The sequence below is a fragment of the Podarcis muralis genome, chromosome 1 (genome assembly GCF_964188315.1).
Source record: "Podarcis muralis chromosome 1, rPodMur119.hap1.1, whole genome shotgun sequence".
In the NCBI taxonomy this organism is placed as follows: domain Eukaryota; kingdom Metazoa; phylum Chordata; class Lepidosauria; order Squamata; family Lacertidae; genus Podarcis; species Podarcis muralis.
Genome location: NC_135655.1, coordinates 62,492,816 through 62,636,994, shown reverse-complemented (window position 1 = coordinate 62,636,994; position 144,179 = coordinate 62,492,816). Strand labels below are relative to the sequence as shown.

The window sequence follows — 144,179 nt, the reverse complement described above, 5'->3', positions numbered from 1 at the left end:
CTCTCCAGGAGATGGCCTCCTGCGTCATCATTGTTTCTCTGAAAGGGGCCATGAGCCAGATATTTAGTTGATAATGCATCTATTACGCCGGCCACACCCCTCCACACCCCATGACTGGGGAAGGTTCCATTAGTCATGGTTCATCCCTGGCCTTCCGCCTCACCATTGGCTCCAAGCTAAGAGGTGTGTAGATGTATATTTCATCTGCTAACCAACCACAGAATGCACTCCTGCTCATTTCCCTGCTGCACTGCATAGGGAAGGATTTCTGTCCTATTCCAGGGATGGAAGCATCTCTATGGTGATGACACAGAATGCCATTCAGCCCAAGATGCAGGAAATTTGCTCCTCCAACAAGAACAACAATAATAATTCAGGAAGTGCTTCCTTCTCATTACCTCTTAAAATGAGACATTGCTTAATTTTGCTTTATGAATGGTCATAAGACATTTTAAGAGGTGGAGCAAAGCACTTTGCTCTGTTTGGTGCCATGCAGGACACCCATGTTAACCTCACTGTGATCCTTTGGGGGGGGGGAATAGTGAAGAGCACTACAAAACAAATTAATAAATAATCCCACTTCCAGCTGATGGCAGAACAGCTGCTTCTGAGCAACCTTAAAAGGCTGCAGTGCAGATGTAGCCTACAATAACCTGCTACCATAGTATTAAGCCAGGGTAGGGATCCTTTGGCCCTCTAGATTTTGCTGAACTACAACTCCCATCATCCTCGGCCATGCTTGTTAGGGCTGATGGGAGTTGTAGTTCAGCAACATCCAGAGGGCTAAAGAATCCCCACACTTGAATTAAGTCCTCCCTGTTTAGGGAGCAGGGTGGAGACCTTTAGAGCAGGGTGGGGTGCCGCTTCCAGCCCCAAATCTACATTTCCTGAAGGACAACCTTTCAGGGGCCACATGCTAGCAGTGTGCAAGGGCCAGAGGCAAAAGTGAGTGTGGCTAGAGTCAAAAGCGGGCAGGGGAAGGGGCAAAGGAGCAGACCCGTGGGCATGGCTCTTACTTTTGTACAGTAGGTGACATTCCCGTGTCACAAAAGAGGGTCCCCATGGGTGATCATAATGTGTTGGCAAGCACATGTGGGTGGAGACGCTCCCTTTGATAACCTGGTCCCAAGCCATCCAAGGCTTTAAAGGCTACCACCATTACTATGAATTGGGTCAAGGCACAGGGCACTGCTTTCAGCAGTGGAATACCTGAGATATTTTGTGTCAGTGAAGCCATCCTTCCCTGCTATTTTTATGAGGAAGAGACTTTGTTCAACTGCTTCTAAGAGCTCTTCTCTTCTAAAAAGACATTTGGGGCTAAAATATAACCATCCAAACTGAAACCAGATATGTGTGTGTAGTACACGCACACAGTTTGTATTTGCAGCGTAAACACTTCACAGAGTCCTTGTTCCATTGTGAGCGCATTTGTTTGTTTACTTTCCCCCTCTCCTTTCATTTCTGTTTCCTGTACTACCTTGATGCCAATGTTAACCATCTCTCCTTTCTTTCGAATAAAATACTGAAGTTATCAAATGCAAGTTGGCTGTTCAAACATTTGCTCTCAGCTTATGTTTTTACAAACATAATGCACTGTGCCCTGCTACCCTTCTTTATTTTCTGAAGAACTCGTTTTTTCCAAGTTTGTTTAAATAGGTGGTTGAATATTTGTACTTTTCAGCTAATCTGCAGACAGAGTAATAGGCACATTAGTGCACTGAAAAACCTTCTAACTGTGGCAGTGGTTTGCAGGATCCTTTTCCATTTAGCATTATGTTCAAACAGAAGTGTCATCCGACCTGCCAACAGATCTGATGTATATTTGCTCAGAAATACGGAGGTCCATGAGATTTTCTTCTCATTAAGTGCACACCGAATGGCAGCCTTTGAACTGCCAACAGCACATAAGATCCAAGTGCAACTGGAAATAAGAGCCCTGTCTTTACTTGGAGCAGAGATTACTCTATAGCAGCCCCAATTTTATGGAATTCTCCCCTGAAGAGAGTTACTAGCTTTCTGAAACAAGCAAAACATTTTCTTTCTTTTTTTGCTTTGGATTATCTTTAACAATTAACTCCTTTTTGGCCTTTATATGGGCTTTTCGTTGCCATTCTTTTTCTTACTTTTTCTTATCAGTATTATTTTAAAGGTTTTTGTTTTGTTTTGTTTTGTTTTGTTTTGTTTATGAACTGCTTTTGAAATTACAGACATACCTTGGAAGTCAAACAGAATCCGTTCTGGAAGTCCATTAAACTTCTAAAACATTCAACTTCCAAGGCACGGCTTCCGATTGGCTGCAGGAGCGTCCTGCAGCCAATTGGAAGTTTCGGAAGCTGCGCTGGACGTTCGGCTTCCAAAAATCATTTCAAAACTGGAACAATTACTCCCAGTTTTCATTCATTCAGGAGCCAAAACGTTCAAGTTTACAGGCGTTTGACTTCCGAGGTTCCACTGTAATATGGTACATTAGGCTAAATGGAGCACCACTCTGTAATCTCATTCTGCCTCCCCTCCCCGTCAGCCCAGACTTGCCGGTCTTCTCACTTGCAACCAGTCCAGGGGTGTCACTACCTGCTCCTGCTCCTTCATCTCAGAATAATTAGCAGGGAGGAGGGTGGGTGCCAAACTCTGCCTGCTGTTGGCTGCCCTGCTTTCTGCCCCACCAATCTTAACCTCTACCTTACCATTCATGCCCCACCTCTGTGTCTCTGCCTCCATTCAGCTTTTCAGATCCAATGCAAATAACACACCTGCTCTCAGCAGCCAGAAAGATCGTAGCCAGACACTGGAGAGATCTGTCAGGAGTAAACATGGACCAATGGTATCAAGCAGTATGGGAAACAGCCTTACTAGAAAAACCAACCAATAAACTGAAACTGGCACAGGGACAAACAGAAGAAGACGCCTTCACCCCAGTTTGGTTCCCCTTTACACATACACAGCCCAACAACAAGAATCCCCCAACAGCATATGAATCAATCTGGCTAACCTGATTCAAAAATACACACTCATATCCCACTCACACACAAAAACAATTCTCACGACAGCCAACCAAAGACAACCAACCACACCTCAAGCCACCCCAACCTCTCTCACCTCCAGGGAGACACAACAAGTGAATAGTAAGAGAACCCATACAAGTGACGCTGACACAACCCCACACCACTAAGCAGAAGAATAGAAGCATAACCACCCCACCCCACTTGCCCTTTCCCCTCCTTCTCTCTCCCCTTTTCTCTTTTTTCTCTTCTTCTTAATTGTTTAAAATAATTCATGAACCAAGAACTTATACATTGACCACTAATAATCATTTCCCCACATTTTTATGCTATTTTTGTGATAATCAAATGACATGAGAAAACTTGGTATACTTATTTGTATAACATTATTCTTGTTTATGAGAGACGCGGGTGCCGCTGTGGTCTAAACCACAGAGCCTAGGACTTGCTGATCAGAAGGTCGGCGGTTCAAATCCCCACGACGGGGTGAGCTCCCGTTGCTTGGTCCCTGCTCCTGCCAACCTAGCAGTTCGAAAGCATGAAGTGCAAGTAGATAAATAGGTACCGCTCCGGTGGGAAGGTAAATGGCGTTTCCGTGCGCTGCTCTGGTTCACCAGAAGCGGCTTAGTCATGCTGGCCACATGACCTGGAAGCTGTACGCCGGCTCCCTCGGGCAATAAAGCGAGATGAGCGCCACAACCACAGAGTCGTCTGTGACTGGATCTAATGGTCAGGGGTCCCTTTACCTTATTCTTATTTATGAAACTCAATAAAAACAAAACAAAAATGGGGTGGGGGTGGGGAATGCAAATGCACACCTGGCTGCGTTGTTTGAAACACACCTACTCACAGTCGTGGTCTGCTAGACGTGCCTCACCCTCTCCATTGCCAGTCAGCTGCCAGGCACTTCTTAGAGCCCTTCTATGTAGGCCCATCCTTTGCTTCCCAGGTCTGCTTGCACAGCCTCTGCGTCTGTCATCTCCCACTCTCCTGCAGCCAACTTCTCTGCCTCTTCCCTTCAGTCTTAATGAGTGCACAGTGGGCCTCGGGCATCCTGGCCAGAATACATTGGAAGCACTGCTACCTTTTGCATATGTCCGTCTCCACTCTCCCCCCCCCCCCCCCGTTGCTTCTACCTATTTTTGAAATTTGCTGTGTGCTCTCCTTGCTGATCTCCACAGTTGCTGCTGCTGCAAGTGTGGCCTCTGTCCCGGGCTGTTTGCTGGTGATTTGAACTCCTGACTTTCAGCGCAAAAAAGAGAGTTGTCTTTATATAGCTATAAAGCCTCCGGTTGTAAAGCTCTGTTGTTGTAACAGGCTGCCCTTAACTTTGCATTTGGAACACACAAGGAAGGCCCTGTAGCCTTATGGGGCTTACGTAAGCACCAGATGTTCCAATTTTTATGGCTTTCAAACTGTAACTTGAACATTTATGCTGCAATCCTGTAGACACAGTTACACTCATGAAGGTTCCAGATTTAAGTAGGACCTTATGTGCAAGGTTTACTGCTGTCACCATCAGAGAAAATGCATGCTTGAAATCAAGATTTTGTTTGCGTCATCTTTTCGCATCTTACCTCCCCTCTCAGTTTCACTGACTACCTGTGAGAAAAAGACATGTGCTTGCATGTCTTCTCCTCTATACTTACACACACAGCACAGCAGGTACATGAACTATATACGGTGGGGAAGCATTTTACCTTTTAACAAACAAATCACAGAGCACAGTCTCTGACCTAGAAGAGGGCCTGTCCAGGTTATGGTTGCTTGTTGATGAAGGAAAGGCATTCTGTATATGCCCATGGGCCCCCTCTTACATTATATTTTCAGGGACCATCAATTGGATTTATACTAAACTTGTTGCACTTAGTCCCCAATGAAACCAATGTGAAAGGTTAGCCAAGTCCTATTGATTTCAGTGGGAACTGCCACTGTCTTACTCTGAATGCAACCCAGTGAAGCTGGATGTCATTTTTAAAACATCTGATTCCTTTATTCTCTCCAATTTTCCTTGGATCATTAGATATGCCTTTCCTCACAAGGGCTTCCCTTGGCATTATGTATTTGTGAGCAACTCCTTATGGAAATGCCTTACATAATCTGTAAACCAAACTCACACAGGATTTCCCAGGCAGAGAGACGTTACCTTAAGTGGCACTGCTTTTATACCCATTTCCCAGTTTCTCTAGGAGCAACAATTTCATTTATAGGATGCCTTTAAACTAGTCATAAACAGCTCAACTTGTTTAGCTTCTTTTTTAACCCCCCCCCCCAAAAAAACCACATGGTCTTTGAAACAGATCAAAAGAGCGGCTCCACTTTCTGCTTCGTGTGTGTGTGTGTGTGTGTGTGTGTGTGTGTGTCCCAGCAGGCTTGTGCGCACACACACACACCAATGGGAAGAGCAAAATACAAAGCACTTAGCCTCGTGAATGCTTCTGTGCTCCGTTTGACAGAAGACACAATCGGGAGGCCAGTTTCTGTTCCCATTTGCCACAGTGAAATCAACAGAGCTCTGGCAGCAGACCCTGGTCTTCGCATGTTTCTGAGCATGAGAGGAGGGATCTGTATGTGGAACAAAAGGGAAAAGGAGAGAGAGAGAGAGAGAGAGAGAGAGAGAGAGAGAGAGAGACAGACAGACAGACAGACAGACAGAGACGGAGAAAGAGAGAGGTGGCTTTGTGATTTACTGGTGGGAGAAGAGCCGCAGCGCTGTGTCGCCCATGATTTGTGATGTTCTAAAAACGGTGAGATCTTCTGATGCCCGAAATGCTACTGCCCCCACACCCTCTGGTGCTGCTGTGACTCTGCGCTGTCTGGGGGAGGGACAGTCTCCAGTGGGAGGGGGCAGCCATGTGTCAAGTGGAGGCAAATGCATCTCAATCCATGTCCAAAGAAAATACTGTTGAGGGTGGCAGGGAAGCTGTTAAGCCTTCACCCAGCATGGATATTGGCCTAGGCCTTTGAGTTGAGCAGCAGCTGCCTGTTCTAGCAAGTCCTTGAAGAATCCTCTTGACAGTCTCTAGTAGGGTTCAGGTGGTGTTCTGCATTGCCTTCACCCCCCCTGTCAACTTTGAGTCATTTAAGGAGACAACAGAGGCAAAACACAGTTACCAAAAATTACTACTTTTGCAGTGCTTTCCATGGCAGGTTTCTCTCTTGGTGGAGAACCCTAGTGTAAGTTTCTTTGCAGGGAATTGTGGGAAATGTAGCACAGCCTGGAGTGTGGTTCTACCTCCTCCTTATTTATTTATTTATTTATTCATACATACATACATACCCCACCCATCTGGCAGGGTTTCTCCAGCCACTCTGGGCGGCTCTCATCATCATCATCATCAAGCATCAAAAACTTCCCTAAACAGGGCTGCCTTCAGATGTATACAAATTTAATAAATAATAAAATAATAATATTTCCCACCATTCCTCCAAGGAGCTCAAGGTGTCATGCATGGGTCTCTCCATTCCTATTTTATCCTCACAAGAACCCTGTGAGGTAGGTTAGGCTGAGAGGCAGAGACTCCAGGTTGAGGCTACTGAGGGAGCTTCATGGATCAGGATGCAAATTTGGTCTCCTAAGAGCTAGTCCGGCACTCTAACCACTTCACCACACTGGTTCTCCATAGTAGTTTCTGAAACCAATGGGAAATTAAAGTTCTTTCCCCGTGGCTGGATTGCACTTGCTGTTTTCTTAGTGACTGGAGCCAGAACTGCCAAGGAGAGGTTCGCTCCTTTAACAGGATGCTTCTACAGCAATCCCTGCCAACTTTCCTCCTTCCTTCAGCACCCGAGAGCAAGAACTTGTATGGCCCCGGTCGCTAGATACCTGGGAGGCAAAGAAAGTGGCTGCCCAGAACAAAACATATTTCTCTTAGGTCATGTGCTTTAATTCCACTTTGAATTGCCACTTGAATGTGATGAGCATATCTGTGTGTGTTTTTAATTTACACAGTACCTGTAAAATAATCACCATGAAAAACTGCACTGCACCAGCTATCTCACTAGGAGCATTGAGGTGGCTTTCTTGGGTGGTGCCTACCTGAAGCTTTAATAGCCCAGCAATTGCTGATAGATGGAGGAAGGGCTTCCAGGAAAGAGCAGCAGCTTGGGGGAAGAGAGGAAAGGGGGCAAATATGGCAGGATGGTGACAAACCAGATGCACGCACATATAGTGGGTGAAGAGTCAGGATGACATCAGCACTTGGCTTCTGTAAGGTTTGCTATGGTATTGGGAGATACATATTTCACTTTACGTTTCAAAATTCTGCCCAGGCTAGTCTTGTACTTGACAATTCTGTGTGGAACATTTAATGCCCACAGTGTTACCAATGTTTGCAACAGATGACGCACTGAGAGGCAACAACGCCTGGTTATTCAGTCAGTCTGCAGTGTACGTAATACATTGCCAACATTCCAGTCAAATGAGTCTTTGGGGAAGATGATGGCGTTGGTCCGACATCTTCCCTTTCAGAATGGTGCTTCTTGTCATGATCAAATGAGATACAGATACCTTGCAGTCCCTCTAGACAGTTCTTATGCACAGTCTAATTATAGCTTTATCTTATCCAAACTAGGTGTGGTTATTGCATGAGTATAATTGTGGTGAATCAGATGTTAAGGTGGACATCATTACTAGAGGGTGGTTCCATTCCCTCTGGGCAAGAAGGCGGTTGTATAATTGATTGGCATGAGTACAGAGTGCATGTCAGATGGTAGCTTTATTAAGGCGTACACAATATTTATTCTGCCTATTTACTGTCTGTATCTTCTCCCAACAGAGTGTTTGGCCACCCAGATGCTCCGACTGGTTCCGTGGAATCTTTTCTTGTCTCAGCACAGCTTTGAATGGCCTACTCTACAAACGATAGGCAACTATGTTGATACTTTCAGTTTTATTTTGTAGCCAGTTTGGGCTACAAGAAATCGAGACCTACCAAAGCCAGGCCAGATGGCTTTCTCCTCAGTTTTGGCATTGTGGGATCATAAGCAGCTTTGCCACCACCTTGCACAAAACTCCCTATTAATATAGCATGACGTTTTGCAAACCAGTGCAGACAATTGCCAGTGGAATCTAAGTGTGCAGAAGCAGGTATACAAACCCCAAAGAAAACTGAACTTCCAGGAAAACCTACACGAGTTACATACAACACAAAACATGGGCATTTTATTAAAAGGTAAACAATGTGCATTGGCATTCTCGAAGGGAGAGTAATGAGATCAGCCAGAGGTGTGTTTCTTTACTCCTACGTGCAGTATGACTGAAGAGTTTGTTTTGCTGGTTTGTTTTTATTATTGTCTAAGAGAGGATAAGCTGTAATAGCATTTTAGAAGGGGGAACCCTCTTAATTTAAAAGGGCAAGTGAGAAACCAGCCTTCCTTCCTTCCTTCTGCGCTACAGAATGTATCAAGGGAGAGTCTCCTATGAAAAGGTCAGGTGCCAAGGATCTCCATTATTCAGCAATGGTACAAGCAAGTGCAGGAGAATGTTTCATTAAAAATGTAACTCAGTTTTGTGATCACAGATGATGTCAGAGTTAAGCTCAAGCAAGATTATTACAGAAAACCATTCCAACTTGGAATCCCTCGTTCATTGTGGAATTAGTTTTGGATGTTCCTATGTCTTCCGCTGGGATGAGCCAAATGAGAATCTCTGAGCCCCCAAACAAGCACAGTACAGACAGGTCCCAAGATGAAGCTTTTGTTCGCTGGAGAATAATACACTAAATCGCCACCAAATTATTTGTATGCCTATGAATTATTTGTTCATTTTCGCTGTCGACATAATTACTGATACGAGTATAAAAGGGTGCATCCAGATTAATTACTTGCTATTACTTCATTACATTAAGCCCAATCTTTCCCAAGGGGTGGGGGGGGAGGAAGAGGAGACCCTAGTCAGTCACTGACTCAATATCAGCTGCTTCTTTGCTAAGCCCTGAATGTATTCCATAGTAAGTTGTTTGTCTTAGTGAGTCAGCATAGTAGGCTCCTTTTTAATTTCTCTCTCTCACAACAGAGCCAAGAAAATCTCCCACCTCCCCATGCCGTATGCTACTGAGATTGCTGTTAGTTGCCATCGCCTTAAAGATAACAGATTTAAATTTATGCTGGGAGCCTTATACGGCCAACAACACTTATAATTCAGGCTGAACGTCAGAGAAAAATCAAGAGAAAAATGCCAATAATAGATTCCTTGTGTTTGTACAATTTGAAGTGACTATCTGTACCATCCGTGGGTAACGGAGTGATATGCCAGACAGCCAAGTGTTTAATTTAATCAGTCATCAGGCTAAATCTTGACGCTCTTACGCAGGTGAGTAGCCACACTTGCAGGAAATGTCAGGGGTTTCTTCCTGTCCATACTGTTACGCCAGCCTATATAGCACAACAACTGTATCTGCCTTGAATGTCTACAACTAGTTGCAGATGGCATGGTGTGGAGAAGCTGCTTACCTGGACGCCCAGTAAGCAGCAGTGACTCACCTTCTGGGAGGTTAGGTAAGCATTGCTGCCCGACCACACCATCTGTCAACAATGTGTTGCAGCCATCAGAATGGGTGCGCACAGCAACTGGGATCCAGATTAAGTGAGTTGTGTTTAGGTCTCATTGAAATCAATGGGGGGGATGAGTCATGATGCAAAGTAAGGAAATGAGCATCGTGGCAAGTTAGTCGACATGTTCCGTTTTGATTACTTTTTTAATAAGGGTGAGCTGTGCGTGGAATGGAAGGCTTAAATTCCAGACACAGGAAGAGCCAGGAGTAGCAGGCATTCTGAAGTGGAGTCTCTGAAGTGGAGTCATTCATTACTGATCTGGTATGCCTATTGCACCCTAATTTAACCCCTTGCCTCCTGCGCCTCTCCTTGGATTGCTTGCTAAATTGGTATGGTCACAGCTTGGGAAACGGGGAGCGGGAATTCAATTGAGCTCACTTTTAAAAGTGACTTCATCAGATTCAGTTTCCGAAAAGGGTGAGAACTGAAACACAACTTTTGAAATCTGCACTTACCCACAATTTGCGATGCAGTTCTTCAACCAGCCAGTGTTTGCAAAAAATGCATATATTAGGGGAAAGGGTGTGTGAAAATGGAATATACTCATGAAAAAAACAGAAATGCATCATATTAGGAGGAATTGCTTGCAAAAATGTGTACATTAGTCAAAACTGCATTCAAAAATGTGTTCGTAAGAAGAAGAAGAAATCACAATAAAATGCTGAAGAATTGTCATGGGGGTTATTATTTTTTTAATGAACTAATTGCTGCAGAAATGTGGGCGAATGGGAAATGGAGAAACAGAGAGAACCAAAAATGGCAGCTCTTTCCATCACTACTTGCAGGTCAGATTCTATTAATTTTCACCTTCCTTTTGTTAGATCAGGATGGGGCAGGATCTTCAGCCTGGCTGTCACCTCTTAACCTAGTTATACAGATGTGCTGAACTTGATGAAACTGGGAAATAGGATTTTTAGTCTTCGCTTTCATTTTAATCATACATCCTGTCCCTGCCATAAGGACACCTCCTCTTCTTCTTCTTCTTCTTCTTCTTCTTCTTCTTCTTCTTCTTCTTCTTCCTCTTCCTCTTCCTCTTCCTCTTCCTCTTCCTCTTCTTCTTCCTCTTCTTCTTCTTCTTCTTCTTCGCCTTAGCAACTAGGGAAATTTTGAATCCCAAAGAGAACTCATTTCCCTGCACAGGAATCCTCCTGTGAGCATCCCCTCTCCTTCTCCCTCTCCTCCTTCTCTTCCATGTTTGCATGCGTCTTGATAGCTTGAATGATTCGTGCCGGCTCTTTTATAAATAGCTTATTGTCTCTGTGTTGCTTATGAAAGTCTCTGCTGGCTAATTCTGTTTAACATCTTTTAAATGAATATGCTGATTCCCTTTTGGGGACAGTCAGAATTACTGGAGATATATTGGGTTGTTGTTTTTTAACAGTGTTTACCCCTGAGGTGTCAAATTCCAGAGGGTGCCCAGGTTCAAGGTCAAATGATCCTAAAAGTTGGTGCCAGGGTTGCATTGAGATCTGCAGGCAGGTGTGCACACTGCACACCTCATCATACAGTGCTGGGTGAAGTACCAGCCCCATGTCTACCAGCCCCATGCCATTAAAATCCATGGCTACACTTGCACTCACCGCCATGGAGCTGAACTGCACTCATTGATTCCATAGCTTAGTTCCAAACACTATGCCAGGTTTATTGAGGTGAAACTTAATGCCATTAAGTTAAAACACAAGCCAGACACTCTTGGGTATCGCTGCCTCATGGGTATATTTCGTGAGCTAACTTCAGTGCTTTTTTTCTTTAAAAAAATGTTTAGGGGGACTCTCATTTTCCTACTCATATTGAAATACTGCCCCTCAATGAGGCCAAACTTAGACTCACAAAATGTTTAGGGGTATGCGTAACCCTGCGTCCCCCCAGAAAAAAAGCACTGGCTAACTTCATAACAGGTCACTTCGCCTCCTCACTGTTCCTTCAATTCCCTTGAGCTCAAACCCCCCACCCCCAAAAAATTGTTCCTTCAATTCCCTTGAGCTCAAAAAATCAAATTAACACAAGGGCTTTTGAATGAAGAATCGGTATGCCAGTAGATTATTATTTTTTCCTTACTGAACAGTACTAGTTTATTGCTACACAGCTTTTTGAACTTTTGGAAATTCAAAGAAAGGTTTCTGCAGCCTTGGGAGGCATCTTGTTCACAAAGGGAAATACTGGGTGCATGCATGGACCATGTGCACGTGCCGCTTTAGATTTGGCCAATGCCGGCAAACTGTAGTCATGTTTTGAGTGCCCTGACCCTGATAAAGAAGTATAAACAGTCCCAGAGGCTCTGTCTACACTGGGATAAGAGACTTCACTGTTCTGTGAATGAGACTAAGAATCTTTAACGCAAAAGCGGCCTGCTTTGCACATCGCATTAAGCCAAACCATGGCTTAGCACAAATATACGAGTGTGTAGGTTCCGAGAGAGAAAACTGTGGCTGCTTTGCTCCTCTCCCTGGTCATTCTGCAGTTGTGCTGTGCTAGACCATGGTTTTTCTTAGCATGCTGTTTGAAACCAAGTTCATGGTTTCACTCTCTGAAGGCTAACCACGAACTGTCACCAGGGTTTATCCTACATGGCTTACAGCTCATGGTTTGTCCAGGAGTGTTAAACCATAAATCCAGGTTCAGATGATTGTGTTGTGAGCTGCCCTCATATCTACATATGAAGGGCAGCATACAAATGTAATTAAATAAATAAATAAGATGATGTGCTAAGACAGACCATGGCTTAGCTCAGTGCAGTGCAGCAGCAGAATGACCGACTAACCCAAACCATAGCTTAGTCCAGGACGGTGCAGCTGCAGAATGACTAGGGGGGAGCAAAGCGGCTGAGATCTCCTCTCTAGGAGCCCCAACACTTGCATGTTTGCACTAAGCCATGGTTTGGTTTAGTGCGATGTGTGAACCAGGCCAACAACACTCTCACTCACAGTAAACACCCACCCTTTCTTTAAAAATGAAAGGGGCAACTCCTCCCACTATATCTCTATCATCTATCTATCTATCTATCATCTATCTATCTATCTATCAATCATCTATCTATCTATCATCTATGTATATGTATATGTATATATGTATATAATAGTCGAATAAGGATTCAATGTTGGAATGGAATGTTGAGAATCATTTTGAGAAGAATTATAAAGCTGCTACAGTGGTACCTTGGTACTCAGAACAGCTTGGCTCCTGAACAAATCGGCTTCCAAATGCCGCAAACCTGGACGTGGGTGTTCCGGTTTGCGAACGTTTTTCAGAAGCCAAACGTCTGATGCGGCTTCCATGGCTTCTGCTTGAGTGCAGGAAGCTCCTGCAGCCAATCAGAAGCCAAGCCTTGGTTTTCAAACAGTTTCGGGAGTCAAACAGACTCCTAGAATGGATTAAGTGGTACACTGTGTATGGAAAGGAGGAAGGTATGGCTAGTTAACTGGAATCCTAGGAGATGAGATATACTGCAACATTCTGTTGCAGGTGCCATTCGCTCACTGACATGTTTCATGGTCATCCAGAGTCAGCACTCAATACCCAGTCCTGGCAATTATCAGTGCCCTGCAAACTGAAATGGAATAAACTCAAATGCATTTAGGAATTAGGCATCATTATTACCTTGACACAAATACAGATCAACAATAATCCACTATTCACTATACAATCCCCAAGCCCTTCTCCGTCCAACCTGCCTAATGGGAGAATGAGTGTTGCAGTATATTTCAGTTCAATTTTAATTGAGCATGTTGAAGCCAGAGTGTACACAGATGTTCTTGTAAATACTGCTACAAGTACACACAGCAAGTCAGGCATTGGCTGGCACTTCAACTCCACAATTTTTGCACAAACAAACCGATTGTGACTTATGCTCATCATTTCTACTCCAATACCAGCCAAGTGGGTGGGTGGCAGTGTTCTACTGACTGACTGATGGCAGGCTTTCAGCTGCTGGAATTTTAAAAACCTTTTTTCTATGCTGGCAAAGTAGCTAGAGAGCTATTGCAAATGACGTTCAATCCATCACCAGATCTCCCAAATCACCCTGATACCTCCTGGAACTATTTCTGCCTCAACTTAATTTTAGACATCTCAGAACCTTATCACCACCAACCTCTTTGATCGTATTTATTGCTCTTTGATTTTTATTACTCTAGTAATAGATCTGAACAGAAGCACCTACGATGGGTGCCAAGATCCACAAGCATAGATTGCAATCCAAGAGTATCTTAGAGGTTTGACCATCTTGCGATTGCTCAAATGAATGGTTTGGGATTTAAAGCAATCCAGTGCTGGGGTGCCAGACTAAAAACATATTCAAACTAACATTTGCTCAGAATATAGACACACTGAAATTAACTGGCCTTAGTTAGTCAGGGTCATTAATTTCAATGGGTCTACTCTGAGTAAAAATTACTTGTCTATCACCCATAAATACATTTAAAGGGGGGGGGGAGTCAAAACGTGACATCTGAATAAATCTTAGGCATTCTTTTTAAAAGTGTTGTATATCCTCCCAGGAGTGCCTGGCGTGCTCTGGTCCACGGGGTCACGAAGAGTTGGACACAACTAAACGACTAAACAAAATCCTCCCAGGAATCATAATGCAACAGAACTTCTATAGTTTAACTTCGTACATTTCACTTTGTGTCATATTGTGCCTGGATATATCACTAGGATCTATGCACAATCTCATGAACAAGTGGGCATGGAAGTTTGGAGGAAGAATCGGAAAACCAGAGGGAACCTGGGAAAGGGCATGACTGGTTGGAAGTCTGAGCAGGAGCACGCCATGCTGTGGCCCCGTCCTACTTGCACAATCATAGCAGCCTCTGAACCATGATCATTTCTCTGAGCCTATCCTTCTTTTCTCCAGTCCTAAAGTGGTTTCTTCTCCCTGATTTAGACATTTCGCCTCTTTCTTGTTTTAATGTGAACAATGCTTTTAGCGATATCATCAGTTGTTTCCAAGTCTCTATTTTGTTGCTCCTTCTGTCCTGCGAAGCTAACCTTCTTGTTATCAGTATTCTCTAGAGGATAACCTAATATTATCTGGTACCTCTTCCTACCTCTGCGATGGCTATTAGCAGCTTCCTTTCAGGCTTCAGTCTGATACACACTTAGCTCATAGACTGGATAACGGGGTCAGTTTGCACTTTTCCTAAGCTGCTGCTGGAGGAATTATTGATTCCAGAAATATACAAGGTTTTGCACTCTTATAGGAATTTCTGAGACCCTTGATTTGGGGGGGGGGGGGCTGGCCTCGCTTTCCATAATTTCTCCGCACACATCTGCTACTGATAATATTAAAGGCCTGGTTTAAATTGTTCCCATGGGGGGGGGGGCTTGGCTTGGAATTGCCTCAGCTAAAATTCTGAATAGCTTTATAAAGGGGGACTTGGCAGGGAAAGGCAAGTTCCTAACTTTGAAATCTTCTCTGTCCCTAGCCAATAGCGGCAGTCGGAAGCGTCTACCTGGAAATTGCCCTGGGGCTGTGAACTGGTATGTTCTCTCTCAGAGGGGAAGTGCTGTTGGGTCCTTAAATACAGTCATACCAGTTATCAGGAAGTGAAAATGAGACATTTCAAGAAACTCTCTGAACAGCTGTCGCTCTGCTTCTCAAAATAAAAAACCGAAATTGATGACATAGATGTAAAAGGACATTGTCACAAGGCCTTATGTCTTCTGCGTCAAAAGCAAATGTCTTGGCTTCGTGTAGCAGCAGCAGGAGACCATTATCCTGTATCAACATTCAGTTCCATTCATGTGATGTCTAAATTAACGATGCTGCGAGGATGGTTGGGGAGACCAAAATGGGCATAAGCCCATGAGTCAAATATGCACTTCAAAAGCATTTCCTATAAATTACAGAGGAACAATAGAACCAGTGATGGGGTTGTCTGCTTAAATTTGTAAATATTCTTTATACTGTAAGTATCATTATCAGTGGCGTAGCGTGGGGGTGCAGGGGGGGCCGGCCACACCGGGCGCAACATCTGGGGGGGCGCACTCGCACTCGCAGCTCTCTGCCCCTACCTGGCTCACTCACTCTCTCTCACTGCAGTGCTGGCTGTGCGAATCCGATCCGAGGCGCCGGGTCGCCGCCCACTGTGGAGGGGGGGTGTGCCAGGCGTGCGGATTAGGGGGCACAAATTAGGGGGCACAGCCAGGTGCTGACAACCCACACTACGCCACTGATCATTATTCTATTGCATTCTAGAGAACATTGCATAACATCCTTAGAACCTTGTAAAGAAGGCCAGTTTTTGTTTTTTGTTTTTACTATCTACATATTGCAGATGGGATCATTTGCAGAGAATAAACTAGCTTCCCTAATGAAGAAGAAGAGAAGAAGAGTTTGGATTTGATATCCCGCCTTTCATTCCCTTTAAGGAGTCTCAAAGCGGCTAACATTCTCCTTTCCCTTCCTCCCCCACAACAAACACTCTGTGAGGTGAGTGGGGCTGAGAGACTTCAGAGAAGTATGACTGGCCCAAGGTCACCCAGCAGCTGCATGTGGAGGAGCGGAGACACGAACCCCGTTCACCAGATTATGAGACTACCGCTCTTAACGACTACACCTTACTGGCTCTCAATGAAGCAGTCATGAAGCAGCCTAGAGAGAGGTGAAGGCTACCTAATGAGATTATGGTTTAGATGATATATGAACCACAAATACAGCTGGGACTTCTAAAAAGCCTTCTATATCAGGGTGGCTAACCTCCAGATGGTGTTAGCATGGTCAATGGTCAGAGGTAATAGTAATTGTAATCTAACAACATCTGGAGGGTGTCCCATTAACTAGTCCTGTTCTAGGCGAATCCCATGAAGGCATTATTGCAGCAGCTCCATCATGAATGGTGCTCTGATGGCTTCCAGGTCTGAAGCGGCAACAAATTTTCACAGTCTTCTCACCTGGACCTGGTATAAGCTGATGTGAGAATGGAAGCCATTGTGGCACATGAGCTAATATATTCTGGTTGAGAAATGGATGACGTGAGTTCAAATCCTTCATCAGTCATCAAGCTCTCTGGGTACCTTTAGGAGAGTCAGCCTCTTCTTTTGTATGGATGTTGTTGGAAGAAAATGTAAGTAGACTTTTATTTTACATACTGTACCCTTAAGCCAAGTGGTCTCTAGGGAGTTTACAATGAGTATGGGAATTATAGAAGGCTGCTTTGCATTGAATCAGACCATTGCTCCCTCTAGCTCAGCACTGTCTGCGCTGACTGGCAGTGACTTTCTGGGCTGCCAGCCCTCCATAGAAATGCCAGGGATTGAACCTGGAACCTTCCTGCATGCAAAGCAGGTGCTCTACCACTGAGCCACTGCCCAATACAATATCAATATGAAATCACGGTTACCATGTTAAAAGACCTGCAGGAAGATGACAGGTTGCATTTTTAAAACCCAGAACTTCAAAAAAGAAAAAGAAAAAAGAATATCTTGCATCCTGATCGCAGCCCCTTCAACAGGGGAAAGGAATAAAGAAGCAATCCCAGCCTCAGCCTGAGGAAGCACAGCCACTGTTGTGCATTTGGATCTGCAATACTTGTTGACAGAAGGAAGCAGCTCTGAAACACTCTGCTAGGCCTCAGCTTGGACCTTCAAATTCCGGGTATCACAAGCAGTAGCCAATCTGGATGAGCAGAGATTGAATCTTTACTTTGAATCCTTTCTGGTTTTCTTTCCTTTCTTTTTTTTAACACCATGAAGATTTAATGGCAAGGTATGAAGGCACATTTTGAAGCAATAAATGCCTTTCCCAACTGCCAGCCTTTCATTCTTCCCTAGCCTAGGCATGAGTCACTGAACTGCAGCTGCTGTTATTAATACATTGCCCTGCCGCAGCACCTCCAAATGAAGATCTGGGAGCTCTTGAAAGTCCACAGAAGAAATCTAGTGAGGCAGGTACCATTGTTCCCACATCACAAAGGGGGCCCTGGGTATTATTTGCTGAGTAGCACACAGAGAACAAAAATGGCTCCTAGGTTTGAAAAATAAGAACTGCCTTACTGAGTTAGTCCAACAGCAGCCTGCCTTCTTAAGCTAGGTAGTGGCAGCTGATCTCAAGCCTCAAGAACATAAGAAGAGCCTGCTAGATTTGCACTCTTTTGTCATGATCACAACTGGTAAACGGCCACCATGACTCCTACCGTGCATAGCCTTATCCTACATGCATTTGACTAATCCAAGCCTCCTCTGTTCATGGCATTTCAAACAAGAGTCTTCCTGAATTCCAAGCAGAAGATACTACGAATTAGTGGGATATAATTTATTCTTGCAGAAAGAATACCATATAGCTACAGTTTTTCGCAAAGGGTTCCGGCTTGTGAGCTTATGTCACATTAGCTTGGTGCAACTTCACTGGAAGACATTTTAATTAACCTGATGGTTTAATCCAGGGCCTGCAAAGCCACTCCTGATTCAGATGCTACAGAGAAATCTCCTAATGACCACTCCCAATGGCTTCATAGAGCTGTGATGCACCCCGTAGCTAAATTGTCCTGGAGCTGAGAAACACTAATCCAATGCTATCTTCTAGAATTATCCCTGGAGATAATGCTGGAACTGCTGCAGATCAGTGTCTCCAGTGTAAGTGTTCTAGTCCAGGAAGGCACCATGACTGATGGTATCAAAAGCTGATGAGAGAAGCAGCAGGGTCATACTCCCTCTGTCCCAATAAAGGTCTTCTATTGGTGCGACCAAAGCTGATTTGGTTGTGAACCCAGATTAGAATGGGTCTGGAGAAATAATTCCTCCAAGAATGACTGCACTACACTGCCACAACCCTCTCAGGTATTTGTCAAATACCCATAAGTCCACAAAGGTTCCACCCACCCCCAGGAGTGGCCTCACCAACAACTCCTTCAAGGTGGCAGATACCATCTCCTCTTGCAAACCCACATCCACCACACCCTGTCCTCCCAGTTAGCTGTACTCAGCCATGAAGGGCAAAAGTCAAGCGAATGAATGGTTGAGCACATACTTGCTTGTATATTGTGTACAACATCAGGCTGAAAAACTAAAACTATGGGCTTTATCCCAACTCTTCCTTATATATTTTCCTTCAATCAGCCAGCTTGGCCTTTAAAATCCCTCTTGCCCCCAACCAATAAATAGGAGGGAAGACAGGAGGAACTGCAGATGTAAGCTGTCCAGGGCCGAAAGATGTCAACCACTGAGCTCAGGCCTTCGTCTTACTCTAAAAATTAAAGAAGCCAATTCCTTAGGGTGGTATTGAACTCAGTTTTACTCAGAGTAGGCACACTGAAATTAATTAATCTATTTTAGTCATGTTCATTCAATGGCACAGTTCTGAGTAAAACTGAGTTGCATACCACCCTTAATTCTTTTAGTTTAAATTGTTGCTTACCAAAGTTGTCTGTTTCATAAGGCTGGCTTCCTGTTGATCCTTTGGCCACTATTCAAGCAATATCATTTATTAACGAAAGATGTAGATTTGAAGAGTCTAGGCCAGAGCACTTGGGGACAACTAGCTAACTAACTCTGCTCTCCAAAATGCCAAGTCATCCTCCTCATATGCCAGTCCTGCTCAATGAAAGCTGACGGCTCTCTGTACAGTGATTCACCAGTACTCATAATTATTCATTAAACTATCCCCGAGAATCTTTGTTTTCCAATAGTAGAAAACCAAGGAATTAGAACTAAAATATCTTTGAGAAGTATGCTTTCGTATGATCAGAATGTAATACTAACCAAGCCAGTTATTCGTGCAATTTGATGTCATCAGCTAAGAAATCTGTATTTTTCCAAAGTACCCTCTTTAATTCATCAATATCTTCCCTAAATCTGTATTTTTGTGTGTATCTTCATTCATCATTCATTTGAACTTCCACTTACAGACTCAAAATCCAATTTCCTCCCTGAGCCAAAACAAGATTACCTGCATAGGAGTTAAAACACAGAATGATTAGCTGTTTGGGAAAGAGATAGGTGTGGCAGGAAGGGGGTTAGAAATACCCCACAGAACTTCAGGGGATCAAAGACATTCACATCATTTTTTGCTTCCTTTGTCTGCAGAAGTTATCAACAGAACAAAAACATACACAGCCAGAAAATAAATCTGCGCTCTATTTCTTTCTCCTTCTCCATAACCCTTGATTTACGTAGTTATATAAACAACATAGTTCCACATCCCAAGCATCTTCACACATCAAGTATAGCTATCCATATGTGATATGAAAAAAATGATTTAAAAAGCATCTATTTGCAATGACTGAAAATGCTAGTATGAATAAATAACATTGCAATATAGCAAATGATTTATTTAGAATAAATAATCTGGATCTAGTTATTCTGATTTAATTGCTTCATGAACTAGATTGATTTGAGCAACACACAAATATTCAGCTTGGATCTGTCAATATACACTCCAGTCTGTTGTACAGACATTCTCTCCTTTGCTTTTATGCCTCGTCTGATTAAACAGCTTTGACCGGTATTCAGTTTAGATAACATAATGATTGAAGTTTCCAACAATGCTTATTAAGATTTTAACAGGAATCCATTTTAACACCCATTTTGAAATATAGTTGGCATTTGTATTTATCTATTTATTTATCTGGAGATTTGTTTAGACCATTTAGCTTTTTTTTAGGGCAAGTTATACATATATAATATGCAATTAAAAAACCAAAACAAAAGAACACAGTATAAAATTACTGAACACATAACAAAAACATAAAAAACAAACTACAGTGGCATAAGTACAAAGACACAGAGCAGGATTCATCGAGCAAGTGTCACTGGCAGAAGCTTGGGCAAGGATTTCTACTAGCAGAACAGGGCTCCCCCCCCCCTCCAAATGGCTCTGGTGGTTGAGGAAAACCATGGTGGGGAGGAGAGTAGGGGAATCGTTCCATCTGCCAAGCTGGAAAGTTTGCACTGGTAGAATAATTGCCACAGCACTATGCTGAATTCACCCCCAAAGCATTTTAAAAATCCAACCTTACTTTTGCCTAGGCAAAAAGATATGCTTTCTGGAGGTGCCTAAAATAGATTAACTGATGGTGCCTCCTGAATCACAAAGGGAAGATATTCCAGACTATGGAGGGACCATGGGAAATGCACCCCAGAATGCCATTGCCCTACAAGCATCTCTAAGGCATGATGCTACTACTAAGGGTGTTTCACCTGATGAATTAAGTCTTAAGTGGTCAAACAGGTTTGCATACAAGGAGATGGTTCTTCAGGTAACTTGATCCTCAAATTGTTCAGGGCTTATTATTGTTGTTGTTGTTTAGTCGTTTAGTCGTGTCCGACTCTTCGTGACCCCATGGACCAGAGCACGCCAGGCACTCCTGTCTTCCACTGCCTCCCACAGTTTGCTCAAACTCATGCTGGTAGCTTTGACAACACTGTCCAACCATCTCATCCTCTGTCGTCCCCTTCTCCTTGTGCCCTCAATCTTTCCCAACATCAGGGTCTTTTCCAGGGAGTGGCTTCTGCTTCTGCTTCTGCTTCTTCTTCTTCTTCTTCTTCTTATTCAATTAAATTTGTATACAGCCCTTCCTCTGTAGATTTCAGGGCAGTTCACAGTATAAAAAAACCACAAGAGAAAAACACAAAATACATAATAAGAGCAAGAGCAAAACAAAGGCTTTGAACATGATCCAATCAGCAGCTTCCCTCAGGACAGGTAATATGTGCCCATGCAGGTACTTTTTTCAACAATGCAACTGCAGCGTTCTACACCAGCTGCAGCTTCCAGATCAATCTCAGTGGCACAAAGTGTGTTACACTTGTCCAATTATGGCATTTAGCTAAAACTTGAAAACCCATCCCTTTAACAGAATCATTTGAGAAATAGCGCAGCCATTCTTTCATAATGTTGTCTAAAATGAGGTAGTGCATGGTGCTTATTTTGACAGGAACTGAAAAGCTCTGAGACTTGCAGACTAAAAAAAGAAGACTGTGGGGGAAGGGGAAGATACACAAAAGTGGAGAAAGAACTTAGAGGTCAACGGTTCAGAAGAAGAGGCACATTTTCAGTCGTCAAGGTGCACGGGGAGAGGCATGGATATCTGAAGGTGGTGAGGGTCAGAGAAAAGGGGTAGCCAGAGAGAAAAGCCGGAAGCAGGGAACAATCGCTCCATTTTGAGTCAGTTACAGTTAAGCTAACGAGAAGTGTGGCATAAAGACAATAACAGATCTTAGGAAGTAAAGGCAAAGACTGATTAGATGGAAAGTAGAGTCTAGTAGACTGTCGTGAAAGTGGCGAGCTTAAAAACCTGAAGAAGAAGAAATGGATGAAAAGTGGGTGGGAACTGAAGTAGATCTGAGTATTTCGTTATTGCCTTTCTCAATTATCTGTGCATTCCTGAAAATTCAGATCTGTTCCTGAGTCACTCTATACTTCTTCAGCTTTGGCCTGAATTCAAGGCTTGAACCGCTCTAGTTAAATTAAGCTCTGTATTCCCCACTCACTGTGATGGAGACTGGGCCAAAGTGAGTGAATTTACAGTCAAAGAAACCCATCCAAGTGTGGATTAAGCGTGACAAATCGCAAACAAATAGGTTCAGGGGATGGGGGAAATTAAAAGGGATTCCTCTGTAATCTCTTATGAGGGGAAGCAGGGGTTTGACTCTGGCTCTTTCTTGCCTTTACTGATGTGGTTGAGGGGGTGAGTATTATTGCTTGCACATTTTTTAAAAAAACTTTTCCAGCTTCACATCAGTCTTTTCTTTCTGGTGTTCTTTTGTGTCCTCCAGTAGGCGTTGTTCTGGTTTTGTGTTTTTGTTTTTGTTAAAGCAGAGCAATGCATGAGTACTTGGAGACTTAAATGTAGCTTTTAACTTTTAATAAAGATGTTCCATTGTTGTGCTTGAACAGAGGAGCAGTTCAGAGCTCATCAGTGCTCCACAGGCAACATTTTGGACAACCTCACTTCTTACAAAGTCTAGAGAATTGTGGAGAGAGAGGAAAGCATAGAGCTGCAGAAACTAAAAAGTCACACAAGGCTTTGCAGAAGCCCTGATCTGACCTGGGAGGGGATTGGTGACATCGCACATTGACTTGGGATGGAGGGGGAAGACCTCCAAATCACCCAAATTCACCTCATTATTTGTGCCTCTCCAACACACACACACACACACACACACACACACACACACAGCCAATGGACATTTTTATGCCCTTCATAATAAGGTGGGTACTACGCAGAAACCAACATAGTTACAAAGGAAAGCACTGAAATGATTTCTAAAGAAATGGATCTCCACAATGAACGCACAGAGGTGGGATGGAGTCAAGATGGAAACTCAGCATGGAAAGGGATGAAAGGAAGAGCAGCTTAGCTGTCTTGAGTAGAGCTGCGATGTGTGTTTTTTGAGATAAAAACTTTTCATCCTAACTAAAGAAGATATCCATTCTTTTTTGAGCAGCTGCTGAAAAATAGCTGACAATGGAGGGGTGGGGCTCTCCAAGTTGCCCCCCTCTAGCTTGGATCAACTCCAGTCTCTGTATTCTTGCAAAGAAAGAAAGAAAGAAAGAAAGAAAGAAAGAAAGAAAGAAAGAAAGAAAGAAAGAAAGAAAGAAGGGGTTGTGCTTCAGAGAGTGACGACTGTGTTTCTAGCTTCCATTCTCTATACCAAATGTTATATGTCAGTGCAGAGTGGGGTGTGTGGAGTCTCATTTCAAAGTGAAATCAGAATTCTTGCCAAAAAAAAAATATATGGAGAGGTTTTTTCAAAGAAAAAATGAGTCTATAGAGTTTCGTTGTTTTAACATTTCTATTATTCAATTTTTTTGTGACAAATTCATAAAACCATTATTTTGTCCCCCTGCAAATTATTGTGTTCTGTGTTTTTATATTATGTCACATTTATATCTCTGCAACCATTTTTAATGCCCTAGCAGATCACCTAAATGCTATCTTTTTCACAATATTGATATGAATGTTAAAACATTCTTGGTCTGCATAATATAATGTTAATGCAGCCCATACACTTTAGCCCCTTGTGGTCACAAAATTCCTACAAATCAATGGGGAAGGGAGCATGCTATCTGCTGCCGACATAGAACATACGCCTCTTCCTCCCCTGCGTTACGCAAATATTCTGCCCTGCACAAGGTAAGGTGGGATTTTTCTTACCATTGACGCTCTCCGATGGCAGATTTCACAATGCTTGCTCTAGCCTGTTTTAAGGTGTAAGAATCTAGCATCCTTTATACAGCTGATGAGTCAATGTTATGATGATTTCAGACATTATATAACATCATAGATCTTGTTGGATTGCTGTAGCCTCACTGTGTGACATGTTTAACAGTTATTTTGTTGTTTTGAAAGTTATTCCTTCCCTTTGATTCATAAAACTGTTCATTAAACTTAACAATAGATGTCAGTTTCTCTCTCGTACCATGGAAGGTTAGTTCTCATATTGTGTTATTCACATGGTAGCTGCAGTTAATCGGGATTTGTGGAACTGGTGCCGGCTGTGTGAATGTACATAAATCCCTGGAACATGCTCATCGTTAACACCACAAACAAGGAAAACCAAGAGGTAGAATCTCTAATCCCATCTCTTATGTCCTCTGGTGGGAAGAATGGGGTCAATATTGCGGGATGAACACGCAAAGTAAGACCCAGCTCTTACGAACCCGAAATTAATCCATGTCAATGCATAATGATGGGATGGAGATCCCAATGTTGTTGGATTTCAACAACCCTCAACCCAAGCCAGCATGGGCAATGGTCAGTGATGTTGGAAGGTGTGGTCCAGCAACATCAGGATGCCCACAGGTTTTCCATTCTTCTAGGTAAATCTGGTGGTCATTCTTTCAGTATCACCCAGCAGAAAGACAATGCATGACTTCTGAGAGCTGGCCTTTCTTCTTGGAAAAGGAACTACCAAATGGACTCACCAGGAAGTACTTCTTCATTCAAAAATAGTGCAATTTCACCTTCACTTGTACAGTACAGACTATTCTGCTTTCTGGTTCTATCACCTCTGGAGTGACTGGCCCTCTGATTTACACATTTTTGACAGTGATTACCGACCAAGGAAGAAACAACCTCTGCATGCCAGGTACAGAGCTTCTGTGTGTCTGTAGCAGCTCCTTATTCAGTGGGCACAGCGCAAAAACATCTGCCATTTTGGTGTTGTTTAGTCGTTTAGTCGTGTCCGACTCTTCGTGACCCCATGGACCAGAGCACGCCAGGCACTCCTGTCTTCAAGGGGAAAGGTTAAAAAAAATTAATTCAATATACATGCACAAGACTGGGACAATTTTTTAAAAAATTAATGATTATTTACCTGTTCCAAATTGGAGGCAGCATTTGTGTCAGTCCCCTGTTGCAGGTGTACCAAAAGAGGCTTATCTTAATAAATAGCATCTTCCATTTCCACACCCTGAAACAAGCCCTCAAATACAAATACTTCTGTAAGGCTGCAGTCCTACACAAAACGTCCTGTATTAGCTCCTTGTAGTAATAAAAGTTATCTCAAGGCAAAAAGTGTTCCTGTCCTCCTTTATGTTGGAGGCGTGCTTTATTGATTCAGAACAATAATTATTAGAAGGGTTTTATGTGAGGAGGGGGAGTTTGCTGGTGCAGAAGGGGGGGAACAGAAGCAAATGATTTGGCCAAAACTTGGCCACCTGCCTATTGGAGTAGATCACTGGCTTTTACTGTGCTTCACTAATTTGCACCGAGGATGAATCTGGCCAAGCCACTATAAAAATGAAATTAATGTTGCACCAGATATGCTGTTAATTAATTGTTTCCATCTTTGATGTTATTGTGTCCTGCCATATTGAATTATGCTCCTGCAGTTTTTGCAATTGCAATACATTTTACAGGTCTTTGCAAAAATACATGAATAATAAAAGAAAGTTTCCAAAGTTTCGAGCATCTTTATAGACTACTGATTCATTGCACATCGCTAGAAATGTGCAATCATTGCTGGTTTTGGGCTTCTTCCTTGAAACTTTGCTCCTGTGTTAGTCACTTTTGATTCTTTATCTAGATTTTCCCACACAATTGAGCTGATTCGGATTACCCTGGATGAGACAGGTATCAATAAACTGGGCCAAATGCTCACCACTTTTCTGAATTTGGTGTTGCAGTTCTCCTATCAAATAATGTGTACAACAATTGAGGGGAAGTGTGCATTACAGTGCTTATATTAGGAATAATAACAGGCCCAAATGCATTATGTTTGGGGAAATTGCTTGCAAAAAAAGGTGTATATTACACATAAATGAATACAAAACTGTGTATTAAGAGAAATTCACACTAAAATGTTGATGGATTTTCACAATGACTTTTCTTAAAAGCAAACTGAAGCAGAAATGTGGAGAAACATAGTAGCCAACAGTGCTAGTTTGAGTGCACAGTTTTGCTCTTCCTCTATTGTCCTCCTTTCAGCAGGTTAGTCTATAGGCCCTGGGTGTCAAGTAGCCCAGTTTGCCCTAACACAGGTTTCCCTTTCCCCTGTTGTGAGTCCCAGAAATATAACAGGCTGGTGGGTGGCTTCTCTGACAATTTGTTTGTCTGTTTTGTGGCTGCCACAGCAGGTCACAGAAGGTTTGGAGAAAGGTGAGAGTAAAAGAAATGTGAGAATGTCTGACACAGGCTCTTCGCTGAAACCAGATACTTAAAGGTGACAATCAAATAAATTGAATAGCAGGGTAAATATAAACCTAGTTACATTTCAGTGCCCCATGACATATAGAGTGTGGGAGAGTCCTATGAAAAATTGGTAGGTTTCAATGCCTGCCTTCCATCCCCTTCTCAGCGTTTCTCTGACATAAACGATTCTGTGTTTTAGTTACCTGCAAGAGCTGTCAAAAAATCTGTAATTTCAGGGAATCGATTGGGATCAATAGTGGTTAGAGTGTTGGACTAGGATCTGGGAGACCAGAATTCAAATCCCCCCTCAGCCATGAAGCTTACTGGGTGGGCCAATCCCTGCCTCTCAGCCTAACCTCCTTCACAGGTTTGTTAAACAAGGAGCAGGAGAATCATGAAGCCTTCCTTGGACAAAAAGGAAGGATATAGATGGCAGAACCAAGGACAGCCATATCTGCCTTGACCCTTCCTTCCTCAACATACCTTAATGCTACAGCAGAAGTAGCCAATGTGGTGCCCTCCAGATGTTGCTGAACTAAAAACTCCCTTCATCTCTAGCTGCCATGTCCAATATGGATATCAGTGTTTTAAATCATCTTCATACTTTCAATTACTGTGGTCTCCTGCTGATCAGATGGATCACATAATGGGACTGCCTGCAGGCAAAGTAGCAAGGAGGCAACTCATCAGGTAGTGATGGGGAGATCTTTTTGGAAGAAAAAGAATATAAATTCCTAGAACAGGCTGGCAAAGACAGAGCAAGGCCTCTAGGAGCCATAGCTATTGAAAGCTGGTGAAAAAGTGGCTGGAGGGTGTGGACTGGCCTGCTCAATCCAATCAGCATCCTTCAGAGAATTGGAGTCAGGATGCTGTAATTTTTTAAAAAAAATCCTATTGAAACCAAGGGGTTTTCTGGAATATACCCTTTTGTTTTGCCAAGCACCAGAAACCACTTCTCCACTCCAAGCGCACATCATATAATACAGCAATAAAAGGATTAGGTTCAGAGCTGGTGGACTCCATGCAAACTTCGGGTTCAGGTTTGTCGAATTCACAGTCTTTTTGTTTCTTCAATAGACCTCCAATATACACAACTAAGAGTCAGATGCAAAAGACATGTAGTTAGAATGAAAGAGCTCAGTGCCTCTGAACACATTCTGATATTCGGTAAGTATGCATATTTCAGTTTCAGAGCTCCACAGCTCTTTGACACAAAAGTCCACTTCTGGCTAGCAGCCTCCTTCAGTGGGTGTCCAGATGAGTGGAAGGCATCCCATTCTGGATGGGTTTATACTCGCCTTGGAGGAGCAGGTGTGTAACTTCAGGCCACTCTTTGGATGCAACAGCCTCTTGAGAGGCGCAGGTGGCCTTAGTAGCATGGAGTGCTTTCTACCAGCTTCAGTTGATAGCCAGCTGCGACCCTATCTGGGTCTTTGGTCTTTGGTTGTCAATGCTCTAGCAACTTCTGGATTATTATGGCACCGAAATGCATTGTATGTGGGACTGTATTTGTAAATGTTTCAGAAATCAAAGTTAGGGCAAAACACAGCTACTAGGTGATTAACAGCATGGACATAAAACACCGGTTCTGGCCTAGCTGCACTGGCTTCCAATTTGTTTCCACACCCAACTCCAAGTCGTGTGTGTGTGTGTGTGTGTGTATGTTTAACCTTTAAAGCTTTATATGACTCAAGACCTCTACACCTAAAGGACCACCTTTCCCCAAATGAACTTGCCCAGACCCTGAAATCATTCTGTGGGACCCTTCTCTGCACAGAGGTCTGGAGGGTGGCAACAGGAAAGTGCCTTCTTCTGTGATAACCACCCACTCTTGGAATGCCCTCTCCACAGAGGCCCACCTGGTGCCAACCTTGTCACTCTTTCAACACCAGGGAAATACATATTTGTTTACCCAGGAAACTGGGCAGCACTAAGTGATAAAGTGTTCTGCTGCTGAAACAAACAAACAAACAAACAAACAAACAAACAAACAAATTTGTGGTTGTTTTGTTTTCATTCATGCTTATGCAATTTTATTGTTGCATTTCTTATCTTGTTTTTAAATCATGTTGGGATTTTGTAGTGAGAAGTGATGTATAAATTTAACAGACTTAGCTAATTTAGATGAGGGGAAAGGTGTTTCATTGCTGCTCTTCCAAGACAATTGGGAGTCAGAAACGCTTGCTGGATTGCTGCATTATCATCCAGAGAGCTACCAGTAGATTTTCCTGCTATATAAGAGAAAGGTTTTGGGAGGGTGTTCTGAAACTTCCACCCTGCTGTCCTCATTCCAGGGCAACTGGAGCCCTCCACAGCATCATTCTTCTTAGGTTCCGGGAATATATAGCAGGTTTTCCTCCAGCTCCCCATTTCTTATTTCTGAAAGCCCTAAAAAAGAAAAAGCTCTGTGTAAAACATTGAGAGACATGCTCCACAACATGTCTGTGATGAATCCATTTTTATTAGGCTTTAAATTAAATTAGTTTATTGCTGATTTGATGTGACCATGAGTAATAATTTGCAAAGGATAAATTTTTAATAACTGTGAGTGATTATTGTGAATTATCTTTTACTCATACAGGATGCCTAACAGTTCGGAAGAAGAATTTTGAGCAAAAAGTCAGTAAAGGAGGGAGAGAGAGAGACAATACATCTTTAATAGCCTCTCCTACTAGCGTTCCTTCATTGAATCTTGCAGCTGTGGTAGCTGCTTTCAGTTATTAAAAAGAAGGGCCATTGTGGTAGTCCAGGTAAGGTTAGGAGAGTCCCTGGTGAGAAATCCTCAAGAGCTGCTGCCAGCCAGTGTAGTCAATACTGAGATATATGGACAAATGGCTCTGTAGTGAGAGCCAGTGTGGTGTAGTGGTTAAGAGCGGTGGACTCGTAATCTGGTGAACCGGGTTCGCTTCCCCGCTCCTCCACATGCAGCTGCTGGGTGACCTTGAGCCAGTCACACTTCTCTGAAGTCTCTCAGCCCCACTCACCTCACAGAGTATTTGTTGTGGGGGAGGAAGGGAAAGGAGATTGTTAGCCACTTTGAGACTCCTGAAGGGGAGTGATAAAGTGGGATATCAAATCCAAACTCCTTCTCCTCCTCCTCCTCTTCTTCTGTATAAAAAAGCTTCCTATGTTCCCATAAAAAAAGGATAATATTGCTTAAAAGATACCTATAGCTACATACAGTGCTTTTTTCTGGGGGGGATGCAGAGTTATGCATACCCCTAAACATTTTGTGATTTTTTTTTAAAAAAATAGTTTCTTCTCTAGGCACGGTGAATCGTCAGTTCTGTTGCTACCCCCGAAGGTGGCCTCATTTCCTGTCATGGTGTTTCCTGAGTCTCAAAAGGAAGCGAGCATTTAATGTATGAAGTAGGAGTTGGAATCTAGCATGGTGATTGGTCAGTTTTGTTGTTACCACCTCCAGTGGTGGACTTATTTCTTTTCCTATGTTTCCTGAGTCTCAGATGGAAGTGAGCGTTTAATGTGTGAAGCAGTGCAGAATGTTGATGTGTGATGTTGGTGCATATAACCTCATGCCAATGTGGAAGTTACTCTGAGCTATCAGCTGTGTAATATGAGGTAATGCATGTTCTTTGTCCTTTTATCCATTTACTGTATTTATTTTTTCCGATTTGAACTATAAAATGGTGATTTCCTTGAGTCAAAATGAGAGTACCCCTAAACATTTTTTAAAGGAAAAAAGCACTGGCTACATATAACTTGTTTGCCTTTGATCATACTCATTGATGTGAAACAATGCAAGATTGTTATATAAATTAGAAGGTGCTTAAGAACTTTTTTTGCTTTTTATTTTTTATTTGTCTTGGGAACAAAGATTCAGCCTCTGTGGCAAGAAAGTTGAGACACCGCCACTTGGTGTTAAAATTATTTGCTCTATCCGATGAGATAATAACTTCTAGTTGTATATGAAGACATGAGGAAGAATGAAAATGAATGAAAATACTGACAGTTGAGTTTGGTGGATAAAAATATTGATGGTAGCTTTGGCACAGTACTATGGATCAAATCATTAAAATCTCCATATCCAATTCTGAAAGGTTATTAAAAATCTATCAGTTTGGAATGAATAGAATGGAGATCTGGCCACTATTTGCCTTGTTAAGTAGACAGGGCTTGAATTCATATACTAGCTAATTCTTAGATTATCCTTTCCACAAAAATAAAAACTTGCATAACTCATATTTATTTACACAGGGGTCCCCAACCTTTCCAGGCCAATGGGCATACCAGAGAACCCTGATGTCCCTGAGGAGAGGGGGAACCAGGGAAGACAAAGGGATCTCTGATTTGCAGAATCTGAGATTTGCTGATCCAAAATTTGGATTATTTCAGCCCAGAGTTTCTACTCTCTAATTAATGGGAAGCAGGAGATAGAAGTGAGTTCTAAAAATCCACTCTTTGATTTAAAATGATTTTTAATTGTCTGATGACACTTCTGAATTTTATTCCGAATGGTACATCATTTTTTTATTGAAAGAGACTCATTTGTATATGTGAAACTGAGTCATAGGCTGAAGAATAAAGCAATGTTTGAGGCAGGGAAACATACGGTGGAAATGGTTAGGGGAAAACAGCCATACTTCTCTGCCATTCTAGCATTTAACCTTGGAAAAACAAAAGGCCCGTTTTATAATACACCCCCCCTTTTAAATTCTGTAGTGAAGGAATCACTGATTCACTGATTGCCTCTCAATGGTGGATTTGGCTAATATGTACTTTTCTGACCTAATATTTACAGTCTATCTGGGAACACAAAGAGAGGGATGCTAGAAGAGCATGTGGGCTGAAAACAGAACAAAAACCATCTTCAATGAATGATGGAAATGGAAGGTAAAGAGTTGATGCTGACGTTGGTGCCAATTGACTTATATTTAGCAGTGGATCTTTCATGCAAACACAATCACGTCTTAAATACACCTGAAGTGAAATCCTCAGTATCAACACCTCCGAACATTCACAGTGTTTGAAAGCTGAGCCTAAAACATTAAATTTTAGTGCTTGATGCTGCTTTCCTGGCCATGTCTACTCAGATGTAAGTCCCATTGAATTCCATGGGGCTTACTCCCACATAAATGGAGTTAGAATTGCAGAACTGTTTGCCCAATTGAATTTTATAGGGGTGAAAAGAATGAGCTTGTGCATAGCCAGTATGGGAATTGCTGCTGTATTTGAGGACCCATCCTTGTGGAATCAGAGATACAGGCATTGCGTATGTGGGGGGTTTTTGCTCCTTACTCATTTTCTCCTGCTGAAAAATCCATGCAAATTTCTCCAAAAGTAACTCCTGCTGTGTTCAATATGACTTACTCCCTAGTAAGCGTGTTTAGAGCTGCAACCCTGATCTCAAATCTTTCTTAAGAAAAAAAAAATCAAGCTTGGATAGCTTACCCAAGCAGAACATAAATATCAGACATCATCTCACAGCTGGCGCCTTTCTGCCACACAAATTAAGCAGACCAGAAACTTCCTGAAGTACTCTCCTCTCTGTGGCCCCAGGCTTTCAACGACCTTGTCAATGGACATAAAAAGAGCCTATTGGCTGATTGACGGGTCAACATCATATGATCAGACTGGCTGTGCCTTGCCGGTGTACCTACTGTCTCGTTCTTCTTCTCGTTCTCTTATTTTAGAGTATATCTGCACTATAATTTAGCAGGTATTCCTCTCCACTACAAATTCAAGGAACCACAGAGGAGCCAAGCATTCACAAAGATCTCCTCAGGCTTCAGTCACTTGAAGTCTCCCAAGCCAGAACCTCTCCCCAAGGAAGCATCTCCTTCGCCATCTAGAGTCTTGTAATCTTCCGTCCCAATTCATCAGAGTCACCAACCAATCAAAATTAACAGGATGGCAATGGTGTGTGCAGGCTCCGACAAGGAGACGGTGCCTTTAAGTCTCTCCATTACTCAGGGTGAGGGCAGAGCCTGCAATGTGCAAGAGGCCTGACAGAACATAGAAGAGGGTTCAGTCTGGCTTTGGAACTTTGTCGTAGTAAATTATATACAGAATGTTTATTGCAAGGGAGCTGTCCTGGGTGCTGCAGAGCTTGCTCTTTCCTGCTCTGTGGCTGTCCTTTGGCCCCTGCTTTAGTGTCAGACACTGCTTGAACTGGGGAGTGGTCTCTTGCTGCTGGGGACCTTTGATCCCTTGCTGAGAGAGCTCAGTTTTACAGCACAGGGGCACACACAGTGGATTTCAGCCCGCCAGGACTGAGGAAAACTGGTCCTCAGCTGGTTATCAGCTGCAGCAAAGACTAGCAGAAATGTATCATTTGCAGTGGTCCTGGTCTGCAGTTTGGATCAAACAGGCTGATGTGTAGGCACCCCGTAGTGTAATGCAATTGCATGGGAACAAATGCACCTAGTGACCTCAGAGAGTGGAGCAGTGGACGGAACATAGGTGCTTAAGCCTTTCCACTGTTCTTTGCTTTCTCTTTGCAACCACTGCCCCAGGCCTCCCCTCTCTATCCTCCCCACCCATCAGGCTGGGGGTAGGAGGTGACAGGTAAACAAAGATGAAGCATACTCTTCTCCCACCTGTGCAATCCTTCTGACACCACATTTGCTGTGTTCTAGATGCTTTTTGTATATTCGCTCCAGTAGTTGCCACCCCACAATAATCACACACAAACACACACACACACACACACACCATATTTTTCCATGTATAAGATGCCCCCATGTATAAGACGGCCCCACTTTTGAGGACCCCAAATTTAGAAAATGGGCGTATGCACTATCCATGTATAAGATGCCCCCAGATTTTTTACCTTATTTTAAAATTTATAAAACCTAGTCTTATACACAAAAAAGTACGACAATTTAGAAAATATACTGACGTTAAAAAAGCAGCTGAAAGTTTGTTGTGAAGGTTGCTGAGAAGGAAGTTGAAATCACAGAAACACCCCAAAGCCCTGTTATTTTAAAATTCAGAGGAGTCTTTTCAGCAATTTAGAGATTCTGTGAAGCCACTACTTAGGAGCATGCTTTAAAAGATTCCAGCACGCATACAATTTGTGCCCCTCTCAACTATCGCTATAGTGATGAATGGCTCAAATTATAGGGATGCAAGTATAATAGGTAGATTAATCAACTAAAGCTGTAGCTGATTAATTGATGCGGGCCATTGTTAACCGGTGATGCTGAGACTTAAAGGCACATTAATTGGTTTATGTTTTGAACGCTATTTTTGTTCCGGCCTGTAATTGTAATAGGAAGCATATAATAAAGCGTTAACAGTGATTCTTTGTAATAAGAAGTCATAGTGTTTGTGAACTGAGTTGTAAAGCACAACACACTTTCTTCAATAGCTTAAAAAAAAAAGTCTATGCTGTGGTTTTGGTAGTATGCAAATTCGTTTAGATTCCATGGATTAATTGGCCAAAAGGCAGATAATTAATCAACAAATACATATCCTGAATCATGTAAGGAGCTTTGCGTGTGTGAATTTCATCCATCAGGGTCATTTTTCAATGCACTCATCAAAGCAAGTGACCAGAGGAGAAATGACCACTGGGAGGAGCACGGAGAGATGAAACACCATGGTGCATCTGTAGCAGTGAAACCAAACACCTTCATCTGCCCCAGCTGCAACAAAACATGTCTCTCCCATATTGGTCTCTACAGCCACAGCAGGCACTGTAATTCTCTAATGGTTTGACTTCACCCCCAAAGGTGCACTCTTCCACTGTCTCCCAAGACAGACAGACACCAGCCAACCTCTCCCCCCCCCCACACACAATGCATAGTCTCACTCTTAGAGATACATTCCACTTTCATCATATGTACTGATTCTGACATCTCAATTATTTACTTATGTCTCCAAAACACATGCAGGGAAATGGCATAAGTAATGCTGGAACCAATACTTTTGTCTTTCCAGAGCCTAATAAGAGCCTCACTCTGCCTAATCAGATGGGGCACTGCTGTGAGTACGTACTTCAGGCACCAAAGCTCCACTTAGTTCATACTAGAAACTGGTCTTTTAGTGTTGCAGCTTCAGCTCTCTGGAAGCAATTATCAGTTGAAATTAGACAGACACTCAGCCTCGTTAAGTTTAGGATGAGACTGAAGACATTTTGTTTTAGAAGATTTGTTTTAGAAGGTTTAAGACCTAGTAATTTATGAAATTTTAGTTGTACATCTGTAGGAATGGTTTTATTATTTTCAGAGTGTGTAGAAAAGGTTTTAATTTGTATTATTTGTATTTTATATTTTTTATCCTGCTGCAAACTGCCTTAATGGCCTCAGACCATGAAGCAGTTTATCAATTTGTAAAACAAATATATTTATTATTTATCTCATAAAAAGATAAACCTAAGAAAAATTATCCACAGTAATTAAAGACTTTCACAAAGATAAAATAACAATGGACAAAAAAAACAGATTAAAACACACATCAACATTCTAAACATCTGAGTAGGCTTGTCTTAAATAAATAAATAAGGCCAGCAATCACTTCAAGCATATTTCTGACGTTAAATATAGAGAGAACATCATTTGACCTCACGTACATATAGTATCCAAAACTGAATATTTATATTTAAAGTGCTTAATATCAACATTTAATGGGCATTATTTGATAAAGGCACACACAACACGAAGGGGCCGTTTTCATTCTCAAATGAGTTTCCTCATAGGATATATATTAATATTTAGTCTGAAAGACTGAAAAGAAACTACCAGAACATGGACATAATTTGTTGCTCATCGAAAGGCTTTCACACCCTGGTTGCAGAAAGCTAGATGTGTTTGTTTTAATACCAAAGAGGAGGCTGTGCGGTTGTTCAAAGACTCCAGTAGTCAAGTTGCAAATAGTAACAGATTACTGCAGTCATGTTTCCGTTTTCCTCAGGTTCTGATTTCCCTTCCTATCTCTGGTTTTGCCCTAGTAAGAGATACCTGAAGGCTCATTTTGCTGGGGTCACCTGGGAGAATGTACCTGGACCAGTAGTTTCCATTACAGTTCGCTCATCTCCTCCTCTCTTTGACAACTGAATGTAATGCTGTGTTCAAACGCTCATATGGCACAGAAGTCCTTGGCAAGTTTGGGGCATTTATCTCAGACACAAATTAAATCCAGTTTAAAATAGAAACAACCAGTGCTCCCCCCCCCCAAAAAAAATAGGTGCCAGTACTTACCATGAAGTTGTGAAAGTAAGTGCCACACTTTTTAACAACAACAACAACAACAAAGAGAGAGGTGCTACATACCCCTGAAGGAAGGAAGGAAGGAAGGAAGGAAGGAAGGAAGGAAGGAAGGAAGGAAGGAAGGAAGGAAGGACTGGTAACAACACCAACAGCACTGCCTGAATATTCATACTCTCTGTTTGTGGGTGGGGAAGAGATTCAGAGATCAAAGGCAGCTCTCAAGTGTTTCCCAGCCCCACTCCTGAAGATACAGTCCACTATCATGGATCACACACACATTGTTATGTGCCTCAGAAAATTTCTCCCAACTCAGATATCATCATCATCATCATTATTATTAATATACTGCACTTCATCACAAGATCTCAAGGTGGTTCACAGGATAAACATACAAGGTAAGAAGCGCATGTAAATAGCTAAAACAAAAACAACAATACAATAACTCATATTGCTGGCTTCATACTATTCCAAGCCTAAATAATCAAAATTGTAGCAATAGCAGTAGATCTTCTTGCTGCAGATGTTTAGTCCCAAATCCCTTTCCTTAACCAGGTATCTATAATTGTGTGACATGAAAAGGCAACTCTCCCAAACACATGTAAAAGATTCTAGAATATTGACCTGCCTTAGAAAACAAAAAACTACAATGCAAATTTAAAAGAACAATTTAAAACACCCCCCCAATAAACAACACCCATCCCCATTAAAACCATAATTTTAGCCCACACCTTTATTCTGCTCCCAAAGGGATGACTGCCAGAAATTGATGCATGCCTAGCTGGGGCAGCAGGTGTTTCCAATGCTGCCTGCCTGCCCAGGGTCTTGGTCCCTTCCCTACTTGCACAGCTGCAGGCAGATCCTGGTCTGAAGATCCAGTCGAGGTCACAGGTCCAGCAGGTGGAAGGAGAGGGTGGTCTTCCAGGCAGCAGCTGCAGGCAGGTATTAGCAAAAGAATACTCGGCCCACGGTTTTAACTGTAAAAGTTAAGAACACAAACAGCTCTGCAGCTCGGCCGGAGTTGGGTGCAGTTTGTGGTGGACTCCCAGGGCACCAGCACAAGTAGGTCCCCTTGAGATTGGGACCAGAGGAAGAAGGTAGGCATATGCTAATTTATATGTATAGGTGCACATTTAGAAATAATTACTATGCTTAAAAAAACACATCACACCACAATACAATACATGTACCAGAGTGAGGAAGACTGTGACCAGGTGACCTGTAAGTGTCTGCTCAATCTGCTGTCCAGATGCTAACTGATAGTGGACAAATTCACAGCCTTGCTCTCCCTTCTAATGGTTCCATATCTTCAAACTGGATCTGGACCAGTCAAGTGTTCAAACAGAGGATGCTTTCAAAAAGGTGGCTGTCCTCTGTATTAGACAACTGTAAACACTGGTCCTTTTCCATTAGCACTCATTTCTCAGCCACATACCAGTACCATCATTTGATCTCATCATGTGAATCCAGTTGTTTGCTGTGAAATGGCTCTGATGCCCCAACTTTCCCTACCTGCAGTGCCTATATCCCATTCAATGGACTGGAAAGCTTTCTGTGCACATGCCTTTGAAGCGGCTTTTGCATTGGTTCGAGGTTCAAGGCCAGGAGAAATGGTTAGTGCACAAATCTGTCTTAATGGTTGCTGTGCAATTCAGAATGCCCAGATGTGATCAGCACAGGTCAGTAAGTTAATGGATCCTATGTGCTACCTATTCACATACAGGGCATGATCAAAGCTATGCATACTCAAGGCTTTCCAGAGTTTGTTCTGTAAATGGTAACACTCTGTATGTACATGTAGAATCCCTATCATGCACTGGAAACCCCATAAGCACTAGGGATTCTGCATGTGCACTGGTACCCCTGCATCCCAAACATTATGCAACCAGGGTTGGGAACAGAACATAAAGCGGAGTTGTCATGCAGAAGCTCATTCCTTATGCTGCCAATTTTGCAAATGAAATCTGTTTGAGTAGCTGGTTCTTTCCATCAGTCTGGTTGCTGTTATTTGAAACGTGTCTGTAGCGAGGGGGGAACAGCCTTGGGTTCTCCTATCATATGACAGAAGAACAGCCATTTTAATATGAACAGTTAGAGGCAGCCGGCATAGGTGCCAAAAAAGGCTGGCAGAAACAGCTTACGGCATCCCATGATGTTTAGGTGCCCGAGGCAGAAATGCCAAATGATACCATCCCACAGCAGTAAAATTATAATCATGAATAATGGACCATTTGTTCTTCTTTGATGGTACCTCAAGATCTATCAGCTGAAACAGGCCACATCACCGTGACTAACATTCGGGCTGGTTCTGCACGGATGTCTAGGCTACAATAGAGGCCCCCCAGCTTGGCTTGACACATGCTCTGTCTAAAGCATATTTTACAGAATGCCCAGGCCTTCACAGAAGCAACATTAAAGGAACATGATGGGAGTCTTCATCAGGGAGCTGACGAATGGCAAAGTCTCTGGTGGTACAAAAGCAGCTGCCTAGACTGTCCAATACAAATCACTCTCCCTTCTACTGCTGGCCTAGCGTGGGGGAAATATGGACAGTGGTTCTTCTCCTAGACTAGAGCACAAGGACCCTGGGCCAGCAGAACAGTTCCATCCTGCCCTGTCACAACTAGAGCAGCCCTTAGGCTATTTTAGCCTGAGGTATGGATTGGTTTGGCCTGCATCCAAACTGAGAACTGAGAGAAGCAAAGAGATGGCTTAAAATGATCTTTATACATTGGGCTCTTGTTACCTCCATGCCATCTACTTCTCTAGTTCAGAATACTGCTATCATGAAATCATGATATCCTTAGCTGTGACACCATATACATATATATATAACTTGCACCTGATTGGTAGACCTCTATAGACCTGTAAGATCACTGAGATCATATTTTTCCTTGTGGCACTGCACCCTACATAATGTATTTTCTACCATTGCCCTGTGGAATGCCCTTCTTTCTGTCATACACAAAGCACCCTCTGTTAAGTACTTTCAGACATACCTTTCCCCCAAGTTCCCCCTGACCTCTAAGATTTGACATTGTTCTTATTATATTGTTTTATTGTGGGGGTATTGCATACTGCTTTTAAAAAGTAATTAGATAGATATAGATGATAGATAGATGATAGATAGATAGATAGATAGATAGATAGATAGATAGATAGATAGACAGATAATTTGTTTGTACGTGAAATTCTGCACCTCAGTTCTGACACTGAACTCCTTGTCCTGCCAGGCCCAAGTCAATTGGACACTAGCATCTTGTCTTGCTTAAGTTACAGAAACTCCCATTGTTCTGAATGGGGATTCACTGGGAGTTTCATCTGAACAAGAAGTACAAAAGCAAGCACTGCACTAAAACCCATCATTTATAAATTCTGTCTAGCGGCAGTGCGGGCAAATTGTGTCTTTGAGGGATAACAAGCGATATGAGAGAGCCCACCTTTGCTTCCCACTATCATTTAAATGTGATTCCGTGTTCCCTGTGTGCCCCAAGGTGTCAATGTAACAAGTGCAGTGCCTGAGGCGTACTTAAAACAGAGCATTTCCTGATATCTTAAGAAGCAGCCTGAAAAAAGAGGAATGGGGGGGGGGTTAGAGAGAATCATTGTGATTCTGTGCAGTGCACTAGGCAGTGGTGGGAGGGGTGTTTATTATCTGAATGGCATTGTGACTCAGTGGTTTTCATCTGCATGCCAGAGGATAGAAGGAATATACATAATTAGGAATGGCTTTTAGGCTCAGAAAGCTGATCCAGAAAAGGAAATGGCATCAGCTACCAAATAAAAAACAAACAAACAACAACAACAACAACCCATCAACACCCAGCTCAGATTGCAAACTATTTCTGTGGTAGACAGGGGGAAAGATGAACAACTTGGGGCAGGGAGATTACAGCAAAAAGAAAAGGTTGGTAGCAGAGAGAGCCCAAGTAGCAAATTCATCAAGTCAAAGTATTTACTGGTTAAGCCCAAAATCTGCAAGGCAGAGTAGTAGGTTCACTGCATCCAGAATCCCAGTTTACTGGGACATAGATACCAAATTTTCATGGAAACAAGGGAGGTTAAACCAATCCATTCCCCTATCATATCTGTAACCCCTTCAAAGTTGCTGTAGTTGAAACAGAGGAGTCACAGATTCACGTAAAGGTAAAGGTAAAGGTACCCCTGCCCGTAGGAGCCAGTCTTGACAGACTCTGGGGTTGTGCGCCCATCTCACTCAAGAGGCCAGGGGCCAGCGCTGTCCGCAGACACTTCCGGGTCACGTGGCCAGCGTGACAAGCTGCATCTGGCGAGCCAGCGCAGCACACGGAAACGCCGTTTACCTTCCCGCTATAAAGCGGTACCTATTTATCTACTTGCACTTAAGGGTGCTTTCGAACTGCTAGGTTGGCAGGTGCTGGGACCGAACAACAGGAGTGCACCCCGCCGCGGGGATTCGAACCGCCAACCAGGCGATCGGCAAGTCCTAGGCGCTGAGGTTTTACCCACAGTGCCACCCATGTCCCTAGGTAAAGGTAAAGGTACCCCTGCCCGTACAGAGGAGTCACAGATTCACGTAAAACCCTGCAAAACGTATATCTGACAACAGCGTGAAAAGTTTCGAGAGTTATAAAGTGACATAGGACAAAGGATTGAATCAATAGCCTCAGGTGCAGGTCCTGGACATTAGGCTCTATGCCGCAAGAGAGTCTACTGATTTATTACTTTGGGTCCTGACTGTCAGAGAACAGCAGCGTCCATATCTGTTCTTCAATTTGGCAGAATTTAGAAGTTTCAACTTTCAATTACAATTTGTGAGGCTCCATAGACTGTGGCTTAAATTTAGTCTAACATTCATACTTATAAATAAGTGAAACTGTTAAGACATTTGCAACTTGCATTTCTACCAGCGAAACAAAAGACATATTTAAGTATTTTTTTCATATTGCTTGTGTGAGAGAGAACATGCACACTTCTCTCTTATCTCCATTCATATAGGGCTGTGAGGACTTCAACGTCTACACAGTGTCCTGTGTTATTTATTCATTTAGTCCATAGGAGTCAACTCCCAGGGGCCATGGGGGCTTCGGCCCCCACAATATTTGAGGGGTGTTGGGCCCCCACAAATTGACAGGCATTCCCATTCAAATGGAGTGTGTGCACTGTGTCACGTGATTGATTATGGGGGGGGGGCTTACCAGGGCCCCCATAATATTTCATTCAAGTTGGTACCCCTGATTTAGTCCATTTATCAACTACTTACTATCCACAGATCTCAAAGTGATTTACAACAAGGGAAATCAAGATATGCAATCAAGGCACATAGACATGCAATAAGCACAATTTTAGATGATTTATATTTAGAGAAACCCAAGTACAGAAATGCACAATACCCATGCAGTGTTAGAAGACTGTTCGGGCCCAATGATTTCAACAGAATAAGCACACTGACCCAAAACATTTGTATCATCCTATCAGGCTGGGGTTACATCTTTTCAGTGCAGAGATCATGTTATAATTTGTAATGTTGTGCTGACATGGCACAGTAAAAGGTAAAGGGACCCCTGATCATTAGGTCCAGTCGTGACTGACTCTGGGGTTGCGGCACTCATCTCGCATTATTGGCTGAGGTAGCCGGCATACATGTCATGTGGCCATGTGACTAAGCCGCTTCTGGCAAACCAGAGCAGCACACGGAAACAGTGGTGTAGCGTGGGTTGTCAGCACCCGGGGCAAGGCAAGTAATTTGCCTTGATTTGCCCCTAACCCGTAGATTTGCGCCCCCTAACCCGTGGATTTGCGCCCCCTAACCTGTGGATTTGCCCTAACCCCAGATGTTGCGCCCGGTGCGGCCGGCCCCCCCTGCACCCCCCACGCTACGCCACTGCACGGAAACACTGTTTACCTTCCTGCCGGTGCAGTACCTATTTATCTACTTGCACTTTGACGTGCTTTCGAACTGCTAGGTGGGCAGGAGCTGGGACCGAACAACGGGAGCTCAACCCGTCACGGGGATTTGAACCGCCAACCTTCTGATTGGCAAGCCCTAGGCTCTGTGGTTTAACCCACAGCGCCACCTGCGTCCCTTGACATGGCACAGTAGGCACAAACAATTGCTGCTGACAAACCAAGTTGGGTCAGTTAAAGTGAGTTCGCACATGCTTGTTTACTGCTTGGTGAGTACACAATCTAGAGAACACCTGCATGTGTGAAACAGACATCACAGATGAGGTGCCACAAACTAGGGTGGCCAGATGCTAGAGAGTGCATGGCTCCTGCACCTTTGATTGTTTTATAGAATACAGTACATAAATTTTGGAGATGTAGCTTGTCATGCAAGAGCTGAAACAACAAAATCACTATGTTAGACTCTAGAGTACAAGCTGACCCTCTCTGTGTAGGTTGGCTACAAAGTAACAATCTGCAAAAAGAAAAGAAAAAGTCAAATATGGTAACAAGGACAGACAGAGATAAGTCATATTACACAACCAGGAGCTGCTAGATCAAATAAAGAGACTACTGTATGTAAGAAAACATCTATAAGGCCAGTTCTATCATATATATTAGGCACTTAAATGAGGGAATTTCTCAAAATTTTTATAGCAAGATTGTTACATGATATGGTATGTCCATACCCCCTGATAAAGGTCAGTTTAGCTCTCCAACACATAACTCGTACAGGCATTGTCTAGAAAACTTGAGACAGAAATGGGTATGCCTGGATCCAAAAGGGTAAATGTTTTCAGTTCCTACTGAAGGTCAAAGTAAATGTTTTATTCAAGTATGGGAAGGATATAATAGCATGGGGTCCAAACTGCTAAACATAGTGGGTTGTCTCCAACATTAGTCGAAGAGCACAATTGTAGAGAGTTGGAAGGGACCACAGGGGTCATCTAGTCCAACCCCCTGCAATGCTGGAGTAATTTTGCCCAACGTGGGGGTTGAATCCACCAGCCTGAGATTAAGAGTCTCATGCTCTACCATCAGAGCTATAGAACTTAAGGATCAAATAATTACGGTTGAGCAAACCTTAGTTGGAAACCAAGAATAATATCTTCAAAGTTCTACAGATTCATGAAGAATTGTAACCCCTTGATGTCCACACCCTACTCACCATGGTCATAGCCAGGATTTATTTTAGCGGGGCAGAACAGAGTTATCTGTGACACAATTGGTCAGTTAGTTAAGTAATAACTAACTGACACACACACACACACACACACACACACACACCAGCTAGGCCCATACCACATTTCCTGGGAGGAGCAAGACGCAATGGAACATTTAGTGCTTTCTCTTTGGGTCCTCTCCTAAGCTGCCCTTTTAACTTGCTTTAGTTCTCTGTATTCAGGTTGTGCTGTTGTGCTCATGTCCATCTGGTTGGCCAAGGCATCTGGTTGGCCAAGGTAAGAACAGAATGGTGGATGAGTTGCATCTTTGGTGTGATCCATCATGTTCTTCTTATGTTCATAAGGTCTCCCATCTTTCCATGCCCTCACACTGAGATCCTTTTCCTCTGGAGATGGTAGGGGTTAAATCTGGGACTTTGTACAAGTAAAGCATGCAATCTACCATTAAGCTCTGGGCCCTTTGATATCCCAGATCTAGGTCAGCCTTCCTGCTCCATAAACTAGCATGAGCAAGCTCTGAGTGGCTGCAAGAAAATTCTCAGGCCTTTACCAGGCTCAGACTTACCCCTGACCTCAAAAACGTTTGGGGTGCACCAGGAAATGGAGACCAACTGCCTCTGTAAAGGCAGAATACCCCAAGGATGACCACCAGATTCTAACCCTCCAGTGCCCACCTTCCTTGAACATCATTGTGTCCAGTTATAATAAATTAAAACAGTTTATGAAGGACAGAAAAGTCAATTAGATGTAATAAGGGAGAAATGGGAAAAGCTGAACAACAAAACAAAATGTTTAGTGTGATGCAGCCTATTGATTAAAGAGCCAAGTTGCTCAGGTATGATAGATAAAGGAACAGGCTTGAAACCCAGGTTCAATTCTCTGCTTTTCTATTAGCCCACTGGGCAACCTCGGGCAAGTTGCTGCCTCTCAACCTGATTCACTATACAACATCATTGTGTGTATAGAGTGCTTTTTTGTAATCCTTGGACAAAAAGGGAGATAAAAAGTTGAGAACAATCACTGAGATCGTCAATGAGGGGTTTGCTGCAGATATGTCAGCCAACTGAGCTTAGGCAGGTAAAAAAACAAGTAGAAGACCTTTTGGGTGTTGGCCCCCTGCCTATGGAATTCCTTCCCCAGGAGGTCTCACTTGACAGCTTCTCTGTTAGCTTCTTGGCACCAGGCTGAAGAGCTTTTTATTCTCTCAGGCTTTAAAAGTTACTATGTCCTGCATTGTAACTTGTTTTAAACTGCTGCTTTTAATTGCTGATATTTACAGTGACATTTTCTTACTCTCTTTTATTGTACTGCTTTTACTGGGTCAGATCCACACTAAATTAGCTGAGCTGGGTACACCTTGAAATCCATGGGAGAAGTCAGTTGTGAATTAAGTCCCATGTATTTCAGCTGGAACCAAGTTCAACTAACGTAGTCAGGATCCAACCTGCTGCTTGTATGCTTTGTTTGTGAAGCACCCTGGGAACCATTTCAGCTGAAGAATAGTATAGAAATGTTCCAGACAAAAAGGTAAATAAAGAAAGAACTGAAAGTCTGCATTTGTGAGGTGTGCTTTATGTGATGTGTTTATGTTTATGTGATGCTTTTGGGTTAATCCAGCAGGATTCTTCTTCTGTTCTTAAGGCCTCTAGCTATGGTCTTTCTAAGCCCTAACACTAAGACCCACACTGAGATCTCTTCCATTCCCTTCCCTTTCTTCTCCAGGAAAGGATGGTACCCAAACCAGGAGAGCTGCTTTTATTATATAAGTAACATGAATGGGTGGTTCAGTGGAAATAGCTCCTCCGAGTCCTATGCATAGATTGTTGCCATACAATGATTATATGTGCATGTGTAGAGACAACTTATCAACAGTACATTGAGCAGCAGGAGAGAACTGTCAGCATCAAATGCTTGGGTTTACAACTTGTAAACTCATGCACCAGTATTGTAAATTAACCAGCCAGCCCCAAGAGAGGTACTGACACTCAGAATTGGGTAGCTATAGCAGGAACAATTGCAGTAGCTAATGAGAAAGATTCTGGGTAACTTCCATGATCCAAGCTGCCTACATTACAGCCACACCTAAACCCCATACTGCAAATGTAACTCAATGCGTGGTACTGGAGCAGTCCATCATGGACCCAGATCAGGACCCAGTTATTGACCGCAATCCACTAGTTGAAGACATTTACTAAAGGGTGAATTGGTCTGCCCAGTTTTGAAGACAGAATCTTGAAACCTACTAGTGCTATTGATTTCTGACAGTTTTGAATCTTTCCCACCACCCCTGGATAAAGAGCATTTCTACAGAGTTTAAATGGCATATGCTGAAGATAGGCCTGTTAAGATGCTGGCTGTTTCCACCCCAGGTTATCTGAAGAACACAACCTTCTTGTTGAGCAGTAATGCAAAATGTCCTGTTTTGCAAAGGGATTTGAAGAACCGGGAGATGAGCAGCTTCACTAGAGAGGAATGCTACAGTAGTAGGTCCAGTGGCAGAAGACTGGACAGCATGGGCGTACCCAGGATTTTTGTTGGGGGAGCACAACCTCAGTTTGCTATGTATTTTTATTGATTGGGGGGGGACAGCTGCCCCTCCCTGACCTCCCTTGGCTATGCCCATACTGGGCAGGGCTGTCAGCAAGGGACCAATCTCAGGGCAGCATCTCCTGCTTTCTCCATGGCTCAACATGAGGACTCATGCTTGCTTTGCCTTCCAGATAAAGGTCTTTGTTGCATCAACAGCTTCAGAGCTTGGTGTGGGCGGGATTGGCATAACCCATAAACTGTCATATTGCATGCAGAAGCACAAGAATAAGTCCAATTTGAAATCAACTTGAAATCGTGGAACTGATAGGTTTGTGGATCACTCCATTTTTAAATAAATAAATGCTTGAGAAAGCAATGACTTAATGAAATACTAGAAACATTTAGCATCTTCAGTATTAAATTGTAGAAAGTAATAGCCTTAAGCAATGAACTTTAGGGCTGGACAGACAAAAGGTTGTCTCTTGACTGGTGAGTTTGACTTGATCACATTGACTCAATCTTACTGACTTAATTTACTTCTCCATCCCACAATTCTACCAAATTCCTTTGAAGGAACCATGTGCTTTAAGGTTTGCTTTTTCTTGACAAGCTTTTTGAGATTTGAGAGAGAAACTCACAATACATTAAAAAAATGAGCTGCTCACCAAAATCAAACTTTAAAACTTGGAAGTCCTTCCTATAGATGATATCTGGGCTTGGTAACTTGCTCTCTTTTTCTCTCCCTCTCCCTCTCTCATCCTCTTGGTAAGAAACTGCAGTTTGATCAAGCTGCTAGAGAATGATTCATAGCTTGATATTTTGTTCTTATCAAATACATAGCAAGGTTTCTGTTCCAAATATAAATAAATATTGGTATTATCTGCATCTAAAAGGGAGGTATGCAACAGGTTTATTGCTCTGTTTGTGCCGGTAAACCCATTGACGTGAACATATGGCCAAGCAAAGAGCAATCAGATTAATTTTCACCAAAAGGGAGAGATAACAGGTGGCATGTTCAATGGGCACTGATTTAGCATGGGAAGCATTCGGTCCTCCTCAGCAGAAGCTACAGCTGTCAGAATTAAAATGACCAATTGTATCAAAGCATGGGTTGCCATTTTAATAGAAACTCATCACTGGAAATGTTGTCACTACCAAAATAATAGAATAAACACAAAATGTAGTCGGTGCAGAGGGGAATCTGTGGAGACAGGTGGTCCTTCCATGTGGGTCAGCCAGGATTGTCTAGATGTCCTTTCATGACTCTATGAATGACCTCATTATGACAGGAAGCAATTCTTCTTCCTTTCCTATCAACAATATCCTAGAATCATAGAATCATAGAGTTGGAATAGACCACAAGGGCCATCGAGTCCTCCTTGTCTTGACATGATGATTATCTCCATGGCAGTTTCATCAAAGCTGTCAAAGTTCCTAGTAGAGGCTTACCCACTGAGCGCAATCTACCTATGACAGAAATGGTAGCAGCGCCATATCAAAAGCTCTTTCCATTTTACAGGCATGTGCTTAGCAAAGGAAGTCTAGAGATGCTCCTCACAAGCAATTCTCCATCCTTGAATCCAAATGTGGATCTGAGATGGTATCTCTTAAGTCCCTCCTATTCCAGTTCCTCCCCCATCAGACTTCACATGAACTCAAAGGCTGCGGTCCAGAGCATAGCCAAATTTGCTGCACTGCAAGGTTGGGGAACTTGGAACCCTCCAAATGTTGCTGGACTAAGGCTTCCACCATTCCTGACCACTGGCCCTGATGCCCAAGGGCTGATGGGAGATAGAGTTCAATAAGGGCTGCAGGCTTCCCCATCCCTCAGCTTAGAGTCTCACCGATCGGAATGAGATGTAGGAAATGCTTCATCAGATGGGATGCACTTGGGGATCCAACACCCCCAAAATCTGGTTCCCTCTGCTTGCTGGTGGAGAAAGGAGTCACCCGGTACCTACGTGTTGGGAGATTCACGGGGGCTCAGTAATCCTCAAGTGCAAACCAACTCCCTAATTGGATCCCACAATTGGATTAACTCGGTTGCTGCTAATCAATTTACGGGAAGAGAGGAGAGAGAGAGATGGAAAAAAATGTTTCTCTGGGCAATTCAGCGAAGAGAGCGGAGGCTTTCCCTGCCGCAGCCCTAGACGCCAGGTTGGCTACACCAAGTGTCGTTACTCACAGCTAAGAGGCAGCGAAGCCATTAAGGCATCCTGCAGGCAACTTCAGGCAAACTTTCGATGGAGCCCCCGCTTCTAAATGCAAACCGAGAGTCTCGTTGGAAGAGAGGGAACGCCAAATGGAAAGGAGCACAGCAACTGGTCTCCTCAATGGGGCAGGCAAACTCACTGGAGGGCCACCTCTCCACCCCCCGGTTAGTGATTGATTGATTGATTGATTGATTGATTGATTGATTGATTGAAAGTTAGGGGATTGCAACTCTTTGGCTACTTTTCTCCGAATATCCGAAATGGGGAGTAAACTGCAACGTGAGTGTCTTTCTCTAGATGATTCCCTTGTGTAAGGGATTGATAACCCCAGAAGTGGATGGTTGCCAGATGATGCAGGAGTTGCCAGAGAACCAAATGGATCAGGATATTTTCCTAGCTAGTGTTCTTTTTTTTTTATGTCGTATGGGTTGTTTTTTCAGGTTTTACAATGTTCATGATGTGATTCAACGCGTGAGAAAGGGCACTGCCAGTCCCATTTTCAAGATTTGGGCAACTGAGGCTAAGAGGGGCCGGTGGCATTCCCGGGACCTGTGGGTTAATCTCTGGAGGAGCTGAGAGACCAAGATCCAGAGCTCTATTGTCCAGAACCAAAAGTGTCACACTCACAAGGAACGCAGACTGATTGCGGAAAAGGCCGAAGCACAGAAGGTGCCTGATAGGGAGAGAAAGAGGCAGATATATAGGGGATCGATGCTTTGCTATAATGAACAGGGGTTAGTCCTTGGAGTTGAAGGATGGAGTGAAGAACTACAGCTTCAATCTTGCTGCACACTTCCTTACTTGGGAGTCAGCCCGACTGAACTCAGCAGGGCTTACTTCCAGGTAAACGCGCATAGGACTGCAACATGCTTCCTTGAAAGTAAGCTCCGTTGAAATCCATGGTCTTATTCCCCAGCAAATGAGCTTAGGATCCAGGTACAAAACGGATGGGTATGCACAGGTATCACACCCCCATCCATCCCGCCACCATTATACAGGTGTGCGAGGGTGCGTACCTGAGCATGGCCATCAATCCTGTACCTGGATCCTAGACCTAAACCCCATAGGCACCCATGCGTATTAACGCAGAGCGTTGCTTAGTCTTCCTTCCCTGATGCGCACACACGCACGCGCGCGCACTCCATCAGCGAGCCAGCCATTCATATGTGTATGCAGGTATATGTAAATATCCTCGAGCACCTGTCTGCCGGTCTCCATCCACCATCTGCCTGCCTCCCTCTCGTCCTCCCTTCGCCATGCCACCTGCATAGTTCCGCCTGTTTGGCTCCACTCCGCTCGGATGCAACAAGTCCCTGGAGTGCCGTCCGTGTGTTCAGTTAGAGTGAAAGTGACACGGCAAGGGAAGGAGAGAGAGAGAGAGAGGGAAACGCTGGCTGCTTCCTTACCTGCTCCCACCAAATGCAAATCTCCAGCCGGCTCATCTTGCTCGCCTGCACGCACCAGACGGGTTAGAGCGGGCGCGGGGTGTGGGGAGGTAAAGTGAGCTGGACTTTTTTTCTCTTTCCCTGCGTGCGTTCTATGGGGTGTCCTGAGAAGACTTTGGCGGGGAACTTTGAAGCCCACTCCCCACGTGTCGGGAGGGAGGCGAGAGAGAGAGACACGTTTTCTCTCCCCCTCCCCACCCCGCGCGCCACTTCTTTCCCTGGATTGTTCCAGCTGGGTCTCGTTGCCAACCCCCTTCTCGTTTATTAAGATCACGTAAGAAGAAGAACCCAAAGGGGGAGAGAAAACGTGTCTGTGAGCTCAGGCGTTTGCGTAAATCCGAGATCGGTTTTTAAAGAACTCCCTGCCAGCCCGTCGCTTTCCGTTTCCTTCCTGTAGCCACCAAGGTGGTGGAAGAGTTGAGGCTTGCGGATATTGCAAAGGGTTGTTATTAGATTCATAAGTCACACCAAGTGGTGGGCGATCCACTGAGCCGAGCAGAACTTCTCACATGATGACTTCAAACGAGACACATTACCTCCCAGCATCTGTTGGAGAGACTGGATTTTAAAGGCACTTCTGTCGCCAGGACAGCAAAGAAACAATGGTGAGTACCAAGACCAGGTATTGCTATTTTCCAGACTTGTGATTTCAAAGAAGATGGATAGATAGATCTCAGTAAAGCTTGGGGCTGTTGCCTGACAACAATAGTTCACAGCTCACCTTACTATCATCATCATTATTAGCATTATTATTATTATTAATCTCTCAACCCTCCTCTCGCCCCCGACGTCCCCACTCGGTAGCACTTTAATTTCACCAGGCATAATATGAGTCTCAGAGGCCAGATGAATTGCGTGCGTGCGGGAAGTGTGTGTGTGTGTTTAAAGAGGCTCCAACTTTAATGGCAACGCTCTTTTTGATTTAAGGCTGCGTATCAGAAACTTGGAGCGGGGTTTTTCCTTGGGAAAGCTGTTGGCTGCGCGATCCACTTTCACCCTTTCTGCTGTTGAGGATGATGGTGGCGAGGGTGTTTGTTGTTATTTCACACGGACACTTGGGGGGGAGGGAGAATAATATTGGAACGGGATGTTTGGGGCGGAGAGAGGGGGGACAGTTGTAGGGAGGAGGCAGGAGAACAAAAAACATAAAATAATGTAATGGGTGATTCCAACCCCCCCCCCCCCGCTCCCCGCCGCCCCGGTGAAGCAAACTCAACATGTGATCTTCTATTTACAGCCCGGCTCTTTTGCCAAGCTCGCTTCACGTGACAGAGCCCGAGAAAAGGGAAAGAAAAGGCGAAACCCGTATCAAGTGACACTTCGTGAAAGTGAACATCCTCGACGCCCCCTCCCCACCTTTCCTGGGGCGTTGAGGAGAAAGGGGTGGGGGAGGAGGGAGGAGGAGGGGGTGTCGATCAGTACCTTGGAGAGAGGCAATGGGTTTGGCACCCCAGGTATCTGTCTCCCCTCCGGAGCGAATCCCGGAGCTCTTAAAAGGCGGCTAGGGTGGACCTCCCCTCACACTGATAAGATCTGGCTAGGAGGAGGGAGAGGGAGACAGAGGCAGAGAGAAAGAGACGGAGCAAACCCTCTCCCGTCACAGTTTCAACTGCGTCCCGGTTTCTGGGCTGACATTGACTCGGATTCCTAGCGGCGGGGAGTGCAACACAGAGAGCGAGAGCGAGCAGCTCCGGCGCTTGGCCCCGACGGGTCGGGTCAACTCTGGGAGATGCGAGTGCGCTGCTTCTGAAAGAGCTCGCCACGGGTTGTGGGTTAGCGGTGACTAAAGGTAAGGAAAGGGCGCCGATCTCTCGCCTCCCCCTCCTCGCTTCCCGGTGTGCGTGTGTGTCCGTGCGCGCCTTCCCACCCGTCCTCCGTCTCCCCGCGACGGAGAGAGAGGTTTCTTCGCTCCTCTTGGCCGAGTTTGTGCTCTCTTGCTTTCCGATCTGGGCGCGCGGAGGAAGAGAGGCAAGGTAGGCGAGGGAGAGGTGCCTGGCGCGACTGCTCACTCCCAAGAGTTGGCTTAACTCGTGGGGTTGGATCCCAGGTTGCCGTGTGTGTGTTTGTGCGAGAGAGAGCGAGATAGTGTGTGTCTTCTGGAGAGAGATGGGCGCAAAGACAGAGAGATCACCGGCAAGTGATAAGCTACCAGGAGCTGATCACCGCTTTGGGGAGAGAGAGAGAGAGTCAGCTCTCCAGAAACTCCTCTCCAAACGATCGCCTTCCTGTGTTTACATGGATGATACCTTCGCTTGCATTCACGTGTGGTGCCTTCTCCAAAAGCGGCTCTCTGTGGTACTTTAGTTGCCAGTTTTATTTTCTCTCTCCAGCGGGGTGTTTCTAAACCCTCCAACGTATCAACGCAGCGGAAACTCCATTCTCTTGCAGTCTTCCTGCTCCTGTGTTTTATTCCCCCCCCTTCCCTTCCATTCTCTCTCCCCTCCCCTTTCCTCTTTCGATTCTTCCTACGTAGAAATGTAGCTAATAATATTTAGTCTCCAGGCTAAAAATAAGCTGTGGAAAGTCAGCAGTTTGGAGCAGCGAGTGCTGCTGCTGCTGCTGCTCACAGGTAGAGAGAGAGGTGCTTGCTATGCGCGCGGTGGTGATGGGGCGTCTCATCCCTGATTTCTATCTTTCCCCTTCTTAAGTCGTCATCGTCTCCCCGCTCCCTTGAAACCCCCCTCCGCCCATTGCAAGGATCCTAGCTGGAGCGGAGATCCGATCCAGCCTCAAATCCGTCCGTCCGGCGTGGTGCCCAGAGAAGTGGGGGTGGAGAAAGAAGCCGGGTAGGGACAAGGAGGGAATGGGAATCTTCATCCGCAGAAAGCAAAGAGGGAGGCAGGCGAGCTAGGCTTAACAGGAAAAGGCAGGAAACCCCCGGCGAAGAGCTGCCTCCTCACCCACCGCCAGCCTGGCCAGGAGGTGTTACAAACCAAGGAGGCGCGCGATGGCTTTAAGAGAAGCGGGGAGCCTGCACGAGAAACCAGGGACAGCCGCTCCGCTGCCTTCCCCCAAAGCCACGCTCGGCCATCGCCCCGAACTGAAACTAACAAGGGTGTGCTGGACTGTTGGCCCTTGCTTTCCCCTGTCCCTTTCGCTCCCCATCGCAGGTTCTGCTGCGTCCTGGAGAGAGAGAGCGATCCCACCTCGCCGGCCTCGCTCTTTGTTCCCGGGGCTGCTCGGCCGGCTTTAGCTGGCTGCAGCGCGCTGCTGCCTGCCTGCCTGCCTGGCGATCTTCCTTGGCTTCGCCTTCCCTCCTCCACCTCCTCCTCCTCCTCCCACCCGCTTCCCAGCGCAGCTCCTCGGGCCGCGAGTGTCTCCTCCGGCGCGATTGCGATCACGTAGCTCAGGGAAGAAGGGAGAATCCCAAGCAGGCAGGCAGGCAGGCAGGCAGGCAGGGGGAGGGAAGAGAGGATTTCGCAAAAGGGTGTGGCTTGGGGCGGGGGAGGAAGGATACAGAGTGGCCTCCCACGCACGGGTCGGAAGTCGAGGTGTGTAGGGGCGGGGGACCCGGGTGGGATCCCGCTGCCGGAGGAGAGGAGGAGGAGGAGGAAGCTACCCCGGGGTCCCCAGAGGCGCTCCAAGCGGAGCCTGCGGGGAGAGGAGCGCCTCGTTCGGATTTGGAGATCGCCTTCCGGAGGAGGAGGAGGCGGAGCGGGCCGGCCAAGGCGCTGGAGGGGGGATTTCTGCTCGGTCTGATGCAATCCCAAACGTGCTGCAAAGGAACTCCGAGGCAGCGGCGGCATCACTCGCACCTCCCACCTGCCCAGATGGCGCGCCTTTAAATACGGATCGGCGGGGCTGAGAGCTCTCGGGCGGAGATTGGCGGAGAGCGAGAGAGGGAGGGTGCGGAGGGAGCCCTTAAAGGCGCCGCGCGCCTTCCTGCCTCTCGCTTGAGCCCCTGCTCTTCCGTGTTCCAATTGGCGCCCGCAGGAGCGAGGGAAGTCAGTATTGTCACTTTCGCCAACGGGGAGAGGAGCCGTCCAGGCTGCGGTGCGTGGTGGGGTGGAGAACCTGCCTCGGTTGCTAAGGGGGATCTGAGCGGAGTTACGCATTTGGTGGGCAGATGGACCGAGGCAATGGCGTAGAGAGGGCTGTGCAGCTCAGGGAACACGTGTGTGTGTGTGTGTGTGTGTGTGTGTGTGTGTGTGTGTGTGTGTTGGACGGGGAGATCCTTTCTGCCGCGGTGGCTTCTGGTTGAGCAGGTCCTTGTGGCTGCGACATAAACTGGTTTCACGAACAAAGTTGTCCAAAAAGGAGTTTCTGGGTCGAGAAATAGGATTGCTGCTAAAGCCAAGCCAGCATTGGGGTAGGTGGTGGGAGGCGTTCATTTCTAGCATGCCTACAGTGTTGTGGAACACTCGCCTGCATGGCCGTAAGGAGGATTTTTGTTGAGGGGGGCAAGCTTATTTTTTGGAGCAGAGAACTTCAGTTAGTTAAGTATTTTTTATTGATTTAGGGGGGCATCTGCCCTCCCTTGGCTATGGCCAGGTGTGGGAATCCTCACCATATATATATATATATATATATATATATATATGCAGGTTTTGGTGTCCTCGGGTATCTTCCCGTGTAAAAGTTGGGGTGTCTAGGCGACGTTTCGACGAGGTCTCACTCGTCATCTTCAGGCTGGTGCTTTCGGCTTCTTGTTACTGGAACAGAGCAGGATCTCAGTGTTTGAGTTCCTATAAATACTGTTGAGGAGGTTCTGGGCAGAGAGGAAGTTCCCAGGCTAGTGTGCCTTTTCTTCTTTTGTTCCTTAATTGCTTGAGGGATATCTTGAGTGGTTTCTTGAGTGATATCCTGAGTACCACTTAGGTGGGTCATTAGGTGTGGATTAGTTGCTAAAGCCTTTGTGTCTTGACCTCTTGAACTTTGTGAAGAGTTTTTTCTGAGAAGATGGGTGTACTACATTTAGTTGTGCTCTGGCTTGGCTTCGTGTATAGGGGCGAGCTGTGGTTTTGTGGCCTGTGCCAGCCAGATCTGTGTAGGGATTGCAGGGGGGTGCAGCATCCGGAGGTGCCACCATGGTTTGGCTACTGGATGGTGTCTGTAATTTATCTGTGGAGAGGGTCTGGGTTTGGGTCTGGTGTGGTTGATTGGTGATGGCGTTCTGTGTGCCTCTGGATCTGGTGTCAGTTTTTGTGGGGAGGGCTAATTTCCAGATGTCTGGCAAGCGGGATGTGTCGTCACGCTTGTTCATGTTGTGAGGGTGTTTCTCTATCTCGATGGCTTCCATGATTATTCTCTTGTGGTGCAATCCCTACACAGATCTGGCTGGCACAGGCCACAAAACCACAGCTCGCCCCTATACACGAAGCCAAGCCAGAGCACAACTAAATGTAGTACACCCATCTTCTCAGAAAAACTCTTCACAAAGTTCAAGAGGTCAAGACACAAAGGCTTTAGCAACTAATCCACACCTAATGACCCACCTAAGTGGTACTCAGGATATCACTCAAGAAACCACTCAAGATATCCCTCAAGCAATTAAGGAACAAAAGAAGAAAAGGCACACTAGCCTGGGAACTTCCTCTCTGCCCAGAACCTCCTCAACAGTATTTATAGGAACTCAAACACTGAGATCCTGCTCTGTTCCAGTAACAAGAAGCCGAAAGCACCAGCCTGAAGATGACGAGTGAGACCTCGTCGAAACGTCGCCTAGACACCCCAACTTTTACACGGGAAGATACCCGAGGACACCAAAACCTGCATTCCTGTACCCGTGAAAATCTACGAAAGCATATATATATATATATATATATATATATATATATATATATATGCCCTGAGATAAGTCATCAACATGACCACTTTGCAGATGAGGGTGCAAGAGAGTGATTTGCCCAAAGACAGTAGTCATAGCTTTGTAAACCTAGATGTAGTGAGACTCAAGTGTGCCTGGAAGAAAAACCCCTCCCCCCTTAGCTCTTAACACTAATTCCGGATGTGTTTGCCTTGGTAGTTGAGAAGAAAATGTACTGGTTACTTTGCAGGCTCTGCAATAGAGCACCCTGTCCTTGAAAACAGGTTGTAAGATGTAGCCATTATGAGCCCAGTTAAAATTAAGCCTAACTTGGAGTTTGTGGCTGAATCAGGATTTGAACCCAGGTCTTCCTACACCATGCATTTAATGCACATTTAAAATACTTAAGTGCCCCCAAAGAATTATGGGAATCCTGAGTTTACCCCTCACAGAGCTGCAGTTCCCAGTACCCTTAACAAACTATAGTTCTCAGGATTAACTGGGGGAGGCTGTGTGCTTTAAATGTGGACATGGGCCTGTGTGCTGAGTCTTTCAGGGATCTAGCAATGGGCCTGAAGCTAAATCTCACTGTTGCCTTAGGTTCTATGCCTAAGAGTCCACCATAGAACCTGTCCAGTGCTCCCCTATGGCTGCACAATGCAAGGAAAGGTTGGTAGTCTAGGGATGCTTGCCCACCATTTCTGACTTCTCTGGGGCACCTCTAATGAGCTTTCGCACAATCCAGGGTTCCCTGGAACACTGTTTTAAATAGTCCAAGGACAGTAAGTGGATTTTCACCCATGCACATGCAATGCCCAGACTCAATCATAAAGTTGGAATGCTATAGCAGCAAGTGCTTCAAAGCTGTGTGCTCAGGCATAGTTCTACATAGAAAGATGCACATTATTATGCTAAACGTGTTATATTCAGAATACCCAAGAGTGGTTTTGCATTAAGAATTCCCCTTTAGAGCAAAACTGGGTGCCGCCTTTTGATCATAATGATCAAAATTTGGCAGGGTGAGCCAGGGGCCACGTAAAGCAGTTTCAGGGGCCAGGTAATTCTAAGGTGCCACCTCTTGGCCATCCTTGCCTTAAAATAAGGCATCTACATGAGGCTAGTGTAGATAAACCAAACGGCTTCAGTGTCTACAGCAGGCTTCTCCAACCTGGTGCCCTCCAGATGTTTTGGACTATAACTCACATGAGCCCCAACATCATACAGCTGGGACGGATGGAAGTTGCAGTCCAAAATATATGGGATGCAGCTGGTTGACAAAGCATGATCTGCAACATCTACTTACCAACAATAAATAGAACCAAGCATAGCAATGGAATGATGGGTCCTGCCAACTTTTTCATATTCTGTGAGGAAAGTAAGCTGTTATCCTTTACTGTGTTTAACTCTTTGCCTCTTTGCTTTCTGTGAAACTTATTTGGGAGTGAGAGTGATTAGGGCTATGACCAGAAACAAGTTCTACTCAATGGGGTGGCCGATGTCGCAGCCAGATCGCCCTCACATCCACATACTCAAGTCATCCTACTGACTCCAGTACTTCTGAAGAAAGGGGCTGTAGTTTTAGAAATCAATTCCTAAGCAGAGTAACTTGAGAACACAACTTGTTGATTATCGATATGCAAGTATTCCTTACAGCTAACTCCTTTACAATTAGCCCATGCAATCTTAAGTCAAGATGTTTCAATTGCATTGCCAATACAATGTCACAAACCATAATGAGGAGGAGCAAGTATTTGCTGTTTCAGTGCTTTAGATTTGCCTCTTAGGAGAGATATTGAGACTATGTACCAAGGGGTATTTTATCACACTCTGCACGTAGCACAGCAGTGCACCACATGGGAAGGGAATCATTTATAACGTCCTGCTAGGCAATGATAATTTTTACTGTATTTCCATACCTGGGCAGTAAAATCCTCCTCCGCATGCAGGAGGGACAGCTGGATTACCAAGTTGGTACATGGACACTGTGATTTTATCAGTATTTTATCAGTATGGGAATCCTAGTTCAGGAATGGGTCTCAAAGCTCATTTGGTCCAACTCACTGCTGATTCAGGAAATCCCTACTACAGCATCACCAATAAGTGGTCATCCAGCCTCTGTTTAAAAACCTCCAATGAAGGACAGTCCACCACTTTCCAAGTAGGCACCCATGCACTGTGGTTTAAAGGCTGGTTCACACATGCTTGTACAGAACTTCAAACATGTCATCCTTCCCCTGCTGTAGTTGGTTTTCCTCCTACATACATTGCTGATTTCTTCTTAAGGCCAACAAATCAGCACCATGTACTGCTCCTAGTTTGAAAGTAGGAAGAATGGGTTTCCCCTCTTCTCAGCCGGGGAAGATAGTACGTCTGCCAGAAAACAGGGCGAGCTATGCACTTCCATAGCAGCCTCCTCCCACAAATAATGTTTCCCACAGTTCACATATGCTTTAGTCATCTGAAGCCCTTTCAGACCATCTGTTCATGTGTAGACGGAACAGGTGGATTGGCCCCGTCTCCGCAACTTCTGTGAGTTTGGTTGAAGGTCTGAAGGAAGCTTCTGCAGCATATTCCCACTCCTGCATAGGCTTTTCATCTGAATGTGGGAACAGGGCACATTCAGATTCAAGGCAAATAGAGCAGTGTGAAGAAGGCCCCTTTCACCCAGTGCTCAGAGGGGACGGTCGCTATGTGCAATCTCGCCTCAGCCTCAGACTATGCATGAGGAGAAGCACTGAAAAAGAGTGCAGGTACAGCCCAGTGATCAAGTGATGGAGATGGACATGAAAACTAGCCCTTTGTGAATTGATAGCAGTAGCCTAGTATATATTGTTCTCTTTCTTAACTCTTTCTTCTATCCTATATTACAGGCTTCTTCTAAAAACTTGTCTCTGTTTAAAACTCCCATCTGTTCCTCAGTGGGATATGGATATACTGATGCTTAAGGAAAGAAGGCTAAGAAGCCCTCTTGTGGTCACTATATTTGCTTTCACAGGTGCTCTGGATCTTGGCCATTGCATTTCCGATACAATGGCCAAGAAGGGCTGTAGCTTAGTATTAGAGCATCTGCTTTCCATGCAAGAGACCCCTGGCTCAATCCTCTGCCTCTCCAAGTAGGGCTGGAAATGTGCCCTGCCTGAAACCCTGAAGAGCCGCTGTCAGTCAATGCAGACCAGACTGAGCTGGAGGGACCCATGATCTTCCAGATCTCTTTTGCCAGTGGAGTTATCTGTGGCCAGTCGCCACTTCATGCTGCCCCTGCCACATGACGAAAATGACATGTGCAGCTCAACCCTATGATAAACAAAATGAATGTGTGTGTTTCGAGGAGCCTGCTCCACCAGCCCTGTTAAGATTAAATACCTGGGTTGGCTGATATTTATTTCCCACTGGAGGTTGTAGCTTTGATTGACTGAGATTTATTTCCCAGTGGAGGACATAGCATTGACATATAAAGGGAGCTTCGTATTACTCTCACAGCTAAAGTCCAAGGGGACTTGGACTGTTTCACCCACAAGGGTGACTTTTTTTGTCCTTTGCCACTGACAGCATCCCAAATTTTGAGCGCTTTTCATTGGATCTGCCACATTCCCTTAAGACAGGCTCTGATGAGTGAGTGCGTGAAAGAGAGAGAGAGAGTATATATATATATATATATATATATATATATATATATATATATATATATATTTGAGCGTCTGTCCTCCACCCACAAGCCAGAAAGAATCCTTACTCTGGCTGCTCTGCTTAGCTGAAAATATCTCTTGAGAAGCAACAAGCATGTTCCCCCTCAGTTCTCTAGCAGATTTTGGAGTCAGAAAAACATAACGGGCAGCATGAAGTTAGCATAACAACTGCCCACCCATTTTTCATTATTTCACCAATGTGTGATGCATGCTCGTGAGCTGTCATCCCTGGCAGTGCTAACATTTCCATCTGCTTACATATTGTTTCTATTCTTGTGCTGCAATCCTCGAGCCGCTTGCTCTGGAGTAGTCCCGTTGACGTCATGTGGGGGCATTCCAGAGCCTGTTTATTCCAGGGCAGCCTGTCAATGGGATGGCTTTGGAGCAGATGCCATATGGATAGCTGGCACCTCTTCTGAGGAAAATGGAGAGGGAGGGGCTAATCACTGCGATCATGTGATGCTGTTAAAGTGAGTCAGATCTGAGCTTGGTCAGCACTGGGATGAGACTCTGAGCTTTCTGATGCAAGAACATCCATATCTGGGCCATTTTAGCTATTAGATAGCAACCAACTTGGTCTTGCCACTTGTCACAAACCCAGCAAGAAGCTGGATGCAATCTCAGCTCTTTTATGCATCCCAGTTTTCAAATCCTCTGCATGGATACTTTCCTTTTTCAGGTGTATACTTAAAAATCTTAAGTATTCCCCAGAGGAATGGAGCATGGGGACTGACTCTGTTTAGAAAGCAAATAGATGCAGGACCACCCACCTCTACCATTAGGCAGAGTGTGACAGTTCCCTCAGGCCACAAATGTTGCTGGTGGTTGCAGGGGGTGGCATGGAGATGCTGGAGATCCAGGCTGTGAGTGTCATGTGAACTGGCCTGGTGGCTGCAGGTGCCGTCACCAGAGTCCAAGTTCACCATCTTCAGAAAAAAGCAACTAGAATGTTCAAGGGGATAGAGCAACTCTTCTACGAGAAAGCGTTAAAACTTTTGGGGCTTAGAGTAAGAGGCAACATGACAGTCATGTATACAATGAGCCAGTGTGGCATAATGGTTTGAATGTTGGACTAGGACCTGGGAGAACGGGGTTTGAATCCCCCACTCGGCCATGAAGCTCACTGGGTGACCTTGGGCCAGTCACCAACTCTTAGCCTAACCTATCTCATGGGGTTGTTGAGAGGATGAAATGGAGAGGACAAGAACTATTTACACCACCTTGAGCTCATTGGTGGCTAATAAATAAATAAATCATGTACAGTATGGTGAAAGTGGTTAGAGAACTGCCTATTCTCCCTCTGTCATAACACTAGAACTTGTGGCTCTGCAGCTAAGTGTTGGAAATACTTCTTCATGCAGCACACAGTGGATCAAAGATCATAGAATTGTGGAGTTGGAAGGGTCCATAAGGACCATCTAGTCCAATCCCCTACAATGTAGGGATATTTTGCCCAACATGGGGCTCGAACTCATGAACCTGAGATTAAGAGTTTCATGCTGTACTATCTGAGCTATCCCAGAGAATTCCTTCCCATGATAGGCAGGGATGACCATTAACTGGGTTGGCTTTAAAAGGGCATTAGGCAATTTAAGGGTCCTGATGGCTATGTTCTACCTCCACAGCTGGGGAGCAATATGCTTCTGAGGGGTGGTTGTTTCACTCTGATCCTGCCTGTGGCCTTCTGACTGACTGCTGTTAGAACAGGATGCTGGACTAGATTGGATGCTTTGGCCTGATTCAGCAGGTCTGTCTTATGTTCTTATGCTCTCAAAGGAAGATTCAACTCCTAGTTGGGTTAGCTTCTGCAGATGAAGTGGGACGGAACACCATCTTGCCTTCTGACCCAGGCATCAAAATGACTTAGGGCAGCTTCAAATCACATATACAATACGTGCAGGTGGTGGAGGTTTTCCAGACCTCACAAACACATAGAGTTGGCAACCATGAGGCCCACTTCCATTCTGTGCAGCAGGGACCATTTAAGCCTAGTTACATCCCTGTGAAGAAGCAAAGGATAGTGAAGTGCCAAAAGAAATTCTTTACAGGATGTTGGCAGAGCGATATGACATGTGAAAGAAGCTGTGCCAAATCTCTGAAATAAATTGAGGGTTTGCCAACGATACGGCTGAGTAAAGATCTCAAAGTTTGGGCCTTCAGATGCTGCCGGAAAAGTTGCCAGTTGTAGTCGTTTCATAGGATTCAGAAGAGTAAACGGATTAAAAATACCGTTTCTGTTCCTCTCACAGTGGTACAATATTGTGCCAGTAGTCTCTTGGCTCTCCCCCTCATATACTCTTCAGATGGCTAGGGGGGTGTAACTGTTTTACACAGTGCAGTGGTACCTTGGGTTACAGACGCTTCAGGTTACATACTCTGCTAACCCAGAAATAGTACCTTGGGTTAAGAACTTTGCTTCAGGATGAGAACAGAAATCACACGGCGGCAGTGCAGCAGCAGCGGGAGGCCCCATTAGCTAAAGTGGTACCTCAGGTTAAGAACAGTTTCAGGTTAAGAACAGACCTCCAGAACAAATTAAGTTCTTAACCAGAGGTATGTTTGAACGCCCTCACGTTGATTTCCCACTTTGCAGCCCTTTTTGTAGGGGCAATCGTTCCAAGAAGTCCAAGTCAGAGGTAGTTCAATGCAGAGCGTAACTTGAATGTGCTGGCATGTTAAGATGGGCTCATGATGAATTCATCCTTGTTCTTCTTCCAAGCCAGCTAGTCCTCCTCCTGTAGAATCTTGGAGGTCAATAAACCTCACACCTCCTTGTTTTAAGCGACTGTTCTGGATTCTTCCTGCTTCTCTTCTTTATTTAATAAATAAATGCCTTTTAGAACATGTCCTACAAGGTGGCAGAGGTCAATATAAAGTGTGACAAGCAATAATAAATAAAAAACAATCCAAGCACACAAACCCCCACCCTGAGAACTGGTCTGTATACCATCTTACAGACTATCAGCCTCTAGCCTTTAATTTCTGATCAGGAGGACGGGACATATTGATCCTGCCACACAGGATGTTCTATGCTGACCCCCTTTTGGAGAAATGCTTGTCCTCCCAACATTAGTTTTTGGGCCAATTTTGCATGACCATTGTTTAAGTGGCAAGATGCAAGTTGCATTGATGTGGCTTGGTCATGTGATCACTTCACCGTCCATTCCCTGTGTGGGCCACTACAAAGTTTTGAAGTATGTCATAGGCAGCTGCAGTAGCACAGTAAAATGCTCTGGTGGCATGAAATATTGGAATTAGGAATACCAGGGGAAATGATATATGGATTATTAACCCTCGAGATGCATTTATCCTGCATTTTTGTTTATGTATTCTTAACAAGGCATGCCCCGTTTTCATTTTTAACAACTTTGGCAGCTTGGTGGGTTTTTGGTTTGTTTGTTTGTTTGTTTGTTTGTTTGTTTAGAGAAAAAAGTGTATCCAATTAAAGTTAGGACAACTTAGTTTCAATGTGAAAACTCAGCATTTGTTTAAATTACTGAAATCAGTGGGGCTTAAACTTTGTCTGGGTCATGCCCTATGAAAAATGAAAGCCGGGGGAGATACACCTTCAAATTACTGTATCACAAAACTGCACAAAAGATACAAATAAGAAAGAAAGTTTCTAAAAGAAAAGGCAGCATCCCATTTAATACAGAACGTGTATAAACTTTCCAGCACTGGAAGCATGTCTTATTCTAAATTCAATGTCCCAAAGCAAACATGCTTCTTTTTCTTTCCTTCTGAAGCAGGCAGGATCACTTAGAAAGTTGGTTCTCTTTCTGCAGTGCATCGAGGGCACCATTTCTCCAGCTGGGTACTTAACCTATATCCTATGTGGCATCCAATTTACTCTGACATTCAGGCAGAATGATTAGGTAACCTAATCATTAAGCCTCAACTTTTTCACTAGCTTGCCATCTTAAATGTTTCCCTGACCATATCACATGTGGGGGGTGGGGGGTGGGGTAGGGATTAATGTCCTCCCCCCCCCCCCACCGTGGCTCAGAACAGGAAAAGACAATAATAAACCACCAGTATGTGTGTCAACTGGTCTAGAATTCATGGGAGACTTTTAAAAACGTAAACATCATTATAAACAGTATTTGTTCATTTCTCAATCATAAATGCCAAAGTTGATCATATTCCCATATATATACTGGGAAGGGGAGAAATGGTAATTAGACGTATTCTGGCTTTTTAAATCAGAAGCTATTTACACCTTGAACTTCATGAATAATACATGATATACAGGCATGATAAGAGATAATTAGATGGACCAGCTAAGAAGGATGCGAAAGGGGGCCGGGAACCCAAGGATTGCATAAGGTGTGTGGGCATTTTGACATCTAAGAAGCGCTATAGATCTGGCGCTAACTACCTCAGCCTCATGAAGATAATTAAGGAGAAATGTGGGTGTCAAAACGCACACACACAAACCTAGCAAACTTCCCATAGATTGGCTAGCTTATTGCAGCAGTTCAAAACACAATTGGCAGACGCCCACATTGGTCATGATTGCCCTTTGATGCGGCTGTTATTGACTTTATAAAGATGCCAGAGTTAAAATGCTGTCTTAAGCTCATTGTTTGACAAGTTCCTGTCTAGGATTCTGTCATGGCAATAAATGTCAGCCTATCTACTGAAGTTCTTATATTTTGTTGTGTCCGCGAAGAGTCAAATAGCAAATTACTCATATATTCAGTTCAATCCAAAGATGTTCTGTCTTGTAAGAAGCCTCTCAGCTGTCTTAGGAAATGTTCTATGACAACACGTTCTCCATCTTCTTTTCAATCTATTTCTCATTCCCCCCCCCCCTCTATTTGTATATACTGTTCTGGAATACAGAGTAAAAAGCAGGTTGGCTTGACCCTTAGGTTTTTAAGTCTTTTTTAGAACTGGATTTCTAGTCCACATTGTCAATAAGGCCAAGGATGAATAATAATCCTTGTCTTGTACATGGCTGTAGCATCAATGAGCTACTACAGCTCAAATGAGCTACTGCAGCCAAATCATTGCACATAAATAATGGCCATATCACACAGTGTCAATTCAACTGCAATTCTTCTCACACATTCACCGGTCAGTTGTTAAGGCTTCGCTCACACATGCATTTGCACCACTTGACATCTCTGCACTTGATCACTGTTCATTTGGTGACTGGCAGATGAAGGTGTAAATTGCCTTCACTGAAAAGCATGGCATGTGAGATGACATGAAAGAGATTAAAGTTCCATCTTTGGTGTTTTATACTATGATGGTCCACTGACCCATGCAGGTCCTTATTTGATCTTATTATAACAAGTTGCAAACATGCAATATGTACCTACCTAAACACATAGAAATCAGGTGATGTACAAGCATGTGTGAGCTTTTCCCTAGCCCATAGATGTGGATCTGGTATAAGCTGTAGATCAGTGCTAGCAGAAGGACTATCAATGCATACATTTTTGCTTCCACTGCTGAGCCATAGCAATCACCAAGATACAACCCTTGTCATGTATACTCCTCTCTGTTCGGTCTTTGTTCACAAAACATCTATTGATTTCAAAGTTCTCAGCTTGCGTAATAGTTTTCTTCAATTTTCTGATGCACCTGGAGTTCCTGTGATATCCTCATCCCACCCCACCCCCACACAACAAGCTGCTTTGTGATTTAATTCCTTGATCTGTGTGTTTCCCTAATCTCCTGCCCTGGACATTTTCCAAGATCCTCATTGCTCCTCATTGCTTTTCCTGGCTATAGAGTGTATCCCCAACAGAAGATTCATTTCGCATCTTACTGTGGTCTCTGCTCCCAGCCTACTTTTACTTTGATACCAAATAAAGCACTGTGTGTTGAATTTTGCTCCCATCTTCACCACTGGGAGGTTTCTAGGAACTTTCTCAGCCTATTGTAATTAAAGATGGTGGTCAGATTTGAGGTGAAAGGTTATATATACTCTGCTAAGCAGACTAAGAGACCTCACAGCTACTAAATAAGACAAGTACTTTGGGTCTTGTTTGGGGACAGAATCAGCCTCGGTCACCCTGATGGAGAGACAGAGGAAGTGCAACCCTACTGAGTCTGCTCTGTGGCATTTGATACCATTGACCACAGTGTCTTCCTCATGAGTTGGAAGTTTGGGTCACTGTTCTGTCATGGTGTCACTCCTACTTCCAGGGATGGTTCCAGATGACAGTATTAGATGACAGTGCCTCCACACCTGGTAAGTGATCTTCAGGGTGCCACAGGGCACAGTTTTGTCCCCAGTGCTACTTAGCATTTATGCAAATCCTCTGAAGCTGTACACTAGATGATATGGGGCAAGGTGACATCCATATGTGGATGACACCCAGTTCTATTTCTCTGTAACACATGAATCAGCAGAGGACATGCACATCTTAAACTGGTGCCTGGATACAGTTAGATGAGGGTTAATAAACTGTGACCAAATAAAGGGGGGCAGAAACCCTCTAGATGGATAGTCCCTAGGTTTAGGAAATGGTCTGTACCAGCTTTGGGTGGGGTTCCACTCTCTCTGATGAAGAAGGTGCATAGTTTGAGGGTGCTCCTAGAGCCATCACTGTCACTATGGGCCTTGATGACCTCAGTAGCATGATGCACATGTTACCAAATTTGGTTGTTTTGCCATCTACAACAGTTCCTGGACATAGTGGTCCATGCAGTAGATAACCTCATATCTAGATTATGGTAATGTGCCACAAGTGAGACTATCCTTGTGCCCGATTCGGAAGCTGCAGCTAGCTGAAAACACAGCTTCTAGGATTCTCAGTAGTGTATCCAGCTTTGCACATGTTACACCAGTGTTGAAATATCTGCACTGGCTTCTTATTAGCTTTCAAGCCAAGTTCAAGGGGGTTTGGGTTGACATTTAAAGCCTTAAACAACTTAGAACTAAGGTACCTAGCAGACTGCCTCACCCAGTACAGACCAAGCTGTGTCTTTATGTATTTATTCATTTGTTGCATCTCTATTCTACCTTCCAGTCAACACATGGTAGCATATGTGGTTCTCTTCCTTCCCATTCTTTCCTCACAACAATGCTGTGAGGTACCTTAAGCTGAGAAACTGGCACTGGCCTAGTGAGTTTCACCCAGTGAGTTTCATGGCTAAGCAGGGATTTGAACTCTAGTCTCCCAAGTCCTAGCCCAATACTCTAACTACTAAACCACGCTTAAGATCTTCTGTAGATTGTATTTTGGTGACAAGCTTTCTTGATGGTAGCAGCCACTCTTTGGCATGTCCTTGCATGGGTGGTTCAAGAGGTGTCCACATAACAGAGACATATGTTTACTCATATCCATCCTGGACTCTGATTCCTAAATCTTAAAACTTTTTTTCCTTTTACAGACCACTCGGTTTTATCAGTGATATACAGTTTTATTCAACTTTTATTTTAACTTTCTTTAAGAAAAATACTTGATGGTTTTATTTTTAAATGAATTTAAGCAAGGCAGTAAATATCACCCTATCAAATAGCAACAGAAGCAAAACTGAGATGTAGCTACATAGAAGAACCACCAGCAGTGATCATATAATTCATACAAGCATTAGCTACTTGTGATTTTTTTTCTCTCATGAGCCATAAAACATCATATAAATTAATGACCACTTGAGTACAGGATCCTTACCACTTGAGTACAGGACCCTACCAACTGGGAACTTCTCTTATGCTATCCCTTGCTGAAATACGCAGGAGGTTCACAACACCTAGCAGCAGCTACTATTCATTTCGGTGGATTCCTTGTTGCAAGAAAGGCTTGTGGTCGGGACTGAGGAGTAATGCTGCTTATAAAAAATAAAGTATGGAACTCTGAGAGGGAAGCTAAGGGAGAAACAACTAATGCATCATAGTTCTTTTTCCTTTGAGCTGGTGCAACTGCTGACAAAGAGAAACAAAAGAGTCCAGTATGAGTGACAATGAGCACGGTAGGGTCACGGCTTCAAGCTGACACGGTGGCCCACAAGAAAGTCTCTGCAAGCGTCCATTTCCCTGGACACTGCTGCTGTGCGGCCCTTAACAATCACTTCTCAGGCCTTTGTCTTCCTCTGTAAACAGCACCCTCAGGAAACGGCAAGGAATGCCACAGCCACACCATCAACTCTCAATGTCATTCTGCCTCAGCCTACATCACTCTTAAGGCCCCATCTGCACTATACAGCGGTACCTCTGATTATGAACTTAATTCATTCCGGAGGTCCGTTCTTAACCTGAAACCGTTCTTAACCTGAGGTACCACTTTAGCTAATGGGGCCTCTTGCTGCCGCCACACGATTTCTGTTCTCATCCTGAGGTAAAGTTCTTAACCGGAGGTACTACTTCCAGCTTAGAAGAGTCTGTAACCCGAAGGGTTTGTAACCTGAGGCGTTTGTAATCTGAGGTACCACTGTACATTTAAAGCAGTATCATTCCATGTTAAAAGAATCATGGCTTCCCCCAAAGAACCCTGGGAAGTTTAGTTTGTTAAGGATGCTGAGAATCGTTAGGAGACACCCCCCCCCCCATTCCCCTCACAGAGTTACAATTCCCAGAGTGGTTTAACAACCAATCCTTCCTCCCAGGGAACTCTGGGAATTGTAGCTTATTGATTTCCACTCACTAAGTGCATCAAAGCAACTAGAGTAACTATAGGTCATATTAATTCAACTCACCTTCCCCTGGCAATAAAGGATCCTGAAATCTATTAGTGAATCCTGTTACAGGATATGACAAGCATAGATCTTTATGGGAATAAATCTAAAGGAAATTATTTTTTGAAACCAGTTTTCCATTATTTCCCCAAAGCAGAACTCCATAAACTTGCAAACTGCCTGGCAAAGTTCTTTGTTCCTCAAACATTAAAATCTCAAATGAAGAATTGAAACAAGCTGAAAGAGGTCAGCTTTCTTAATGCTGGCCTGTATTCCAAACACATTTACAAGATGTTTTATGTGAGCAGCCTATATCCCAGAGTACGTCATCAGAAAAAGCCTCAGTATTTCAAAAATAAGATTGTTAATTGAATACACCTGGTTCTTTTCCTCACCTGTATAAAGCAAACTCCTTTCAGGTTAAAGCCATTTACTTTAAACTAATTACAAGAGCACACATTCCATTTACATAACAGCAGTCATGCAACATGTGTGCTATTCCTCACCATTCAAGAAAATGTAAGGCTCATGTATGGTCATCACAGAATAGTTCTGCAGAAGAACTTTTACCATATCAGTTATCATCGCAACGGACTATTTATCACAATAGACACAATCTGGAGCTCCATGGGGCTATCAACAGTTGGAAGTAGCCCCACTTAAGAACATAGGTAGAGCCCTGTACGATCTAAGGCCTTCCTAGTCCATTATCTTGTTCTTACAGTGGCCAGCCAGACACCTGTGAAAAGCCCACAAGCAGGACATGAGTACAAGCTACCTCTGATTCTGAAGTAAACACAAAAGCCTTGCACACCTTTCAGATGCATCAGAGTGGAAAGATTATCCAAGATATAAACAAACTAGATAGTGCCAACTCCACATTTTGGATAGTTCATGACAGGGGTGCCAACTTGAATAAAATATTTGGGGGGGGCAAGTAAGCCCCGCCCTGCATAACTGATCACATGATGCGGTGCACGGACACAATTTGAATGGCAATGCCCATTAACTTGGGGGTGGCCCTCAAATATTTTATTGATCGAGATAGCCTCATTCAGTTAGGGCATCCTCACCACCACCATTGCCCATTTTCAACCACCCAGAGGGAGAGTGGAAAGCAAGGAGAGGATGCAGCTTTGTCTCGTCACTCTTGGGAGCACTTGCATGGTCAAAAAAGCAAGAGAAGAGCAGGCTCCAAGGCAGAGCAACACGGGTCAGAGGTCCCAGGGATCAACAGTGAAGCTGTTCAAAAGCCATCAACTTTTGACAACTACCAGTTTGCATACAGGGCAAATAGATCCACAGAAGACGCTATCACCACCACTCTCCATGCTGCTCTGTCCCATCTGGAGCAGCCGGGGAGTTATGTGAGGCTGCTGTTTGTGGATTTTAGCTCTGCTTTTAACACTATCCTCCCCCATAGACTGGTGTCAAAGCTAGAGGCGATTGGACTCTCCAACTCCACCTGTCTCTGGGTTTTGGATTTTTTGTCAGAACGTTCTCAGAGGGTTAGAGTAGGGTCACATATGTCCACAGCCCTTAGCCTTAACACCGGCTCACCACAGGGTTGTGTGTTGAGTCCCCTGCTCTATGCTCTCTATACGTATGACTGTACAGCCATCTATTCCAGCAACAAAATCATCAAGTTTGCTGATGACACTACGGTGGTAGGGCTCATTTCAGGAGGGGATGAGTCCGCCTATCGGGACGAGGTGGAGCAGCTCTGTGTTTGGTGTGGAGAGAACAATCTGGCTCTTAATACGGCTAAGACCAAGGAATTGGTGGTGGATTACAGGGGAAAAAAGGCGGACATTCAGCCCTTGTATATCAACGGGGAACGGGTGGAGAGGGTGGCGGAATTCAGGTTTTTGGGAGTAACTATCGATCAGGGCATGACTTGGAGCGCAAATACCACTGCTCTGGTGAAGAAGGCCCAGCAGAGAATTTATTTCCTCAGACTTTTGAAGAAGAACAATCTGAGTGAGAGACTGCTGGTGTCCTTCTACCGAGGCTCCATAGAGAGCATTCTTACATACTGTATTTGTGCTTGGTTCTCCAGTTGTACAGCTAGGGAGAGGAAGGTGCTCCAGAAGGTCATAACCACAGCCCAAAGGATTATTGGTCATCCTCTCCCATCTTTGGAAGAACTGTACGGTTCCCGTTGTCTTAGGAAAGCAAACAACATCCTGCAGGATTCATCTCACCCGGGACACAGTCTGTTTGCACTACTGCCTTCTGGCAGGAGATATAGAAACATCAAGTCAAGGACAAATAGACTGAAAAACAGTTTCTATCCAAGAGCTGTGGCCTTTTTGAATGCTGTAACTCGATAGTGTGACCTGGGAGTTTGATGGGTGTGGGTGTGGGTGTGGCTGGAATGTGGTTTGTTTGGTTGTTGTTGTTGTTGTTTTGCTTTTGTTGTTTTTAAGGGATGGCATCCAATTTCGTTGCACTTGTGCAATGTTGCACTTGTGTAATGACAATAAAGAATCTATTCTATTCTATTCTATTCTATTCTATTCTATTCTATTCTAAGCAGACAGGCCTCATCAGATGCCCAGTGATGCTGGCCTTTGGCACGAGCCCTGAATTTCAGAGAACTGCATGAATCCTACCAACCCAAACAAAGGTGGCATAAAAGAGTTTTGGCTTGAGTGAGGCAGGAAATCTGAACTGCCTCCTGCACCATAAACATATAACAATACACTCATTAATCAACACTATGTTGACTTTTAATGGTTCTTCATAATAAGGCATGTGAAGTGAGCCCTGCTCTGCCCTCAAGTGGATCTGGTAAGAGATGGTGATATGGTTGATAGCAGCATGATAATGACTCAGGCGATCCCATTTTACCAACAAGTTATGACCTTTAGAATGTAATAAGTCTTGCCAAAGGGTTGCCTGGTGGAGAGGGGAAAGGAGCTACTAATTCAGGAACAGCAGGGGGTGGGGGTGGGGGAACAGAAACTCCACAAATTAAAGAAGACAGTATTTTTAGCAATCTAATCTCTGGTGATTTATGAGCCTTCAAGGCTTTTAAATATCAAATCGCCTGCATTTTCATGAGTCAGTGCTTTATGGTGCTTTTCAATAAAGACCAGCTGCTCTTCAGCAACCCATTGGCCGAGTTCAAGCATTGATGCAGCTAACTGGAGGCCGGTCCATTGAAGCAAATGGGGCTCGGCTCTGCTAACCTCAGTCTGTTCTCAGCCAACCCCCATTTGCCTACTTGCTAAACAGACAACCAGTCCAGGGGTGGGACAGCCTGCAGTTTTCCTCCTTCAAGGCAATGTTGCCTCTGCAGGGAGGAGTTGTGGAGAAAAGTAGAATTAGTTGGCTGCAGCTGCAGGGGCGCCGACTTACAAAAAATATTGGGGGGGGGCCCATACTGACATCAAAAATATTGGTGGGGCCCAAGACCTCCAAACCGCTGCTGCTGGGGGAACGAAAGGGGCGAGCCCCGGGCTGCCCCGACCTTAAGTGAACCTGTGAGGGCCCGCCCTTTGCGGCAGCCGATTGGCTGCCGCCGTGGGTGGTGAATATTAATGAGCTAGGGGGAATCCCCGCTTCTTGTGGGGCTGACGCCAGCCCCGCGAGATTGTTGATGGGTCGAGAGCCCACAACCCCACCCCCTCTCTAGATAAGCATAATATAATAATTTTCTTAAATTATTGGGGGGGCAGAGCCCCCCCAAACGAATTTTTGAGGGGGCTCGGGCCCCCTCAGGCCCCATGGAGTCGGCGCCTATGTGCAGCTGTCATTAAAAAGGTAAAGGTACCCCTGCCCGTACGGGCCAGTCTTGACAGACTCTGGGGTTGTGCGCCCATCTCACTCAAGAGGCCGGGGGCCAGTGCTGTCCGGAGACACTTCCGGGTCACGTGGCCAGCGTGACATCGCTGCTCTGGCGAGCCAGCGCAGCACACGGAAACGCCGTTTACCTTCTCGCTTGTAAGCGGTCCCTATTTATCTACTTGCAGCCGGGGGTGCTTTCGAACTGCTAGGTTGGCAGTCGCTGGGACCGAACGACGGGAGCGCACCCTGCTGCAGGGATTCGAACCGCCGACCTTTCGATCGGCAAGCCCTAGGCACTGAGGCTTTTACCCACAGCGCCACCTGCGTCCCTGCAGCTGTCATTGGCTCTGGGTAAACTGACCATTGGGCTCCCTGCCTGAATGCCCCACTACAGTCTCAATGGGCACCAGGCACCACTAATTCAGTGTGTGGTGCTGCAGCTGCAGGGATGCTTGAATGCAGGGACGCGGACTTATAAAAAATATTGGGGGGGGGGCCGGGAAAGCTCATGAATAATAAATAAGCTCATGAATATGCAAATAAAGTGGCGCCGCCTCCTCGTGAGCGAATAGGGGAGAGCGTGCTGCGCCTATTAATCAGCTCCAAAGGAAATTGGGTGGAGCTTTTGCTCGGGAGGGAGGGCAGGAGGCATGCAGCCCGCCCCTCCCTGTGCATTTTGGGCTGGGGGAGGGGCGGCGATGGCGCTCTGCTGGAGGGGCGCCGGAGATTATTGGGGGGGCAGAGCCCCCCCAAACGAATTTTTGAGGGGGCTCGGGCCCCCTCAAGCCCCATGGAGTCGGCGCCTATGCTTGAATGCCAGTAAAAGTTGCATCTGTTGCCATTTTTGCTTAGCTTGCTATTTAACGTCAACCCTCAGCAACAGCAACGCTAAACACCACCGAGGCAAGCGCTTCTACAATGCAAATTAGGCACTCCTATAAAAAGAAAAGCTTTGGCTCCAGCTCTCGAGGGCAAAGAGAGGCTGTGCAAACAGAGCTGGAAAATAATGCAAAACCCGTGGGTTCCCGATTTGAATTGACATATGCAAAACAATGGAAACATTTGCCAAATTTAACTCAATTAGCAGATTTTTCCTGTTGCTAAACAAGGGTGTGAGTCTGAAGATGGGGTTTCCGTAAATAATAGCTTCTTCACAATGCCAAACTTGAGTCTGTGCCTGAAAAGTGAATGCCAGTTTTGATTCTGATAATCAGATTTCACAGAATATGGAGCTTGCAGCTAGCATTCTGATTTTTGTTGTATCCGTGTGGTGACAAGATCCAGGAAGCAAGGGCAAAGAATACTAAGCCAGGCAAGGTGGATCAGGCAGTGGCAAAAGCAAAGCAGCTCTGTAGCAGGTTCAGCATTGTGTGCCCTGCTGCCAATCAGAGTGAAAAAGCTGACCTCACCCAGAATCACTTGTGGTGGGTGGGTCTGACTTTATCACATGACTTGTTTTCACCTATAGGTGCTCAGAATGCCCCACAGGTGTACTTGTCAATCCCTCCTTTCTCTTAAACTCAGTAGTGGCACTGTTGTGCAATGCACTCCTATGCATGCCTATTCAGAAGTAAGTCCTGCTTAGTTCAAAGGGACTATCCCCCCCCCCCCCCCCGCAAGTAAGCAAGTACAGGATTGTAGCCTGAAACATGCTTATGAATTACAGGACTATATGTGCAATTTTGTCTGTTTCACAAATTTCTGTAATCTTAATATCACTTCCTCCAAAACTGTACTACTGTCGCACTTAATTGGCTGGAGGAAGCCAGCCTTCATTAACTATTTCAGTTCTTTTCCTTAATGAAAACACACTTGGCAATTCAATTTTTAACAGAGTAAGCACCAGTAATGTCATAGCAGGATATAAACATGTTTTATTGCACAGCAAAGTAATGCATGTTGCATATGTGGGTTAGATATGTGATCACTACTGAATAGGACCGCAGGGGGCGGGGGAAGGAGCTTGGAGAATGCTTCCATGCTAAGTAGCAATTCTTCCAAAGATTAGATTTCAGAAAAATATTTGGGAAAGAATAATGAAAATGAAACAGCTTCTGTCTAGCAATTAGACCGTTCTATGGGTGTCAGATGCCTTCAATTGAGATGGTAGATAGATAGATAGATAGATAGATAGATAGATAGATAGATAGATGATAGATAGATAGATAGATAGATAGATAGATAGATGATAGATAGACAGATAGATAGATCATAGATAGATAGAGATCTGCTACTCACTCACTCACACTGGAAAGATGACATGACATACCATCTCCTAGGCAACAAGTCCAGTTTGAGGGTACCACACTACAATCTGCTTGTATCACCTATTCTAGAATGTGATGGTAAAGAATTATTGCTCAACTCTGTGGCATTGATACTATGTGACCCCTCAGGGTTCTATCTTGCCTCCCATGCTGGATAAACACCTCTGTGAAATCACTAGGTGAGGATATCCATAAATTTGATGTGAGGTATCAGCTCAGTGATTGATTGCTCAGGCTGAAAGTATGCAGCAGACCTTGGAGCTATATAGGGGACAATGGAATAAAACTGACTTTCTAGGTGTACCTGATTTCCAGAACCAAGAGGATCCTAGGTTTTCTTGAGACAATGTCTACAGCACATCTGACATCTCATATTAAATCATAGAGATGACTTCAAAATTAATGGTTGCTCCTGTTGAGAAAAGCTAGAGAACATTTGACTGGCCATTTTCTGCTTCCTTTAATTGGAACTGAGCCCATCTGGGCCTGCCCTGTTTTGGAATGTTCAGAATCTTCTAGAGATCTAAACTATTCCGATTCCTTCCTTATAAGAATATCAAAGATAGAATTGTTTTTAACCACACTTTTTCATGCATTCATTTGGTTTTACTATCCACCAGTTGTATAGTTTGTGGGTCGTGGAAACAAGATAAAATCAAAGAAAAAAATATGGTAATAATTTTGTTTTATTATACCTCTGAGGGGTTCTACTGTTGTTATAGTCCACTATCAACGTATGAATGAGAAATATGCTTTTGTCTTGCTTTACAAACCAGAACAAAAACCATTGTGGAGAAATCTTAGAGAGTCCCGGGACTTTATAATTTACCCATTACTAGATATCAGTATTAAATGGTCAAACAAGATGACTGGCCACAATGATGGAAAGAGACAATAGATTTGGCCACAGGGGTCAAATGCATCTGCCAGTTTACAGATCAATGGACCACACAGGAATTCTCACCTTTAGTATGGATTCAAGGGGGCAGGAACCAATGGGGCTGGCATTTGGCCATCTTCTAATGGGTATCAGCAGGGTCTGGATTTTCAGTTAATGGTAGATTCAGCATCTCACATATTCAATGAAATGAATGACAGCACACAAATGAGTCATTTTAATAAGAAACCCCTTAGACCTTATGCATATGTAATTCAATATAAGTTTCATCTCTGACCACAAGCCATACACAGTGGCTGAAGAGAACACTGTGGTTTGGATTGGTACCCAGTAGGGTATTTAACTTTTAGCATTCTGCTGACATTTATACTCTGAAAGACAAAATAGTTCCATAATTCTCCCGGGCTTCCTCAACAATCTTTTATTCATACAACCCACTTTCAGATTTACCAGACCCCAGCAAGGAGGAACCACTAAGTCCTGAGACAGGACCTGACAGAAATCTATCTCTCTGCCCATCTCTCCATCAGCCTCAGACTTTACAATTCAAATTTGAATGAGGATGGGAAGGAAAAGAGCAGAGGGAAGAAGAGATCCATGTTATGTATACTTAATGTTTTGTTCTTAACGTGGAATGAGGTTCTGGACTACAACTCCCATCATCCTTGACTATGGGTCATGCTGGCTTGGGCTGATGGGAGGTAGAGTCCAACAACACTGGGAGATTCACAGGTTTCCCACCAATAGTTAAAGTCTCTGGTCAAAAGCATCGTGGGGGAAAAAATGAGTTATTGAGGAATTTGAAGGAAGATGAAGATGTGGCACAGTTCTGGGAAGGAGTTCCGGGCCTAATGGGTAACAAGGGAGAAATATCATGAATAATTCATCAATAAACTCAATAAATTCTTGGAAGGGAAGGAGAAGTCATTTCCAGCATGTTTCGACCCACAGTGCAGGAAGAGTTTCCTGATTTCCCACATTTAGTCAGTCCTGAATCTATGAACCGCTTCTTATGAAACATCCTGAAGCAATTTAGCAATAAACCACATATTTTAAATATGTCTAGTCCAATGCAGATAAACTGGGTTGAAAATCCCTTGAAAGGCTTGTTGGAAATGGAATAATAGAGATCCAATGGCAGGATTCACCGTATCTCTCTGTGGCTAAGCCTATCTTGTCGGGGCTCTTGTTAACAAAGGGGTTTTTTTTGCTGCACTTTCTCTCTGTCTGCATGTTGATCTCCCCCTCCTGTTATTTCTTCTCATTTTCAGCTATCACCAAGACATGTGGTCAAGATCTCTGGTATTGTTAGCCCAGAGAATCATGAAGTGAGAGGCAGAAATGCACTCAGGTTCTGGACACCAGATACCCAGATACTTTGCTCTCTGCTCAGACACTAACTTTTTAATGCCTACCAGAGCACATGAGAGTAATCCAGTAACACCGGTGAAATTAATTCCCAGTTCTTATGAGTTGTGAGTGCATAGGCACAAGGTATAACTCTGTCACCACTGAAGGATCTCAAACATCAGGAAAGATGACATTGGACCCAACAAACTAAACCTTGCGTCCATCTTATTCCCGGTGCTTTCTGGGTTTGACAGTGTGTGCATTGCTGCTATATTTAATGATAGGCCTTTGTCTCTATATTATCCATTTCTCCTATGTGGTTCAGGGCATCGTTACCCCACATTTTTTGCTATGCTGGAACCTTTGGAAGTTTTCCCTCCTTGATAGCCAGCACTGAATGTATGCTGTGATTCTGCAGCAACACGGGAAAAATGCAAATCTGGTATTTGGGGGGCAAAATTCAGCTTCCTAATAATCCCAGCTTTCATTTCAGAAAAACAAGCCTATAGCCCTGTGGGTGCAAAGATATTCTTGAAGGTATGTGGGCAATGCCAGCAAAAATCTCAGAAGCCTGAGAGGTGGCTGAATAAGGTTTCTAGTTGTTGGGGCAAGGCTCCAACGCTATAGATGACTTTATTTCCCTCCCCATGACCAGTGGAGTCACAATACAATCCATATGCATGTCTACTTACAAGTCCATCCCACTGAATTCACTTATTCCCAGGGATGTACGTATAGGATTGCAGCATCAGCATGCCAAAATTAACAACACAAACTGTGATAAGCTATATGGGTCTGATAAACGTGCAAAATCTGTACAGGAATGTAGAATTCGTTGATGCAGAATCTGAATTGCTTGAGGCAATTGGGGTTTGGGCATGGAATAAAGACAGGCTGCCTATAAGAGAGATAGACACTGAGTGACTAGTGCACTTCTGACCACTAATAAAGCACTACGGGCAGCGACAATTTTGTGGGGGGGGGTTCTGCTCCCAGCCCACCTGTGCACTGGCGAAACACATATAAGCATGCCCTATTACACACTGCCCCCATTCTGCCTTCTTCCAGGTCCAAAAGGTCCCACACATCAGTGATCACATGCCACTTGGATGTGCCCAAAATGGCCCCCGCATGTACTGTGAAATTCAGTGTAAAGATACTGCTGTTGGGTTCTTGGATAGCTTGCAACAATAACATGAAGGTGTCCCCCCCCCCCATTTTTTAAGGGGTGGAAATACCTATTATACTAAATTCCATGCATTACTTCACCAAATTACTCATCTTTGAAGGAGCCAAGATGCCAAAGTGCACAGTTAAGCTATGAAATTCTCTCACACAAGAAGTAGCGATGGCCACCAAGTAGAATAACTTTAGAAGAGGGTTATATAAATTCATGGAGAATAAGGGAGGCTATCAAGGGCTATGAGCAACAATTACTTGGTTCAACCTCCACTGCTGGGGACAGTATGTCTGTAAATACCAGTTGCTTGGAACCACAAGTGGGGAGAGTGTTGGTGGGCTCAGGGTCTGCTTGTGGGCTTCCCAATGGCATCTGGTTGGTCTCTGTGAGAACAGGATGATGGACGGGACTTCAGTCTGATCCAACAGGGCTCCTCTTAAGCTCTTCTGTTATCAGTGATGGCACCACTTATAAAATGTTCGGCTTTATTTGACGGATACACACTTTTGGAGGTGCACTTTTAGGATTGGGTTTGTGGAGAAATTGGAATAGAGCATTGATAACATTAACTTCTTGGAAAGAAGAATGATGTGCGTGGTTACTGAAAGCTAGGAGAAAAACGGTTTCAGATGAGCCACTGAAGAAAATACAGTTTATTTGCAAAAAAAATGTATATTTCCTACTTTCTTCTTCTTCTTCAGAAAATAATGGCCCTGTTAACACTTTTATTGTATGAGGTGGATACTAGGAACAGTGTTGTGTGTCTGTAAGGCATGCAGATATTGCAATAGGAGTGGCTGTAGAAATATGCCGGTAACTTACTTCATATTAAATGGAAAAAGACAGAAAGGAAGAGGAATGTGTTCATTCAGATCAGTGGAAATCATTGTTTTCATGAAAGACCACTATTTCTGCTTCTCCCTCCCCCTTTGTGATGGTTGGGAAATTAACATTTTGTAGTGGAAACCAACACTTTTATAATATAATAATTCACTGGGCAATGTAGGCCAATGAGTGCAGCAGCAAATGATGGATTTCATAAAATTGTAGAGTTGGAAGGGACCCAGAGGGCCATCTAGTGTGTTCTGCTGATATTTCTGTGTTGGCTAAAAAGTACAATCTATATGGTGCCCTCCCATAACTAGCATGTTGTCATACAAGTTAAACTAAACTACAAACTCCATTTTGTGTTGAATAGCACCATTTCTGATTATTGCTGCTATTATATTTAAATTGTAGCGTGAGCTAGCTGATTTCAAGTGACTTCCTATTGCTTGTATTTGGGAGTACGGGAGGAGGACAGGAATAGTTGGACATACGTAACTAGGAAACACACATAAACACAATTAAATATAAAATGCTGCTAGTAGTATTAGAAGTGACCTCAGCCAATTAAAAAGTATTAATAGAAAAAAATACTCCGGAGTCAAAACTCTGAGTTCATTGACATCACTCTCATTTGTATAATCAGGATTAATTTAGATTTCCTGACAAGGAGAAACAAGAATCCAGGACATTTTCTTGACCTTTTCTTCTCAGAAAATTGGTTTGGGATGAAATCACATTAACCAAACAGATGGTTAAATAGATAGCAAGGAGAAGTTTGTTTATGTTTTTAAAAAGAGAGAGAGAATCCTAGGAGCCTGTTATAGGTAGATTAAAATGTGGCTCTTTTGAAGGGTGGGGGAAGTGTTTAATTTTAGCTGATGAAGTTTTGCCTTTCTCTTAAAATGTTAGAAATCCATCACCTATAGCCCCACTTTCCCTCTCAGTGGAATAGCTTAAAGTGGCTTACAAACATAAAATCTAACATTAAAAAACAAAAACATGGTGATCCAACCAGTGAAATGCAGCTGTTCACACTAAAACCATCAGCAGCAAAATCATCATCACAAGAACACAAAGAGCAGTGTTTCAAATGGAATGTTTCCAATTGCTAGTAGAAAAATGGATTGGAGGGGGGGAGGGTTGACTTAAACTCTTAGGGCAAGAAGTTGCACGTTTAAGGTGCCACCACCAAGGATGATCTCTTGCTCATAGTCACTAATCTTGCCTCAGGTATGTGCAACAAGGATGCAACAACTGATCTTAAAGGCTGGGCAGATTCACATTAGAGGAGACGGTCATTCAGGTTTCTAAGACTTCATAGGTAATAGCCAGCACTTTGATTTGCACTCAACAGCAGCTCCACTTAGTACATGTTACAGTGGTACCTCAGGTTACAGACGCTTCAGGTTACAGACTCCGCTAACCCAGAAATATTACCTCAGGTTAAGAACTTTGCTTCAGGATGAGAACAGAAATTGTGCTCTGGCAGCGCGGCAGCAGCGGGAGGCCCCATTAGCTAAAGTGGTGCTTCAGGTTAAGAACAGTTTCAGGTTAAGAACGGACCTTCAGAACGAATTAAGTTCTTAACCCGAGGTACCACTGTATATAGTTTGTAGGAAATGTAGGCCAGACCCATACAAGGGGGAAAGGTGAGGGGCAGGGGAGATAATAATGTTTCAAGAGGGGTGTGGAGGAAAGCTTTAGAATGTATGAAAAGGAGGAGAGGGCTTGGGGAAGAATTGCCCTCCTTCAGCATCTGTGGTTACACTTCAAATTTCCAGTCCAGTATGCTGCATGCAAGGGAGTTAAAGCTCTTTCCAGGCTCATTTCTAACTCAGTGGGGAAAGGGAGGGGGCTGCTATGGCAGATGCCAAGTCTGGCTGAGGAATTTTCCATGCCCCCTACATTCATCCATCCAGCTAATAGCAAGCAGGTTGCCGACACTGATAACATGGTGAGGCACAGTCAGTATAAGGATGCTGGAAAGGCCTTTAGGGTTGCAAGCTGGCGCTGTGAAGAGGTGGAGGGGGTGGAAGTGGAAGTGAGAGAAACTATGATGTGACATAAGATGCCATGGTTGTCTGTGAGATCCCATGGTTTATAACCATGTTAACCAGGGTTAGTGTTATGTACCACTGAGGTCAGTATGCATTACAGTAGTCCATTCAGCTCTCTGCACCTCCTTTTAAAAAGTAAAAGAAACAACTCCAAAAGTTGCAGCTGGATATTTATTGGGACACTCCAACATGTCACAACATAGTAATAAGTTTTGGAGTTCTCCCCAAAATCAGGCAAGGTGGGGAAGGAGTTTAAACATTAGGCAATTTTAGACTTATTTCCAAGGTGTGGAGATTCCGGCCTGCACAAGTCTCTGCTAGGTGCTGCAGATATCAGCTTACATCCCTAAGGTTCTAGGAAAATTCAGCCATGGCTTCTCCCCATTTTGGGGGAACATCAAGCCCAGATCTGCCTCTTATACATAGTTTCCTAGTTCAGCAGGGAGGGAGAGAAAAGTTCAGGTAACAGAGTTGGGTTAGATTCTTGTCTAAGACCTTGGACAGCTGCACCCAGTCAGACTAGACCTGTGGTCTTCAACTACGACCATGCAAAATACATGGTAAAAAATTAAGAAATGGGTCCCCCAAATGCATGTTTGGGCTGAAAGTGCGGCCCGGCCCTGAAAAGTTTGACTTGGTCTTACTTGGCCATTAAGCCCCTCCAGACATCCTTCTCACTGTGCTTTCATGAAGATTTGTGCGCATAATCGTATTGGGGCAGTTATATGCAACTGGAGCATGCACACAAAGGCACAGTGGGCAACTGTGATCCTGGAGACCTCACATTAACACCTCTCTTTTAGTTAGTGATGACTGCATACCTTCACTGGCACTGCTAGGAGGATGACTGGGGAGGGATGGGGAGTAGTGAAAAACAAGGAAGTTTGATTTGAGCCAGGCTCTAGCCCTGCATCACACAAACTTATAAAATATAAACAATTGTACTCTGCACATGCTTGAAGGTACCATTTTCTCACTGATGTGTGTGCGCACTACAAACCTGCACACATCTAGGACTGTGGATGGAGTCCACCATGCACACTTCAACAGCCTAGGACTTTCACATCTCTTCTTTTCTTTTTGGCAAGGGTCTCGTGTTCTTTAGATACCACAGAGAGCTTCAAGAGGTGAAGCATTTCTACCTGTCACATACCTGCTTAAAGGCAAATGAAGCCCTGCTTCTTTAAAACAGCAAGCTTACATGACCTGTGGCACCTGATCTTTCTCGAAATCAAACACTTCCCTGGTGCAATTAGAGGCAGGATATTCAGGAGATGTATTCTTGATCACACTGTAAGTGTGATCCCTCTAAAAAGAGCCGCTTGTAGAATTACCTCTTTTGTTCTTATTAAATCTAAGATATATTGGCCATTTCCTTCCTCCGTATTTCCTTCATTCTTTCTTTATCACCATCTTGATGGATTCTTGCTCCCTGGAAGGGGGAGAGGTGCATGTGGGATTGTCTGCCTCGTGTACCAAAATAGTAGAGCCCTGCGGGATCAGACCAAGGGCACAGCTAGACTAAAACCCTGCTCTCACAGTGGTCAAGCAGATGCCTATGGGAAGCCAGTAAGGATCTGCTTGTGATTCTCAGCTGCTGGTATTCATCCAGTAGCAGAGACATGGCCATTATGGAGGCATATTGCCTCCAGTAGCAGAGACAGAGGTATATTGCCTCCAGTAGCAGAGCCATGGCCATTATGGCTAGTGGACATTGGTAGCCTTATCCTCCATGAATTTGTCCAATTGCCTTTCAAAGCCACCAAACTTAGTAACTATCACTACATCATGTGGGAGCAAATTTACTATGTGGCTGTGTGAGGAAGCACTTTCTTTTGTATGTCCTGAATCTTCCAACACTCAGCTTTGTTGGCTGATCCAAAGCACTAGTATTATGAGAGGGTTCATCTCTACCATGTCCCCCCCCCTTGCTTGTCTTTCCCCCCTAAATTAAGATACCCCAGAGATTACCCCCTTTCTTTGTAGAGGAGTTGCTCCAACCCCTTGACCATTTTGACTGCTCTTTTCTGAAACGTTTCCAATATCCTGTGTCTCCTCCCTCCTCTTGAAGCTCTGCAATTTCCTTGGCTGGCCTTGGGTCCTACGCAACTTGACTTGATGGCAGCTGAGCACCACTTGATGTTGTACAAAATACCGTGAGCCACCCTTGCACTGTTGACTTTGCTTGGCCTATCCGCTAGTTTACTAGTCCCAGCTGAGGCTGCATACTGGGTGCTGTAGTTAACCCTTCACAGTACAGTGGTACTTCGGTTTTTGAACGTCTCAGAAGTCAAATGTTTCAGTTTACGAATGCGCCTCGGAAGTCAAACAGCTTCTGCGGAGTCCCCCCCCCCCCCCACAATTTTCTCTATTGAATTTGCAGGCCACCCTTTGCACCTTGGTTTTCGAACGTTTCGGAAGTCGAACGGTCTTTCGGAACAGATTATGTTCAAAAACCGAGGTATCACTGTGCTACAATTCCCAGCACCCCTTAACAAACTACAGTACCCAGAATTCTTTGAGGAGGAATAGAAATTGCACCTTAAAGGTATAGTGTGTAGATAGCCTAAGACTGACATTTGCATCACTGTCTGTGCAATGGGCCTAGGAGATGCTTTAAGAGCCTTGATCTTCAATCCTGAACCCCTTGAAATTCCTAAGGACATGTAGAGGACTGCAATGAGGACCACATTTCAAGATCGTTATGAAACCAAAATCTTTGGCAGCACAAGCTAAAGGCACAACTGCAGCACCTTTTTAGAAAAGGAAGAAAAAGCATGAATACTTTACAAAAAACTAAGTTTTCAGCTTAATGATGATGATGATGATATTTTTTTAAAAAAATTGTCCCCCGCCCACCTGACTGGGTTGCCCCTGCCACTCTGGGCGGCTTCAGCGCTTCCAAATCGCAAGGTAGGGAAAACCCTCTTCCAGAGTTTTAAGGAGAAAGCGAAACAAGTGACGAGGGAGCATCATCGAGCACGTGCCGGGGCGGCAACCGGAGGCTGGCAGCGATTTTTCCTCCCCCCGCCCCCCCCCTAATGGGAGGCATCCTTCGCATGCGTCGGGATTGCGGTTCCTCGTTAGTGCTGCCAGCGGCGTCTCCCTCCGAGAGGCGGGCGGGGCGTCACGTGACCTCCACGCATGGCGCGCGTGGCTTCCCGTCCGCACATCCCACCCTAGCGGCGCTCGGGAGGTTTCGATCCGGCGCTAGGCTGACCCGAGGCGAGCCGCTGATAAACAATGCGATCTCTCCGTCCGGGCCGAGATCAAAGGAAGCTGCTCAGTCGTGTGTGAAGGGGCGGGGCGTGTATTGCAATTATTAACCTCCGCCACGCAATTTCCACTCGCAATAATTTAATCTGTGTTGGCGGCATGAGCGGGAAAGAGCTGCGCGCGCGGGAGGGGACGAGTTGCAAAATTTGGGCAAGTAGTGGGGGGGGGGTGTCTCTTTTCTCCCTCTCGCTTCCCAAAGCAGCCCCGCAGGAGCCCACTTGGGGTGGCTGGCTTTTGCAAGGAGGCGCGCTTTTGAACCAAAAGAATAAATTAAGTTTTGCGGGGCTTTGTTGTTGTTTTTTAAGCGAAAGGTGAGTTTGGGGTTGCGTTGCTTCTGCCTGTCTGGTTCTGTCTGCGAGAGAATCCGCCGGCTGGCTGGATCGAGCACGTTTGCCCGCTGCGTGTTCTCTTCGAAAGTGACTAGTTGTAACGTTACCCGGAGCCTTCATTAATAAAGAATGTTTGTTATTATCTTGATTGCATTCTTAATAGGCAGACTATGGAGAGGTCAGTGAGGGAGCTATATTTAAATGGATCTGGTTTGTTTAATGCACGAACAAGTAAACCAATCTTTTCCAGCTTTTTAAGGGATTTCGTAACATTTCGAAATTGCTATTAAAAGTCAGGCACTGGAAGGGGGGAAATAATAAAATTTTGTTATTGGTATTCTACCCATCTCCTCACCCAACGCCTTTCTGTCAATTCCACTTACTCCGGAGTAGTCCTATTGCATTGTGATTTGGGGGGGGGGGGGAGGCTTGAGCATGACCAGCCTGCGGATGGGTCTGGCTCAAACTAACCTGGGAAGGCATAAGTCTCTGCGATATGCGTGGCTGTTACTGGCTTTCAGTTCTTATTTGCAACTTTGCTTCGCGATAAGGCGTGGGGGTGGGGCGGGGAAGCGATCTGGGTGCCTATTCCAACCCGATCCTCTTCCTTCCCTAGAGAGATCTGGTCGACCAACCCTACCCAGGCAGGGACAAAAAAGTTTGTAGCAGGCGAAAGGGAGCCCTCCCCTTCTAGGGAGCAAACAGCGTTTGCCGTCCGGCCTTGGGATGGGGTGGGAGAGGCAGCGCGGTTCCTTTAAAGCGGGCACCCCAGTCCTCGGCGTTCCTACTTGGAAGCGGCTTGACCAATCGAAGCCCAAACGGAGATCTAAATAATTCCTGAGTGAGCAGAAGCCAGCCACGGGCGGGGGGGGGGGGCAGGCGGGCTCGTGCGAGAGAGGCTCCTACGCCAGCCCCCCCCCCTCCGCCCCGCTGGGGGGGGGGGAGAGGAAGGGAGAGAACGAGATCAGAGGCTCCCCACCACGCCGCTGCCCTCCCACCCTTCATAAAGCTTTGATGAGACATTCGAGCTGCTCGCCTCCTCCTGTGTTTCTGGAGCTGCAGGAGGCGGCTGCAGGGACTGGACGGCTGGGAGACGATGTGACTCTCCGGAGGAGACCCCAGCAGGCTTTGTGTGGACGGCAAGGTAGGGACGGGGGGGGGGAGAAAAGTTGACTCGAGCCGAGCTGGGTGGAGAGAGAGGCGCCCCGGAAAGGGGCAGCAGCAGGGGCACCAAGCAAAGCGGGAGACGCGAGAGGGCGTCGGAAGGGGAGGGCTAGGGAGCTGCGGACCCGGGGCTCCGGCAGGACCCTGGGGGGGGGGGTGATTCCCTTCAAGAAGCTGATGGAGCGCCGGGCGGGTGGGAGGTTTGGGAGCGAGGGGATCGCGGCGCCATACGCCCGTCGGGCCCGTCCGCTTCCTCGGAAGTAAAGCCCGAGAGCGAGCGCAGCCCTAGGTAAGCGTGGCCCAAACGAGCGAGGTTTGTTGTCCGATCACCAGACACCTGCTCGCTTCGCGGCTGGCAGGGACTTGGCGCCCTCGCTGCCTCCGGGGGTGGCCACCTCTGGCCAGGCTGTGGCACGACCTCGCTCACCAACGCGCGCACTTAGTTCTCGCTTGCTCGCTGCCTGCAACTTGCCGCGCACTTTCCTCTGCAGAAAGCCCACCCGACGGAGGCGGTGGGTGTCCGAGGGCGGCAGGAGAGAGCGAGCGAGGCAGGCGCGCCGCTGGAGCCCACTCGCTGGAGCCCAGGCAAACAGGCAGGGCTTCCCCCGGCTGGTCCCTTCCGACGGTACGTGGAGAGGCGGGGAGCCCCTCGAGGCTGCAGCGCAGCGGAGCGGAGGAAGCGGGTTTGGGGGCGGCTGGCTGCCTGCCGCGCGATTACTGGTGGGCGAGGTAGGGGTTCCCTCCTTTTAGGGCAGCCTTCTTAAGACTGCACCTGCGGGTTTTAGGAAGGAAGGGTGGGTTTTTGTGACGGGGGGGCGTGCCCCCCCCCAATCCAGCAAAACAACCCAAGCAGCGCTGCAATTGCGATACTCCTTGGGTTTTTGTGGTGGTCTAGTTGTATGGAGCGAGTTTGTTCGGGTGGTGGTTTTGTGCGTTTTTAATGGGACAGGGGGCCCTCTGCTGGTCAGAGAGAGAGGCGCAGCGGCTGAAGGCCCAGAGGAGAGGGCGGGATTCCAGAGCAAAGCGCCGCCGCCGCCGCCAACCTCTGAATGGGAGTGGGAGGTCTTCTGCTCCACGCAGCTGGGCGAGGTGGGATCATCCGCGTCAGGCTCGATGCGTCTTACATCGCTGGCTCGGAGGGGCCTCGCATCCAGAGGGGGATTTCCTTGTGTAACATAATGTGCTAGAGGAACTTTTTTGCATAAGCACTCCTGCCCAGATGAGAGCAGCCAGGGCGCGGGGAGCGCTTCCTGATGAGAGCAAAGGCAGGCAACTGGGCAAGCGACAGAGACCAATCTTGTATGTGTGAGAGATGTAGGAAAGCCAGGGAAATGGGTTCCTGCCTGGAACTCACTCTCTCTCTCTGAAAATTACTGGAGATCAATCTCCTTTTAATACAATGCCCACCCACCAACGTTTATCTTAATGATTAACGGGAGGAAGCTGCCAAAATATTTGGGTACAGAAATGAGCTTGCAAGCAAAGAATGCAGTTCCTAATGGATTAAACGGAGGGGCGGGGAGAACATGGGGACAAAAGTGAATCTGGGGGAGCTGTTCTTCACACGGATTGGAGAATTACGTCTAGGCTGCAGTCATTATATGGTATTATACATGGTAGTGAACTCAATCGGCTTAACTTCTGAATGAGCATACATGGGGGTGCACTTTTAGATGGGGAACTGTGGATTTCTAGATTTGGACTGCTGCTTTGACCATGCTAGTTCCATGCTGCTGCTTTGACCATGCTGGTGCTGCCCCACCATCCTCAGTCCGCCTTCAGGGGTTCCACTGCCTGTCACCTTCCTCCACCTTGGTCTCAGCATTGCCCCATGTAATGCAGGGAGGAGGATGGGAACAAAACAAGTATTAGTTGGCTCTGGCTCCACCAGCCAATGGTGGTCTCCCTGCGTACAACCCTGCTTGTCCCAATGGGCACCAACCAACCCTGGACTCTGACAGGCTGCTGGAGCCCCACCAGAGACTTTGAGTCCAACAATATCTGGATGGTCAATTCCAGGGTAGATAAATTTATGGATAAGACATCTGTTTACACACATTAGCTATGATAGCTTAGTGTACGTTTCCGAGCACGATTCAAAGTGTTGGTGCTGACCTTTAAAGCCCTAAACGGCCTCGGTCCTGTATACCTGAAGGAGCGTCTCCACCCCCATCATTCAGCCCGGACACTGAGATCCAGCGCCGAGGGCCTTCTGACGGTTCCCTCATTGCGAGAAGTGAGGCTACAGGGAACCAGACAGAGGGCCTTCTCGGTAGTGGCGCCCGCCCTGTGGAACGCCCTCCCATTAGATGTCAAAGAGATAAATAATTACCTGATATTCAGAAGACATCTTAAGGCAGCCTTGTTCAGGGAAGTTTTTAATATGTAACGCTGTACTGTTTTTAACACTGATTGGGAGCCGCCCAGAGTGGCTGGGGAAACTCAGCCAGATGGGCGGGGTATAAATAATAAATAATAATTATTATTATTATTATTATTATTATTATTATTATTATTATTATTAGTGGAACCTCCATGTTTCAAGGATCAGGATGTTTCAATCAGGATGCTGGGGTGCATAGATTTTAACCTGCTCCAGGGAATGCAAGTCTGTTGCAGCTACCGTATTTTTCGCTCTATAAGACGCACCAGACCACAAGACGCACCTAGTTTTTGGAGGAGGAAAACAAGGGGTGGGGGGGAATCTGAATCTCAGAAGCCAGAACAGCAAGAGGGATCACTACGCAGTGAAAGCAGCAATCCCTCTTGCTGTTCTGGCTTCTGGGATAGCTGCGCAGCCTGCATTCGCTCCATAAGACGCGCACACATTTCCCCTTACTTTTTAGGAGGGAAAAAGTGAGTCTTATAGAGCAAAAAATACGGTAATTGCTTGGGAAATGAGTGACATAGGTTTGGCTGTGTGCAGTGGTGGCTGCATGGTCCATCTCCCCACCAGCCCAAGAAACTGGCCATGTTATTAGGAGTAATTCCCTCTAGCATTGCCTCAAGTTCCTTCCATCACTGTGATTCAAAATCTAACTTGAGTGTCATCTCCTGGAAACAAAAAGTTTCACTCATTCTTCAGGGTATGTAGAGATCTATTTATGACTTGGGAAACTTGACGTTGTTGTTGCTGCTGTAGAGAGAATTAGGATGTGTGGCAGCAGCAGTGGGGATGCATAACCGCCTAGGTATGACACACTGCCAGAGGTTATAAATGGAATGTAACGGGAAGTTACTCTGTTGGCTGCAGCTCAGAATTATGCATCTACACAAGCCAGCAAGGCTCAGTAAGTGAACGGAAAGAGACACTTGTTGAAATGTAACCTTTACTGGAATTTAAAACACGCCGGTTACCATAACTGGAATTCCAGGGCTATAAACTTATTTGTCCTTTTTGTCTACTTCGCTAGACGGAAGTCTGTGTGTGTGTGTATGCTTTCCGTAAATTATTAAACTCCTTTTATATTGTGCGTTCAGTCGGTGGATGGGGGGAAACAACTTAATAAAAGCAAGCAATCTCTATATATTTCTGCAATACTCACCTGTGCATTTCATCCACTCATTGCAAAAACAGAATATTCATTTCCTATTCGTTGCTTTATCAGATCTGCAATAATTTGTGATCCCAATCTTATCACAGTGACCAGGATTTAAAGAGATCCATATGGCTGTCTAAAGTGGTTTTGTTTGCACACAGTGATTCCCCCCGCCCCATGGTCCCTTGACCTTCTGCAGCGTCTTATAGTGTGTGCACATCCACACCAGGGCTTGCTGTGGAAAGGGAGAGACCGGGAATGCTCAGTGTACAGATGGCACTTCAAATCCTATCCATTATTTGAAAGTGTTCATCCCATTCATTTCCATGCACCTTATCTACATGAAAGTTTAGTTAGTACTGTAACAGAACTTGGGTCTGCCATTCTCTTTCCCGCAGAATAAGCATTTTCCATTTCAACAGGGGTTGTGTTGCTTTGGCCATTTGAGAATCTGGTTGTTCAAGATCTATTTTGAAAATTCAACTTGCAACCGGGGATTCATAGGTTAGTTAAGCATTGCATGCATGACAAAGCATAACTGAGGACCACAGATTAAGCTCCTGCCACCCCAGTCCTGAATGTGGAATGAAATCCTGTTATTTTAAATGCATCTTGGATCCAAGTAAGTTTGATTAGGATCTTGCTGACATACACATGAAACTGTTTAATAGCACTGAGTAGCATAGAGGATTAGGTACCCCATCCTAGTTATTATCATAACTCTCTTAGCATTCGTATTTGGATCTCAAACAGGCGCAGCAGCAGAATTAGGCTGCTGTGTCAACAAGACTTCATAATGCATTATAGCACTTAACCTGTGCTTGAAACACTTCATATACATTGCCTTGAGAATCCTTACGACAGCCCTGCCCAGTAGATCATTATTATCCCCATACTGTACTGCTGAAGCTGATAATAGTGGCTTGCGTAAGGCCAGCCTTCCCCCACCAGGTGCTTTCCAGATGTTTGGGATGACACCTCTGTGCTGTGCTGCCTGGAGCCTGATGGCAGTCATCGTCCAAAACATCTGGAGGGCACCAGGTTGAAGAAGGCTGCCTAAGACCATTGAACAAATATGTGGCTAAGGTGAGATTTGAATTGGGGGGGTGTGTGCAACCAATTCAGTGCATGTTTACCCAGAAGTAAGTCTCACAATGCATAAAGGGGTTTATTTCTCTCTTCCCACCAACCATCACTGCTGCAGATCGCAGCTGCAGTCTCTGTCCTCATCAACTTTCTTTAATTTCTGTTAAAGTCAGTGCGTCTTACTTCCAGGTAAATACAATTCTGCTTATGCTACAAGTCACCTAAATGAGGTGCTTTTGAAAATGCTACCTAGTAATTATTTTCAGATGTCCAAACAATGAATGAACTATTTGGCAGCTTTGTTGTGTGCTATTGATTGCTCTAATTCTTCAATTTTTTATAAGATTAAAAGAGCAATGTGTTACAACCACGTGCATTCTTTTTTCCCAGAATTGCCATTAGCCTCTTGCCTTGAACGTTAAGGGTTTTTCTTTTTTCCAAAAGTACTTTTTTTAATTACTTTGTTTGCTATACATTTTTTTTTTGAGGTTATTACCGTTTTGAGATCAATAACCATTACTTATTTATGTTTCTAGTAACTGGGTTTTAATGTATGCAGAGAATCTATCCTGGTAGTATACAGCAAGTACCTGTGTTATCTTTAATTCATGGATTGATAAAAATACTCAGAATTGAAACCATTGTGATATTTATAAATGCATGTACACACAGAGGCAATGGTCCAGGCTGTGTGGCATGAGTAAAATAAAAAGATAATGATGATTACTTGTTTATACTGCCCCATTGAGTGAATTTCATTGAGCCACTGACTGGCAGCATGAATGACAAGGCTTACTATTTCACCTTCAGTAGGCATGTGCCATCTATTCATGTAACTTCAAAGCAGCAATACTTTTAACTTAAGTCTATTACTATGATTGAATCTCACACACTAGTTTTCATGAGCGCAAAAAAATTGTGGATAGCTCCTATTAATTTAAAATTATATATACGGTACATAATTCCTTTATATGTCCTGAATAACTGAGGGTTGGCTCCTAAAAATCTGAAATATCTTTCTGACTCTTAACTTTGGTCCTCTTTTTATGTGCTTAGGATGACACCATATTGGCCTAAATATGAGCCTCACTTTCCCCCCAAATTCCGACTGTGAAAAGTTAAAGTGGGGCTTATATTCACGACCTTACGGTATGCAGCCAGGAGTGCGGGGCAGACAGCACCAGGAGCGTGGCAAAGCGGTACCCGCCCTGCACATAGTCCCTGTCCTCTCCCCTAAGACTGGGAAGGGAGAGAGTGATGAAGGGGAAAGGCTGTCAGCAATGCAGCATGGCTCCCCCCCCCCCCAGTATGCAGCCAGGAGCAGCAAGGAATGGAGCAGCTTATATTTGGGTATTTTTTTGCCCCCCCCCCCCAATTTTAAAGGTGCTACTTATATTTGGGCCAATATGGTATTTTATTCATTTCTCTGTAAAAATTTATATCCTGCCCTTCCTCCAAAAGGATCCCAGGGTGCCAAATATCTTCAATAAAATACAATTACAGTGGTACCTCGTGTTACATATGCTTCAGGTTACATACGCTTCAGGTTACAGACTCCGCTAACCCAGAAATAGTACCTTGGGTTAAGAACTTTGCTTCAGGATGAGAACAGAAATCGTGCTCTGGTGGCACAGCGACAGCAGGAGGCCCCATTAGTTAAAGTGGTGCTTCTGCTTAAGAACAGTTTCAGGTTAAGAATGGACCTCCGGAACGAATTAAGTACTTAACCCGAGGTACCACTGTAAAAGTAATTTAAAAACTTCTAACAAAAACTAACACATGTAACTAAAGCAGAAATGTTTTCAGCAGACATCTAAAGGAATACAATTATGGCAGCTGCCTCATGTTTGGAGACAGGAAATTCTGAAGTACAGATGTTGCCAGACGGCAATCCCTTAAGTAAACTGGTCCCAAGCATGTAAGGGCTTTATATACCAGTAGCAGCAACTTGAACTCGGCCTGATGGCAAACTGGCAGCAAGTGAAGATCTTTGAGCACAAGTGTAATATGCTGATGGACCTGGGTGCTTCTTGGGCTGATGGAGCATGGGTGCTTCTTGGGCTTGACAATCAGAAGGTCGGCGGTTCACATCCCTGCAACAGGGTGAGCTCCCATCGCTCTGTCCCTGCTCCTGCCAACCTAGCAGTTCAAAAGCATGTCAGTTCAAGTAGATAAATAGGTACTGCTGTGGCGGGAAGGTAAACAGTGTTTCCATGCACTCTGGCTTCTGTCATGGTGTCCCATTGTGCTAGAAGCGGTTTAGTCATGCTGACCACATGACTCGGAAAGCTGTCTGTGGACAAACGCCTGCTCCCTTGGCCTGAAGTGAGATGAGCACCGCAACCCCATAGTTGCCTTTGACTGGACTTAAACGTCCAGGGGACCTTTACCTTTTTACCTTTATGCTGATGGACTCTACCTGACAAACTGTCAGCAATCATCCTGGAGCGTTCTGCACTAACTGCAGTTTCTGGAGCATACAAAAGGGAAGCCCCATATAGAATGCATTGCAGTAGCCCAGTCTTGAGGTTTCCAATTTCTGAACCACTGAGGTTAAGCTGGCCTAGTCCAGGAACGATTGCAGTTGCTTAATCAGCTGAAGCCTGTGAAAAGCTCTCCTACCCAACAAGGTCACTTGGGTCACTCTACTGACAATGCTGGATCCAGGAGACCTTTTGGGCTGTCTTCTGGAGGCACCACAACCACACTCACTGCAGGCAGTCAACTACTTTCTTGGACATGAGAACCATCCATTAGTTATCAGCATTTCTGGCAGATGCCCATAGAATCCCTGCTGAATGATTCTGTGCAGTCTTGGCACAATCGCCATCACCTTGTACATTGATACGGGTTGGTTCTATTCTTCATCTTACCTACTAGTTTCCCAGTGCGTCTGGTCAGGATTGGCATCTGGTTCTGAGTAAGCCAACTGAAAACTAATCCAGGCAAGGCTGAAGAACATCTGATAATTTGCAAATGCTATAGCTTGAGAGACAAGGGAGAAAGGAGAGAGAGACACACAGAAGGGTCTCATACATTGATTTCAGATGTAGATGCCTACAAAGGGTGCAACATGCATGCACACTGGATCAAAACTGTTTCACGGTGATTTCATCTGGATCATCTGCAATAAATGAGTAATGAAATGGTATTAATTCTGGAGCACACTGCTAGTGTGGAAGTAACCATCCCTTGCTCACTCATGTTTCCATCTTTGTGAACTCTTACGTGCTGTCCAGAGAAAGTTTCTGAATAAAGGCAGGCCTCGCCACTTGCATCGTCTCTCCCCATATCTGGAATTGGGGGTGGAAACTGGTGTCAGCAAGTAGGGAAGAAACCCTGGAAACTGCCTTATGCTGAGTCACGCCATTTGGCCATCCAGTGCAGCACTGTTTACACTGGCAGGCAGCAGCAGCTCTCCAGGATTTCAGACAGGGATTATCTACCATCCCTGCTTGGAGATCTTTGGCACTGAACCTGGAACCATCTCCAGGCAAAGCAGATGCCCTACACTGAGCTATGGCCCTTCCTCATTCATCTCCAGGGAACTACAGTGGTACCTCAGGTTACATACGCTTCAGGTTAAAGACCCCGCTAACCCAGAAATAGTGCTTCAGGTTAAGAACTTTGCTTCAGGATGAGAACAGAAATTGTGCTCCTGCGGCGCGGCGGCAGCAGGATGCCCCATTAGCTAAAGTGGTGCTTCAGGTTAAGAACAGTTTCAGGTTAAGTACGGACCTCTGGAACAAATTAAGTACTTAACCTGAGGTACCACTGTACCTGAAGCCTATCTAGCAGCACAGTTTGAATTCCCTCAGAAATGGCTCTCTTCTACTCCTGTGAGCTTCTCAAGCTACAGTTCACAGGGTTCTTCTTTTTTGAAGGAGGTGATGCTGTGCTCTGGATGCATGGTGTGTGTGTGTGTAGCCCTTGAGAACTAAGAGAGGATTTAAACCCTTGTCTGACCCTCAAGCCAATACACAGCCCCATAGGAGGTGCACCATATCATGTATGTGTGGCAGAAGCTGTTCCTGCTTGAATTCCCCCCTCTGTGCAAATGGCCCACCCTGGTGCCCACCGTGCCTGCCCTAGGCCTTGTTGCCTATAGTGTTAGGCCTGTCTCTGGTAAAAAGGATTGGGGCCTGCTCTGAAAGAACAGAGGAAATACAACTCTTTGGGTTCAGGCCAGTATATCTCACTCAGGGCTGCAGATAAAATCGCTACTTAACTCTCAATATGAGGCAATTGAAAAAGAGCTGTTCACTATTGTTTATTTAATGAAAAGAGATAAAAAGAAAGGCCTTTTCTTTGAGATTCAACAACACGGAACAATTTTCCCTCTGTAGTACTGCCACTTAGTGTTCAACTTCACTGAATCACAGCTGGAAAACCCATTTTAAAAAATTGCACTCTCTGTTAGAGTCCTATTTTTCGTGCTACAGGGAGGATGTCATCATTCGAAGACTGTAAATTGTGGTTGGCATAACAAGCCAAACGTCTCGAGCATTTTATTTTTTTACAAATCACTTGACGGAAGGCATAAGGTTGTGTGCCATGGCAGGAGATGAGAAAAGATCCTCCTGCTTATTTAAATGTGTGTTTGGTAGTAACTTTGTGGTGGTACTACTTTTAAAAAGTCATGGGAAATGGGCACTGGCTGCATTTGTGGACCAAGACTAAACACAAGTCGTCTCCCCAAAGTTTGAAATTGAAATAAATGAGCCGCTTGCCCTGTTCTGCTTATTTGTCCAGGCGCAACCAGGCTTTTGCACAATACGCACTTGCTTGTCACTCCTAAGAGACAGTGTAAAGAAAGACAACTTTCAGTAAAGATTTGTTTTTGACACTCGTGTTCTACATTTGTTTCCCTTAACTGCTCATTGCTTGAACCCAGAGTCCAAAAAACTGGTTTTCTTGTTTCAGTCTCAGTAAACTCAACTGTTTCAGTCTCAGTAAACCCGAAAGGTACAGCACAGAAGAAAACTGAACTTCACAAGAGTTGTAGCTATCTAGAATAAGGTCAAGCTATTTTCTTTGGGAAAAGAGGTCAACAGGATGCTACGAGAGCTCTGAGCAGAGGATATCTTTAGCCCGAGCTGTAATGCTTACTCTTGTTTTAAGTGGCTGCTTCTTTAATATCTACAGATGTTGCTTCCAGCCTTTGATTTATGGCCGCATTGGAAATTTTGTTCAGTATGCTGAGCATCGTGACAGAGGCTCCTGTGCGAGCGGATATATCCCTTTTAATAGGTTAATTACTAACCTGCATTGACTTGTTTTCACATAATTGTTATGAGCACTCAGCCCCCTCCCCTGCAAAATTGCAGCTTAATGGAACACCTCTTAATCATCTCTAGGAGAGGTTTATATACTGGCACGCTCCATCTTACCAAAAACTGAACTGTTTTCTCCTGAGTGTTGTGTTCTGAATATGAACTTAAGGAACAGAGCTCTGGCTTAGGGGAAAAAAGAACAAACTCTCTTTGTATGTCACTAGTACAAGGGGTACCAAAATAACATGCCCTTTACTTTTCACCCTTGGGGCCAAGCTACACATGTGTATAATATAGTCCTGTCATTTTTTATTTTTTTTTATTTTAATTGTAAACAAAGAATAGCTTTGACAGGCTGCAATTTTGCAGGGAAAAACAGCATGCAAAATATGGATTTATTTAATAAGCAGCAGATCAACATTAAACCAAAGTCCATTGAACGTGTTTACAGTCTGTATGCTGTAAACTAGTTAAATTTAAGTATTTGTATTACAGTTAGTTCAGACCATCTGAAGGTCATGGGTCTTTTATAAACTCAGCTTTTGTGCTGTGCTGTAGTCGAGGCAGTGACATCCCTTTGAGGAACATAGGATAAGACTGTGAAGATATGTCCCATCTTCTACGAAAAACCCCTTAGTGTTGTTATGGGCCTATGACAGCGAAGATCATGTAGGGGCTGAGGTCACTCCCTTGGTCTTTGGGATAACATGCCCTTCCAAATCGCCTTTCCACAGTGGTGTGGAGCAACATAACATCTCTTTACCCAGACCTGTGGGTAAACATCTATTGTTGCTCTACTGCTGGGCGTGGGACAGAAATTAATGAGGAAGCATCAATCTCATGCCATGCACACACGGGGGGTGGGGGGGTGGGGAGAGAATAGTGTCATTTTTCTCTCTCCACTTTCCCAATTTTGTGCCCAATTTTGTGCATAATTTTATACACTGTAAGTTGTATCCAGCTAACATTTACTCAGAGCAGAACTAATTGGATACAACCCGTCTGTTATGGAAATTTCTCTTTTCTACACTTGCACTCCAGTGCATTATAATAATAATAATAATAATAATTTATTATTTGTACCCCGCCCATCTGGCTGGGTTTCCCCAGCCACTCTGGGCGGCTTCCATAAAAACCAAAGATACAGTAAAATATCACAGATTAAAAACTTCCCTGAACAGGGCTGCCTTAAGATGCCTTCTGAATGTCAGGTAGTTATTTATCGCTTTGACATCTGATGGGAGGGCGTTCCACAGGGCGGGCGCCACTACCGAGAAGGCCCTCTGCCTGGTTCCCTGTAACTTGGCTTCTCGCAATGAGGGAACCGCCAGAAGGCCCTCGGAGCTGGACCTCAGTGTCCGGGCAGAACGATGGGGGAGGAGACGCTCCTTCAGGCATTATGCCCAACAAAGGGATTAAGTCTCCCCTTGCATCAATGCTGGCTGCTTAGCACATGATCCCATGTCCTGCTGTCATACCATGGGAGAACAGCTGGTGCAGAGAAATAACAACTTGTCCAAGGCTGGGCAACTACTTCCCCACTGAGTTCTTCAAAACCAGAAGCTTCAGAGAATGCAACCAATCTGGGACAACATCCGCAGCTCTTCCCACTGAAGAATGCCTGGTCTCTCTCTGGCCATATCTGTGATATTAGTTATAATGACAACTTTTTAAGATATACCAGTATTGACTTTCATCAGGTGTGTTTCTCATCACTATAAGGCTGGTCAGTTCCTCCAGTCCAACATGTTGCACTAAGGCAGAAGAGTCCATAGCTAAACATCCTGGACAGGGCAGTCTGTGATCTCTCTCTGTGTGTTGTCAGATGAAACCCAAACAAAGCTCTCTGTCTTTGGAAAAATATAGTGAGTAAACAAACCAACCCCCGTGTTGCAAAAAGGAGTCAGCAATATCAAAAGCAACACGATGGCCAGAAACAATAACAATGTGAAAAACTTTATGGAATAATTCGAAACATCAAAACTAACAAACTTAAGTCTCTGAAAGTCCTTAAATGAATCACGGTGCCAGACTTTACCCAGCGGAGAAAAATATAAACAGTGAGCCACAACCTGTTTAAGTGGCTGAAGTGCAGATACTACGGTAGCTTGTAGATCACTATAATTAAGGTTGCTATCCTATCTATATACTTGGGAGTGAGTCCCCCTTTAATGGGCCTTTCTTCTGAGTAGAACCTACATAGTGTTGTTCTGTGTCTTTCCTAAATTGGCTAGACCTAAGCTACAGATTGGGGACGCGGGTGGCACTGTGGGTAAAAGCCTCAGCGCCTAGGGCTTGCCGATCGAAAGGTCGGCGGTTCGAATCCCCGCGGCGGGGTGCGCTCCCGTTGCTCGGTCCCAGCGCCTGCCAACCTAGCAGTTCGAAAGCACCCCCGGGTGCAAGTAGATAAATAGGGACCGCTTACTGGCAGGAAGGTAAACGACGTTTCCGTGTGCGGCTCTGGCTCACCAGAAGCAGCTTTGTCACACTGGCCACGTGACCCGGAAGTGTCTCCGGACAGCGCTGGCCCCCGGCCTCTTAAGTGAGATGGGCGCACAACCCTAGAGTCTGTCAAGACTGGCCCATACGGGCAGGGGTACCTTTACCTTTTTAAGCTACAGATTACCGGTGGATACATTATTTAGAATTGCTAGGTTCTCCTTTCCTGCTTGTGGGTTTCCCACAGGCCTCTGGTTGGTCATTGTAAGAAGAAGATGCTGGACTAGATGGGCCACAGGTTCTTATGTTCTAAAGAAGCTTTCAGAAACTTGGAGGAGCTAAGAATCTTCCATTCCTGGAGAATTACAGGGTTGAATCCAGAGGTAGCTTGTCATGCTTTGGTCTCGCAGAAATGGGATTCTGTTTATTAATTACATGGACTTCTAGCTTTCATTGTGTAGCCCTCACAAGGCAGTGCACAAGTAAAACAAAAACATAGCATGGGACTAACTTGTCTCATTGATTTTAGTGGGATGGGCAGGGCAATCTTAACCCCCTGATTCACTCTGCTAGAGGGGTTTAGGGTGTGGCAGAGGTGTCCCTCCAACCAGCTTCTATTCAGAGGAAGTTGAGGAGCAATCGTGGCAGATCCACTGCTGCATTTGGAGAAATGCCTCAGCAGATGATCTTTCTATGCAGGCAAGAAGGAGGACCTTCAGATATCCTTGTCCCAGATTGTTTTAAAGTAAAAAGAGACCAGCACTTTTAATTATGTTGGAATTGGGGACCCAGTTAATAACTGGGCAGCTACATTCAGAAGTTTCCAAACATAGGCAAAGCCATGTTTCAAGTATTAGACACTATGTAACTTTAGCAGAATGTTTCAAGAGCACAGGTAACTATGACAATGTCCTTTTTATTCAGGCAGGGTAATAGCTGAAACACCAAAGGATGTTTGGTGAAAGATGCTTTGTGCAATGGACACTTGAAAGGTCAGATCCAATAGCAACCCCAAGCTGTCAACTTGATCCTTTAGGATTAGTGTAGCTCCATCCCAAAGAGTTTGAATGCCAGCTTCCCAAAATGTATGTATGTAGATCATTTGTATTCCACACTTTGTCTCAGAGACACTCAGGGCAGCTGTAAACTTAACCATCTAAAACTTTGTTGGCTGGATTGACACCCAGTTTATCGGCATTCATCTAGCTCGTTACAAGTCCTGGCACTTGCTGAGAGTGTCCACTGCCTCACCTGGACTAGATGAAAAGGAGAATCTAGGTGCAGATCTCCAGATCTCCACATGACTACCAGCAGCAGTTTTGTGAAGGTGTTTAATAGCACTGGAGGCAAGAGGCAACAAAAAAAGCTGGATCATCCCAGACAGGGGATCTGGAAGGATACTATGTCAATAGTACTCTAAGCCATGGAGAGGTCCAGGAGAATCAACTATGTTGCATTTTCCCCTGATTATCTCCCAATGCAACTATTCTAAAGCAACCAAAGCAGTTTCAGTCCCCAAAGCAGAATGGAAGCCAGACTAAAATGGGTCAAGATAACCTGTTTCACACAGGGGTACCTAAAGTTAGGCAGTCACTTCCCACGCATCCAGCTATGTTCAAGAAGACAAGGAGAATGAGGAAAAGGTAGGGAAAGGGGGATGGTATGGAAAGCAATTGACTGATTCCACAAGCAGCACTCAATTAGAACAGCATATCTGTGTCTTTCTCATGAATAGATACATTTGAAAGCATTCCATCTAGCTGTTTCAGATGTGAGAGCTACTTCCAGGATCATACTGATGACTTACATTTCTAATATGGAAAGTAGGTTCAAGACATGGGCATGACCCCAAAGGAGTTCTTGCATCTGGCATTGGTAGTTGGAAAGGTTTCATAAATAGGCCTACAGTCATAAGAAGGACAGGGATATGCTGGTCTGCTTCCAGACTGCACATATCTAACAGCAGATAGCACTGGCTCTCTTGTTTTTGGCTATTGCCCTTTTCCATGACCAGAAAACTTTTTAAAACTACATTCGTACCATTGAACCTATACATCCATTTGTCTTAATGGCCATTTCAATTTATTACCATTTATTTATTTATATCCCACCCTTCTTCCCAAAGGAGCATGGAGTGGCAAACAAGAGATAAAATAAAAACATACTAAAAACAATTCCAAGACAGATGCAGACTGTGAAAAATCTCCAGTTAAAAGACTTGTTGGAAGAGGAAGGTCTTCAGTAAATGCTGAAATGGCAACAGGGGTGGTTCCAAAGGGTATATAAAGTGTCACAATCTTTCAGGTAACCAGGTCCCAAGTGCAGTAGGGCTTAATACCCCCAAACCAGTGCTTTGAACATAACCCAGTAGCTAACTGGCAGCCAGTGCAGTCCTTTAAACAGCCGGGCTAATGTGTTGGTGATATCCTGCCCCAGTCAAGCCACTGCGTTTTGCACTAGCTGCAGCATCTGGACCAGCCTCAAGGGCAGCCCCCCCCCCAGCATATTGCAGTAATCCAGCCTGGAGGTTACCAGCATATATGGACAACAGTGGTCAGGCTTTTCCAGTTCAAGCAACAACTCTAAATGTCTTTTCAGCTGAAGGTGGTAGAAGGCACTCTGGGCACTGAGGCCAAGTGAGCTTCTAGTGACAAACAGGGCAGCAAACAAAATATATTCATGAATTTCACTTCAAAGTTTTGTTTGTTTCTAGGACTTTTTTTTTTTTTAGCCACCCTACAATTATCTTATTTTATTTTAAAATTTTGGATCCTAAAACTGGGAACCAAAGAAGGGACATGAAGGTATGAAATACACACTTGTGGGTTTGTTTTTACTGCAGTTTTCCCCAGATTGTCTCTTCAGCAGGAAGCACTGCTACCTCACAGATCAACTTATTCTCCCCAGCTAATGTTAACAGTTCATTTCCCTCCAGTTCTAACTTCCTTGTTTGCAGCCAGTAATTTAGAGCCAGCACCTGTTCACATCTTTAGACCTGTGTCATAAAGAAACAAAAGCTTAAGATAAGAGCATATTGAACAATGTGTCAATGCAATATCACAAACCACTACAAGACTATCTCCAACCCCCCCCCCCTCATCCAAACAAGCCAGTAAAACAAGTTTTGGTTCCTTCCCACCTTTTTCAGTGGAAAAAAAATAGTCAAATGTCAAGGATTAGCATCAATAACTAGGTGCATGTTTACCTTTCTGCTTTTGCCAGCAGGGTACTATTTGCAAATTAAATTTCTTGGGTCTTGCTACAGGTGGCCACCAAGGCTTGGTTCCATGCTGAACGTGTGCATCAGATGCTGAAGATGCAAAACCTCATAAAGGATTTGTTTTCAGTTTAAATAAAAAAATCCATTTGGAAGGCAACAATTTAGCAGGAAGGCGTGCGAGGATGTGAAAGAATGGCTGCTCCCACTGTGTTTACGGTTGGTTCATACATGCCTCACTTCAAGGCACCACACCTTATTCTCAGTAATATTTTGCATTCTCTGGAGCTTCTGCCCAGTGGAAAGTTCACTTTGCATTCTAATGTGGCCCAAATGTTACTAATGAATTGCCTTGTCATCCTGACTTTTGTTCCGTACTCTCGACATCCAGATTTCTTGTTTGTCTGGTCCTTATGACTGCAACGTAGTGTATAAACGTGCACAACATTTTGCAAACCAACAGCTCCCTGGGGAGGAAGAGCTTGTGGCCGCAAGAGGGATGGGGGTAAAGTGAAAGGATTGCCCTCACAGAAATAAATCCTTTCAGGTTTCACTGTCAGAGAGTAATCCTTTACTTTCATTTTTCTGGACCAGAATTATGGTGCCACTGTGTTGGCAGAAAGGCCAGCCAATCCAATGCTTAACCCTGGAAGGGAAATTCTCACAATAAGAAATTTAAAGTCAGGAGGAGATGGCAAACACATCCCCAACAACATCCCTGGGAATGCCACCACAGCCCACCAATCACAGCCAGTGCTAGTAAAGACATCAACACAGGGAAGGAGCCAATGAACTAACAACAGGAATATGCTCAAGGCATATGTCTCACTACACACAAGGCAACACCACTCATATCAACCCCAATGGCACAGCCAGCAATGACCAGTCCAGATTTTTAATCCCTTTGGGCTTTATGACAACCACTGTTTTGGAGCACAAATGGAAGGAGGGAGAGGTCGTACAATGTGACACATGCACAACTACCTGCCTGCACATAGCATACACCGCTCCCCCCCCCCCCCCGCTTGGAAAAAGGTTCAAAACCCACCTAAGGAACAGAAAGATTCATTTTTTTGCCAAGCAGCCAAGGGAATGGGGCGCACACACACACACAAACACACACTGACAGCCACTGCCATTAATGAATCACTGAACAGGGCATAGGACTAGCAGAAGCAGGAGACAAGAGTTTGAGCCCTACCAGGGGGAAGCGACCCCACACACCGTTAGCATGCCTGGCAGGGAGGAATGTCATATCAGGGTTAATGAAAGGAAGAGAGAGCGCCCTGGACGCAAACCCACAGCACAAAGGTCACACAGCAGTTCCCTAGCCACTCAGCCATAGTAGCAAGCAGCAGTCTTTACCTGCCCCACTCCCTGACAGATAAGATGTCAGGTATAGTGCAGGTGGTTTGGCTTGGGGAAACAGCTTTACAGGCCAAATTAGGCCCACAGATCAGAGGTTTCCCCATTGCTGCTGTAACTTGACCAGCAATGACAGTGCTTAGAGAAAAGTGTCTGATTTTTGCCAGCAGAGTTTGCCTGCATGTGGGGATGAGAGCCTTCTCTGCATTTCCCTGTATTTTCGCGGAGGAGGATGTTACAGAATTACGGTTCAAAGAAGACACGGTATTCACATTTGGCAAAGTGACAGTGGGGGACAATGGGAGAGTTGGAGCAATAATCCATTATGCTACAGCATGTGTTTTCCTGCAGCCCGTGATTACATGCGTCTTCCCTGTTCTCTCGTGTTCGCACTGCCAGTTCCTTGGGGGCAGAGACGTGTCCCCTTGTACTTTGCAAAGCGGCACGACCCCTGAGGGACATAGTAGTGGTAGAAAAAAGATACTGCACTTTTGCTCTGTTAGGTTTTGCATCACGATGTGACATCATCAACATCAGCGCATCATGACCATAGTGTTTTGCCAGTGCAGTTAATAGAAAGAACGTCCCTCATGCTGGTTACAGGATCACATTTTGGTGTCTTTCTTCTTCTTACATTTTCTTCCAAATATGAAGTAGTATAAATCCATATACTGCACTGTATTACAGAATACATCTAACTAATCTGTACATCTAGTTTAAACACACATAACAAACGTGCAATGTTTTAAAGAGCAATACTACTAGCTAAAACTAAACATTTAAATACACGGGTTTTTCTAAAGTGTAACAGGACAGTATCACGATCTGAAAAATTGTGAAACTTGCTCTGGGTCGCTGAGAGCATTGTGTGAGTTCTCCAATTGTTCTGAGGTAAAATAGAAGACAGAAAAAGACAGGCGCTTTATGTGAAGCCACAAGTGTTTCTCCACTGTCAGCTGTCTTTCCTATTGGACAGCATTGGGTTTCTGAAGGATAATGGACTTCACCCATAGTCTTGAGAACAGATACTTCTAAACACATACAAAATCAGCAATGCTTGCAATCTAAATATGTGCTCTGAATGGCTTTTCTAGAACTCTCTTCCCCAACCTCACCTCCTCCTCCCTGCCTATGTCAAGCTCTTCACATATTTAGGGCTCCGAGAAAAACTGAGTGGGAACATCACTACTTGCACACATGTAATCCCATGAGCAGAACCAACAGGATAAATGGCCACACCCCCTGGATTGACATAATTATTATCAGCATGGGAAACAGGACCACACGAAGAGATGGAGCTCACTGCCAAATCCAAGCTGCATCTTGGACTCTTGCCACTGATGTATATAACTCTCTGTGACACGGCAGCAGCATCCAATAATCTGCACATAGTTCTATGTATGTTTAGGACTATGTGCCTATCCATATATTGATATACAGCGAGTGCTAAACTGCCCCACTGCCATGCTCACTCTAGCTGGGCCTGCCTCACCACTTTTGATGTTATCATCAAGAGCTGGGAAAGAGTACAGTGAAACCTTGGTTTTTGAACAGAATGCATTCCGGGAATCTGTTTGACTCCCAGAACCATTCAAAAACCAAAGCGCAGCTTCTGATTGGCGGCAGGAGTATCCTGCAGCCAATCGGAAGCCATGGAGGCCGCGCTGGATGTTCGGCTTCTGAAAATCGTTCGAAAACCGGAACTTCTGGGTTACGATCGTTCGGGAGCCGATTTGTTCGGGAGCCAAGGCTTCCAAGGTACGACTGTATAGGCAAAAGTAGTTCAAGGAAGGAGTGGGTTGTTGGAAGTGTAAATATGGATTCTGGGGAACTTCAGATATTGAACCTGTGGTTTTCTGGAGCACAGAAGAAGTCTGTCTCCCCATATGCCTTCTTTTTTTATCGGAGTCAATAGTATGAGAAGGTGATAACAGACTTCCTGTAAGATTTCAACACAGACCTCTAGCAAAGTAGAAGTTCAAAACAGAGGCACAAACAACAGCAGGCAAGTGACCCAAAATGGAGTCCTTTTGTATCAAGAGGAGACAAAGTGCTTAGAACTTTCTAAATCAGGATGACCAGTGCCTTTTTGGTATCTGCTCCAGTGTCCAATCCAAGAAGCAGACTCTGATGCAACCCATCCAGGTGAAACTTATTGCATCTGCCACATGCTAAAAACAGAAGTCTGGCCAGGTAAAGATAGTAAAAATGGTCCTGCAAAGAGCCATTTAAAAGAATGGGAACAGGGGGAATCTTTATTAAGAAATGTCATGCTTACAAAATTTCTGAAGGGTATTGAAACAATTAAAAGATCAGGCTAAAATCAGTTTACAACCAGGGAGATAAAGCATTAAACCATATAGAAAGTTTGCAGGAATAAAAAGGGTGGGTGGAAGCATGTCTGAACCTTTAAAGAAAAGGAGCCAAATACACCTCTCTAGCGAGAGAGCTCTGTGTTCTGGGTGGCAATATGAAAAAGGTCCCGTCTTGCATCTTAGGTTCAACCAATCATTTACCTGAAAGTGGTGTGAAGCATAGCAGAGCCTCTAATGTTGAATATGGGGTGGGGGGATATCATAGAATGATGTTGGAAAGGGTCTTGGAGGTCCTGTAGACCAACCTCATGTCCAATGCAGGAAATCCACCACTACAGCATCCTTGATAGGTTATTTGCTTGTAATTAGAACCCTTTGGTTCAGGTCCTGTCCATTGGAGCTACAGAAAACAAATTTGCTCCAACAGCAGTGGAATAGCACTTCAAAAATTTGGAGATAGCTATTGTATTGTGTCTCCCATCATTCAGATAGCCTGCTCCCAAACAGTCTGGGACTTTGAAGTTAACTCCAAGGATTGAGCCTTGACATGAGCTGAAAGCCAGTGCAGGTGGAACTAAACGAGTAATAGTATCAGTAAAGTGAGTGTCAGAGACCAGACAGGCCACTTCATTTTGCACGCATATGACCTCCCTTCCGTCAGAACCCTCTCAACGTTCTGATGGCTAATGTGACAGATCTCCAAAGATCTCCCAAGCGTTTGCTCCCAGGGAAGGTTGTCCCATTACAATATTAAACTTTCTCTTAAGAAGATAAAGACCTGTTGATTGTTTTCATGAAATATTATTTGCAAGCAGCCAGGCTTTGAGCCAAATTCTGAGAGGAGCCAAGCCCTGAACAGCTGTTTTCACCAAACAGGCTTGATTTTTCGGAGAGTTGCAGGTACCTGGCAAAATCCCTTGGAATTTCACAGGGAATGTGACCTGTGCATTGTTCTTAACACACAGGCTTGAGGACTTACAGGGTGGCCAAAACCAACATACTTTGTGGATTTCCTCTAATCAGCCCAATTTGCTTCTCTCACTTGTGTTTGCTTCAGTGATGAGGAGAGTTTGGTTCTCTGTTTTAAGCTAATTGAGAGTGACCCTCGTGTTCTTGTCATGCTGCCAGTGCAGCTGTCATAAAGCATGTTTCAGGAACCCTGGAAACACCCTATTTGTGCAGTAGTTTCTCCCTATGCAGAGAGTTATTTCCTGCTTTTAATAATGATTTTGCTCTGCGGTGGAAGTGGGCAAAAGGCAAGGGAGGGGGAAGCTGGGTCTTAAATCAATACTGCTGGAGAAATCTGCTTCCACAAAGAGCATGTTTCCTCTTAGAATTGCAAATGAACATGAACAAACATCCCCTCCTCACACTCAGTTCTTTGGTTTGTTATTTTGTTTGCGTGCCTATAAAACCAGAAGCTTGGATGGGAAGAGAAGAGTTAAAAAGGAAAAAGCCATATGGCAATAGCAGGAGGTCTGGCCACCCCACCTTAGGCTCGTGACAACATGCCCTACATTTAACCTACAGTCAGGAACTAATTAACAACACAGATGGGAGTGAGCTAGCATATGTATTAAGAGGGGAAAAATTAATACCCCAAGGGTTTTAATCAGAAGCCTTGCCTCTTTCTGGGTTAGAAGCCTAAGCATTGCCATAGGAAACTGCAAAATATATAGATGGGGAGGCAGTGCCTGGTAGTGGTTAGAGAGTGGGGCCCTCTTCCGGCAGCAGCACTGGGGTGTTGCATGACTATAGGTAAGTCACAGAAAGCTGCTTACCTGTTTCAGTCTGATCAACGGGGAACGGAGATCAGCACTCTGGGTTTTGTAGTCTGAGTATTGGGGCAATGGGAATGTTTTTGTAAAAGCAAAGGAAGTTTTAAAAGATGTCCCTGCTGTATGAACATAGGGACACAGGGAAATGGAAGCTTAAGCTTAATTAACTTCTTATTTTGTACTACATGATTGAAGCGCCTTAATTTATAGATCGGTAGGTGGAGCTCCATACTTCCCCACCTTGTTTCTGAGAGGTGGTTGCGCCAATTGTAAAATCAGGGATTCCTTTCCCCTTGAATACTGGTTGCTGGGGAGCACAGGTCTTGTGGTCCTTTCAGATGCTATCAGCCCTATCAAGTGGGGCAACTGCTGGGAGCTGAGACCTTCCCCCCATTTGGGGAGGCAGGCCCCCCAATGTCCCCCAAAAATTGGGGTGGAGGAGGCCAAACACAAGCTGAGTGCAGTGCCACTTCAGTGGCCAGCTCATACTTGGTAGAGGAGGAGGCAGGAAGAGGAGGAGACACTGGCCACTGAAGCCACGCTCTGCCCACCCTCCTCCTGCTTGCATGGACAGAATAACCATAATAGTGCAATGTTGGATTCCTCCCTTTGCATGGCTTGCAGCAAGTAGATAAACCCAAGCAACGTTCTGTCTCCTTAAATTAGTGATGGCCAAAGGCCCCCCAGCTGTTTTGGGACTACAACTCCCATCATCCCTAGCTAACAGGACCAGTGGTCAGGGATGATGGGAACTGTAGTCCCAAAACAGCTGGAGGGCCGCGTTTGGCCATCACTGCATACACACTGTGAGGCTATTAGTTTTGTGTCTTTTGACTTTGGTTGTTACGTACATCCCTTATGCTGAACAAAATAACATAACAGTACATTCCTTATACAAAGACAGAATTTCACATACAGGGGGAACCTTTGTCCAAACTGGACAATAAAAAAAACACCACTTTTTATTTTTTTTATTTTTTAGCAATAGGTGTATTTAAGATACAATGAGATTTATGTATTTTCTTCTTAATGTTGGCAAGTTACTTGCCTGCCATTGGCTGTGAGATCTGTCGCAAAGCTCAGGTTTTCCCAACTTTTACCAGACAAATTTCTGCCACGTGCCGTCTTTCTGGGATTTGCCCCAGCAAGGCATTACTTTTGATGGAAAGAATGTCAGAAGACACCAAAACCAGGTCCTAAATCTCAAGACAAGCCTGAAACAAACCAGGTTTTTCCTTTTGCCGAATGGTTTAAAATGGAAAGTTGGAAATACATAAATTAGGAGTGAAAGGTTCAAACAATTTCTCCGGTGGGGCGGGGGGGCGGGGGACTGAGTCCTTTCCTATCTGCGGAGAGAGAGAAACTATTGCCTAAAGCCCCATTTAGCTTTGTATAAATAATTTATAGAAATGCATATGTATGTATACACTTATATATCTGATAAACGTATAAATCACTTTATATTATTTTTTGGTAGTGGTGTATTTATATACATTTGGGGGCATGAATTCCTTAGCAGGGCTCATTATATACGACTGGCGCATGATGTTCTTTTATTAGCCACAGCGGTTTGATCACAGGCTACTATTTGTTACTAAAATAAGAGTGGTGCCTCTGTGTGTGTGTGCGCGCGCACACATAAATATTCATAATTGTGGAATAAATCTCTTCATTTCAAGGAAGTTCCTGGGCCGGAGGTTTCTAGTGCTGATCTGTCAGAAAAGCATGTGATTTGACTGTAATGGTAACGAATGATCAAAAAGTACTAGTTGGGGCAGGAAACCACCAGGGTCTGCCTGCCCAGCGTTTGAGAGTGTATTAACACAGATCCATTAGCGCTGCACGCAGCCCTCACTGCAAACATCTCCCTGCTGCCAGGGGCTCCAGCGTAAATGACTGCGGCGAGGCTTTTCCTTGAACTCGGCTGTTGGCTAACTGGATCAGCATGGCAAGTCAATACACATTGTCCTTTTGGGTTGTGGTGGAATGTCCGGCTCTTCCTTCTGACTTTCTTCCAGAGGCCACCCACTATGGAACCAGCATGCAAGCTGGATCCCTTGCCCAAATAAGGAGAGCATCCTTTAATGGCTATGCTGAGCAAGGGACTGGACTGGGCATGTGCCGAGAGGGATCTTGGCATAGATCGGGGATAGCCAGGAAATGATTGGCAGCCCGACTGACAAATACAAGCCTTCAAACATGGAGAGAGAGGAAAAAAAGAACCTGTTGTTGTCAAATACCTGTTGAAGCGCTGTTAACTGGCATTTCCAGTTCAGCACGGCCTGCTGCAATCTCTTCCATTCCGAGGCCAGCTATGGCTAATAGCAAGGTGTTGGTTCCAACTCTTTGTCACCTTCACCAATGCCACCCACTGTCAGAATATCAGCAGAGGTAAGTATAGGGACATACATAGGAAGCTGCTTTATCAGACCAATGGTCCATCTAGCTCAATATTGTCTACACTGGCAGGCAGATGCTCTCCAGGGTTTCAGGCAGGGTTGTCTCCAAGCCTACACTGGAGACACCAGGGATTGAACCTGAGACCTTCTGCCTCCAAAGCAGATTCTCAACCACTGAGCTACAGGACTCCTCCTAGGTATGGTACTTGGAATAGGCTGAGGCTGAGTGGCCACCATCCCCCTTGATTTCTTCCTCTCTCAAAAGTGGACCAGATGTTCACAACTGTGCCTGCCCCCTGGTATCCTGGACTCTGTGCCATTCTGCATTGATTTTTCTTTGCTGCGAAGGCACTGGGTGCATTTTCTAGTAGTGCCCTACAGATATGCTGTTTTGGTTGGCTAGAAAAGAATTGCCTTGTGCTGCAAATCTGGTGTGTAGCAGAGATGTCTCGACTCTGGTTTGCGCATCAGGCAGAACTCCCTGTTAATATGAAAGAGCTTGAAAGCGAGTTGAATGTGCTCTAGTGGAGAAGTGAGGCATCTGTGGCCTCCAAGGTCTATGGCCTTCTAAACTCCAAACTCCCATCAGTCCTGGCTGGAACAGTCCAGGATATTGGGAGCAGCAGCCTTGATTGCCACAGCTTTTCCATCCCTATTCTAGTGGTGTAATAGACTGGACTCTTCTCCTTTCTGCAGCCAAGCCCAGCAACATACTGCTACTATGGGAGGTGGAGATGAAAAGGATGTGGCAGTAGCAATACAGTCTGTGAGCCTTGAGGTAAGGAGTTACTGGAGATTTCTGGGTTTGGTTTAGCATTGTGTGAGAACAAGGCCGTGGCCTTTCTCTGTGACTGGAGTAGTTTGTGGGGGGATTTAATCCTCTGATCCAGCAAGCCTAGTTCTGCTAGAGCATCACTTTGGGTAAAGGGATGTAGAAAGGTGGGACAGGGGGCTTGTTTTTCTTTCCCCTCCAGAAGTGCACTGCAAGCAAAGCCCCAAATCACTGTGCTATGTGCTTTCCACATGCACCCTCTTGAGTCTGACTTGGCAACTGGATAGCAGATGTTCCACCGCAGAGGCTCAGATTTAGCTTAGAGTTTTTCAGTTGGTATTCCCCAATATCGATACTTGAATTAAGTGAAGAATCCTAGAGTCATCTAGTCCAGTCCCCTGCGATGCAGGAATCCTGCCTGCAGCTGTCCCTGGGTGGACTTGAACCACCAACCTTCTGGTTAATAGCCAGAGTTCCAGTTAGGAGGACCACAATGGGCACTTGAGCAGTAGTTTAGGGGCAGGGCAAAACATGCTCCCATACCTAAGAGCCAACTCCAGGGGGGCGTGGGGTGTGGGCACCCACAATAATATAATGGTGGGGGCCAGGCACCCACAAAGTCAATGAAAAAAGCTGGCAGGCAGCAGCGGCGCTGCCTCCGAGAGAGAAGCAGTTCAGCTCCGCCCTCCTCAGATGTGGAGGCAAAGTCTTTCTGCCTCTGCATCCAAGCCCCTCCCATGGAAAAGCACGCCTCACTGGATGCAGGTAGCAGGAGAAACAAGAGTCGCCGCCACCGCCGCCGGCTGCAACGTGGACATGCGACATCACACGCACATGCCCAGTGGCGTAGTGTGGGGGGTGCAGGGGGGGCCGGCCGCACCGGGCGCAACATCTGGGGTTAGGGCAAATCCATCGGTTAGGGGGCGCAAATCCACAGGTTAGGGGGCGCAAATCCACGGGTTAGGGGGCGCAAATTACTTGCCTTGCCCCAGGTGCTGACAACCCACGCTACGCCGCTGCACACGCCTGCACACAGTGCATGTGACGTCACACATACTATGTGCAGGTATGCACATGTGACATTGCACATTTGTGTTGCAGCAGCGGGCACCCACAATCCTGAGGGTGAGATGGCGCCCTTGTTCCCATATCCTAATTTAGGGTTTTCATGAGAAGTAGCGGCCCCCAGCCACTGTCCTGCAGTTTGTACTTCATTTTTTCTTAGGTTTCATCTGTCACAGTACTTCATGTGTGTTACTGGCTTCTGCCAATACTTTTGTCTGTACATTGTGCTCCTGTTTGTGGTAGGCATGTTATTAATCTCCAAACAAAACCATAATGCAAAACTGGCATCAATAATAAATCATGGCTGCTGTCCAGTTGGGTAACAAGTGTTACTATCTACTCAATCAAAATTCAGAGAATGTGGCTTGTGATTTGCATTTTGTTCCTTAATATGCCTATAAACTTGGTCTGCTTCAGTGTGCAGGTCTAGTAGCTTGCTCTAGAATGGGCTATCAAAAGAGGTAGCTAGTAAAATTACTAGATGCAGGCTTTCCAAACAGCGCTTAGGGTACCTGCTCAAAACTGGACATTATTCCCAAATATAATGCCTTCTACATAAAATGTTCTGTTGATGCTGGAATATTCCCACTACACAACTATGATTTACAATTTGTTGACATCTTTATTGTTTAGTAAGTCTTTTCCTATAATTATTGCAACATAATTATCACTGGATAACATTGGATTGAAAATACTCGGAAGCAGCTTTGACAGCAAACCCGTATGAATTACAGTTCCATTTTTATGCGTCTAGCTTTTCCCAAATGATTTCTCTTGGGCTCAGCTGCAAAGGAAACTTTTCTGTAGAATTAAAAGGCCTCATTTGCATCAAAGGTATGAATTACAATAAGATTATGATAAAGTGAGTGATACATGCATTTTTTTAAATGCACAATTATTTTCCATTGTTTGTACAAGCTAGTTAAAGGTAAAGGTAAAGGTACCCCTGCCCGTACGGGCCAGTCTTGCCAGACTCTGGGGTTGTGCGCCCATCTCACTCAAGAGGCCGGGGGCCAGCGCTGTCTGGAGACACTTCTGGGTCACGTGGCCAGCGTGACATCACTGCTCTGGCGAGCCAGAACCGCACACGGAAACGCCGTTTACCTTCCCGCTAGTAAGCGGTCCCTATTTATCTACTTGCACCCGGGGGTGCTTTCGAACTGCTAGGTTGGCAGGCGCTGGGACCAAGCAACGGGAGCGCACCCCGCCGCGGGGATTCGAACCGCCGACCTTTCGATCGGCAAGCCCTAGGCGCTGAGGCTTTTACCCACAGCGCCACCCGCGTCCCTTACAAGCTAGTTAATATTTACTAATTAGTGTTTCCATCACCCTGAAGATACAAAAACCCTCAAGGTCTGCTAGGACTCTGTCAAGCTTTCAAACAAGATGGGTTAATCCATTTTTAACTAACAACAATATACCAAGCTGGGGATGCGCATAGAGGTCTCCCATCGTCATTTAAGGCAAGGAGGTAAAATCTGTGGCTACGATTCCCATCATCCCTGACCGTAGGCCATGCTAGGTGGGTCTAATGGAAGTTGGCCGACAATATCTGGAATGTTTGCACAGGTTTCCCACCCCTAATTAAGATACTTCAACCGGCGCATCAGATCCATATTGGAATGGGGAAAGTCCATCACAGTAATGAACTGTACCTTTCTTGGAGCTGTTGCATGAAATGTTACAGATAGCAATGGTTGGAGGAACCATGTCTCTGAGAACATCTGCCATGGTGTGTTTTGAATCCAGTTGCAGTTTGGGTCACCCTGGACATATCTACACACAGAGAGATCAAGGACATTTTGGTCAAGTGCAGTTAGCAAACAGCGAAAGAAGGCCATGGCCCAAGACACATAATTGTCAAAAAGCAGCACTGGCATGGTCTAATTTTCCCCTTGTACTCTACTGGTTGTTAGGGACGCGGGTGGCGCTGTGGGTAAAAGCCTCAGCGCCTAGGACTTGCCGATCGAAAGGTCAGCGGTTCGAATCCCCACGGCGGGGTGCGCTCCCGTCATTCGGTCCCAGCGCCTGCCAACCTAGCAGTTCGAAAGCACCCCCGGGTGCAAGTAGATAAATAGGGACCGCTTACTAGCGGGAAGGTAAACGGTGTTCCGTGTGCTGCGCTGGCTCGCCAGATGCAGCTTGTCACGCTGGCCACGTGACCCGGAAGTGTCTGCGGACAGCGCTGGCCCCCGGCCTCTAGAGTGAGATGAGCGCACAACCCTAGAGTCTGTCAAGACTGGCCCGTACGGGCAGGGGTACCTTTACCTTTACCTTACTCTACTGGTTAAAGAGGCTTTTCTGTGCCAGCTAGCCTAAGGCTCATGATTTTCATAATTGGGCGTTGTTTTTCTTGATGATGCCAGTGCTGAATGGGGGAGGGGAGGGAAATTTATTAAAGTTATTTTTAGTGATCGGCCAAGTTTGAGAGCAACAGATCTAAAAACCGGCCATTGTGGTTTCTTGAGCATATGTGTGTGTGTCTTCCATAACCTATATTTTGGAAAGCAGAATATGAGTCCATAAATTATAGGGATTGGGATGAGGGAAGGCAGGGGTGGGGTAATAGAATCAAGAATGGTAGAAAACATTTCACTTTCCGGCAGATGGCCAAAGGGCAAACATCCCATGAATGGCCAGTCAGCAAAATCTTTTGTAAGTACTTGCAGAGTAGTGGTTTAGACCTATGCTTTAGTTGAGATGCCTTCATGGCAGGCAGTTGCACTAGGTGACCCTCAGGATCCCTTCCAACACTACCTTTCTATGTTTTTATGATTCTCTATATTCCAGGAACGTGGAAATAGGTGGTGGGAATCTTCTGGGGATTTGGGAGGATGCTTGGAGGTGATGGGGATGGATTGTCTTTTTATCCCGTGCATCAGAAAGTGGGAAGGAAAGGCATTTACTATCCTGTGAACTCTATTGACAAGCACACTCATGGTCAAATAGTTTGATGTTTCTTATTTGATGGTTTATTATCTGAGCAAAACTGTAAACCGCCCAAGTGGGCAACCAAGACAATTGCTTCTTCCACTAGCAGTTTAGGAGCACTCAGTTCATTAGCATGTGTTTTTGTGTGTGGTTCTTTGTTTTCTTGTTTTCATTAATTAAAAAAATAATTATACAGCTGGATGAATAAATATCCCGAAGGATAACGTGTGTGCTGAACTGCCAGCAGCCTATGCATTTGACTGCTAACTCTGCTTGCTCTCAGTACGTTTAGTCTTTGCAAATCATGTCCTGACATGCAGCGCATTTTGGTATCTGTTCCCACACCTATAAAAAGATACATAAAGCAGGAATCTTTTGTAGGCGCCTTTAAATAACACCAAGCACACTGAAGTACTGCATGCATGATAATAGGAGGGAATTTATTCCCTGGTTTTATGGAATCCTGTACGCATTTACTCGGGAAGTTGAGCATCCCACTGAATTCAGTGGTGTTTACTTATGATTAACCTGCCAGTTTTCCAACCTGATTCAGTGCATTTTTATTCAGAAATAATCCCCACTGGGTTGAATGGGACTTATTCACCCAGGCAGGGGTTCATAGTATTGCCACTTTCCTATGGTCTTTTTCTATGTTATAAATTGTAGAATTGTCATGTGTGATCCTAGAGATGCCTTCTCAAAAGTAAGTTGTATTGAGTCCAATGTGTTTTACTCAGTAGCTGATGGTGTGGTGGGACACTCATGCTCACCTGAACTCTGGTCAATCACATCGCTGTTGCTTACCAGGAGGGCAGGGGCGAGGGGTGGGGAGGTTGTCGTGGTGGAAATACACCAGCAGCAGAACCTGATTGGCTCCACCATTCCAGCTTCACTGCCACCTTGCCCCTCCCCCTCTATCTCCCAGTAAGCAACAGCAATGTGACCAACAGGAGGTCAGGTGAGCGGTGCTGCCTCCTCACCCCATCCACTACTACTCCCAGGAAAGTGAGTATACACACTTTCTTGGGGATAAACCATACTGAATCCAATGGGGATTCGTTCTGAGAAGACAGGCATAGGATTGCACTGTAAATGTCACCGTTTATTGATTTGTAAGCAAGTTTCAGTGCCGGACTTCTTCTGAAAGTTGCAATCCTTTGCTACTAACTTCAGAGTAATTCAGATGTAAAGGTAATTCAGATGTGGAAAGGTTAACTTTGGATGGCATTTTTCTTGTTTCCTCAAACATACATCACAGCAACTCAGTTTTTAGTACAATTGCAAAGTGATCTCAATCTGTCCAATTCAGAGTGTAGGCGTTTGGTATATATCCTCTATTATTTCAGTTGTTATCGTGTTATGTGCATGTGGTGTGCATGGATTAGCAACCCACCTTGGTGCATTTGCTAACGAATGATGGGTAAGAAATATAATGAACTGTGTATGCACATATATTTTTATGTGTATAATATACAGTGGAAACTTTTCCAAGAGAGCTGGATATGTCAAGGCTGTATTGGAGGCCACAGTTTCTGATTTGAAAGGCCTGCCTACCTAAGCTCCTGGCTTGTGGGCTTTGCTGAGTAGTTATTGATAGGGCAGAGGCACTCTGGCCATGCTCAGAGGCATTCTCATTAGCACTGTATGTTCCAGGGTGAATAGTCAGTAGAATCTGTGGCCAAGCGCTGTCTCAAAAGTTGCAATTTTACCATATCTGAGAATGCTGACTGGGCGGCAAAAGGTCTGGATGAGTTCTTGGGAAGTGCTGCTTTTGCAAGTAGCAACTACATGTCAAGGCAAGGGGAGAGGTGGACTTTTGCAGGCCTGCACCAGGCCAATTCTGGGCTTCTGACCATATTTTGTAGCCTTAAAGGTTCCTTTCCAACCCCTTCCATCCAGGTCTTCTTACATTGCTACAGCAGGGCCAGCCCAATACATTTTGGCACCTGAGGTGAACCACAAAATTGTGCCTCAGGGGAAGAAAGGTTGAGTGAAGTTTTACACCAGGAACAAGGGGGCAATGAATAGCTACATTGGGATCTGCTGCCCCTGTGGATCCTGCCACCTGAGGCGATCACCTCACCTTGCCTCATGGGTGAGCTGGTCTTGCAAGGCAGCCAGCAGAAACTGGTTTATTTTCACACATATACCCCAAGCAGGCTGCCACAAATGACTGTGTTTGTCTGTGTCAGGAACTATGTAGGTTGAAACGGAATGTTACGGGAGGGGGGGGACTCCCTGGTCCTGAATGGGGCAACTGTGTCCCTGAAGGAGCAGGTATGCAGCCTGGGAGTCATTTTGGACTCACAGCTGTCCATGGAGGAGCAGGTCAGTTCTGTGTCCAGGGCAGCTGTATACCAGCTCCATCTGGTACGCAGGCTGAGACCCTACCTGCTCGTGGACTGTCTTGCCAGAATGGTGCATGCTCTAGTTATCTCCTGCTTGGACTACTGCAATGCTCTCTACGTGGGGCTACCTTTGAAGGTGACCTGGAAACTACAACTAATCCAGAATGCAGCAGACTGGTGACTGGGAGCGGCCGCCGAGACCACATAACACCAGTCTTGAAAGACCTACATTGGCTCCCAGTACATTTCCGAGCACAATTCAAAGTGTTGGTGCTGACCTTTAAAACCCTAAACGGCCTCGGCCCAGTATACCTGAAGGAGCGTCTCCACTCCAATCGTTCTGCCCGGACACTGAGGTTCAGCGCTGAGGGCCTTCTGGTGGTTCCCTCACTACGGGAAGCCAAGTTATAGGGGACCAGGCAGAGGGCCTTCTCAGTAGTGGCACCCACCCTGTGGAAAGCCCTCCCATCAGATGTCAAAGAAATAAACAACTATCTGATGTTTAGAAGACATCTGAAGACAGCCCTGTCTAGGGAAGTTTTTAATGACTGATGTGTCTTAATGTATTTTTAATCTTTTGTTGGAAGCTGCCCAGAGTGGCTGGGGAAACCCAACCAGATGGGTGGGGTATAAAATTATTATTATTTATTAAGTTTGACATCCTCTGCTTCTTATGGGAAAGGGGAGGAGGTTTTCATTTGCCTGCCTTCTAGGCCAGGGGTAAAGGGTATTTATGTGGCCCCACACATAAGGCTCCCCCCCCCCGCAATTCTGTAGCTGTATATCCATCAGAGGGTGTACTTGGACTTGTAAGCTCTGGGGAGGGTCCCCTAACAGATTTCAACACCCTTAACAAACATGAAAAAGGTTCTTAAAGAGTAGATTATTGTGGTCATCTGGAAATGATAATTGTATAGGTTTGTATTCCCATCTCATGTGAAAATATGCTCACAGATCCATCTTAAGAAGCAATGAATATACTTTCTGGAAGGAGAGTAATGTTTTCAGAGGAAGAAAATCGTCCAGTTTTGCGAGGTGGGAGGGGGATATTTGCAACAGGAGCACATCCTTAAAGAAAGATGTGAATTGTGCATGTCAAGTAAGAAACAAAAGCTCATTTACTGAGCAAAGAAGGTTTGTGACTCAAAATGTGACCCAGTTCTCTAAGCTGCCTAAGAGATGTCTCTTTATACATGAGCTGATTTTTCAGAACCCCTTTTTCTATTATGACCTCACACCACAAGACTGTCTCACTTGATGTGATTTGCCTCTGAGTTTCCACAATGAGCTCACTGCTGAGTCTTGTGTGTAGAAAAAGATGTGCTCTCTGTGTGTTCTTTCTCACAAAAAATATATAGAAAAGAACTTCTATGAGTAGTTATGGTGTGGGGAACGTGTGGCATAAACTTTCATAGGCAATAGCCTGACCTACTGCATTCAATGCCCAGTGTAAACTCATACACATGGAGGGATGCTGAAGTTGATGGTAAAATGTATCTGGAGTGTCTTAGGCAAGGTGTGGACTGAGACAATGGAAGACAAACTGTAGGCAAGCTGAGAGCGAGTGACATCATGTCTACATGGCCTTAAATGCAGCAGTGTCCACTTCCAAGGGGAAAGAGCCACCCCGTGCCTGAGAGTGTTGAACTGCATGTGTGTACATGCACCCCTTCTGCCCCACAGCTGTGGAGCTTTTTCCCTTCAGATGCCTCCCAAAAGCCATGCATGAAGCAATTCAGAAATGCTTCAAAACATCTTTTTCTTTGGGTTAGCTAGCTGTGCCCAGGACTTATCAGGGAGGTGGACTTTACATGTTTTAATAATGTTTTTTTAAAGAAAGAGAGAGAGAAGATTTCATGTATTACAAGTTACCCAAATAAGAGCGTCATATATGAGCACCAAGGTAACTTAGAATTGAGTATGATAATACTCAAGGCTAATAATTGAAATAAATAAATCAAAATTATTATGAGAGACATTCAGATATTTTAATCCCTGCTCTGTATCATTGCCTCTGAGCTGCCCTTTGAAGTTACCTTTTGCTATAAATGTTTGCCTGCTGTCATTATTCAGAAGTGTATGGCATCGGCCACACCAAGAACCTGGCTCCAGAACAAGTTCAGCAGTCTCCCAATGTGAATTCCCTGGTACGTGCATTCAGTCAACAAAGGGAAAAATGGAAATCCAGGTGGTAGGTGGGTGGTGAAGATAGCTCTGAGAGAAAATGAACTTTAAGCACCCTACTTTTGCTCAGTTGCCATCTTGCCACATGTTTATGGAATTTACATGCCAAAAGCTGGCTTTGGTCGCCTCAATAACCAGATCAATTTGTACAAATCTATAAAGACCTTTGTGAAGTCAGATGACAGATATATAGGATTTTTCAGAATAAATGCAGCAAACAATTCAGAGAGGGATGACCTGCTGAGTAAACTATTAATATTTATACAAAGATGTCACAATGATATACAGTGGTACCTCGCAAGACGAATGCCTCGCAAGACAAAAAACTCGCTAGACGAAAGGTTTTTCCGTTTTCGATTTGCCTCGCAAGACGAATTTCCCCTATGGGCTTGCTTCGCAAGACGAAAACGTCTCGCGACTTTGTTTTCTTTGTCTAAAAACAAAGACATGTTTTGTTTATAAAGTTAATTTATTTTCCCTTCAATTTTTGAACTGCTCTTTACAGTATGTGTGACTTTAAAGAGCAGTTAATAAACTGTTGTTGTACCAAATTTGGCTTTGTTTGGACTTTTTTTGACCATAGGAACGCATTAATTGATTTTCAATGCATTCCTATGGGATTTCGTGCTTCGCAAGACGAAAAATTCGCTAGACGACAAAAATTGCGGAACGAATTAATTTCGTCTTGCGGGGCACCACTGTATATGAATAGGAAGAATGACTAGTATCCAAAGGACGTGTTGAGCTTAGATTATTGTCAACAGAATTCCTAACAGCATAACATTTCCTCATACGAACATCAGGTCCTAAAACTTGGGCAATTCCTGTCTTAGTGCGTAAAGCGTCTTTGTTGTGCTTTTCCTCTGACAAGTGTTAGGATTCTTTGTTTCCCACAAAATAAGGATGTGAAGTAAGTCTTTATACATAGCGCTGTGTTGGCAAACAAAAAGAGTGTTTACTCCAGTCCTTACTGCCAAGTATGAGGTACTTCGGCATGAACATCAAAAGCACTGAAATGAGTATTAGCTGATTCTTAAGAAACGTGAATAATGCTATTGCTTGCTTGTTGTTGTTTAGTCGTGTCTGACTCTTCGTGACCCCATGGACCTGAGCACGCCAGGCACTCCTGTCTTCCACTGCCTCCCGCAGTTTGGTCAAACTCATGCTGGTAGCTTCGAGAACACTGCCCAACCATCTCGTCCTCTGTCGTCCCCTTCTTCTTGTGCCCTCCATCTTTCCCACCATCAGGGTCTTTTCCAGGGAGTCTTCTCTTCTCATGAGGTGGCCAAAGTATTGGAGCCTCAGCTTCAGAATCTGTCCTTCCAGTGAGCACTCAGGGCTGATTTCCTTAAGAATGGATAGGTTTGATCTTCTTGCAGTCCATGGGACTCTCAAGAGTCTACTCCAGCACCATAATTCAAAAGCATCAATTCTGTGGAGATCAGCTTTCTTTATGGTCCAGCTCTCACTTCCATACATCACTACTCGGAAAACCATAGCTTTTACTATACGGACCTTTGTTGGCAAGGTGATGTCTCTACTTTTTAAGATGCTAGAAAGATTGCTTGCTAGAAAGAAGCAATTGGTCAGCCACAAAGTTGTGAAAGGAGGCAGAAGAGTGGAACAAGTTCAGAAAGGAAGGTAACCCACTAGGCTGCTCCACATGGCTTAGGTGTTGATCATTCATCCTGAAGTTAGAGTATGTCCGGAGCTTTATTGAACATTCACTCTGATTTGTTTATACAACAATGAGCATCCAACTGGATGTGTGCAGTGGTTATGCACTATGCGTTTCAATACATTTTGCCCATTGCTTTCCCAACTGCAGAGAGTCTGTGTTGTTGTTATAAGTGGATTTGTTGTGCAAGGCTGACATTTAATTGTGTAGACCTAATTTTCCAGTATGTGCTTGAAACCCTCTCTCAAAGTCATGATCCTAACTTTGGTAAAATCAGAAAACTGGGATTCTGTGTCTTTTCGTAGGGAGACTTGCAAAGTTCCTCAACCTGTCACAAAAGTAAAGATTATCCAGGAAAAGATATTTCCTACTCTAGGTTGGGATATAAGTCTTCCAAGACCAAAGCAAAGGTGGGAAAGCACATTGTTCAAAGCTGTATAAGGCAACCAGCTTTAATGCCATTGTGGTGGGTTTCTCCTTGATAAGTTTCTTTATTCCTTTGTGACTTAGGCTCACATTAACAACACAGCTACAGGTGTGTGGGGACTACCGTACTTCTGTGTGGGAGAATCAGGGTAAATAAAAATAAGTGGATTTTTTTAAAGCACATCTTTAAAAAATAATTAGATTGTAACTTTTGTTCAGATTTCAGCTATAAGTTTTTCTTTTTAAAAATAACCTGGTTTAAAAATGAAAGCAAAAATAGAACTTCTTAAAACTAAATTTATGACCTTACAAATTCATGAAAGGCTGCTTTAAAGGAAAGAAAGAAAGAAAAGTGAGGAAAACATTTTCACCAGTCATTAATAAGTACAGTAGTTCATGCATTTATATTCTGGGTTGATAGTGGGGTTCAGGAACTTGAAAGACAACACATGTCATCCAGTAATCCGTCTGAGTGCATGTGATGGGGGACCATTTTTAAATTAAAACCATATCTACAATATCCATCTCATATCATAGATGCAATTAGCTGAGGGAATCAGCAGAAGCAGATAGGGTTTATGCCTCATTCTGCCCTCAGGCTTCCTTGCAATACCCACATACCACAATCCTCATAATTCAGTGCATTAACTTGTTTAGGAGTTTTACCCAATTAAGGGAAACTTTTTTTCCCGTAGTGACATGGCATTTACTCATAAAGTGATGATGTCACTCTATGAATTCTTTTGCCTATTGCATCTAGCATTCGAATATGTTTCCTCAAGAGTGGGGAAATGTCAGGCTTGTAGGATCTTTTCATTTTCTTTTGTTTTTTGTGTGCTAAGGTCCCGCAGCACCCGCCGTCCCAATCCACACAATAGACATGACACAGTGTATTGGGATCAAATAAGGCCACAAATTTATTGCTTACAGGTGTCAGAGGTCTGGCCTAAGCATTGGGTTCTGCCAAGGACTTCCAGGTCCACCTGCTGGAACTAAAACCTGGGTCAACCCAACAGCAGATGGAGGGGAGGGGGACCTATGACTTACATCAAATAGGAGTGCCACCTGCTGTCCTGAGGAGTGCTGTGGCCCCTGCCTTAGCATTTGGACAGACAAAACTCCTCCTGGATCCCTTTAATGGGGTACCCATTACTCAGAGGGGCAGGCAGAGGCTACAGCTTCCCCTCCAGCCAAGACTAAGGCTTACCCAATGCCTAAACTGCCAAAGTTGTGGTGATTGCTATGAAGTAGGCAAACATCGTGAGTCGTGGGGCAATTTGCCTGATGGAAAAATTCCTGCCCACTCTCAAATATGGCAGCCAACAGCATCCATAGCAAGGTCCAGCATGAAAAGAAAGCAAAAAAACAGAGAGGGAGGATGGGAGATCTGCTTTTCCTAACAGTATTACTAGGCATAATTTAGAAAAGGGCCCATATGAGGATCAGTTTTGCTTTCCTCGTCTCCCCCACCCTATGAAAAGAAACATGGAGGGTACATTGATTCCTCCCCTTTTTAAAAAAGAAAAAAAGAAAAGAAATTCCATAATTGAACTCTTTGGTTTATGGTGAGATTTAACCATTTCTGCTAAAACGGTAATTAAAGACATACTCCTGGGCTGTCACATTCCCTTTCCTTCTCCCCCTAGTTACTGTATACAGACCAAGGGCAGTGCAGGGGCTTCACTGGCCCTCAGTTAGAGCACGAAGGAGGGGTCTTGACCTCTGCTTCACTGAATTTCATTGCCTGCTAGTTTAGTACAGAGAGATGAGCAGCATCTCCATGCAAAGCAAGCAAGCAAGCACCTCCATGTGCCACAAAATAGCAAAAGGCAAGGATGTAATTGGGCTGGATTTAAAAAATGTTCATGAACAACCCCACAACCCCATTTTGGCTTACCTTCGATTGGGATAGCTGAATACTTCCCTTGTTACTCAGTATTCCCTTAATACACCTTTACCTTCACTTACGAATGCCACCTCAGCTGCATGAAAATATGTGTTGTAATTGCACCTGGTATCTGTGAGTTCCACAGATCAATTTTTTTTGCTACACAAAAACAAGCAAGCCAAAGCTCATTGCAGGAAAAGTCTGGTGTGTGTTGGGGCTTGTGTGTGTGCTCTCCATGCTCTCCCATGCTGACAGATGGTTATTTGCTCCTCAATTTCTGAAATGTAGTTTTGGGAGCCTTAGATACTGTGAGACAATCCTTCCCCCCCCCCCTTGTCTTTTCAAAAGTAATTACTGTTCATATAGTTCCAACCTCCGTGCTGAGATCTTTCTGCACAAGACAATAACTTTCTGAAATCTTTCCCCGTTACTGCATGCATACCGCAGATGCTTAGTAACCTTTCCAAGCATGCTGTTACACTTGTCATGCAAATAGAGGATAATTAATTATCATGCCTAGAGTGTGACATTTACTGTGCAAGGGTTCTTGAGACTTCAGGCCAACATCTTTAACTAGTTCCAAGCAGGGTAGTCCAATCATTGGCTTCTGCCATAGTGAGCGCTCTCAATGAATGCCTTTGTGACATAAAAGATAAATGTGGGAAACCTTTTTCCAGGTGTGATTTCTGTCGCTTGACTGGGATGACGGAATATAAATGCATGCCAATTGTCTCTTGTGTGAGGTTAAAAAGTTACATAGGGTTAACACGTAACTCTTTCCAACTTGGCAGAGGAGGGGGATGTATCCTCAAACGGTTGTTGCTTCTTTAATTTATTTGTTCTGAATTCCTTCTTTTCTATCTTTCTTCCCCTCTTCTTGTCGCCCACAGTTCCACCAAGTGAAAAGAGTGATGACCATCCTTTTCCTTACTATGGTTATTTCATACTTCAGTTGCATGAAAGCTGCCCCAATGAAAGAAGTGAGCATCAGAGGACCAGGCAGCTTGGCTTATCCCGGTCTCCGGACACAGGGAAACCTGGAGAACCTCGGCGGGCCCAATGACGCCTCCAGAGGATTGACGTCCTTGGCGGACACTTTTGAACATGTCATAGAGGAGCTCCTGGATGAGCAGCAGGTCATCCAGCCCAGCAAGGAAAATAAGGATGCCGACTTGTACTCATCTCGGGTGATGCTAAGCAGTCAAGTGCCTTTGGAGCCACCACTGCTCTTTCTGCTTGAGGAGTATAAAAACTACTTGGATGCTGCAAACATGTCCATGAGGGTCCGGCGTCACTCCGACCCGGCTCGCCGCGGGGAGCTGAGCGTGTGTGACAGTACGAGCGAGTGGGTGACGGCGGCCGAGAAAAAAACGGCGGTGGACATGTCAGGGGCAACCGTCACAGTCCTGGAAAAAGTCCCGGTACCCAAAGGCCAACTGAAGCAATATTTTTATGAGACCAAATGCAACTCCAAGGGTTATACGAAAGAGGGCTGCCGGGGCATAGACAAGAGGTACTGGAATTCCCAGTGCCGAACTACCCAGTCTTATGTGCGAGCTCTCACTATGGATAACAAGAAGAGAGTTGGATGGCGGTTTATAAGAATAGACACTTCCTGTGTTTGTACACTGACCATAAAAAGGGGAAGATAGTGGATTTGTGTTGTATAGATTATATTGAGACAAAATTTATCTATTTGTATATATACATAACAGGGTAAATTATTCAGTAAGAAAGAAAAAATAATAATTTTATGGACTGCATGTATAAATGAAGTTTATACAGTACAGTGGTTCCACAATCTATTTATTGAACATATCCATGAGCTAAAGAGGAACAAGACAGAAAGAGAGAGAGAGAGAGAGAGATAAATTCATTTGCGCACAACTTTGAGAAAAAAAATGCATTACATTCCTCTAACATTGTGGTTTGTTGCTGTTGCCAAGAATTGAAAACTTAAAAAAATTAAAAAAATAAAATTGCATGCTGCTTCAATTGTGAATTGATGATAAACTGTCCTTTCAAAAAAAAGAAAATGAACCAAAACATTCCGTTTACATTTTAGACAGTAAGTATCTTGATTCCTATTAGTATTATATCTGTTTACTGCTTTTAAATTCTTCTGGTAGCGTTGGAATTAAAACAATGTCAAGGTGCTGTTGTCATAGTTTTACTGTTGATTTTTTTTTTTTTTAATTTTAAAATTCCCACATGGTTTTAAAAAGAGGAGATTACTCCCTGTCATCACCGTATATGTTCTGGATAAAACAAATTTGGGGTTTTTTTGTATGTTGTGAAGGTGTTTGCAATATCAAATCAGACTACTGAAAAAAATAATAAAAAAAGGCAACTGAAAAAGACAGTGTTGATGTTCCTCCCAGTGCTCTTTTCTAATCTACAGGCAGCACTTTTATGTTTGTCTAGGTGTGGTTTCTATTCTATGATTGTTGCTTTAAAGACCTGCCTTTTGCTTGTTTTGTATTTTGGTTGTTCTGGGGTCCATCTGCCCCCCAACACTTTTCCTCTCTTAGGAAGAAAACAAATTGCATTCTCTTTCAAACATATTCCCCCCATTTTCCTTGGGTGTTGAGAACAAAGATGATTGCCCCAACCTAGGAAGGGAGATCTGCATACACAGCTGGTGTGGATTCCTCAGGATCTTTCGCCAGGCTGCACTGAGCTTGGTGAGGATGGAGAATCTCATCACCATCCTCTCGTTGTATGAGCGGAGTCGGTTCAGGGAGAAGTAGTATTTGTGTCTGGATTAACTATCCCGTTGAAGTACAATTACCAAATCTTGGCAAGAAAGAAAGAAAAGGGAAAGAATCACATGAATATCAGATGGTACTTTAGCAAATACATTTGGAATGCCACAATGCTGTAACTTATGGATCCAGACGGTCTACAGTTGTGTTGGCAACGGAAGGATTAGCAATCGCTACTGAAAAGAACTGCACAGAGAGACAGTGAAGCAGTAAAGGCTTCCCTGTGCGAGTAAATATATGCAGGGCAGCCAGATGCTCTTATTGTAAAAAAGAATGTCTAGTATGCCCCGGTTCTCAAATACCTGCTACTTTTTGTACTTGAGATAATATGACAGAATCCAGGCCTGAAGGAGTGGCTCTGGAATCAGGTAGGCAGAGCCTTCTACCTCAAAACCCAACTACCTGTTTCGTCTAAATATGTCTGCAACGGTCTATGGCTTTTTGAGAGGTAGCACACAATAGCCTTATCTTCTACAGGCAAGAGAATCCTGTAGAACCATAGCTCTTGGTTTAAAAGGAAATCCTAGGATGCAATCCTGAAATCAGTTGCATGCACTTTAATTAAAGGTAACTCCAGTGGTACTCTTAAGTAAGTAACTGAGCACAGGACAGATGCCTCTGGCCTTGGAGAATTATCAGCAAATCCAGCACAACCTGCAACACAAATAGACAATGACTACATTAGAAATGCCACAGCAAGAGCGTGACCTCTCACTAAATATATTCGGTTTTTGTTTTGGCATGCATCATATAACCCACACGTTGCAATGCAGACAGTGTCATTTATCAAGGGATAGTTGCATGTATATTTCATAGTGACGATGCCTACTTCCATGGGTGGGGTCCAATGTTTTGCTAAACAGAGGTCTTTGCTTTGATGTAGGCCTAGTTTTTCGAAAGTGGTAGATAAAGTAAATCTGTTTCTGGACTGAACCATTTCAAACTGAAAATGAAATACCCCCACCTCCCCAGTCGTGTCAGGGAGAAGGCTAGGCTCCTTCTCCTTTGTCTTCTCCTTTGACATCTAGTTTTCTATGTGAAGGGGGAAAGGAGGCATTCAATTATATGAATCTCCACCTGCAGTCTAAAGTAGTACAGTCCAGACACTGGTTTACTATTTCATGTGCTATTTGTTTGAACTAGGCTATAAATAAAAACCCAACCTTTCTTGGGTGATATTTCACTAGAAGACTCAGGCCTTAAGATAATGTGTCTTAAAACACCACAATCCAAAAATAAGCTCATTTCAGATCCTGGGATTATTAATTTAGCAGTAGAAATCAGTCCCTCATTTCATTAATGGTCAGTTTATGCAGTTATCAGAAGTAAAAATTGGATGCAAACAAACTTAGCGTATTTATTTATTTTATTTATAGAAAATATCAAAGCTTTTCACCAACTTCTAATACGGGAAGAAGAAGGTTGGTTCTGGGTTATTACAAATCTATTCACTCTCCTTGGACATGTGTTCACTGTCGAAAAACAAAACACTAACCCAATTGATTAACGACAGTATGCAGGTAGATGCTTTGCCATTAATCAACTCTTGACTGCCCAAGGCTGGGCAAATAAATGGTTGTTACCTTAAAGGAAAGCAGATGCTGTCATTGTCCATTTTTAATAGGCAATCCAACTGGAGCTAAATCAGCCTTTCAGCCCAATGGCAATCCCTTTATTTAGCTTTAACCTGCATCCCAGGCTATCTTCACCACAAAATCCTAGTAGACATTTAATATAAGACATCTAACTTAAAGGCAGGGGAAATATCTGGGTTACATTAATCCATGCATTTGGAATGGAAAGTCTTTGTAAGATTGTGTTATAAGCAAGAAGCTGCTTTTGTTCACACTTTTGAAAGTGGAAATGGAGGGGAATCATTGTCATCCCTCAGTGATGTTTTCTTATGCAATGAGAAAATATGATGATCCTGATTTCCTTCAGATCCATTAGGCTAGTTCCCTGCTTTATGGCTGTTCCTAACTTTATGTAGCGAAACAGTGTGCAGACTTGTTCTCAAACCATTTCCGCTGATATAAATGAATTCCCTTCCAGCCCCACTGTGTATATAACTAGGTCAGCATCCTCACTCAGTCCTAACTAAAGCCTGTCCCCTAAATTCCCACTAAAAAATTGCAGTGGGTCATTATTTAGAGTCATGCAGTTCACAATTTAAACAAAGGGAAAATCTGAAAATAAGGTAACTATTGCATATCAGATATACTATACTAATTTAGCCTATATAAAAGACTCTTGGAATAGATGTGATCTTATATCTGGATGCATAATATTGGTCTCTGGCTATTTTTTAACTCACAAGGAAAGAAAATGATTTTTGCTGTAATATAATCCACCAGCAGAACAGAACATAGAAATGTTTTTGTACATATCCAGAGTGAATCAGCTTTATAATAGCTTTATCCCTGTTGGGCATCGTATAACATAGGATTAAAAATTAAATAAAATCAGATTTAGCCAGTCCTATTCCTAATAAACTGGAGAATCCTATTCCGTTAGTGGACAATGACTGATACAAACCCAAAAGATTGCAGCCTTCAAACAGGACAATTTAAGGCTCACTGTCTCCAACCACTATAGCAGATCTACGCAATTCCATGGGCTTACTGTGGAATCACAAGTTTGAGTATCACAGATTGAAAGCTACATGAGAATGTAATTCGTATATCTAGGAATACTAAATTTTTATTTACAGTTGTACAATACACTGTAAACACACAAACAACTACAAATCATTATTTGGATGCAGAATCTGCTATGCAACGAATCAATATAGCCCTAGCTTTTGTAAACTGAAACAAGCACTATTCTTAACACCCATTCTATGCCAGACCTACTACTACAAAATAAATACATGATCACAGGCTTGGCAGTTTTAGTTGAACTGGGGTTTCAAAAATGTCACTCAATTGATTTTTATTTTATTTTTTATTTTTTTGCTGTGATCTGTCTGTGACAAAAGTATTTCATGCATGTCTTTGGCCCTATTGTTTTGTTAAAAAAAAAACCTCTTGCAAATGTAAGTTAATGTCTGTGGCCTTGTTCTCTCTTATTCACCATGTGTAACAAATATTTATTGTATATTTATATAATTTTATGGGATTTTTGGAAAAAAATGAATCTGGCATTAAATCTTACAAGCATCTGCGTCACATTGTAAATAAAATTAAGCTATATTTAAGTGTACTGATTAACATATAATATATGTTTAAATATAGATTTTTATGTTTTTTAAATATATTTTCAATATATATATATACAGTATATATAAACTCGGGTTTTTTGGGACCATGTGACTTTTCTCTAATTGTAAACCAAACATGAGTTTTACAATGAAGATGTGTGTTCTTTTTTTCCCCCAAAAGCAAAATCTACTTTTATTTTAACAATAAAATCTTCTTGGTAAGGCAGCTAGGCAGCTGTTTCATATTTGGACAGTTGGCAGGGGAGGGGGAGTTGCAAGAGGTCCTTTTCCACACACACACAAAGAAAGGATTCCCCCGCTCCTCCCAGAATAATTCCTAGCAAAACTAGCATCCATGGATCAAACACCATGATTTTCATTCAACTATAAAACAATGAACAAGTCTAACTTTGTATATATCCATATAAAAAAACTGAATCATGTATGTGAATACATGATGCCCGGATCTGATAGCTCCAGAAAATATTTAAAGGCTCCAATGTACCGATTCTGCTCTGTGCAGTTCTGAGCTGCTCAATTTGTTCAGCAATAAAGACCAATCTGCTGACATAAAAGAGTTCTTCCTTGCTCTGCATCAGCACTCCCTAGAACATAGGTGGGGAATCTTTGCCCCTCCAGACTCCCATCAGCCTGACCAGCGACAGGGATATAGGCTTTCCAACTCTAGAACTTTGGCAAAATGAGCCATCATTGTTAGACAGATCATGCACTGAATTTTTTGAAAACTGAGACACTGATCAGCTTTTATATCCTTTTCTGCATTTTTAAGGTAATTGTACTTACAGAAAACCTGCCATTTAAGAATGCAGGATGGAGATCACATGGCTAAAGGTGGTACCCCATCAAAAAGTCCCTGCTTGTGGAAAGTTAGAATTTCAGAATCAGTTTCCAACCTGTGCTTTTTCAATATATAGGACTTCACTCTGTGCAGAGAGGTTGTTGCTGTTGCTTTTTGTTCTTTTATACATAGCAGTGCAACCTCCCCACAAGCAAGCTGAAGTAGTACAGTCCTATTAAGCAATCAATTATGTGTAGTTTGGCCTTACGTACTTTTTCTGTGGAGGATGGGAGGGATGCAGGTGATGTATTCATGCCATGTTCACATGATCATCTGCCAATCACACCTGTCACTAAGAAATCTAGGATAACAGGAATTTCTGACAAGGTTACAAGTCATTACAGCTGTCCAGTGAAAATGATGGTTATACACCCCCAGCTTGAATTGTACATTACTGAACATACTCGTAGCATCACTAAAAAGATATGTTTCTGCTATAACTGCCAAGCCTTTGTACACTTAATGACATTACAGTCCTGTAATAATAAAATAAATCTTAATGATAAAAAAATTGAAGCTCAGTTAAAAAAATTGAAACCACATTCCCACCCCACCCCCAGATGCCAATAATTTATTCAGGAGTATCCAAAAATCAGTACACATCCTTCTTACATTTCCTGGTTTAAAAAGAGGGTAACAATAGTGGTCCATGAAACTGTTACAGTGTGTAGTTCAATAACTGGAATAATGTAGTATCTAACTTTTAAAGACATACTTCTGGAGCAGGTTTATGGGTATGGGGTTGCAAGGGGGAGGCGGGCTCCATTCACCCTACATGCAGGCTCTGTGCATGGCCCCCTTGTTTGCGCCCCATACCAACTGCCCAGTCCACCAGGGAGGCGTAACACTTGGCCTGCCCTGGGTGCCAGCAACCCACGCTACACTGCTGATCGCCAGCATCTCCAGTTCGGACTGAGAATGTGAAACCCTGGAGATCCATTGCCAGTCAGCGTTAATAAAAAGGCAGGCCAATGGATTGAATTGGTATAAGGCAGTTTCCTCTGTTCCAATGACATTAAGGTTTTTCGGAGATACACAAATGGCACATCGTAAGAGAACGCTGTGAACTGCAAACATATGTGGTCTTCAGCCAGCATCTTCCCCATAGCTGAGATCATGCTCTGCCACCAGAGGGAAGATGGAAAAACCGATTGTATCCTCCACACCAAAATTCAGGATATCATTCAAGAGCTGGCTAACATACAAATACAGTTAAATGGCAGGGCAGGAAGATGGTGATGCACATCCTGTTAGCGTTTATAGGAGACCATTTCTGCACATGTTCATTTCCTATTACTTCCCTTTGCCTCTCTCTCCTACCTACATGCTTTCTGTCATACTTGCATCAAGCTCTTCCTGGTACTCAGCTGGGTGTCTCCCTGTCCTTCGATTTCATCCTCCAGACCCTCTTCTTTAACCTAGCCATGCCTTGCTTCTGCTTCTACTGATACATGCAAAACTACTCCTTCCCTATGTAGTCCCTGTAAAGTCTTCTTGGCAGGGACTAGATCTGGTCTGTATTCTAAGGTGTTCCCAACATGTTGCAAGCACCAAGTACACATCAAGACATTCAACATGGAGTCCTGCTAGTACAGAGATCAGAACAACAGTCTTTTTGACCCATCCTAAATCAAAAAGTTGGGACGCGGGTGGCGCTGTGGGTAAAAGCCTCAGCGCCTAGGGCTTGCCGATCGAAAGGTCGGCGGTTCGAATCCCCGCGGCGGGGTGCGCTCCCGTTGTTCGGTCCCAGCACCTGCCAACCTAGCAGTTCGAAAGCACCCCTGGGTGCAAGTAGATAAATAGGGACCGCTTTCTAGCGGGAAGGTAAACGGCATTTCCGTGTGCGGCTCTGGCTCGCCAGATGCAGCTTGTCATGCTGGCCACGTGACCCGGAAGTGTCTCCGGACAGCGCTGGCCCCCGGCCTCTTGAGTGAGATGGGCGCACAACCCTAGAGTCTGTCAAGACTGGCCCGTACGGGCAGGGGTACCTTTACCTTTACCTTAAATCAAAAAGTTATCAACCTGCTTGGAATAGACAACTTCTGTTGCTCTCCTGCCATTGGAAAATGACATAAATTCACAATGGAGAGGGCTGTTATATTTAGAAGTATGTCTCTTACTTAAGAACCCAAGGCTTTTTAGCTTCACTACAGCTATAAATAGAGAGTTCAGCAATATTCTCACATCTTTCTCACTTCAAAAAAAGAGAGAAAAAATTCCTTTGACCAGTAATAAATTAATCCCTTGCTTATATAGTGGTGTCTTTTTTTTAAAAAAAAAGGATCTCGTATCAACATTTCAGATCTTACAGAATCTAAGGAATGTAGCAATTTCAAAGCAAAAGCTCAAAGTGACACACAAAATTGTTCTTTCTTTGACTTCTACATTATTCAGGTCCTCTATTAATATAGAGAACCCTGCTGTATCAAGCAGTATTCTCAGCTCAATTAACAACTTTGACTTACCAAATGAGATTTACAATTAACAAAGTATCTTGACCCGTTAGTTTAAATGCCATTTCATTATACCACTGGGTGATTGCCAAAATATAAATTTCATGAAACGTGTGAGAGGCAAAGTAGATTCTTCCTTCTCCCCTCTACCCCATGAAATTGCTCATAGGTCCCCACTCTTTTACCAATATTATCCATTCACCAAATTTAATGTTTGAGGGACAATAATGAGACATTCTTGCTAGCTCCTCTGCATTTATTGAACTCACCTCCACACAGTACAGGTATGCTGCCTACCATCTTAATTCGCTGAGGACTATTTTGAATTATGCATTATCTTCCATGAAGTTCTGAGACTTAAACAAAGACTGAGAAATCTTATTTCAGTGAAGCTACTTGCCAAGTTTCCCATGACTACACTGTTGAAAAACTTGGAAAGGCAGGTGCCACTAGCTGTTCCTGGACAAAATTCAACACAGCTTCCACAACAGAACATCTCCCCTCTTCTCCATGAAATCTGTTGTAGGGATTCCTCCAACCCTTTGGAACAGATTTGAGGAATGGTGTGGGGTGCCTGCCGGGGGAGATGGGGTGGAAGTCTAATTGTGAAAGCCTAAATCTTTGCGTTGATGGGACTCATTGGGAGAATACCGCCCACTGTCACTAATATATAAACTTCCTCTAAGAATTATATTATCGGTTGGTATTCTGAGTGCCCACACAACATTCTGCTTTCTTAGGTGATCTGCAGTGATTCCCCAATGTTACCAAATTATTGCTGTCTGGAGGGGCACATACCAGGTGCTTCCACATCAGCCACATTCTCTGAATGCTTACTCACTTTTCCCAGAATACCCAGAGGACATCATTTGCAAAACATTGCCTTTCAGTGTTTACTCTATTCACCTCCTATCTTCACCCCTACTGACCTAATTTGTGACCATTCTTCTATAATAAAATGCAACTGATGTTCCAGCTCATCCAATGTGAATAAACAAAATCTCATTAAGGGTATTTTTATTTGTAGGTGGGGGCTCCTGTGCCTTCAAATGCAACATTTCCTCTTTTTTTGCAGGGTCAGATGCCTTCATTTGTTCCTGTTCATTCTGGTTGGGGGATTAGTTGAGTAGATTATATGTGAATTGCCTCAGTTTATTTTTTCATGGGGTGTTTAGTTACTGATTTTGATCATCATTATCCCCTCCTCGGAAATAAAATTACACGGGGCAATTTATAGAGAGGCTATTCAACGCTATTCACGAATCCTCCTGCGATTAATAGGAAGCAATAAAACTGGCTGACCAAGCAAGCAACAAAAAAATTATTTAAATTTGCTTTGCAGGCTACTTTTGAGTAGACATGAGTGATGGGCTTTGGCCATAGGGAAGAATAATGCTGCTAGTTAATATAGTTGCAATATACTATACTACATGCTATGTGGAACCTCCAATCTAATTCCACCTCCACATAATTACAAAAAAGCATTGCCTCCAAAGCACTCAGGGGCTGCTGTGTGGATGCAACTACAGTCTCAATCAGATCATCAGAAGTGGCACTGGTTATCTGTTCGGATGCTGAGAGTAGAGAGGTGGTGCTGAATCTAGTCTTTCACATTCTGCCTCCTCACAAATCAGTTAATAGCACTACCACCAATGATCTGACTTGGACATGGAGTCCTTTTCTAGAGAGTATTTTAAGGGCTAGGAAATGAGTAGGAAGAGCCATGCTAAAGCCTGTCTGCCTCATAAGATACATGAAAAGCCATGGTGGCTGAAGGCCCATCTAGTCCAGCATCTTGTGGTCATATTGGCCAAACAGATGCCCATGGGGAGTCCACAAGATTGCAGCAGTATTCTTCCAACCTGCGATTACCAGCAGCTGGCATTCAGAGGCATACTGCCTCCAACAGTGGAGGCAGAACACAGCCATTCTTGCTAGTAGCAAGCACATATGTCCTGGCTGGACGGAGCAGTTATGTTCAGTATTTTATTACATTTTATCACAAATCTTAGTGAAAGGTTATGGAATGGAAAACAGTACAAAGAGAGATGGAAATCATATGGGGCCTCAGCCCTGTATACCTGAAGAAGTATCTCCACCCCCATCTTTCAGCCCAGACACTGAGATCCAGCTCTGAGCGCCTTCTGGCAGTTCCCTCATTGTGAGGTTACAGGGAACTAGACAGAGGACCTTCTGGGCAGTGGCACCCGCCCTGCAGAACACCTTTCCATCATAAGTCAAGCAGATAAGTAACTACACAACCTTTAGAAGACATCTGAAGGCAGCTCTGAAGAGGGGAGGTTTTTTAAAAAAAGTTTAATGATTTATTATGTTTTATATATGTTGGAAGCCACCCAAAGCATACCCTCCAACAATTCTCTGGTGAAAATAGGGACATACTATTTAACAACAACAACAACAACTTTACTATTTATACCCCACCCATCTGACTAGGTTGCCACTCTGGGTGGCTTCCAACATATATAAAACATAATAAAACATTAAACATTAAAGCACTTCCCTATACAGGGCTGCCTTCAGATGGCTCAGGAGTCAGATAACTCTATACCCTTCAACATTTCTCTGATGAAAATAGGGACGTCCTAAGGAAAAGTGGGACATTCTGGGATCAAATCAGAAACCGGGATGGCTTCTCTAAATCAGGGACATCCTTGGGAAATTGGAACCCTTGTAGGGTCTTCCAATAATAAAATTGTTGCTGTTGTTGTTGTTACAGCCCTGCCATTCATTATAAGTACAACAAACATAAAACAACAGTATTAATGTATGTTAAACACACAGACACATCTGATAAATATGCTTTGTATTTTGTCTTCTGTAATCACAATCATAACTTTCTGGTTTTTGAAAACAACAAGCACAACTTTATCACACTGAGAATTGTGCACCATTCTGAACATTTATGAAAAACTGGATTAGTTTTGTCACTTCAGCTATCCAAGGGAGATGCTGTTTTTCAGAGCCACAACACAATGTAAGTGGAGGTGGAAATGTATGTGCTAGAATGGCAGAGCTCTTACACAAGACTACAAAATAGATTTCATTATTCCCTTGTTAAGGTGTTTTGCAATGAGCTCCAAAAAAATAAAGTAAAAAGTACACACATTGAATTGCTTTATAAATCTCTCATAAAAGCACCTCTGGTTACTACTGTTATTGTCCTGTTGCTCTTTTGCAGACCGGCTTAAGATGCCCTCAGGGCTTTGTCCGCAGCAAAAAAATTAAGAAGCACCACAAAACGAAAAGAAAACCAATTATTACTCCACAGAAACTCTTCCCTGCTACAGAAAACACTGTCACAAAACAGAGAGGGTTGACGGTGAGGCCTCATCAGGATGAAGCATAGCATTGACAACTTGCGGTCCACATATCTGGGGACTGATCTTCCTGATGGACTGGGGCTGGAATCAGAGGACAGTCGTCATGAGAACAGAAAGTGGTGAAACGAAGGCATTATTGTGTAGTGCACACGCACATTTCTTTTGTCCAGCTCCAAGTACAAGTCCCTTGTGCTGCAGACTTAAGGAGAGAAGGAGGTAGTGGTTGTATTAACAAAAGTGGAGGTGTGCTAGGTAAAAGTGGATAGTGTTACTTAGTGGTCAGAGGGTATGAAATCACCAAATATCAAGTCCTATCTTTAGATGGTGGAAGAACATTCATCTCTGGCTTTAAGATCTATCTCATGGCAAAAGCTGAGGCTGAACTGGTGAAGTTGTGAGGGCCCCATTCTTTTCACCAGGGGTGGGGGGACTTTTTCAATCCAAGGGCCACATTACCTTCCAGGCAACCTTCCAGGGGCCACATGGTGGGTGGGACAGAAGAAAAAGTGGGTGGAGTAATGAATATTCATTTTACTTTTGTGCAGTACCCTTCAGCACCTTGAATGGTAGATAGTAGAAAGGTAGTACCTATGGCCTTTGTAAAGAAACCAATGGATTGGGTGGGTGTTTCTGGGCTGGGAACACATAAAAGTTATGAGACAAACATTTAATGCAATTAACCCACAAACACTTCTGCATGGGGCATGTAGATGTGGTAATGATGATGATGATGATGAATATTCCATTCTTTCTCCCAAAGAACTGTAGGGTGACAAACACATCAACAGTAAAACAATACAATTAAAAGCATCTTTAAAACATCTTAAAACTATGACAGAAGTAACCACCCATTCTCCTCTATCCAACTGAATTACTTCAAAGCTGCTTTGGAATAACTGAATTGAGAATTGTTAATACCCAACATAAATCATCATAGCTACATATGATGGAATCAGTAATCTACAGAAAAATTGGCTTTGTTGACAGTGAATTTTGAAGATCAAACCTATCCATTCTGAAGGAAATCAGCCCTGAGTGCTCACTGGAAGGACAGATCCTGAAGCTGAGGCTCCAATACTTTGACCACATCATGAGAAGAGAAGTCTCCCTGGAAAAGACCCTGACGTTGGGAAAGATTGAGGGCACAAGGAGAAGGGGATGACAGAGGATTAGATGGTTGTACAGTGTTCTCAAAGCTACCAGCATGAGTTTGACCAAGCTGCGGGACGCAGTGGAAGACTGGAGTGTCTGGCGTGGTCTGGTCCATGGGGTCACGAAGAGTCAGAAACGACTAAACAACTAATACTGGTATCTCCTTATAAAGTGAAACTACCAATGAATCTGACTTCCCCCCCTCTCCATTATAGGCTTCCCACAGCAACTCTTTTTGATCCTTCTTGCTATCCAAAAGTTGCATACAGGCCTCCCTCTCTCTAACAATGCAACAGGACATCATGTTACAGGATGCTACTGGCTACCGCTAGCCAAAGCTTTAATCTCATTTGGTAGGCCTCCCATTTCGGAACACACTAATGTGCTAATCCCACTGCTCAGCTGTTTGAGCTGCAGATGGACAGGCATCTGATCTCATCCATTAGCCTTGCGCCAAGGAGTCATACAAAGCAGACATGCCTTGGTGCCTTGATCACAAATCAGGTGTAAGAGACAGGAGGTTGGCAGCGAGAGTATTTCAGTCCCCACAGCCTAATTACGCAGGGAAAGTTTTGCATAGTTAGCATCTAGTCTTATTGTGGATGCTTATTGTGTTTCACTAAAGGGAATCAACAATGACATAGGTCTGCTAATAAGTCAGCTTGTAAGGAAACTATAACATTGATTTTATTGGGTCAGGCTTAGTACAGCAGATCCAGCAAAAGCAGAGCTGCTTCTAATGCAGTGCCTTTGCACCTGCAGATTTTTTTGGGGGGGATACTAGAACAAGTTCAAAATGAAAATAGCAGCTTCAGAGGGGGAGACAATTGGGGGGGTTGGGGGAAAGGGTTAAATCCCCTTCTCCTTGCACCAAAGTCCCAACTCAGCTCAAGCTCCACAGCTCCTTTTTCTAAGAAAAACACATTGCAGGTCCCAAGCATGTGTCTATTTTGCTTTGAGTAAGGTGCTATTGGAAAGTAACAGGGGAAGCCATATTGCCTTAAGCAGTATGATATCCCATAGCAGCAGCTACACATTGGGCTGAGCAGTCACATGGACTACAGACTTGGTAGAAACCACTCAGTGGGCAGTATGTATGAACTAAGAGATTCACGGGCGGTCTTCTCCTTGCCCAGCTAGTACTCAGGTAGCACAATCTCAGACCTGGTGGGCTACTGACAGTTGAGAATGCATTTACAAGCAGAGCATGTGAGCTTCCTTTGAAGAATACTCAGAAACTTCAAGTGACTCAGAATGGCAGCTGTTAGATTGCTGACCAGAACTGGCCACACAAAACGTATCTTCTCATTTCTTAAGCAGCTTTGCTGGCTGCAACATCTGCTTCTCTGTTGTGTGCCCCAGTTATGCAACAAGCTATGGAAGGAACCTTACCCGGTGCTGAATTTGGCAGCAGTTGAGGACCTTTTAAAAAAAATTCATTGGCTAACTCTGTTTTAGGCTGCAACCTTTTATCCCTTTGCCTATATGTAAGGCCCACTGAACAGACTCACAGCAGCACACTGTTAGTTGACATGGATCTTCCAGTTTCTCTCTGTTGCTTTTACCAATGCTTTATTTTTTAATCCTTTTTCATCTCTGGATTGTTAGCTGCCTTGGGACTTGTAAGTCTGAAGGGCAGGGTAAACAATGTTTTTTTTAAAAAAATAACAAAGTTGTGGCTGACTTTTGGCTATTTGTTTTTCTGCAAAGTACACCCTTTATGCTATGTTGACATTCACCAAGTTTCCAATCCTCCCAAGTTGCCCTATATGCCCATTGTTCTCTGGATAGAAGGAGGATCAAATGATGTAGCCCCATGCTGAGCATCATGAGAGATGTGTTTCCTTGTTAAAAATTATGAATGCTTTGTGGTGTGGTGTGATTCACTGCGGGGGGGGGCAGAAATTTGATTGGAATCTATTGGTAGATCTCTTGGTGATCTGCAAGCAGATTGTTAAGGGTTGTGGGGGTTTTTTACTACCAGTGGCTGAATGGTAGCAAACACAAACAACTTTCCTCAGCTAAACTAGAAAGCTAAGCAGGAATGGAGTTTTGTGTGAAAGGACTGTGATCCCAGTTTACTTCTGATCCTGGAAATAAATTGATAGGCTCAGAATGTGCTTCAGAGGCACTCTGCTATTTAATTCTAATTATATGTCATGTGTACTTGGCTCCGGTTGTTAGATCTTAAGAGCTATAGTAAAAAAAAAAAGGAAAGAAAGAAAACAAAGCGAATCCAGCAAGCCTTGGATGACAGTCAGTTAGTGTTATGTACTGAAGTTCTCACCCTGGGCCAGCAGGGGGTTACTGTAGATAGTTATGCAAATAAGGGATCAAAAGTGACATTCAGTAATTGGATAGTTTTAGAAAATTGTTACAGTTACGTTGTACTAGAGCTCTATATAAGCAGGCTGACTGAACCCTTGCAGTTCAGTTCTGTTCTCGCCTGTGAATAAACAAGAGCTGTTTGAAGAATCGCTGTGTCGTCTGATATGTTCACCCACAACCTAACAGTTAGAATTCTAACTTCTGTGTTGGTGTAGAGGAAAAAGCAGAAGGGAAGGAAGTTGAGACAGTCATGTGGGGCTTAAGTCCAGTGTTTTAAACTGCCACCACCTCTTTTGCCATTTGGGTGTCCTTTGCCATTTTGCGTTATACCATGCCTCCATGGCAGCCATTTTGTGACTGGTGGCCACAGCACCTTCTCAAAATTTAAAAGCTGCCGACTGGTCCATAAAGGCTAGTGCCCCCACTCCAGATGTTGTTGGACTCTTGCCTATCACCAGCCTCAGCCTGCAAAGCCAATGATAAGGAATGATGGGAGTTGTAGTCCAGCAATATCTGGAAGCCCACAGGCTCCCTGTTCCTGCGCTACAAATAGATAACCTGGAGAATTACTCCTCAGAGTGCCTACCTGACCAATATTTTGACTCTCATATTTATTGGCCCAAAACACAGATTTTTTTTGAGGGGGGGGGGGACACTGGCTTTCTTGGCAACTTCCCATAGCCAAGTTATATATTCCTGACTCGATAGCTCAGTCGGTAAAGCCTTATTCTCAGGGCTGTGGGTTCAAGCCTCACATTGGGCAAAATATTCCTGCATGACAGAGGTTGGGACTAGATGACCCCTGTGGTCCCTTCCAACTCTACAGTTTTATGATTCTATGATTTATAAGACCTTCATCATTCAACTTAACTTGGAGAGAATCATCACCATAACTTGGACTTTGAACCTGAATATGATTTCATATGGGATGGTAAACTGAGCAGGAGACAGCTTTCTGTCCTTCCTTTTGATTAGTATATCAATTGCAAATATGAGTTTGTGATAAGAATGACACATACAATACTTCCCTCCCCTGACACACACTGAAGGTACAATCCTTTACACACTTATTTGGGAGTGTCCCATTGAAATCAGTAGCACTTACTTCTTAGTAGACGTATATAGGATTTGCTGTTAATATAATGTATGAAAAGGGCTGGTCACCAAAATCCACAGGACAGCTCCCTCACAACTACATTATGCCTTAATGAATTCAATGGGATTTCAGATTAGCATTCTGTGGGTTGGGGGCCACTATTTTCTTTTTAGAGTTGCCACCTTTTTCATGACTTTTTCCTATCTTTTAATAGCAACCAGACGTACAGAAATTTAAGCCAATGAAATTTTCTTGGCATAGAAATAAAGTGATGTGTCACTTTAATTCATGAGGAGTATCCAATAATATTTTCCATTCTCTCCTGAAACTGAGAATTGAATGTAATGAGAGACTGATAAGAGTTAGCCAAATCTTCATATTGCCAGTATATAAGTTCTACACTTCAAACTTTGAATACATTTTTGGTATAGATGAAGGATTTCAGGACTGAGTGGGTAAATGCTTATGACAGTTCAGTAACAAGACAAAAGATGCATTTGAAGTATAGGATTCAAATGAAGCATAACTTTTTTAAAAAAAGGAAGTCTTTTTTTTTATAAATGTTCACTTTAATTGGTTCAAAGTTCCATTTTTAAAATTAACTTTATTAATTAAAATAATTGATGGTTTTTTCTTTTATCAATGCAAAGTCACTTAACATAGCTGTTTGTCAAGCACATTACATATGCACATGGATTCAGTGCTTTTTTTCTGGGGCGGGGGGACGCATACCCCTAAACATTTTGTGAATCTAAGTTTGGCCTCATTGCGGGGCAGTATTTCTTTTTTTATTATTATTCAAAATTAAAACAAAACATATTATCCAGAAACATATCATCCTTATTCCCCCCCCCATTTTTCCTCCCTCCCCCCACCCTCCCACACAAAACCCACTCACCCCCACCTCCCAACTTCCCATGCGGGGCAGTATTTCAATATGAGTAGAAAAATGAGAGTTTAACAATGTTTAGATTAACAATGTTTAGAAAAAGAAGGATATGACAAGAATTTGTTTGTATTGTTTGTCTTTTCTGTTTGTGTTTTTTATATGTGTTATAAAATGAATAAAAAAAATTGGGGGGAAAAGAAAAGAAAAATGAGAGTACCCCTAAACATTTTTTTTAGAAAAAAAGCACTGCATGGATTCATCCCCTTTCAGAGGAATTCATGTAAAAGAGAAATGGCAATGTATACAGGTCAGTGGCAGAGAAAGGGGATGCGGGGAGTGCGGGCTGCCCCAGGTGTCATCACTGGGGGGGGGGGGGGTTGTGACAAAATGACAAAAAGATGAGGTTTTTTAAAAAATGGGCTCACAAAACTTTTTAGTTCAGTCAACAAACATAATGAAATGCGGCTGGCACTTACCGCAGGGCCTGCAGCGTGCCTGAGCCACGCATCTCTCCTGGAAGTGATGTTGTGGCTTGGGTGCCTGCAGGTTCCGTGCTGCCTAAAATGGCAGCATGGGGCTTGTGTCTGCCCACTGCCTCTCCCTCAGCCGCCCTACAGCTGAGGGGGAGGCTGCAGAGTGGCTCCACACAGCGTGCCCCACCCCCATGGACGGCTCACCCTGCCCCTGGCTGCAGGCCGCACGGACCGCACCCGGCACCCGAGTGGCTAGCTACTCCGCTGATACGGGTTAGGGTGTAGCTCACAGGTGTGGCAAAACCACAGTGATATCTTCCTACCAATATAGTTGCTTCTGCTTACCAGCAGGAAGAAGGGTAAGGCAACAGCAAGATCAGGCCTATGTGGTGCATTGGCAGGACTAGTGCAGCATGGAGCCCCCAAATGGCCACTACCTTGCCCCCCCCCTGTTAAGTGGCGGTGCCACTGCTTCTGGGAAGCAATTGCCAAGGCTCTGCCCCATGGCTGCTCCTGGTAACAGTTGCATATGTTGATTTATAAGTATAGATGCAAATTTAGAAATTAGGACTACAGTTTAAAATTTAAAAATACAATGCATCTCGCTATAGTGGGGGAAGACTGTGACCGACTGACCTTCGTATCTCCTCAGTCTGCTGCCCAGGTGTTATCAGTGGGTAACTTCAAGGCCTCTGTACTCCCTTGTTAATTCTTTATTTTTAAACAGAGCTTGGAGCTAAAAAAAGAGGACTTTGTCAAATAGAGGACTGTCCTCAGTAAAGTTAAACACATGACACTAAAACGCACTGAGCGAGACAGACAGGCACACGCACACGCACACACACTCCTTTTCATCCCCAAATCCCACGAGAAGCAGAAGTGTTAAGTCTCATAAGGTATGAATGCCAAAAGCCCTTACTCTTCCATCATCAGGAGGCATTTTTAGCTGTCCGCTCTACTGTCTGAGCTTCCTGCCGTCATCCCTCCACTCTCCCTCCCCCCACCTTGTTGTAGAGGTGCTTGGTAGGTCATCCCTTGCTTATGTCTACAGCACAGGGAAAAATAACAGGCATGCCACCCACTCACGGTGGAATGATCAGCTTCTCTTTCACAGTCAAGCTTCAGAGGGTGAGAAGAGAAGGGAGTGGCCAGCCTGCGGGTGTATCACTGCTGGTTCGAGGATTTTGGCCTGTCTCAATTTACGGCCCGGGCAGCCAGGAACACCTGCTGCTCCCCTCCTTTCCCCCAAAAAAGAAAGACAAATTCTACACAATTATTATCCGAAAAGTAGCAGGCTGGATTGAACGAATGAGAGCCAGCCTCTCCTTCACCTTCCCTTTCCTCAGTAATCATAAGATTCACTACACAAGTTAGCCGTTTCACTGAGAATTTGGTTTCCCTGTGCCGTTCACACGTCTTCATACTGGCATTGAACACAGGTCAGGACCAAATGGATACATCCCTTAAGCCCGGGGTAAGGAACCTCAGGCCTGGGGGCTGAATGTAGCTATCCGGGCTTCTCTGTTCTCAGGATTCCCCCAATGCCATGCCCCTTCTCCTCTGGGCACACTCGGCACCAGTTCTCCTCTGGGTGCTCTGTTGTCCCTTGGGAGTACAGCTGTGCCAGGGAAAACATTGAGGAGCCTTGCAAGAAGAGGTAAGAGTAGAGATACCACTTCTCTCCAGCATCCCAAAGCCTGAGATTCAAAGGCTGAATGACATGACGGAATGACCAGCAGCAAAAGGCTAGTGTCAAAGCTGTGTCAAAGGCCCAGAAAATGGAGTGGGGGAAAAATACAACAGAAACAAAATACCCACTTTTTACCAGATGGTAGGCAGAGAGTCCATTCATGACAGTAACAACAAACAGGGTGTTGACAGGAGGTCTGGCTTGATACTTCAACTGGCTGAACTTGCCCTTTTGCCATTTTGAACCCTGCACAGTTCAGTGCCATATATACTGCTGTCAGGCAGGTGGCTTTCTGGGCTCTAAGAGCTGCCAGAATTGAGTGGCCCAACTGTGCTGCGGACAGGAGCACCAGACTGCCACTTGAATACCCTCACAATGGGTTATACTGTGGGGAAATTCAAATTGTGTGTGGTGGAGTGCAGCTGTCCAAGCCCATTCCTCCCGTCAGTGCTGGACAAAGAAGAAGAAGAGGGGAACAAGTCAGATTTGTTGTCAATAGCAGAGGGCTCCAGGGACCCAGCATTTACCTGAGGGTGCCATGTTAGCTTTCAGCTAAGGGCATCAGGACTGCCTGGGAATCATATTTTTTGCTGGCATAATTTTCCCGGCATTCTCAAACACTGTTCTTCTCAGGGTTCCTGATGGCTGCTCTGACAAATATTATTTAAACTTGATCTACACCAGTATTATGAAGTTTTTTTATCAAATCCTATGTGACATGGTCAGAGTAGAGCCATTGATTCCCATGGACTTGTTACTTTACTTTATTGCTCTCAGTGAGTCATACTCTGAGTATGACCAACAATGATATCACCCTATTTAATGTTAGTTTTTAATTTCCCAGGAGACTTGGTTAGGTCACTGTTGGGCCATTAGAAATTTGCATCAGGAGTCTAGATGTTCCTAATTCAATCTACGGCCAGCTAAAATTGCTTTGCTATACAGGCAGGGAAAGGTGTGAGCATGAACTGAGAGAGCAATGCAGAACCCTAAGGAATGTCACAGAAAATTCTGAGGCACACTTGGAATTTGTGTGCAGAGGTGGCAGTTCTGAAAGACAAGGGCGCCATGCTGAAAATTCTGTCTGCATCCTCAAGCTGACCATGATTCTATCCTAAAAGGGAGAGAAAAAATACTCCAAGGCAGGGCCAGCCCTGCTATTAGGCAGATGGTGCAGGCTGTTCCTAGCCATTCACCTTCATTGTAGGAAAGGTATGCCTGCCATGAGGCCTTTCCTGGGCCACCTAAACTTGCCTGTTGCCTCAGTGGAGAATGCTATCCCATTGCTAGTGCTGAAGTAGGTTCCAACTCCCAGTCAGGGGAGGCAGCACCAACTTTCCTTCATCTCAAGCAGCAAATCATCCCTGCTCCAAGCATAAATAATCTTCAGTCTTAAGGAGCAGCAATATACCAAACATGACATGGAAATCAGCTAAGATACAGAAAGCACCAAGATACAGGTGCATCTTGCCTTGACAGAAAGGCAGCTTGGTTTCTTGTTCTTTAGTGAAGAGACCCACAGAATCAAGGCCAGTCGTATTTAGCCTGGCTTCTGAATGTGTCTTTTCATGCTCAGGTAATGCTGCAATTCAGGGGTGGGGAGCCTGTGGCCCTCTGGACTCCAACTCCCATCAAGCTCAGCCAACAGGGCCAATGGTCAGCCAATGATGATGGGAGCTGTAGTCTGGCAACACTGAGGACCAATATGCTCAGAGCAGCTTACTGAGACCCACCCTGGTGAGCTGCCATGCCTGGTTAATAATAATAATAATAATTTATTATTTATACCCCACCCATTTGGCTGGGTTTCCCCAGCCACTCTAGGCTGCTCCCAACAGAATATTAAAACAAGATAAAATATCAAACATTAAAAACTTCCCTAAACAGGGCTGGCTTCAGATGCCTTCTAAAAGTAAGATATTTGTTTATTTCCTTGGCATCTGATGGGAGGGTGTACCACAGGGTGGGCGCCACCACTGAGAAGGCCCTGGTTCCCTGTAACCTCACTTCTCGCAGTGAGGGAACCACCAGAAGGCCCTCGGAGCTGGACCTCAGTGTCTGGGCAGAACAATGGAGGTGGAGATGCTCCACAGTCGTTGGACTGTGTTTTGCTTGATGGGTCCCAACTTGTGCAGGCTTGGTGCGGTAGCCTCTGCCTCATGCCCAGCCACAAGTGCTGGCAGGCCAAACTGAGCGCAATCCTCTAGTGGGCAAACGTGACATTTGACTGGAGCTCCTCTGTTAGCTTTTGCGCACATGTTGCAGTTATCAGGTTGCAGATGAGACAAATGGTGGCTCGGGGACTCCGCACTGGAATGCTTTTGTATCTCAGCCTCTCAGGGCTGCATCCAGGATTCCCACGCAGAATGCTCAACGGAGATATTTTATGCAAAGCGTAAAGCAAAGCTTGTTTCTGCCCTGATTGCTTTTGACACTATCTTGCAGGCGACTAAAGTTCAAACGAGAAACAAATTGGCTTGGGAAACAGGTGGTGGAGGAAGACAGTTTTAGAGAAAGAAAGCCATAAACAAAGGTTGATTAGCGGGGCAGGAGGGATGGAGCCAGCACATCACAACAAGGTTACAGCCTCGCTCAAAATGTTTGGATTAAAAGGCTATCAAGCGCACAAACAGAACAATTGCTGTGAAATGCGCCCTCATTCAGCAGCACTTGACAGCATCCATTATATTAGTAACAGAATTGCTCCCATTATTTAACGTCTATTTAGCTCTAATAAGGGTCAACACGGCAGAGTTTCGGAGCTTTTGACAGAGGAGACACATAGACAGTAGAAGGAGAGAAGCAAAGCAGCAAAGGCCATAATCTGCCCTACCCTATCTGAATTACATACTATCTCCATGTGACAAGGATAGGGCAACCTGGGCAGCAAGCCCAAGGTGGGGGTTTAAAACTTTTTTTTCCAGCTCAGTATCTGGCATTTTCTAGAACAGAGATGAGGGGAGAAGCTGCCTCTGCCCTAGCATGAATACACAGGTGCTCTGTTCGTGGTGATGTGGTGAACTATGAGGGCAATGAATCTTTATTTGCCTTCCATGCCACTGTTAAAGGTTGAGTCCTTTAAGCACAGTTGAAGTAAGTGTAAATATAATGGATAAATATAATGGATAAATATAGCCTTATAGCACACATTTGAATGTGTGCTATAAGGTTATACCGGTAAAAAAACAAAACACCCACAGATACACATCCAAAGTTACACCCATCTCCTTGCTTGTAGGCATTAAAAATACAGAGTTTGCTGAATGATATACTTAAGTCTCCATGTTTCAGAAATATACCTGTAGGCCCGATCTGAAGACAATATATGGGGGCTCCGGAATCAGTTATCAAATCTGCTGTGGGTGTGCAAGAGGAAAACTCTTGTTTTGCTTTCTGATGACTTTGCAGATCTGCAGGTGTAAGAAAGTCTTTTTGTCCC

General features: G+C 44.4%; 1 protein-coding gene across 5 annotated transcripts; it reads left to right on the top strand.

Annotated features, from left to right (window-relative positions):
• The first annotated feature begins 48,447 nt into the window (after positions 1 to 48,447).
• On the top strand, positions 48,448 to 122,855 carry BDNF (brain derived neurotrophic factor). Of its 5 annotated transcripts, none has more exons than XM_028729465.2 (2): positions 48,448 to 49,193; positions 121,386 to 122,855. In XM_028729465.2, the coding sequence occupies exons 1-2, from the start codon at positions 49,191 to 49,193 to the stop codon at positions 122,145 to 122,147; spliced, it is 765 nt and encodes a 254-aa protein (XP_028585298.1). In that variant the 5' UTR covers positions 48,448 to 49,190; the 3' UTR covers positions 122,148 to 122,855. The 5 variants fall into 5 exon arrangements, with proteins under 5 accessions (XP_028585298.1, XP_028585308.1, XP_028585329.1 ...); XM_028729475.2 differs by lacking the exon at positions 48,448 to 49,193 and adding an exon at positions 49,966 to 50,377; XM_028729496.2 differs by lacking the exon at positions 48,448 to 49,193 and adding an exon at positions 50,500 to 50,561.
• Positions 122,856 to 144,179: the final 21,324 nt, after the last annotated feature.